This window comes from Trachurus trachurus (genome assembly GCF_905171665.1).
Source record: "Trachurus trachurus genome assembly, chromosome: 24".
Lineage (NCBI taxonomy): Eukaryota > Metazoa > Chordata > Actinopteri > Carangiformes > Carangidae > Trachurus > Trachurus trachurus.
In genome coordinates this window covers 4834986-4963579 of record NC_139910.1, presented here as the reverse complement: position 1 = coordinate 4963579, position 128594 = coordinate 4834986, and the positions used below count along the sequence as shown (strand labels likewise).

Sequence of the window (128594 nt, the reverse complement as noted above, 5' to 3'; positions counted from 1 at the left end):
GCTATAGTCATAGCAGTAGGTTTGTTATCTTTATTTGTCAGTGCAAGCTATTTTCAGAGCTACGCTACGCAGGCTAATGGGATTTCTTGGTTTCCCTCATCAAACTCATCAAATACACAATCCAACAACTCCAAAACACTCTGGTGGACAAGTTGTGACCTGCACATTCACCACGCTATGAGATAATAACGGAACGTTATGAGACAGAGTTGTTTTAGAGACTGCTTGCTGAAAAACTGCCCCCAGATGGGAACACACATCAGCGGTTTTGCATGAATTTACCTCTAAAACAACTCTGTCTGGTAACATTCTGTTATTATCTCATAGCGTGATGAATGTGCAGGTCACAACTTGTCCACCAGAGCGTTTTGGAGTTGTTGGATTGTGTATTTGATGAGTTTGATGAGGGAAACCAAGAAATCCCATGAGCCTCCGTACGTAGCGTAGCTCTGAGCAGCTCACGGCTCTGCTCCGCCATTCTAAAAATGGCTTGCAACAACAAATAAAGGCAATGAACTGCTATGACTATAGCAATTATGGGCCAATTTGCCAAAATGTTGAGCTATAAGAAATGTCAAATTGACTTTTCACACCCCTCTGGTGGACAAACGATGTAATGAAGTCACAGTTTGAACTCAAATGTGTTTTTATATTGGCAGATAGAACTCAGAAGGACCATCTTGAGTTAAGTTAAGTTAAGTTAGGTTTAGTTAAGTTCAGATACCTGAGGTGTTATGGGTCTGAACTGGTTGTAGCAGTACAGGTTGAGCTCTCGGCGATCAGGGTCGCAGCTGAAGTGCAGCGCCTCATTCCCATAGACAGCGAAGCCAAGAACGCCCAGAAAGAACATCCGCACCGAGCCGAAGAACAAGGTGTGGAACTGGCCTATCACCGTAGGAGGCCTGAGCTGGAACACACACACACAGACACACACACAGACACGTAAGCGAGCGGCCCAATTACACAATGGAACACATGCACATTAAAACACACACACACACACACACACACACACACACACACACACAACCAGGAGCACAGACAGTCATTATATGCACAGAAAGACACACATATGTTGCATGCAAACAAGCATTCAGAGTGCCGCACAAATGTGCATAGGGCCACACATGGGGACACACACAAACACACACAAACACACACAGTGAGAGAGACAAAGAGAAAAGAGCTTCTGTCAGCCAGATAAATGCAGCTGCACCAGCGGCTCACTGAGGCCCTGAGCTCTGAAGGCTAAAACAAAACCCATTCAGAGGAAACATTTCCCATCTCCTCTCTTTACCTGCTCTGCTCTGACACTAACACTGACTCATGTTTACCAGAATAAAAGCCCTAAATGACACTCTGACAAAGCAAAGGGCCTTTTGGCTCACAAATATGTCACTCAGCCGCATAAAGACAGAGGGAGGAGGAGATGGATTTAAAAAAACAAAGGCAAAAGAAGAAAAAAAAACAAAACAAGAATGAAAAAAGATCAATGTCTTTTCATTTCGGGCCTCCAGAGGGATAATTGTTCCTCCGTTGCTCTTCTGTTACTGTCAAACCCTGAAAGGCTGGAAAGTGTCAGCGAGCGAGCGTGTGAGCGAGAGAGTCCTGGATGGATGGAAGCAACAATAAAATCCCCACAGTGGCAGTCGCATTGTGATCTACTTACGCATCCTTCATAGAAGTTTTTGATGTAGTTTAAAGACATGATTCGCTGTTCGATCTCCCTTCAGTTTATATCCGGGGCTGCTCTGGGCCCTCATGGCCCGGTTCGCTTTGCTGGCACCAGTTAAAGGCCACCAACGGTCGGGCTCCAAAATCTCCAACTGAACCCTCTCCCTCTCTCTCTCTCTGTCCTGAAAGCCCGTGTCAATGCATATTTTTTTCTTCCTTTTATCCCTCCATCAATTGACTCGCTCGGTAGAAAGAGGACAACAGAGACGAGGGGAGGGGGGGGTGGGGGGCAACAATGGCCTGGGAGGGCATGTGGTCCCTGCATTATAATCCCTATAGAACTATGTCAGCGAAAAAAACAACCTCCTGTCGCACACAATGCAGAGAGAGAGATGGCAAACATGCAACAAAAATACAATGCACCTGGTTTGCTAAAGCATCATGGGAGCTCAAACTGAACCTGGATTTTTCTTCATTTTTTGAAAAAAAAGTCATTTTCAAGATTTTGAGCTTCGTTTATAAAAACTGTATGTTTAGCTGAGTAAGAACTGCACATTTCTACTTTAAATATCATCAATAAAACACTTTCCTTTTCTTTTTTTTACACATTTTGACATAAAAAATGACCTGTTTTGTGGAGTTTGTCTTTCTCATATTTCCTGATTTACATTGGTCACATGACTAAATCTCTACCAGGAAAATAAAATGATAATAATAAAAAAAAAGAAAAATCATAAACAAGAGTGATGACAACACACCCTGCACTGCAAATACTTCTGGAAGAGCATTCACGGAGCTGCTGTTGTCCCAAATACAGTCCCTTGGCGAGCCACGAGCGACCAACCGGCCACCAACACAGCAAGAAAACCCACGATCAAAATTCAAATCCCAAAAGCCAAAACTGGACAAAGTGAAATAAAATGGAAGTCCACACACCAACCGTAATCCAGGCGGCGTGTTGTTCATTCCCCCCTCTTTTTTCCACTCAGGGATCCTAAACTCATGCCAGTTGCGGGACCTTGCGGGACAGAGAGCACAGTTAAGCCAGAAGGATTTAACCCGGCTCACTTCCGGGCGCATTGTTCAAAATAAACACGGACGCGCGTGAGAGTGGACACAGGCTGATGGACAGGGCCGTTGCTAGGAATTCTGGGCCCCCTGAAAGAATAGTAAAGTGGGCCCCTTCCCCCTGACTTTTCCACTTTTTTTTCTTAGACTGTCATTTTTTATTTAGCCTACTTTGTTTTGATGCTAATGCAGCATTACTATGAGTATTAGTCAGGGTCTTATGCAGAATAATTCAGTCATACAAAGATTAGACTACTGGGGTTTTTTGTGGGCCCTACTGGGCGCTGGGCCCCTAGAATTATACAACGGCCCTGCTGATGGAAGAGTTCAACACTAGGAACAGGAATAATGTAACAGCATATTCATAAACTAGAACAATAAAACTAAACAATGAAAACAAAAAATTGTACAATGCAAAAGTATGATGGAGGCTAATAACTGAAATATTACTACAGTAGGTCTGATGTGTTTCTACATGTATCCAAGGTTCATAAAATCACATAAACTGTTTATACTGAAAATAAGATCCACAACCAGGAGAGGAGTCACGTGATTCACCACTTCTCTGTGAGACAAAAAAAAAAAAAAAAACCTGGGCCGTTTCTGGCAGACTGCAGTTCTGATGGAGAATTACTTCCTTTTATTTTGAAGGGCCATTCCCAGAGCTTCCGGCGTCACCATTCCTGACTGTGTGAAGCTTGATGGAGGTTTGACAGCAAAGTGCTGGCTCGGAAACGCAGCAGAGGACGAAGCCCGAGCGGTGCGTAAAGAGCGCCTTGGCTCAGACTCAGGTCCGGTCACCACAACACGACCCACAGATCTGTTCTGAGGTCAGCAGAGTGAGATAAAAGATAATATAATACAATATAATATGAGATAAGATTACCCGTAATGTTTTTAATGTTTTTCCCACATTAATTTATCATCTTATAATATGAAATAATAATTTGAAAGTTCTGGGTGAATGAGTTAATGAACTTGTCTCTAACTGAGCCTCATTTGAACTTTTCTTTTGTTAATTTTACAATTTTTAACTAAGGAAACATCCACATAGAAAGAATTAACGAGCACATTTATCGTGTTTTAAATTCATGATGGTGTTTTCATCTATCTATCAAAAAACACAAAAGTGTAATCTCCACCCTCCTCAGTCTAACACATCAGGTGTACTGATACAGTTCAACCCACTTTAATTTGTTTACATCAGTAAAAAAACAGCAGAAAATCAGGCCTGGTTTTTAATAACTCACTTTGATTTATGTACGCTTCTAATTTAAGAGACAGGAAATGACCTCGGGGTCGTGATGTGGCTCATGTGGTGCCAGGCCTTCCATGCGCTGCCATCTGTGACGGAGACAGAGACAGAAACAGGCTGTCAACATTTAAAAGTCCATTTGAGTGAAGCAGCAGAATCACCGGCTCCAGATGGCGCCGCCTCACAGAGCTGGGCCCCAACCAGGAAGAGCTGGAGAGAAACGCTCCTGGTTCCTGGTTGGTTTAACAAGTCACAGCTTCACCTGTAGGTGTTAAAGGTCATCAGGAGGATAGTTTCTCTGACCTCAGACCTGTTCATCTCTGTCACTTTATTTCCTGAACCATTGTTTTTTCAATAAGTGCTTTAGCCTCATCAATAAGGAACTAATTAGCACAGGTTTTCCTCAAATCTGAACGTCAGGACTTCATTCAGCAACAGATGAAGGATGAGGACGGGATGATGCGATGACAAAGGCTCTGGGACGACTCTTGTGTGATGTACATTGATGTAACCATGGCGCTGTCCGTGGTGCTGAAGGAACACAACTGATAAACCGTCTCTGAAGCCAAAAACAAGTTCCTTCAGGTGGTTTTAAGAGACGTCTTGGACCAACGTTCAAGAATCCTCAATGAGAAGTCATCGTTTTCAGATTTTCCATTGCCATGGTGGTCCTGGACGTTAGTTTCCATTTCCACTGTTACAATAATAGACACGTTGACTGTAGAATGAATTGTCTAGTTGTTTACACATACAGTACTTCCGGGTAGAACCAGCATGAGAACAATAGTGACGGACAAGAGTTTTGCTATATACAGTAGGCCTAGATCTCATTTTTCACGTCACTATATCATCGTTTAGACTAATCTGATGTTTGTAAAGTTTATAAAACCAATGACTGGACAAACGTTGCTATTTCTGTGTGCATGTTTTTGTAATTAGTCATGGTTATCATAGATTAGCCGGGCTAACGGTTACCTGTGTGGGAGCGTGTGACTCAATAAACGGTCCATGAAAAAGTATTTTTTCAGGCGGATATCTGAGTTACAACATGACTGAGCTAACTGAAGTAGTGGAGTTAATGGAGTTCCTCAGGGGTCAGTCCTTGGACCCCTTCTGTTTAACCTGTATATGCTGCCTTTGGGTCAAATTCTACAGAACTCTAATGTCAACTATCATAGTTATGCAGATGACACACAGATATATCTTGCACTGTCTCCAGATGATTGCAGTCCAATAGAGTCATTATGTCACTGTTTAGAGCAAGTCAAAAATTGGATGAGCCAAAATTTCCTTCAGTTAAATCAAGAAAAAACTGAGGTCATTGTTTTTGGAAATAAAGAGAAGAGGGTTGCTGTCAGTAAACACCTTGAGTCACTGTCTTTAGAAACTAAAGACCAAGTCCGAAACCTTGGCGTGCTGATAGACTCTGATCTGACCTTCAACAGCCATATCAAATCAGTCACCAAATCAGCCTTTTATCAACTTAAGAACATATCCAGAATTAAGGGTTTTATGTCCCAAACTGATCAGGAGAAGCTGATTCATGCTTTTATCTCCAGTAGACTAGACTACTGTAATGGTCTTCTGACTGGTCTCCCCCAAAAAAGTATCAAACAGCTGCAGCTCATTCAGAACGCTGCAGCTCGAGTTTTAACCAGAACAAAGAGATCAGATCACATCACCCCGGTTCTTAAGACCTTACACTGGCTCCCAGTCAGCTACAGAATAGATTTTAAAGTTCTGCTACTGGTTTACAAATCACTGAATGGTTTAGGTCCAGAATATATGAATGACATGTTAGTAGAGTATAAACCCAGTAGAGCTCTGAGATCTACTGACTCAGGTCAGATAGTGGAGCTCAGAGTTCAGACCAGACATGGTGAAGCAGCATTTAGCTGTTATGCTGCACACAGGTGGAACAAACTACCAGCAGAACTGAAATCAGCCCCAACTGTGAGCACTTTTAAATCCAGGTTAAAAACATTTCTCTTTTCATGTGCTTATAGCTGAGAACTTAAAACTTTATCTTTTTTTCTTTTCTTTTACTTTTATTTGCTCTTGCTTTTAACTCTGTTTTTAGTGTTTTGTTTGTTTTTATTCTGTCTTAAGCTTCTTTTTTTTTTAAATGTTTTGTCTTTATGTAAAGCACATTGAGTTGCCTTGGTATGAAATGCGCTATATAAATAAAGATGCCTTGCCTTGCCTTGCCTAGTGTCATATGGTGTCTGACAAGAGGAGGGTTTTAACAGCTGACGTCCTGATGTTAGCTTAGCTACCGCTGTTAGCTTAGCTACTGCCGTTAGCTTAGCTACCGCCGTTAGCTGTCCCTGTCAGCAGAGCCACTGATGATTTCTAGAGACTGTGATTCCCCAAAACTGAATAAATAGCCTACCATAGCAACACTTGTTCGTGCACACAGAAATAGTATGTTTCTTCCATCATTTCAGATTTGTCTAACGGTGATAGGGCGTGAAAAACATGATAGCTAAACTCACGTTCGTTACTATTGTTCTCATTCAAATTACCTGCTTGTTTTCTATCCGGAGGTAGTTGTAAAAAACAAGACTATTTGTTCTATTGACAGCAATGTATCTACGTTAGTCGTTACTATAGTAACTGTTATGGCTTTGTTGGATTTAATTGGTATGGTCGTGGACAGTAGAGACAACACGGGAATCAAACACCATGGTCGCATGTTTACTTGACCAAAGTATTGATCTATTATACACTGAAAAAAATAACTCATAAGATTTACTTAAAAAAATTATTGTAAGTATTTGCACGCAAATGATTTAAGTAAAATTTAATGCTGCAATATCAAGTAACATTCACTTGCCAGTATCAAGTAAATTCTACTTACCATAAAACATAACAGTTGTGAAGATATTAAGTAACATTTACTTAATTACATCCAAGTTTTAAGTTATATTTATTTAAACAAATTAAGTAAAGTGTACTTGTTTTTCATATGTAGGAACATCATTTTACTCAAAATTTCAAGTAAATTTTATATATCTGTAGTATTTGCTGTTATGAAGTAATTTAGTAAATTTTAATTATTTTCTTGTGCTTGAATTTAACCAACACTCTAATATTCATAACATATCACACAACTAAATTACAATGCAATTAAACTGTTTATTTTCATTTTAAACAGTTCAACAAACAACAAAGTACAGTACCGTCAAAGTAAATCCACTACTACTGTGGACTGAATTGCCCAATCTTTTATGGGGCAGCCATACATTTAACTCTAGACTAGTGCACTTTTAAGAATGCAATTAAAACATTAATGAAATAAAATCAACAGCCTTATTTGACAAAAAATGAAAAACATTTGTGACAGGCAACTTCTCACTAGTAAATGATGAACTGGAACTCAGTGCTAGTTCTTGGCATTTCTTTACAAGGGTCCATGTATGATGCCGCATTTTCCTCCTCTAGGATGACAAAGTCATGACATGCATTTTAGGAAAGCAACTTCAACTTCAAGGTGTTTACTTTTGGGGACAGTTTAAATCCATCCAGCTCCAGCAAGAGTTTTTGGAAGACTTCAAAAGTGTAGCGCAAAATGGGAGGGTATACCAGGTTCAGGGCATAAATTAGTCCCATGAGCAGTGAGCAAGCTTTCGCAGTACTGTTGCACCCTGGTATCGACTGGATCCTCCTCAGCACCACAGACGACGAGAATTTTAAGGATGTGGTTACTGACATCACTCCAGCTGTCCTCCTGCATACAGTGTACAACAAAAAAGAAGAATCTTATTGAGAAACAAATAATAGAATTGCATGAATCATTCAAAGTGACTTCATTATCAGGGAAGAATGAACACAAGAATATCTCTGTTCCTTTGTCAGTTTTTAACTTAAACATTAAATTAACCCGTGTCATTAAACATTATTTTTAAATGATAAAAACCATGCTATACCAAGCAGTCTTCAAAAAGTTCCTCTTCCTTCTCGCCAAGGTACAGTATAAGGCTGCGGATAACGGTTTCACGTCTCATCTCAATGGTCGGTTTCTGTGAACAGATTAAGAACATGAACAAAACCATTAGTACATACACAATAAACTGTCAAGTGAAAACACAAGTGCATGGCTGTGTTCGAAACCGCATACTTCTCCTACTACTCGTACTACTCATACTAACGATTTGAGTATGCAGTATGTTCACACTGCGCAGTATGCGATTTGCAGTAGGCGAGAAGTTCCCGGATGCATACTAGATTCGGCCGAAATGTTGAGTATACATCATGAGGTCACTACTCATACTCAAACTACCCAAGATGCAACGCAACGTGACGTCAAGGACCGCCTCTTCCTTGCCGCGAAAAAAAAAAAAAAAAAGAACGGAGAAGGAGGAGCCGAGCGGACGAGAGGAAAAAGGAGGGGCAGCAATACAAATGTGAGCAAGCTAGCCACAGTGGGGACAGGTTCACTTCCTGTTTATAAAGTAAGAGCACTGACGTCATTGTAACGGCTTTCTTTATGGTCAATTGCAACGGGTGCTTTATTTTGACACAGAAACCGGAAGTACAGTGCTCACTACGGCTGGTTTTACTAACGCCAGAGAAGTCCGACTTCGTCCGACTAAAATTGTAAATAGGTGTTATTTTGTCATTTTTTCAACACCATGGGGATACGAAGTAGTACTTTCTCGCCTGAAAATGTTTCAAATGTTGCTGAAGTTATATATTTACACAGTTTAGAGCTTAAGTGAAATCAGCTTCAGGGCGGCTGATTTCGGCTCGGGCAGGAGCGAAATGCATTGTGGGTTATCATAGTACGCAGCAGTGTGAACGCTCTGCATACTGTATGATCGATTAGTATGTAGTATGGAGTATGGAAGTATGCAGTATGGAAGTATGTAGTATGGAGTATGTGGTTTCGAACACAGCCCATATGTTTGCTTTTGTGTTTTAAGTGCATGGACCCAGAGCGTGCAAGGGCATGGAATCTGTTCCAAGTGTGAGGCTTGTGCTGTATATATGTGTGTGTGAGAAAAAAAAAGTAGGCCCATCACCCTGCAAAACATATGAACATGATGTCCAGGAGCGGCCTCATCTTGATCCCCACGACACCACGACACCTAATTTTCGTCAAGTTTGTGCATGAAGGTTTGCTCCAGGGGAATGGTATTCTCCTGAACTCCTCCTTGATCTGAATGGACAAAAGATTCACAAGTACATAAATATTTTTTATATAAATGTAAATAATAACCCCCCACACACACACACACAATCCCTGCAGTAAGCTGTGCTGTGTTCATGTGATTGAACCTTTATAAAAAGGTACAGTTGACAGCAGATCACATGACAGTTATAAAAAAAGATTATACATTCTGTTCTGTAAATAGCCTACTGTTGCAAGAACAGTACATTCCACTCATATATTGGGAGATAACTTATTTTAATTATTACTATTATCTGCTTTGCTGTTATAGTAACTTGTACTAGTAGCATAGCTGTGCGGTGCGGTGTGAAGCCCACAGCAACTTCGTGATGTGCGGACAGTCAACAGATCGGTCCGCACATCACGAAGTTGCTGTGGGCTTCACACTGCATCGCACAGCCATGCTACTAGCTGTGCTAACTAGCTTCTTGTCACAAAAAGATAAGAAAAGAATGTCCTATGTTGACATCAGTTGATAAATGTCCTCCTACCGTTATGCTGGTACTTTTTTAATATCCTAGTTAGGTATTTTTATCGGGGAAAAACTGCAGCCCAACCACTTACAGGCCAGCATGGACCAATGTAGCGTTATGCTAACTTTAAATTAACTTATGATTATGAACAGTAACATATCTTGCGTCAAACTATCAAAATACATGCAGACCTATTATCACAAATTTATAACAGAACGGTATAACTTACCTGCGAAATGACTGCCGTGCGTGCTACACCTTGCTCTGTGATCCTGTAACGTCCGAGCAGAGCCAGTCCTGTTGTGTTACTGTGCGCATGCGTCGTGCATCCGTTTCAAAAGACTGGACTTTCAGAGTAAAGTTTATGTAATATTTTTAGGTTTATGTCATACAACTATTAAACATTTAAATAGTATGAGGAAAACACAAGTAAAACTTACTCTTCCCTCATAATTCACGTTTTACGTTAATGAAATGTTTAAATTTACTTAAAAAACTCTAGTTCTCACTGAATCTTAAAAATACAAGGTAGAAATTATGACAGTTACTCTAATAGAGTTTACTACACCAAAAAGTCACTTTTTTCAGTGTAAGACATGGAAACAGTATTGATACTCTGCCAGGGGCCTCTCAAAATAAATCTTTTACAGTCCAATAAATATTTTCACTATCGACCAAAACTGTAAACGAGCGCCTGTAAAACTGTTGGATGATAAATTATCCTAATGAACCATGACATTAACGACCCATGTTTGAACAGCATTTTACTTTCCCGAACATTGTCTTCACTGTTGTCGATGGTATAGTATAAACCAGGGTTTCAACACTGAGGTGAATCCTGTAGAAGTCTAGACTGAGCAGTTTTCTTATTCTCACAGCCCAAAGGCATGATGGGAGAAAAACCATGCCCACATAAAAATCAAGGCAACCTGGTATCCACTCCACACTTTTATCTGCTCCAGTCAGAATCATCACAACACCAGCTTCATGTCACCCACCATCAAACCATAACCCATATAATAGCTCATAATAATAATAATGCCCTGTTGCAAGTTTTAAACATAAAACTGGACAAAGATTTGATGATCCTGCAACGTCTCAGACCACACGCCTGATATTTATTTGTATATTTCCTCCTCTACATCTATAGTTGATGAAAACAAACCAGATCAGAGGACGAGTGTGAGACGAGTGTGAGACATGGACCATTTAATGACACGCTGAATTAGTCCACACAAGGTAAACTGCTGGGTTAACCACGCAGGTGTCAGAGGAAGATAAGACTCCTAATGTATTTTATCCCACTCTGCTGTGGGTATTCATGCTTCTCGTGGACTGACAGATGTGTGTGTGTGTTTGTGTGAGTGTGTGAATCCTCTGGTAGTGGTAAATACTTTGCCCTATCATGAAGATTTTTGTGTGTCAGACCACAATGAACAACCAGCAATAGACCGCACTGATCATCAAACAGAAACAGAGACAGGTCGTGTTCACACCAGCCTTGTTGTTATTGTCCCATCCCATGGCTGTTTTCGAAACCGCATACTACTGTACTGCCTACTACATAGTGCGTTAGTATGTACTGTATACTGCATACTGAATGTGGGATTCAGTATGCTACTTCAGCAGACCGACACCGTTCACACCACAGTATGCAGTATACAAGTTTCCCAGAATGCATTTCGCGGCAACCGGCAGCGGTAGCTTTAAAACAGGTGAAAAGGTGTTTTATTTCCCACTTTAGTGCTGTTATTATGTAACTTTATTAAGTTTTAATATTTTTTCATGCGAGAAAGTAACTGTGTAGATCCCAAATATACAGCCAGTTTATCCAAATGACGGTTGTTTAGAAGTTTGCTCTGATGTTTTTCGGAGAAGTGAAGCTCCGCAAAGACTGCAACATCACAGAGGCAGCAGCCACTCTGCAGAGCTGGTCAGCCGGCCAACCTTCGTCGTCATCCCGGGGGGAGAAAAGCATCGCTAATTAACTTACCCGCAGGCTTTTAGAGGTTTACCACCGGCTGGTTAAATTAATTTTAGGAGATAAATGTTGGTCTCATTGATGAAATCTAACAATTGTGGCAGTCACATTAGTTTGTTTGAATGAAAAGTGAAGCTTCCTGTGTGTATACTGCATACTGCATACTGCATTTTGGCCAAATCAGTATGTACTAGCAGTATAGTATGCGGTTTACAGTCCAAGGCCGTGTCCTGTGTGCGTGTTGTGTATGCTGTGTGGGTGTGTTTTGCAGGTTGCTGGCTGACTGGGAGCACCTGTGTCTGGCTCTGATGGACCGGCTGATTGACAGTAATTCCCGGCTGTGGGCTGCCTCGGTCTCTCTCGCTCTTCCCCGCGACCTCCGTCCTGCTGCACGTTCTCCTGTTTTGTGTGCACCTGACAACATGCACCTCGCACGCGACACAGCATCCAAGCACCCGAACTCACCACTGACGTCCACTTCCACAATCCATCGTACCTTTCGTACGCTATCAAGTGAACTCTGCGGCTTACTTCTGGTGTGAACCAATCACAGGAAGCGCAGCATTTGACACATCATTTCATTCATTCACTTAAGGGGATGAATGGACTCTGTAAACAAGAGCTGTTGTCATGATGAGCCAACTTGATGATGATTTTTACATTGTGATATGAACTTACTATTGTCACCTCACTTGTATGCTAACAAAAAAGAAAAAAAAAGTTGTGTTCACTATTGGTTACAATTTTTGGACCGTTTGAGTTCGGCCTTTGTGCCCATTTGCCCATATCAGTTCATACAGTTCATTCAAACAACACTCCTATAAATACAGGACTGGTTCTAGTGACATGTTAGTGCAGGAAACTTGTTAAATTATCTTCATATTTTTAGCTTTCTGATGAGGTGAGATTGTTATAACTCTGAAAAAAAGAGCCTGAAGCAAAATAAAGTTTGATCTTCAAATTTAAAGAAAAAGTGTAAAGAAGAAGAAAGAGACAGGTGGAGTCAGGGAGGAATAACAGGGATCAGTGTCAAATAGAGATGAATTAATCATTGGGAAATAGAAGGTTTGAGTTAGAGAGGAGAGAAGGGAGAAGTATCTGCCTAAAGTTTAATTTAAGAGAAATTCAGATTAGGTGAGTAGGGATCAGGATCAGATAAGAATAAAAATAATAATGAGTTGTAATTAGGAATATCATCTTAACGAGAATAAAATGATCAAATTAGATGATCAAATAAGAAAGGAGGAGAAGGAAGGATGACTAAGACTTTGTTACATTTAATTGTTGGTGCAAGCTATTTTTAGAACGGCGGGGCAGAGCGGTGAGCTGCTCAGAGCTACACTACGGAGGCTCATGGGATTTCTTGGTTTCCCTCATCAAACTCATCAAATACACAATCCAACAACTCCACAACGCTCTGGTGGACAAGTTGTGACCTGCACATTCACCACGCTATGAGATAATAACACAACGTTACCAGACAGAGTTGTTTTAGAGGTAAATGCAGAGACTGCTTGCTGAAAAACTGTCCCTGAACGCGCATCAGCGGTTTTGCATGAATTTCCCTCTAAAACAACTCTGTCTGGTAACGTTGTGTTATTATCTCATAGCGTGGTGAATGTGCAGGTCACAACTTGTCCACCAGAGCGTTGTGGAGTTGTTGGATTGTGTATTTGATGAGTTTGATGAGGGAAACCAAGAAATCCCATTAGCCTCCGTAGCGTAGCTCTGAGCAGCTCACGGCTCTGCTCCGCCGTTCTAAAAATAGCTTGCACTGACAATTAAAGGTAACAAACTTACTGCTATGACTATAGGGATTATAGCAATGGGCCAATTTGCCAAAAATGTTGAACTATCCCTTTAAATTTTAGGTTTATCATATTATGTTCAGAGTCATCCACCTGTACCCCCCCCCTCCACACTCTTTTTCTTATCTCCCTGTTGCACTCCTTTTTTATCATGTATCTTTTCATCTCACTCCTGCAATCTCTATCTATCTATCTATCTATCTATCTATCTATCTATCTATCTATCTATCTATCTATCTATCTATCTATCTATCTATCTATCTATGATGATGATGAAATTCTTTATTCAGTCACATCACATAATAGCTACAAACATTATCAACAAAATAGTGACCAGAAAAAGACCGGAACCAATAAGGTTAACAGTATTTAAATATATAATAGTAAAGAATTTCATCTATCTATCTATCTATCTATCTATCTATCTATCTATCTATCTATCTATCTATCTATCTATCTATCTATCTATCTATCTATCTATCTAGAGCTCTTCTCTCCCTCTCTCACTCTCTCGGTGTGTGCGTATGTGTGTGTGTTTATGTGTGTGAGAGAGAGAGACGGGGGGGGAGAGAGAGAGTCAGTTACCAGTGTCAAAGAAGTGTCTCCACCTCTCTACTCGCATCAGTCGCCTCGCGCCCTCCTCTCGGTCAGTCAGGTGAGTCCTCAGCTGTTGGACAAACTTCTCGTCCCTCCTGTCGGACTGTCTCGGACTGGACCCCCCCTCCCCTCCTCTTCCCTTCCCTCCCCGCTGTCACTGCGTCTTTACGCGCGGAGCTTCAGTTCGCAGCCTCCTGCTCCTCGGATCACCCCCTCGCGCCGAGGAGGACGAGCGCACGCGGGGCGATGGACGACGAGTTCCTCAGCAACTTGTCCCCCGGCCCCGAGGCTCTGAGCCCGGTCAACTCCTCCACCGAGGACTCGGAGGAGCCGGGCTGGTGGGCCACCGCGGACGCCGGGGAGACGGTGCACCTCGCCGTGCGCTGCGTCATGACCTCGGTCTACATCCTCATCATCACCGTGGGGCTGCTGGGCAACATCACCCTGGTCAAGATCTTCATCACCAACAGCGCCATGCGCAGCGTGCCCAACATCTTCATCAGCAGCCTGGCGGCCGGAGACCTGCTGCTGCTGGTCACCTGCGTGCCCGTGGACGCCTTCCGCTACTTCTCCGAGGAGTGGGTGTTCGGCCACGCGGCGTGCAAACTCATCCCCGTCATCCAGCTCACCTCGGTCGGCGTGTCCGTGTTCACGCTGACGGCGCTCAGCGCAGACAGGTAGGACCGACACACAGAACAACTTCTACATCTGCTTTAGGCAAGGCAGTTTTATTTGTATAGCCCGTTTTTTTTTTACAAACAGTTTGTCTCAAAGGGCTTTACATGGCATCAACATCCTCTGTCCTTAGACCCTCACATCGACTGAGGAAAAACTCCATAGAAAACCCTTTTAACAGGGAAAAATCGGAGAAACCTCAGGGTGAGCAACCTTAGATGTCCTGCATCTCATCCTGAACCTCACGGGACAGTTAGCTGTAAAATCCACTATACACAATAATATTTCTATAATATTAGACAGGGTCTGGTCCTTTCTCGTTTCAAATTGAGTGTTTGAGGCTCAAAAACTGGATTTTTTCCCACCAGATCGATCGATTTATTAATCTTATTAAAAAAAAGAAATAGTGTAAAGTTAATTTTTAAAGCCAAATCTGATTTACTAAAGAGCAACTGTTATTTTACCAGATACATTTTTACAGTGCACAATATTAGTTTATATAAATAATGACCTGCTCATTAATGATGTATTTTTTATAGATTAAACCAGCATATTTATTTACTGCACCAGCATTCATTATAGATAATACATAAATAAATAATGAAGGTAAAAATCTATATTATTATGTTTCCTGTTCATATTATGCAGCTCATGAATTCAGAGGTTTTCTGCTTTACAGTCAAAAGTAAAATCCTCCCTCCACCTCTGATCTGTTCATCTCCATCTCCACTGCAGCACTGAAACCTCCTGATGTTCAGTGACTGAGGGGAGGAACAGGTTTTTTTTTATTTTTATGAATCTGTCTTCTTGCATTGAGATGAAATAAGCTCCGCCTCCACCTGTCAGAACAGGAAACAGCAGCAGCCGCTCTGTGCTGATTCCAACTTAACAGCAGGTGGTTTTTAATCATGTTCACTGTATGTTTGGTTAGAGCGTTGCATATGAAGCACCTGTCAGGGTTATCGTCTGTTGAATACTCACAAGGAGCTGCGTTCATGGCCTTTTAAAGGTCCCAAGAACTTCTGCTGTGTTTGCATTATGTCCTTCCTTTCTCCTTCCTTCCTTCCTTCCTTCCTTCCTTGCATCCTTCCTCATATCCAGACATCTCTGCTCTGACTGGAGCTGAGCTGCAGCAGGTGTGAAGCTCTCTAAGACCTAGGAAACATGACAGGGACGTTGTCTCTGCAGTTGTGGACAGTTGGAGGCTTCACATGGAGTTTTTTTCTCCCCCAGATTAAACTCGGAGCTGTGAGTGTGAGGTTTTTTTTAAATGACAGTTTGATGAATTTGTGATTTACTCAAAGCTGCAGACAAAGAGTCTCCGTAGCCTCGTGCACCGCGTCACTATGCAGCATAATTACAGCCGCTTAAGCTGATTTGTGGCGCTGCATTGATTAGTATTAGATAATGTCCGTCCCTGTGTGAATGGAGGCAGAGGGTGCTCGCCGACGATAAGAGAAAGTGAAGCAGCAAGACGGACGGAGGGAAGAGTGGCACGAGGAGAAAAGCTTTGCAGGATTAGTGTAGTGTAAAAAATGTGTGGAGAGTGTGTGACTGTTGTCAGGGGTCCAGACATTTTCTGGAAAGTTTTCATACATCAGGATCTTTGTTTTCCCATAATGCACTTTAGGTTTTAATAAACTCCAGTGGTTCCCAAACCTCTGGGCAATCTTTTTCCACATTCTGATGTATCTGATGTTGAATCAGCAGAGTGATGTCTCACTGCGACGCTGAGCTGTTTGTTTGTTATTGAAACAAAAAGAGCTGTGACAGCTCATCCTCCAGCCTCTGTGCTGATATATATATATTTTTTGATTTCCTGAAGAGCATCATCAGGGCTGACCCAAACCTTCATGGGGCCTTAAACACAATGTTATTTTTGGGACTCTCTATTACTGCCAATTATACTGATTATTGATCATTTACACACCTACTACCGACTTGTTTACAGTAAGTTTTCTAATCTGTCATTACGAATCATGATGCTGTTTTGACCCATCTATGCTTTTTAATCTGAATTGGAATCAAATTCACTGCAAAAACTCAAAATCTTCCCAAGAATATTTGTCTTATTTTTGTGTCAAAATGTCTCATTTCTAGTCAAAACTAATCTCTTTCCACTTGAAATAAGAATCATCACCTAAAAAGATGATTTTCATTTGTTTCAAACTAATTTTCACTTGAAATAAGTAGAATAATCTTCCAGTGAAAGCAAGTTTTTTGTGCTTGTAATACAGTAAGAAAGAAAAACTTGATCCACTATCAGGTTTTTCTACTTATTTCAAGTGAAAATATGCTTGAAAGAAGTAAAAAGTGTCTAAAAACAAGCTGTTTTTTAAATGTGATGAGTCTTATTTCAAGTATGAGACTTGTTTTGACTAGAAATGACATTTTTGACTAGAAATAAGACAAATATTCTTGGGAAGATTTTGAGTTTTTGCAGTGTTTAGCTAAAGGTGCAGCCTGGGGTTGATGAATATAAGTGATATATTACTGAGTGGGATAGTTATGGTTAGTTATTAGTCATATGGGCTGACTAAAAGTAACAAAATAAACCAATAGACAATGCATTTGGTGTAAACACATCATCTGCTTTTTAAATTTATTTTTGGTTTTAAATAAACTGCAACAGCAATGTGAAACAACAAAGGTTTTTGTTATTATGCAGGATTTCTCTAGGGATCGATTGAAGTTACGGACTATAGGTTTAAAAAAGTGAATTGCTCTTCAGGGTCAAGGGGCCCTATAAGCAGGTGCCTCATTGGCTCATGCCTCGGGCCGCCTCTGAGCATCATCGTGAGGCGGATGAGCTCTGGTGGAAACAGCTGCTGGAGGACACATATAGAAATGTGATGGTGGTTTCCCTGACAGCAGCTCACTCATGTCTCTGAGCATTAATTATTTCTCATGTCTGACACGTTCAAGGAGCTGGACATGGCTCAGTCTTTCCTCTGTAATACACCATACGGGCATGTGTGTGTGAAGTGGTATAGTGTGAGTGTGTGTGTACTTCTTGCACAGTAGGAGAGAAAAAAGAGGGAGCGATAAAGCGGAGAGGTGGGAAGAATGAGAGGAAGCAAAATACATGACGACAGAATGATGACATCGAAAAATCAAATTGAAAAACTGAATCTGATAGAATGACAGAGAGAGAAGAGACAAGAAATAGGTTTTATTCTTCAAAATGATTTACAGTGTGTTAGTTTTATACCTATATAATATACGTAGGCTATATAGAGCCTCTCTTCTGATTGGCTGACTGCTTTCTGAGTGATCCAATGACTAAAAATAAAAAGCAGATTTCAGAATAAAACACTCAGAGAAATCAAATCCTGCAAGTATGTGTTGGATGGTGGGTCCAGGTGGAGAGGGGGCGGGGCTTTGTTGTGACATCACAAAGTGACAGGAAGTCCTGACGGCTGGTTTTAAGGCTCAGTTTCTGAATACAGGCTGTGTGCATTTCTCTGTGGACTGAGGCTTTGATACTTTCACAGTATTAATATAGAACCTAGAGCTGCTTTATAATCACACTACACATGGACATCTACCTTTATACTGTATGGAGCTTTAACACAAACATCTACCTTTATACTGTATGGAGCTTTAACACAAACATCTACCTTTATACTGTATGGAGCTTTAACACAAACATCTACCTTTATACTGTATGGAGCTTTAACACAAACATCTACCTTTATACTGTATGGAGCTTTAATACAAACATCTACCTTTATTTTGAAGGAGCTTAAACACAAACATCTACCATTATAGGCTACTGTATGGAGCTTTGTGTTGTAAGTGTAAAGTACCATTTTATCAATGACCAGCATCTCACAGCTTTTTCCCATTCACCCATTCAGATGATGCAACGCTACCACTCTGCCTCCGTCTCTCCTGATCCATTGTGATCAATGACTCAGCCTCGGCACAAATCTCCAATAATCCTTTAATAAATTGAATCTCTGCAACAAATCTGCCAAAGATGATGGATCATCAGTGAATCCGTGCTGCTCCCGCATCAGCATCAGTTTCCTTCCTCCACTGTTGATCTGTCGGACAGCGGCGTGATGAATTAGTGGACCGTTTGAATAAACACAGCAGATCCTCTCCTTCTTTTGCACAAACAGAGGAAGTTAAGATTTGTCTAATCTGAGGTTTGGACTGACGCTGCAGTGAGAGGGGACGTCTCTGTCCTCTGTCAGCTGCTGCTTCACAGCTGCACAACTTTTTTAATTTACAGTATGCTCTCGACAGCAGCAGTGTGTGTGTGTGTTGAGGGGTTGTGTACGGTGGCCCTGAGGTGCAAATCACAACAACAGCAAATCAGAAAACACACAACAGCAAATCTTTTCTCTTTGCCGTTGTGTTTTCTCTTTTTGTGTTGTGTTTTCTCTTTTTGTGTTATTTTTTTTCTTTTTGTGTTGCGTTTTCTCTTTTTCCGTTGTGTTTTCTCTTGCTGTTGTGTTTTCTGATTTGCTGTTATGTTTTGCACCTCCGGGCCACCGTAGTTGTGACTTGCGAGGCTCAGACTCAGGCTCTGCAGACGGCTGCAACTCACCGGCTGACACTCTGCAAACACTTCAGATGCACAGAGAGGTTTATAATGGGCCTGAGTGTGTGTGTGTTTGTTTGTGTGTGTGTGTGTGTGTGTGTGTGTGTGTGTGTGTGTGTTCCCTCTGCCTACACTGATGTCACTTCCTGCCTTCTCTCCCGACCGGTCCAATCTATAATGACACATGAAACGCCCCTTTAATCATCAATTAGCGTTCCTAATTCCTCTTTGACATTTTCAGCCAGCCGGGTCTCATCTCGGTCGCTCCGTGGGTTCAGACTTCCTCTCCGCTTCAGACCCGAGGTCGACTCCATCTGGTAAACTGCAGGAAAGACAAACAGAGGCGCGAGGAGGAGGGAGGGAAACAGAAAATGCCAGAATCTGGTTGTGTTTTGGGACGTAAAGCCGAGCTGACAGACCAGATCTCCCTCAGGTGCCGCTCGGTGGACTAACGGGCTTCAGAGGTGGGATTTGATTTGCCCCCCCGTGACATTTGCGGATGAGGCGACCTACTGTAACATCCAATAAAAACAGAGGCGCGCACGAAAATGATAATAATCTAAAATTAGTCTAATAAAAACGAGCACAATCTTGATTCTTTCCGGAGGTGAGAAGTCGAACCAGCCTGTGATTCATTCAGTGTTGGTAGAAAGAAACAGCAGCTTTAATATGAGATCATTACTGCAGGATTCTCTGGGCTCGTCTGTCTCCTTTACGGCTGCGACTAACGATTATTGTGACAGTTTTAGAGACGCTGAAACCCAAAGTAACGTCTTTAAAATTGTGCAGCTTTTTCTTTTATCGCACCAGATGAAGTCAAATCTGGAAATCTTCACATTTCAAAGGCTGGAGCATCAAATTAAAACCCCTCCGTTAAAGAAAACCAAGATTTACCCCTGTTCATTAAGTAAGGAAGTTAAGTAAGGAACCAAACAAGGAGATGCCTGTATTTTATTTACACCGATCAGACATAACATTATCCCCAACGGGACTGAACCCGATGCTCCGGTGCCAGTGTATACTGTACTGTACTGTGCTGTATATGTAGTAAATCACTGTACCGTTGTCAGGTTTGGTGCGACTGGACCCAGAAATACAGACACGGCACCGAAACCAACAAGGTGCAACAAAAATATATTTATTACTCAGGAACAAAGAGCATGAGGGACGACAGAGGAAACGACAAAGGACAATGGGAAAACCATACATATACATAAGAAGACTAGATGACTCACCATCTCTGCTGCCCCCTCCCTCAGAGTATTAAGCCTATGGTGCATGTTCTACTGAAATAAGTAGAACTTGCTCAGTTTTTGACTGATTTTCAGACAGTTTGGTTTGTTCTAAACAACAGAAATGCAGTTATGATACTGCATACTCATAATCACAAATAATTTTAATCATGTCCTTTTCTATGAAAGTAGCGTTATGCAAATAGTTAAAGTGATAGCTATATACGGACAGCAATTAATAGTTTTTTAGTGCAGATTTACTGCAGCCAGAGTCAGAGCAAGTCGACCCACGCAATATGGCCACCTGTGAGTTAAGCTGCATTCGATTGCACTCGGAACTCGGAAAGATCAGGGTCGGAAATTCCGACTTCTGAGGTTGCACAACCTCGGAAAACATGGACGGCCACAGTAAGCTGATGTCTTTCGAGCATCAAAAAGTAGCTACTGCTGGGGAAGAACATTTGCTACTTGAGGGAGAGAGAGAAAGAGAAACGCCACTTCTGCAACGCACAGTCTTGAACGCACCAGCGAGGGGAATCCTGCATGCAAATAAATAGCCTAAATAAATAAATACCTCTCACGGTGTGAGACAGCATTTTGCTTTGACGTAATTACGGCCAACTCGGGGTGCTTGGATCCTACCTGAATCCCGACTTCAAGGGCCGTTCTATTGCATTTTTCCGATTCGGTGGTCGGATCTTTCCGAGTTCCGAGTGCAATCGAACGCAGCATTATGTCTATGCGTAGTCTGATCCACCCCCTTGATGACAACAGTAAGATATGAAACACTAAGATCAGGTTTAGGTTCAGGTTCAGGTTCATTTATTAGTACCTGTAGGTAAAATTTGGTTTACAGTTAAAAAGAAGGTGACACCCAGTTCAAACATACCCAGATACTTCATACAACACATAAACACCCTGAACCCAAAACAAAGAACTGAACAGGTGTAATAAAGGACGGAGTAAATGAAGGCGCAGTAAATGTAGATGATGTCTGATGGGACAAAGCGGCTTTTATATCGCTCAGTATCAGTCGGATCTGTCAGGATTTGTTCAGTGCAACAACAAACTGGTCCAACGAGTTGTTTGAAAACCCAGAATCTGACAGGATGGACTTCCTCCCTGACGACCGTCAATCGTCTAACAGTCCTGCTCACGTCTTGTTTGTCTCTTCAGCTGACGGCCGAGAGTTCGTCACCATACAGTGTCAGAGTGACGCTGTCGTCCAAGTTCAGCATCACTGACACTAAATGAAGTTGAGTAACAGTTTGGACCTGAGTCATGGTGAATTAATTCATGACGCATTCAGGCCTAATGGATGTGTCACGCCTGGTAGAGATATGATTATAGCACCAGCGCTGGTTTCACTTCAGCTGGATGAAAGGATTCAGTGAGAGACCGTCGCCGGGTCGCCACGGCGCCGAGACTCACTGATCAACGGGCCGCGAATGAAAGTCAACCAAAACCAGAGTGTGGATGAAAGATGAAGCCACTGCAGTGGAGAGAGAGAGAGAAAGAGAGAGAAAAGGAGCAGGAAGTCAGGGTACAGGAGGTGAAGAGCGGTGTGAAGTATTTATATTATGAGCAGCTGGACGTGCACAGGTGCATTCTGGGAGCTACAGGGGTGAGAACATGCGTCACGGCTCGATGGGAGATCAATAAGACGCTGTCGGCCGTTACATCTCTGTCTCCTACAGCTGATTTAACAGGCATGATACATCCATCCCATAAATACACCTGTCTGTTTATGTTCTTATCTGTTTTGACTCTCATCCACATCCCAGAAAAACTTTACTGAGGTACGAACGTCTTCATTTCTGCCTCTGGACGTGTCGTTCACGTCTCATCACCCTGATCCTCACTTCTCCTCATTGATCATCTGAAAGCCCCCGGTGATGTCATTACAGAGTTAATGATCCAGTCCTCAGGTCTGGACCCTCAGGTCACAGTCCTGCACAGGTCCGATTTTGGAAACCCGCGCCTGTAGGTTTTCAAGACCGTGTCCGTGATTATGTCAGAATTCAATCCGGATCCGACCCACCCGTCAATATTAAGATCCGTTGCCTGTGAGATCGCCGTCATCGGCGTAAAGTTGTACTCTTTCACGTCTATTTCCAGAATGTAAAATGAGAGCGACGTTTTTTGTTTTTTTTATAAATATGTAAAAAAAAAAAAAACACTGCAAAAACACACATATGTATTTCCATTTAGAACAAGAGGGTTGTTACAGCTTCTCTGTGGAGGTGTGTCCTTCTATTGGCCTGATCTACTAAAGGTTTGCTTGTATAAAAAAGTGTGCAAACTTGATGTCACCCGCAAAAAAAAAGCACACGCGATGCATTTAGCGCGTTTGCCTTGATGAATATGCAAATATGGGCGTTTTGTGTTGAAAGTTCTTTAAGCATCGTTATGCACACCGCACATCTCTCTCTCCTCTCCTCTCCAGTATCTGTCTGTTCAGCTCTGGGACTGAGAGACGTCACCTCTGTCTTCACTCCGTCTTTGATCCCTCTGGTCAGAGCGTTTAGATCCCACTGTGGCCTGAGTGTCCCACCTGAGGCCTCTATTAATCCAATGGATCAAATTTCATTCTGTCTTTGTGTCCATCCAGCTCTCTGTCCACTCTCTCTATGGTGGAAACAATTACCACGCACAAAACCCTAATTTAAAGGGATAGTTCAACATTTTGGCAAATTGGCCCATTGAGCACGCAATTTAGCGCCCCTTATCTGGGATCTTAGTAGATCCAGCCCTATGTGTTGTGTGTGTGTGTGTGTTGTGTGTGTGAACAAACCAACTGCAGGGTCACAAAACGCTGCATCCTGCACTTTTTAAATCATGACACGACAACAAACGGCGTCTCCCCACAGACTCGTCTCAGCATCAGGTGTCACACACATCACCTGATGAGGTGTGTGTGTGTGTGTGTGTGTGTGTGGGGGGGGGGTGATGATCAGTGATTGGCTCCTGAGGGTAACGACCGAGGATCCGTCGCTGTAGTTACCGCGCTGACACCTGTGTGTGTGTGTGTGTGTGTGAAAAACATCTTTCAAAAGTTTTGTTTCAAGTTTGAACCAACACTAAAACCAGAAAGACTCCAGACAAAGAAGTTTAAAAATAGAAACGTGTCCCATTTTTTTCTCGTGTGTTACGTGACGACGACACAATCGCACATCACACATCACATCCTGACACAGGGAGCAGAGGAAGAGTTTGACTTTGTGTTCATGAGCAGCTGCAGCTGGATTTACGTCAGTAAAGTGACCCAGCAAAGATTTACCCATCAGGGACAGATGTGTGTGTGTGTGTGTGTGTGTGTGTGTGTGTGTGTGTGTGTGTGTGTGTGTGTGTGTGTGTGTGTGTGTGTGTGTGTGTCATCTGACTGACTGACAGAGCAGATGTTGATACACTGCCCTGAATCACCTAAATTATTACTGAGCTCACAGCAGGCGACCTTCAGTCCGTCCTGAGCTCGATGTCTCCAGAGGTTGATCCATCTCAACCTTCACTTTGACTCAAGGACAAACTGATTTAATTCCAGAGGTCAAAGGTCGCGGTCACAGTGACTGAACCCTTGGAGGAATATTTTCAGCTTTGGTTCAAACTTTCTGCTTGAGAGAAAACGAGATTGAACCGTTGTGACAGGGGAAGATATTCTCAGAGACAAGAACACACAGCTGTGAAATTCTCTTTTTCATCACCTTAAAGAGGAACTATTCAAGATTTTTAACTCAACTCTGCTACATTTTTTACCTTAATTAAACAGCTTCGGAGTGATTGTGATGGTTAAATCAATGACTTGTGACTTGTTCCAGGGAGAATGGAGGCTCTCTGCCTTGATTTCTCACTGGCTTCGTTAAAAACAAATGCACATGGCCGAGAGGAGGGTTAGCAACACAGAGGAGAAGAGACCGGACTTGTGTAGTTCCCCTTTAATAACAATCTCATCAAAAAACCCAATGTCATATCAAGCATGGCATACACTTATTGCAGCTTCATTGCAGCAGCATCCAGGACAGATGTGGATATGAACCTCAACTCATTGTATCTGATCACTGGAGGGTGATGATGCTGAAAATGAGACTATTATGTTCCTTTAAAAAAAAAAAGCTAATGTCACATAGAAGGCCCGGCCATTTTTATCTCTTATGCTCTTTATTCAGGAGCCACATACAAACTGTGTCTTATCTTTTACTTTGGAGGAACTGTCGACGCTGAAATTGTGAATTTATGAGTATGAGGTCAGAATAAAGTCGGGTTTACCTTTGAAAGCAGCTTGTTAACAGCTTGTTGCAGCCTTGTATTTGCAGACGCAGTAATCAAGTCGTTTGTTTGTCCTCATCGTGCCGAGACGGTGCAGAAGTAAAATGTGTTCACATAACAAGACGAGGCAACAGAACAAACACAAAGACAGAGGCGTGTGTGTTGAGTCAAGGTCAGACAGCACAGACCTCAGGCAACAAACTCAGTCCACAGTGTGTGTGTGTTTGTGTGTGTGCATGCAGTATAAAGGTAAAGGTCAGTACGTTATGTGTCATGCATGGGAGCAGCTCAAATCTTCAGAATGTCAGTGCAACTGGATTCCTCTTTAGATCCAAGTCTTTACATGACCTTTACATGCAAACCCAACGAAGACCAGAGGAAACATTTCATTTAAACATTTACACTGTGGCACGACGTCTGCTGGTCTGGACCTGTAGCTTCGGGGCAGCACAATGGTAACTGGTTTTCTCCCTTTAATACTTCATCGACCCATATATGTATCAAATCAAAGGAAGATTTCTACTCCGAGCAACTGGCTACAACTGTATTTGACAGACTGGCCGGTGGCGTTGACCCTGTTTGACCCTGTTGTTTCCTGATGCACGCTAAGGTTAAGTTTTGCTTTGCTTTAGCTAATGTGGCTCAGGTAAAGGTCGTGGTCACGTCAAACAAAAAGTAACAGTGATCTCATGTGTTTGATGTTTATTTTTATTTATTTTATTTTTATTTTTTATTTATTTAAAGGGACAATGAGGAGTTTCTATTTGGTTATAAAAAAGTCTGACGTTAATGTGGATGAATCTCCGCTACCCACACTTGTTAATGGGCCCATTTTCGATAAATATATCGTTTTGTCTCCATCGTTATTTTGTTATTATTAGTGGTGGCGGAAATGCTGGGCGAGCCGACCAGCGTTTCTTTACTTTCGGTTTCGTGGCGAGTCATGAGAATAACGCCCCCAAATCGCCGTTTATGGTCGGAACTACGACGGTATGTGATCGTCTTTGAACCTCTGACTTTAATTCTTGATGAATGAAGACATGAGTCTGTCTTGCGCCGGTCAAAGAATTTCACGGTGCGCACAGAGACTCATAAATGTAGTGTGAAAACGCTTCGCTTTTCCAAAACTCCTCGTTGTCCCTTTAAGGAGGACAGTGCACATTAATGAACATAATGAAATGTAAAAGTGCCAGTGTTAGCCAATAGCTAGTTTCAGACTGTAGTCCTCCTGGCAAGGTGTTAAAAGCCATTAAAATGAACAACAAGGACATAACAACATAATTCATATAGACAGGAAAAACACAAGAAACACAGAATATCGGTACAGAAATTGGAACGTATCTAAATGGAAACCAAAAGTTAATAAAACTACAAAGAGAGACAGTTAACATGACTAAACAAACAAACAAACAAACAAAAAACAGGAAGTACTGTATAGTGCAATTTAGTAAATTTAGGTGAGATGGGCTGTTTACGATGGATAAAATGGATGGAGATGCAACAATGCAAGACCAAAACAGGGTTTCTTGATGGAGTTGTGCTAGGATGGGTTGACAACACAACGAAACCAAATATAATACAGTGTAATAAAGTGCTACAGTGCGCAAAGAAACTGTCAGGGATGGATAGATGAAATGGGGGTGCAGCAATGCAAGAACCAGAGCAGGGTTTTTTGTTGGAGTTGTGCTAAGATGGAATGAGAAACACAAACAGTAGTTTCTCCTTTGTAATTCCCACATCAGCATAGCATTATAACATTACAGCATTTTCCTTTAATAACTGGCGCTGTCACCTCCCTCTGAGGGGAACAGTGTGGGGCAGGATTCAAGAGGCTAAATGAATGAGTGGTTTTAATTCCATCCTCTTCCTCGTTTACCAACAGCAGCAGCGTCATCGTTCCTCCACCACGCGGTGATCAGCTTGTTAACAGGAAACTCATTTCCTGATCACACAGCTTTGAGCAGCGATCCGGCTGTGTGTCTGACCCTGATGGCCTCTAATGAGCCCCTAACGAGACTAAAAGCCACTAACGAGCCCATGACGGCCCTTAACTCGCCTGAAGGTCCTTGATAAGCGTAACCAGCCTAATGCATAATTAGCATAATGATTGGAGTGGCTACAGGAGCCCAATCACTTCTTATCAAGATGATGCACACACACAAATCACAGCGTTCAGCCCGAATCTGTCCACAAACACAGGAGCTGACGTCTGCTGGGCTGGCCAAAGCCTCCGTAACGAGGCGGTCAAACGGGGACACGTCTCGCGTAGATACGAGAAGACATCATCAACCGACACACAGCAGCTTCATGACACTGAAACTTCTTGTTCTTTGGCCTTTGTCCATTTCTGATCCAGCGGCTGTCTGGCCTTTTCCCCAATCTGACGACCTTTGAGGGATCCCGACGGTTCTTTTTTTTTTTTTTTTTTTACCCCCAAAGAGAAAATGAAACTATTAGACATTTTTGATTTATCTCTCCATGTTAGTTAGGGGTTCAGCAAAGTCAGAAGGATTCATCCTCAGGGATCTGTGACCGTATATAAGTGTCACCGCTGTCCATTTGATGGTTGAGTTATTTCTATCTGGACTGTCTGGCAGACAGCCTGAAATTCCCACACGGCTCCTGTGGCTAAAAATTGAGCTCCTCGATAAATATTTCAAAAGGAGCTGTTTGTAAGTTTTCTCTGTCCCTGACTTTGGTTTCTCTCCTGGAGCAGAAGATGGTCCTGATTGTTGTTTGAGGTATGTTACAGGGTACCCTGACCTGTAAGGCCAGAAGGAAGGAAGGAAAAAAGGAAGGAAGGCAGGAAGGATGAAGGGAGAGATGGGAGGAAAGAAGGAAGGGAAAAAGGAAGGAAAGAAAAATGGAGGGAAGGAACAGATTGGGTCAATTGGGTCAAAAAGGAAGAAAGAAGTAAGGACGAAGGGAAGCAAGGAAGGAAGGGAAAAAGGAATGTGGAAAGAAGGAAGAGAAAAGGTAGGAAAGAAAGATGGAGGGAGGGAACAGAGTGGGTCAATTGGATCAAAAGAGAAAGGACGAAGAAGATATGGACGAAGGGAACGAAGGAAGGGAAAAAGGAAGGAAAGAAAAATGGAGGGAAGGAACAGATTAGGTCAAGGAAGGAAGGAAGCAGAAGGACGGATGAAGGAAGGAAGGAAAAAAGGAAGGGAGGGAAAAAGGATTGTGGAAAGAAGGAAGGGAGAAAGGAAAGAAGGAAAGAAGGAAGGATGGAGGAAGGGAACATATTGGGTCAATTTGACCCAGAAGGACAACGGGAGTGTTAAAGGCTGCAGTGATTCGCTATTGGAAAATGCTTTCCACTACTGTAAGCAGGTTTAGGTGAGTGAAGGAATGATGAAAGTCTGATGCTAAACCAAAAGTGGTGAGTGATTCATATGTAGCCGCTACGTAGCATTAGCAAAACTTAGAAATAGCTCCTTTAAAGTTAGTTTTTTCAACGACTGCTGAACTGTAGCTGACATCACAAATAACATTTGTGATTTTACTTCAGTCAGTCACAATAATCTGCTTTGTTGGGGGCTGGTAGGTGGATTTGTGAACTAGCTGTTTCTTATTTCGTGCTAAGCTAGGCTAAATGTCCAGTTTCAATTTCAGTGTACTCAGAAGCGAGGGGTTTATAAAAGGAATTCACATGTTTCCCAACAAATTCTGTGAGCTCTGATTTGTTTCTAATGGTACTGTAGATGTTTATCAATAGATTTTAGATTGTCTTGTATCATACTTGCAACATGTGAATGCACCACAGCTTAACAGATAATTTAAGAATTTTCATCATCTGTGATCTGTGAACAGTGGCCGTGCCTGTTCACCAAATCCTTTTTTAGATTTTGGGATATTAGACTCTTAAATCTCCAATAAGAGCAGCTGGGTCAAAAATCCGGGATCAGGAGTCGTATCATCCCGACAACAGAGGGAACAATACACTCCTGCAGCCCTCAGGGATCGGTTTGTGCGATAGAGGATTGGCAGGAAGGGGAATTAAAGCTGAGATGGAAAGGAAGAGAGAATCTCTCTGCAGCTTTGTTCGTAGAATCAATTTTTTTTTTCACTTCTCTGCCACTGAAACGCCAACAGCAGGAGGTGTGAGGAGTAAAAAAAATAAAAAAAAATCTGGATGGATGTCTTATTCTCAAAAGGTAAAGGTGGTCAGAGGAGAAGACAGAAAAGATGTGGAAACAGAAAAGTTTTGGGGGAGGAACGAGTGAGTGATGATAAGACTCAAAGAAAGAAGAAGAGGAATGGAGCTTAGAGGAGGAAAGAGAGTGAAAGCGCAGGAGGGGATGCAGCTGATGAGCAGTCAATGACACGTCCAGAGCAGAGAGACAGTGAAGGCAACACTACCTGCAGGATTCAACAGCATAACGGACTTCAGTTTCTTTTGCTCTGGAGTTCGTCGTCTTGATCTTTCGTCTCTCATCATAAATTACAGGTGACGCGTTCTTCCTCGGCCCCTCGGACGTTTCCTCGGCTCATCCATCTACGGTTTCTCCTCCCTTTCTCTTGTTTCTGTTAGATCAAAACAAAAAAAGCTGAACCGAGCCCAGAAACGCCGGCAGTTAGTTCAGTTTAGTAAATCAGCTCCAACGGGGGCTCGGTGCCATCGTTCAGGTTGTGCGTCCGCGGGGTTGATTCATGACTCACACTGGCCTCGGGGTTGTATCGGTGTGAACGCACGGTCGAGAAAATTACATTCTCAACATGTTCAGAGAGTTGTTGGCTTCCTGAGTCGCTATTATGGCTCGGTGACAAAGAGCCTGTGTCACACACAAAATAAAAAGGGACAACTTTTTAGGTTTGCACAGGATCAGTAGCTATGGCAACAGGAACTGGTGCATTTGCAGTGGTGGACAGTTACAGAGTAAATTTACTTGAGTACTCTTAAGTACATATCCAGAGGATTTGTACTTTACTTGAGTATTAGATTTCTTTGGTACTTATTACTCTTACTTGAATACATTTCCAAGACAAATATTTTTACTTTTACTCGAGTTAATTTCTAGGAAGGCTGAAAAGTACTCGTTACTTTCAGGTCTGCTAAAAACATGTACTTTTGGATTCTTAAGTACCTTTAAAAGCAAGTACTTTTTTACTCTAACTCGAGTAAGAGCAAATGACCGAAAAGGCTGAGAGAGGAACCTGTCGTCATGTGATTTGTGTTGATAAGCCTCAGAGGAGCTGCAGTGAATTCAGTCGTGGTGTGGGACGTCACAGCCTCAGGTCGACTGTGAATTAAACCACTGTAGCTGCTGCAGGATGGAAAATATATATGTACAGCTCCGGAAAAAAATAAGAGACCACTTTCACAAATGTTTCTTAAAAGCATCTCTACATGTATGACAGTCAGTCTTTTCTTTTCTTTTTTAAATACCAACACAAACACAACTCATTCTCCTTAATGAGACACTGATGAGGTCATCAATCACCTGAACCACATCTGGTTTTATAGGAAGATTATAAATAAAAACCACTGCTGGGATTAAACATTGACATAACCCCACAAAAACTGATTTATAAACTCTTCCTGATTTAGAAATTCTTGCTGTGTTGTTTAGGAATACATATGAACATGTTTTCTTTGCATTATTATTATTATTCAAGGTCTGAAAAGACTTGATATTTTGTTATTTAGACTAGTTCAGTCATTAGCCAATAAAAGCTCTAAATGACAATATTTTTATTTCAATTTTGGAAGAAATGTTGTCGGTAGTTGATAGAATAAAACAAAAAAAATGTAATTTAATTTTACACATACCTATAAATGGTAAAACCAGAGAAACTGATCATTTCTAGTGCTTTCAGAGGGAAGTTATTTGTGTGGAGGCTCAGCAGGAGCAGGGCATCAGTCAAAGCCTCCCCGGTGGTGTTAATGAGGAAGGGGCAAGTAGAGTCATCCATCAAGCTGCTCTTTTACAGGGAGTCGGTCCTAATAGAAGTGTTTTACCCCACGTTGACTCAGAGACCATCAGGGAACCACACAATGTGCCTGAAGGGAACCTTTGATGAACTCTGCACCATTGTAGAATTCTCCTGGAAACCCTCCAGTGAAGGGCCACTCCATCAAAACTGGATGAGATCCAGTTGGACAAAAGAGTATCTGGAGATGTATTGATTGGCTGAGTAGGGTCACGTGACCAGAGCTCTGGGGAAAAGGTTTGGCCAGAAAAGTTGTGCTGGTTAAAATAGAAAAGCTGAGAACACAATAGTGGGGTAAAGCCGCACATCCAAACGTGTTACAGGTGCAGGACTAAAAAACAAAATTAACTTAGAAGAAAAGAGTGAAGTCCGCACACTGTATAAAGCTCCTCGAGTGTTTATTATAGATCAACGTTTTGATCCCAGTGGATCTTCGTCAGGATAAGAGACAAAGGAATGTACACCCATTATACCAGTTTATCTGTTAAAAAAAATGTTTGTGTACTTGTTAGATTAAATGGATTTAACTGATGTGCATATTTGCCATCTATTGTATTTCTCTAATAATTCCAAAACAATTCTAAATTCTTTGTCCTAACCTGTTTCCTTCCTCCATCCTTCTATCTTTCCACAGTCCTTTTTCCCTTCCTTCCTTCCTTCCTTCCTATTTTGATCCAATTGACCGTTCCCTATACCTCCATCTTTCTTTCATCCCTTCTTTCCCTTCTTCCTTCCTTCAACAAATCTGTTCCCTCCCTCCATCTTTCTTTACTTCCCTTTTCCCTTCCTTATTTCCACAATCCCTTTTCCCTCCCTTCCTTCCTTCTTCCTTCTTCTTCCTTCGTTGAATTAATCTGTTCTCTCCCTCCATCTTTCTTTCCTTCCTTTTTCCTTTCCTTCTTTCCACAGTCCTTTTTCCCTTCCTTCCTTCCTTCCTTCCTTTCTTCGTCCTTACTTCTTCCTTCCTTTATTACCCAATTGACCCAATCTGTTCCCTCCTCCTTCTATCTTTCCTTCCTTTTTCCTCCCATCTTTCCCTTTGTCCTTCCTTCTTTCCCTTCGTCCTTCCTTCCTTAACCCAGGAGGACAACAGGGGGGTTAAGATACTTTTCTTGGGAACATTTGTTGAACATTTGCCAAGTACTTGTTATTTATCTATAGATTTGTATTTGTGTGTTTATTGTTTTCTATTTATCGGCTCATCTCCCCTTAACAGCCTCAGATTATATTGTAATTTACTGTTGTGTATGTCCTTGCACCTGAGTTGCATCCCAGGCTTGATTTGGGGGGTGGGACCAATTGCCTATATGAGCGAAATGTTTCATTTGTCTCTTATCCTGGCGAAGATCCACTGTGATCGAAACGTTGATCCATAATAAACACTCGAGGAGCTTTATACTACAGTGTGCGGACTTCACTCTTTTCTTCTAAAATAGAAAAGCCTCATCAAAATGAAATGAATCTCAGTCATTTACAGTTCATGCATCCGATCCGACCTCTGATTTAAGTCTGATTGACATTGTTGCACCCTAAGAGTTGATGAAGACTTAAAATTTAGCACTTGGTGACATAAAACTGTCAGCACCAGAAAAAACAACAACAGAATCTAAGAGTATTTTGTTCAAACTCTTAAAACCTTTGTAGTACAAAGAAAAGAAGCCTCAGACTGAGGGACTGGCTCTCCCTCCGGAGCCACAGTCAGTCTTTACTGTCTCTTCACCACTGACCTTTGAGAGTCGCACAAACAGTAATGGTCGTCTCTTAGCAGCAGAGGAGGAAAAGTACAGTCGTGTGTGAAACCTAATCTTCACAAACTCTTTCCCACTGAGGAGGAGTCTGTTTTTCCTACAGTAACTATGATTTTCTTGAAAAGACGACGATCTCTGGTGACGCTGAGAGGCAACTCTTCAGTTTGTCTGGTTTTACTTGTGCACAAAGGACAGATCTGATGTCAGTGTTGACGTATCAATCAACCATCTCCCTTAGTAACCCATGTTCAGCTGCTTATGTATTCCTGTGGGGCCTCTCGGCTTCATAAGGAACTCCTGGAGTTATTCTCCATTCATGGGGCCTCCAGTTACAATCTTTACCATATGTGCCAGCAGATCCTACATCAGTCTAACCATGAGGTTCTTACAGCTGCTCACTTCAAAGGGAAGCATTTATCCTCCTGTTGCATAACAAATAACACTGTACATACACTGCTACAGTTCAACTGGCTGAGAAAACCTCCTCAGCAACAAGAGATGGCCGGGGAGATTAAAGGGATAGTAGCATTTTTTTTAAAAAGTGGGGTTGTATGATCTACAGATAGCCCCTAAGTACTTTAATTGCAGTAGAAGACTCTCTGCACTCCTCCCGTTAGCAACGCCAGCCCATAGCCCTGCCCTTCACAACACTGTATGTTGTAAATCTCTGGGCAGGGCTATGGGCTGGCGTTGCTAACGGGAGGAGTGCAGAGAGTCTTCTACTGCAATTAAAGTACTTAGGGGCTATCTGTAGATCATACAACCCCACTTTTAAAAAAAATGCTACTATCCCTTTAAATGACAACTGAGTGGATTGAATCTCTTTATAAACCATCTGGAACTCATGTCTCCATTTTTTTTGCCCACTGTGGCCTCTGTATTCAGGACATGAACCACTCTCTCTTAGCTTTAATAACAGAAATGAATGATCATAGAAAAAAGTGTCAGTCTTCTTCTCACTTACCGTGTTCTTATGCAGCACTTAACTGGGATGAGAAAACTTAAAAGGTTAAATACCAGAGTGACTGTGAATAGAAATGAGTGAGAGTGTCACAGGCAGGAGACACTTGTAATCAGTGATCCAGCTGATTGTTACTGTAAAACTGCTCTTTTGTGGCCTTTTAATCTTCTTCTCCTTCAGAAGAGGGAACAAGTTGTTACTGCTACAGAGAGTTCACTTCAGTTATCTGGAAATATATATGTGTATATACTATATATTTGAAATCTAATGATAGTAATCTTTGTTTGGTTAGAGAAAAGAGTTAATAAGTTATAAATAATAAAAGCATGTGAAGTATTTTGTTTCTGCCTTTTTGTAAGTAGTTAGCTAAAACACTATGCAAGAAAAGAAAAGTATAAAAATAACAAAAAAAAAAGCTAAATAGATACATTTTGGTGATGATTTCTTCTTTTTTTACTCACTTATTTATTTATTTGTATATTTGGTTATTAGCTTATTTAACTGTGCCACTGTGCAAATATTTGGTCATTTATTTCTCTATTTTTATATGTTAAACACCTAGATCTCATTCAGAACACCAACAAAACATATTTTGAGTCACAATCGAATCGTGACAAACATACTCCATCCCTCCTCTTCCTCCTGATGATGATGAGGATGGTAATGATAATGATCATGCAGCATTATAAACACAAATCAAAACAAAGACTGTGGGTTATACAATCACATACTCCTTCAGCCTGACCTCTGTCCATCCAAACAAAAGTCCCTACACCTCCGTGCTCCGCAGCTCAGCCTCCTCCTCTAGTCCTAATCAAGCCTTTTGTTGATGTTGCTTTATTTTCATGTGTGTGTTTGGTTCATGTGATGTCTGGTTTTTAATGGAAAAGCTGAGAGCGAGAACTTCCTGCAGTGTGCTGGTTATTTTTCAACAGTTGTCATCATCCTGCTCCATTATTTTTTAACACATGTTCTCTCACCTGCACTTCCTTGTCCTGTTCAGTCATGTTGAATTAGAGCAGGACACTGTGTCTCTGCAGGTGAGACTGGGACTGAACCACTGTGGAGTTAGAGATTCAACCAGGGTGAGAGGGGTATGTATATTTAGAAAGTTAAAAACCAGAACCAACACCAAATTACAATGCACTACGGTAACAGCCGTTAATTTATGGAACACATTGGAGAATGACTTAAAAACATGCAGTACCATAATCTTATTTAAAAAAGTACTTAAAAACAGGATGATTCATTTATATAAGTTAGAGTAATGAGTGGTGACACATGCTATGCTGATGCTATTTTTGTTCTGTATGTTTGATTGTCTTTTTCTTTTCTTCCTCATTTTTTGAGGAGGAAGGAAGTAGGGGAGGAAGAAGGGAAAGGAGAAGAAGAAGGAAGGGAAAGGAAAGGAAGAGGAAAGGGAAATCAAATCCTGCAGCTTCTCTCTTTTCACTCTTTTGTGATTGCTTATTTAGATAGATAGATAGATAGATAGATAGATAGATAGATAGATAGATAGATAGATAGATAGATAGATAGATAGATAGATAGATAGATAGATAGATAGATAGATAGATAGATAGATAGATAGATAGTAGCTATTTGATTAATTCCTTATCCCTAATCCGGTCTAAATTTTCTTTTTCTGTTTACTTATAGTTTACTCTGGTCGATGTTATTTTATTTTTTTTATTTACTTTTTTTCTCTCTGGTTTGTTACTTCTCTTTTAATGACATGTATTGACCGAAATAAACGAAAAGAAAAAGAAAAAGAAAGAAAAAAAAAACAAAAAACCTTAGCCTGAGGACTGATGCAGCCTGTCGGGACTTCCCTGGATTTAAAGCAGAAAACTTGTGTGTGTGTGTTTGTGTGAGACTGACTGAATGAATGTGAAGCAGAAGGTGTCTCATTTCTTTGCATAAATAAACACTCAAGCAGGTATGAGTCCTTCAGGTGCGATGAATAGAGGGATTGAGGTCAGATGCAGAGCGAGACCTTCCTCAGTCGTCTTCTCCAGAAACCTTCAGGATCAGAGCTCAAGGTTCAGACTCCGTTGTTCATATTTTAAAACGAGTGTGTGAGTCACACTCTCCACATTTATCATGGTCGTCTGCCTGTATAATCAGTCATGAATCGGTATGGCCGCAATTGTTGTGGACTATTTTTAGCGGCGGATTAATCCACATTTAGTGTTGTGGTGAGTATTTCTGGCAGCGTGTTATGTGGGACCGAATCAAAGTTAACTAAAGTGTGTTTCCTGGTGATGAAGGAATTTGTCACCCAAAGCAACAACAGTGAGACTCATTGGTGTGTTTTTAATAGTGTTTATTTTTTGGAAGCTCCGTGGCTCAGAGGAAGAAGACATATCACTTCTTGTTAGCAGCACACCGTCGGCGTTTATGTGCTAATGATACGGCAACAGTGAAAACAGTTAGAGGAGCTATTTATAAGCTTTAGGCCTACTGTTGCTACAATGTCAGTGTTAGTGTTAATAGACACCAGTGCCTGCCTTTATAATAGGCTGCTACACCCTGTGAGCTGTGCTGCTGCTTCAGGACAGACTGAACCACAGTTTCACTGACTCGGTATTGGAAAATGACAACCTGGCCTTCGCTAAAGCTAGCTGCTTAGCATGCAAACTTGAGTCTAAGAAAACAGATCGGCCTACAAAGCAAAACACAAGGGTTGGAGACAACTCTTGGTGAATTTAACCCTCCTGTTGTCCACCTGGGTCAAGGAAGGAAGGAAGGACAAAGAGGAAGAAGGAAAGAATGGAGGAAGGAGGGAAGGAAGGACAAAGGGAAAGATGGGAGGAAAGAAGGAAGGAAAAAGGAAGGAAAGATAGATGGAGGGAGGGAACAGATTGGGTCAAAAAGGAAGGAAGAAGGAAGGAAGGGAGGGAAAATATTGTGGAAAGAAGGAAGGAAAGAAAGATGGAGGGAATAGATTAGTTCGAGGAAGGAAGAAGAAAGGAAGAAGGGAAAGAAAGGAGGAAAGAAGGAAGGGGAAAGGGAAGGGAAGAAAAATGGAGGGTCAATTGGATCAAAAGAGGAAGGAAGAAGAAGTAGCTAAGGATGAAGGGGAGGAAGAAAGGAAGGAAAGAAGGAAGGATGGAGGAAGGGAACAGATTGGGCCAATTTGACCGAGAAGGACAACAGGAGGGTTAAGAAAAGAAGTTGTTGAATTTGAAAAGTTTCAAGACTGCTATGTCTTCTTGCTAATGTTGGCTACAGTATAGCAATAAAAAACTTCGCTCTTAGGGAGATCATCCCTATGTTCTCCACTTTGTATGTTCCCTGCTTTTCCCCAAAAGGGTCCTATGTTCCCTGCTGTATATGTTCCCCGCTTTTCCCCAAAAGGACCTGGGGAACATGCAATTTTTGGTCCCATACCCGGAAGTGGAGTTGTGACTTTGCAGATTTTTGCCTACTTTTGAGTGAGAAGTTGAGTTGTGACTTTGAGCGAGAAGTGGAGTTGTCCCATTGGTTGGGTTTAGGCAATAAAGAAAGGAGGTGGTTAAGTTTAGTAAAAAAGACCAGGTAGAGGCTAGACAGGCCAGATAGATAGAGTCCAGATAAGTAGAGAGGGTTCATCGACCAGCAACAGTGGGGATATGTTCCCCAGCATGTATTGCGACCGGGGAACACATTATGACCCTTTTTGGGGAAACCGGGGAACATAGGACCCTTTTTCAAAAAGAGGGTCCTATGTTCCCCTATCAGGGAACATAGGACCCGGGGAGCATGGGTATGCTCCCGCTCTTGGGCCTCTAGGTGTGTGTGAGTGTGTCTGTATCCACATCAGTATCTAACAAGGCTTCAAACAGAAGAGAAAATAAAAGTGTAATCAGGAAGGGTTGGTTCTCTCTCTCTCTCAGATGAGGATGACTCATAATGAGACCATCAGCAACCAACACTTGAACTCTGGCAATATGTTTTTTCCAAACACCTAAATAAGTGAAAAATGATGTGTTCTCTCACTCCTGAGTGTGTGAAGCGTGTGAAAGGGAAGCACATCTTTACAGAGTGTTGAGCAGATAATATAGTCGACTATGTAAACACACCAGCAGTGAGGGAGACGGTATAGAAAGTGTGTGTGTGTTTTTGTGCCTTTTTTTCTTTGGGGAGAGCGCTGAGCTTCTGCAGGAGTGGAAGCTGCTCCGACTGCAAACTGACTGACAGGTCTTTTAATACACAACCTGGCATCAAACGTCGAAGTCGACTGCAGCAGACACGGACATAAAAAACAAGGCCGGTGAATTATGAACAGAGCTGCTGGAATTTCACTTGGTTCATTAATATGATACGGTGAAATAATAACCTCTTTCTGCACGGCACGCAGCTGAGCAAGGGTCGGTATGAAACGAAGGGTGGGATCTGGTCAGTTGACTGTTAGAAGATAAACAGTAGGAGACGGATTTACGTTGTTGAACAGCCTACATCCCATAATACCCGCACACTGAGCATTCATTTCCGGGATGGCATCTATTGTACCTCTGAAAGTTTGGTGTTCAGGGTGTGAAAATATTTGTCTTTAGACTAAGCATTAGCCTATCATATCAATGCTACATAGCCAGGATTAGCATTGACATTTGTTAACTTATCAAAGTAGAAGAGCATCGTGTTCATTCATTCATTCACCAAGAGCACCAAGAGCACTCTCCAGTTATCGGAAGTCTTCTTACTCTGCCTCTATTTCTTCTACTGAAGTTAGAATCCTAACCAGATAGCATCATGCAACTTTCCAATACCAAGTTGGTGTAGCAACGCTGGCATTAGTACAATGAATTATAAGCTTGACCTCTTCTTAATACATTGATGGCTGAAGCACTTAGTAAGACTGGTATGCAAACAGTTTTTGTAGCAGTGTTGTTGAACATTGAACTATATTTGAATTTCCGGATGCTTCTGGAAACTCATGAAAGCAACACTCACCATTTTTTGCAGAGCACAGTTTGCTTCTCCATGGTCGGTTCCGTTCCAACTTGGAGTTATTTCACGCTAATAGAAATTAAGCACAATTTATTGTATTTGCATGGGCATGCACCTTTATCCCCTTTAACATTTGGACCTATTCAGATGTATGAAAGCGACCCGGAACTGAATTATACAATGTGGCTTTTTAGTCAACAGCTCTTCAGTGAGAATTATCTGTCCCCGTAGACCACAGCCTACACATGTCCTTATAGGACATATTACTGTAACAGAATAATCTAAAGTTGCTTTGTCTGTGAGTTTGAGTCTGTCTGATCCAATGAAGTGAACTCTTAGTGCTACAGCTCACAGTGATGTCACACACAACCTTCAACAGTTATTTCAACATACTAATCCCTTCATACACAAATGGTTTTTCCCAGTTTGGTGTGGAAAAACTAGTCTGGTCTTTCTGATCTCAGTCCATCCATCTCTGGAATGAACAGGAACACCAAGTGTGAACCAGATCTTATCACCTGACCTCACCGACGCTCTGGAGTCTCAATGGGATCCAATCCCTTCGGCTGGAAAGACTCAGACTGTCAGAATGGAGTCTGTTGTAGCAGATATTCCTGTAATGAGGCGTCCACATGTTTATTGCTGTGAACTTGTGTTTACAAGTCTAGAGTTGAGCTTTTTACCAATGAATGCAGTGTATCAGCTATACGTCTGCTGTCCTTTCAGATCACATGCAGTCCTATAACTCAAATAACACAAGTGACAGAGTTTTCACTTGTTTCTCAATGCATTGTGGGGTATAGTCCTGTATTGGGCTCTATATTGGACTATACAGGAAGTAGCCTGGTGAATGGTACTGAGCAAAGCCATATATGGACTTACCAGGCTGTTAGCATGGTAGCTCGTTAGCATGCTAACTTCAGTACAAGAAAATAAAGGATAGAAACAAGATAGAGCAACACACAAATCTGTTTCTACTGCTGCAGTTTCCTCAAACAGCTTCTGGTTTGCTTTTGATGTGGTTCTGGTGTGGTTCTGATGTTGTGGTTCTAATGTGGTTCTGGTTTGGTTCTGATGTGGTTCTGGTTTGGTTCTGGTGTTGTGGTTCTGGTTTGGTCCTGATGTGGCTCTGGTGTGGTTCTGATGTTGTGGTTCTAATGTGGTTCTAATGTGGTTCTGGTGTGGTTCTGGTGTGGTTCTGGTGTGGTTCTGGTTTGGTTCTGGTGTTGTGGTTCCACTGTGGTTCTGGTTTGGTTCTGGTGTGGTTCTGGTGTGTTCATGGCTACGTAGCAACAGCTAAAACTAAACTAAACGTCCCCTAAATGAGATATTAGACACCGTTTCTCCTGTTGCTGTTCTTGATCCGTTTTCAGCAGCTTTAACAAAAACCCTGCGGCAACACAACACCCAGCCTGGACTTCCTGTGCCTAAAATTTACAGCCTGAGGACACGACTGAAAACTTATAGCTCCGACACGACATAAGCAATCAATGATTCATCACATCAATAAAACATGGAGCCAGATACAGCACGGTGATGCAAGATTTATTGGCAGGAAGTGTACGACACGGTCCGAGGTGAGTCGACTCCCCGGTCCATTAATGAATGATTGTGTGTAGGGTGAAGGTGGCGCTGGTCCGACCTCACTCCGACCTGGTTTGTGTTCAGCAGGAAGAGAGAGAAGTTGTTGTTTTGTTTTGTTTTGTTTTCTGACATGTTCACCAACTTCCTGCTGGAAATTAGGAGCTCCAGAAACGAATCGGTCCCTGGAATCGGTCGGAGCAGCGTAAACACAGTTTAAGACTCTGACAGACGGATGAAGGAGACTCCGTTTCATATTTATACACAAACGTTGGTTTGCAGCAGCAGCAGGAGGAAATGTTTGTTCCTGTGAGTCTGTTTCTGCAGATAGGAGCGAACATTTTTTAACATAAACATTCACTGTAACTAACTTATCGCCGTCACAGTAGGAGAGGTAGGCACAGCTTTAAATAATGCACTGGTACATTCAGTTACAACCTGTGCTCAAATGAAAAACAAGACATGAGATGGAAGATCCTGAGCTCTGGTTGGTTTGGTGACGTGTTTGGATCCTGGAGGTTTCAGTATAGCATCAGTGTTTTATGAAAACAGGAGGAGGCAGAGTTTCATCCAGTGTGTGGCTGCAGCTTCTTCTGAAAAATAAAAGTTAATCAAAATTGAACTTAAAGCAGAAGTAAGCGATCTGGTCGTTTTGGCTAACTTCTTGTCAGCCGATGGAGTTAGCAGTCCCCGCCCTCGTCCCTACGTCACCACATTCACGCGCATCCCTTGGCTGCACACACAGAGAGGACCGCCCCTTTATGCCATTCTCTCTCCTCATTGGATAAAGGTTGTAGGATGCAAGGAAAGTTTTCTCCTCGGCTTACAGCAGAGCAGAGTGACTGACAGACCCGTGTTTCAGACCAAACACTCTATAGAAGTGATTGCTGTCGGAAGATATAACTATTTAAGACTTATATTAACTCAAACATTCCGTTTTTTTAAATATTCATAATGATTATAATAATAAAATCTCCAGTTATCTAATCAGATTTCTCTGTTTCTTACTGTGAGAGAAAAACGCTTTGAACAAGCTTTATTAGTTTGAAATGCATAACCAGCACAAAAGGTCCGACGTCCTAAAAGCCGCATTAATTTTAATGAATCACATTGAGTGAGCCACTGCTGTCGCACAGGAGGAAAATCATCATCGTATCACACTCGATGACTTCACTCAACTTAAAGTGAAAAGTAAATTGCAGCAACTTATCAAGTACAACCTGATTGATTGGTTAATTTCTGGTATGATTTTTTTTTTTTTGCTGAAAATACTTCCCAACTAAAGCCAGGCAGAAATGACACATATTAAGCTGAGAGCTGCAGGTGAAGGAGAGAAAATATTGAGAGACAGGCAAACACATCTGTCATGTGAGGTTTGTTGAAAACAAAAACAAACATAAAAAAAAATCGATATGAGCAGCCTAATGCTTTAACCCAGCTGTGATACAGCTGTGGAGCGACAGGTGAAGACACTAAAAGAAAAGCTTCCAGGAAAGCTTCTCTGGATCTCAGTTCAAGTAAAAAAAACAAAAAAAACAAGACAATAACACAGAGTAGAGATGAATAAGTGAAAATGGCTCTTGTTGCAAATGTGCAGACCATAAATTATTTAAAAATCTTAATTTTTCCCTTTGATTTCTATTTTTGAGCCTAAACTCAATGATGTAATTTGTTAGATTTTCAGTGTAAAAGCACACTTGTCAGATTATCAGATAACTGTGAGTCCTGTGCTGCTGCTGCTCTGTCTAATGAGGAATTTAAAATGCAGCTCGGTGATTATTACACATAGAATAATTATGATTAGAGTGACACGCTCCCATTGTCTCCAGTCTTTGTCCTGCAGAGTGCAGCCTGATGGAGTTTCTCATTAACAAACAAAGAGACTGGAACCACTGATGCTGTCAGAAGAAAACAAAATGAGACAGTTATTAGATGGTTCGTGTTTGGTGTCCAGCCAGAAAACCTCAAGTGTGATTATGGGTTTGTTTCATTATGGTTCCTGCTCTTTTATTAATATAGTGTAGTGGCTGCTACAGTGGCAGCCTGTTCACCGTCTGATTTAATGTGTTTATTCAGAGAAGCCTGTTGAAATGGAGCCAAAATGTCACAGCTAGCATGTGTGTGTGTGTTGCTGCTGCAGAATAATAACAAAGTAGATTTTTTCTGAGTGGACTTTTGGAGTCCCTTAGCAACAGGAACTACTAACTAAAGATAATACGATATATATATGTAAACACAAATTTATATATATTTTTTTATTATATATTATTATATACTGTATTTTACTTTTTTGTGGACCTCAATAAAACAAAAGGAAAAAAGTTTGGTGCAACAACAACTATGGACGTCTATCAGAATTACAGTATGGAAGACAAATTATGGTTTATTTGAATATTGAAGCCTGTAAATGTTTTTATAAAGACGCCAAGACTAAAATGTTCAACAGTAAAATCGGCGACAACAGGTTTCAATTAAGATGCAAAGTGTTGTATTTATATTTCTGTTTGGCATATCTTTTCAGTATAAGGGTTACTGTCTCAATCTGGTTGCTTTCAGTATTTTTGAGAATGGGTTTTAAAACAGTGAGAAAGTGTCACTTTTAGGGGAGCATCTGTTTGATTGACAGGTGCCTGAGCCTATCACAGCCCACCCTTGCCTGCTTTAGATATTAGATTAGATTATTGTTCGTGTGGACAGATGTTTTGCTGTGATAGATGAACAGAACAGTTTAGAGCAGGTGATGTAATGAAACAAGAACATCAGACACCAGCTGAATATTAAAAGACGCCGTGACACGTCCGACTGCTTGTCCGACTGCTCGTCCTTACCACGACGTTGCATCATCGCTGAATCGGAGCGCGAGACCTCTGTCTCTTAGAAAGTGGACGATTCATATTGTTTAAAACGTGTGTGAAATATTCAGTTCTGTCAGAGATGAAGTGCGTCGCTGCTTCTGCCTCCGTTGTTATCCACGCTTCACTTCTGTTGCCACATCCCACAAAGAGGGGGAGGAGGCGCTTTATTATGAAGGTCCTGCATGCTGTTGTTGACTTGATGTTTGATGTTTCTGTGTTCATCAGGTACAAGGCCATCGTGAACCCGATGGACATCCAGACGTCCAGCGCCGTCTTCTGGACGTGTCTGAAAGCCGTGTCCATCTGGCTGCTGTCCGTCCTGCTCGCCGTCCCCGAGGCCATCTTCTCTCAAGTCATCTCCATGCAGGTAAACAACCAACAAACACACAAAAACACATACAACAACACATCTGGGTAACACTTTACTTGAATGGGTATTCATAAGATTGACATAACACTGTCATAAACATCATTGAATACTTATGACAGCTGTCGTTAAGTGTCATTCGGTAAGTTATGACACTTTTAATGCAAAGTTGACATTGTTTGAGATGTTTTTGTTCTGACAACTTGACATAAAGACAATTTAAACTGTCATAGCAGACCTAATTGCCAAACTTTAAAAATGATGTCAAGTTCTCATAACAAGGACATCTCAATTAAAGCAGAAGTGAGTGATCCGGTCATTTTCGCTAATGCTGCGTTCCAGGCAGGCTTTTGAAATCATAAATTACAGCTTCAAGTCACAACTTACGACTTTGTAGCGTTCCAGGCAACCCACTCGTGTTTTTCCGACCTGTTTTACCGGTGAAAGTCACTATAACGGCCACTCGTAACTTCCGACCCGTGAAATCGTACCAGTACGTCTTTTTGTACAGTCTATGTACCAGATCGAACTGGTACGACTTCACAGGTCGGAAAAAAACGAGTTTCCTTAAACGCACCATAACAGTCCTCGTCCCTACGTCACCACATTCACGGCGTCCCTTGGCTGCACACACAGCCCTGCATGCCGTTCTCTCTCCTCATTGGATAAAAACTGTAGGATACGATAAATGTTTTCTCCTCGACTCAGAGCAGAGCAGAGGGACTGACAGACCCGTGTTTCAGACCAAACACTCTATGTAAGTGATTGCTGTCGGAAGATATAACTATTTAAGACTTATATTAACACAAATATATCACTTACTTCTGCTTTAATGTCAACTTTGCATCAAAAGTGACATAACTTACCGAATGACACTTAACGACAGCTGTCATAAGTATTCATTGATGTTTATGACAGCTGTTATGTCATGGTTATGACAGTTTTATGTCAATCTTATGAATACCCATTCAAGTAAAGTGTTACATCTGTTTCCCTTGCCTTTCATTTCATCACATCTGTTTCTGCGACTGGTTTTCCTTCATCCTTTCCTTCCCTGCTCCCCTCTTCCCTTCCTCTCTCCTCATCCTTTCTTCTGACCTTTTTCCTCTCCTGCTTCCCCTCCCCCTCTCAGGGCCACAGGGACAACATGAACGTCACCATAGTGAACTGCGTGCCGTACCCGCTGTCCAATCAGATGCATCCAAAGATCCACTCGGTGATGATCTTCCTGGTTTACTTCTTGATCCCCCTGGCGATCATCTCTGTGTATTATTACCACATCGCACGCACGCTCATCAAGAGCGCCCACGACATGCCGGGGGAGGTCAGCGAGCACACCAAGAGACAGGTGACTCATGGATGGATGGACGGATGGATGGATGGATGGATGGATGGATGGATGGATGGATGGATGGATGGATGGATGGATGGATGGATGGATGGATGGATGGATGGACGGGTGGATGGATAGATGGATGGATGGATGGAGGGATGGATGGGTGGACTGATGAATGGATGGATGGACTGATGAATGGATGGGTCGATGGATGGATGGGTGGATGAATGGATGGATGGACTGATGAATGGATTGGTGGATGGATGGGTGGATGGATGGATGGAAGGATGGATGGATGGATGGACTGATGAATGGATGGATGGGTGGATGGATGGAGGGATGGATGGACTGATGGATGGATGGATGGACTGATGAATGGATGGATGGACTGATGAATGGATGGGTCGATGGATGGATGGGTGGATGAATGGATGGATGGATGGATGGATGGATGGATGGATGGATGGATGGATGGATGGATGGATGGATGGACTGATGAATGGATGGGTCGATGGATGGATGGGTGGATGAATGGATGGTTGGATGAATGGATGGGTGGATGGATGGTCGGATGAATGGATGGGTGGATGGATGGCTGGATGGACTGATGAATGGATGGGTCGATAGATGGATGGATGGATGGATGGATGGATGGATGGATGGGTGGAGCAGAGTGAACTGATGCTCACTGAGGTTTCACGTTTCAGTGTAAACAGTGGTTGTTGCTTCCAGTGTATTTTACAGCCTGATTCAAATCCATTATTTTTAAAGCTCTATCATCGGCCCCTGTCGATTTTGGTGATGCGGTTGCCGGGGGTAACAGCAGGGAAGTCACAGGTCACTGAGTTCAGAAGGAAAATGACACATGTATCCATCACAGGGGGCAGAAAAAGCGGCTCCCGAGCGGCTTCTCAGCCTCTGGTGAATCTGTCAAGTCAAATCAATACATTTTATTTTATTTCATAGCCACAAATGAAAGTGTGTTAACCCTTTAGAAAGAAATGTCAGAGAGGTGGAGTCCACCTTCAATCAGGAGGCAGAGTAAACGATCGATAGCACTGATCGTTTGTGCAACATCTTCTACTACTATATAAACACTGCACATGAATCGTGAGGGAATGTAATACTAAAAGTCTGCATGTTTCAGTTTTGAGTTGGAAACAAGTGAGAAAATCAATACTTTTGTTAGATGTTGTTAGCATTAGCATTGTTAGCGAACACCAGCCGATAACAAAACTCTACATTGATAGTTTCCCAGTGTCAGCAACAGAACAAAGTGTCTAAAGGTAGAAGTTGCACAATATTGTTGGTAGGACTTATTCAATGGCCCAAAAGCAAGAAGAAGTGTCCAATAATCAGTTTAATCAACAGCTTGACTGTCTGACTGATTGACTGTCAATGCACAGGGCGGCCATCTTGGATTGTGAGCTTGTGGTTACTTACAGTAAGTTCCCGTGAGTTCAGGAGGAGTTTCTGATGACGAAGCCCACTAGGGACTTGGAAAATTGTGATCGTAAAATTGTAAATTGAAAGTTCTAAAAAGAAAAAAAAAGGATTGTAATTGGAAAGAAACATTAATATTGGATCTGCAATGATTTCATCAGGTTTGAATTCACATCACACAGCTGCAGGGAACAATGATTATAAACTCCACTCACCCTGACCTGTTGTTCTTTGAGAAAACTCGGCTGCCTTTAACTTGATGTTTTAGATGCAAATGTGCTGGAGCTGAAGAGGAGAGCGTGAGAGGAAAGTCAGACGACAACAGAAAAAGTGTCCGCTGTGATTTCCAACTCTTGGAGAAGAGAGAGTCAGCTTGAAGTTCAGTTTAATGGACATCGACTTTGGACGCGACGCTTTTTGCACCCACACCTCCCACTCCAGTGGCTTCAGAGGCCTCGGTAAATATTTCAGCCGTGAGGGAGGTGGTTTAGTGGAGGACTGTGTCAGCCGTGGTGAGTAATCACTTCACACCAGCTTGATCTTCACAGATGGAGGGAGAGGTCACAGCGAGGGGGGAGCTGAATTATTAAAGAGCCGACAGCGGCGGGTCACGTCAAGTGTACATGATCAATGACGGAGCGGCGCAGCTGGGAATCACTGATACAGCTCAGAGGATTATCTTGATAACAATCGCTGCTGATGGAGAATCCGGCACAAATTCATTTCGAGGGTAGAAACAATATCAGCATGAGAGGAGGCACGTCGGATCAACCTGCCGCTGCTCTCGGCTTTTCCTTTGAACACAAGTAGCTGCTTTAGTCCCTGATTGTTTCCAGGTGTTTCCAGCTTGATTTAAATTAGTTAAGCAGCCGTTAATGAAACACGGCTCCTCCCGCTGGTTTAGAGTTCAAAGCTCTCGCTGCTGGAGCTTCTGGAGACTTTTATTCTGATGCGTCTGAGCAGGAAGAGTTGATTTACTCACACCAGTAACTTTCAGTATTGGTTTTATCACAAACAGTGAAAGGAACGGCAGAAGATTTAACTTGGCAAGAGAAGCAGTCAAACATTTTCTAATTAAGACTTGAGGCTTGTTTCTGTTGATCTGAGACAGAATTGAATTGAAGCTTGACCCAACTTGTTTCAAATGACTTGAAAATTGAACTTCAAGACCTGATCAGACCATGTTTTAATGATCCAGGGACATGATTTGAACATATGTAATATCTTCACATGGTTTCATGTTGACTTGAGACATTGCTTAGATGTTAGAGTTTGAACTCAGACTTCACACTTGACTCGTTTTAAAGACGGTAAGACTGGACGTGATATTGACCTGTGGGACTTGACTTAAAATGACTTGACTCTTTATTTATTCAACTTACCAAGAGGGCACCAACCTTGACTTGTACTTGACCTGAAAGACTTGAAACTTGACTCTGACTTGTTTAAAGTCTTGTAATCAAAGACTTGGATTGGACTTGGACTCTTTTTTAAATGACTTGAGGCTTGGCTTGAACGTGACTTTGTCTTAAGGACAGTTTATTCGTGCATTTGCCCTGAGGGCTAGCCTAGAAATTTAGACGCACCCTAGCGGCAGCAAATCTCTTTGCTCCGTAGGTGGGTCTAGAAACGAGCCATAGGAACTTTTTGAGTCTCGAACACCGATTGTGTTCACCAATCACAGCGCTCTATCTGTTTAGAGAGTCGTTGGGCGGGCTTAACGTGATGACGACATACATTTTAATTGGCTTGTCATCCTGCTCTTTGCTCTGATTGGTCGTAGCGCTACCCTATTGCGTGCAGAGGCAGTTTGAAAGACAGCCTTCATCCCGCCCCCTGGATTGAGCCGAGGTCCACGGTCGTTGCCAGACTAGACATTTTAATGATATAGTCTGACTTGTCAGGCTACCTGAGGGCCTTACTTAACTTTGACTTTTTTCAAATGACTTGGACACTTGACTCAGACAGGTTTAGCAATTTCAGACTTGACTCGGACTTGCCTTAAAGACACAGGACTGGACTTGGAACTGCTTTGTCTGACTAGACTTGACTTGGACTATTTTCAACTAACTTATTGAGACTTGACGTAAACTCTTAAGGACATGCGTCTTGTTGAATAACTGAGGACTTGAAAACAGTCAAACCACTGAGTCAGTGTTCCAGCAGAGCTACAGGAAGACGCTAAATATAAAGACCTGTGTAGCACAGTCAGGGTTTGTGTTATTGTTGTGGCTCTTTCCTTTTTCATTTCGCGGAGCTCATTAACTGAAGGTGCCAACATGAAAACACATAAATACTGAGGGCGAAGACGCTTCGGTGACATAAAAAGCAGCAGCCGGCAGCTGCAGGTCTGGACCGGACCCTCTGCAGGGAGGTTGACCTCTACAAACTGGGGGTTAATGGAGAGTCGCTGACTAACAAACAGTGAATCAACCGCTGACACGGAGAGCTGAGAGAGGAGGAGGATCATCAGAGGCAGCTACTGAGACGTGAAAACACACTGTAATGTTCAGACGGTGTGTGAAGCACAGACTTGTTTGTATTGTAGCGTGGCTATAGATAGCATCCTCACATTCATCTCCTCCCTCAGTAATGACTCTGAGAAATGATTAACCCAGTGCTGTGAGTCTGTGATGATGATTTCAATTTTCACAACTGCTCGACCTTTTCATTCTGTTGATTATTTTTAATTCATCCCGTCGTCCACTGGAGGCATAAAGAGAAGCTTCTGTTCTTCACATCTTCAGTCTGAACTACACCAAAACTGTGTGGACACCACTTTTCATCTACTTCAGCTTTGCTGTTTACTAGTTGGGTTTTATTTGAGGAAATCTTAGTGCTGCGCCTCCCAGTGATATTTTACTACAGTACTGTTGCAGCCACAGTTTATGTTAGAAGCTTTTTTTTTTTTTTTAAATGTGCGGGTCAGCTCGGTATAGAAATGGTTTTGGTGGTGCTTTATTTCACAAGTCTTGAAATTCATAATAAATTCCAAGAGATAAGCACGTAAATTGACACTAATTATAAGTAAAGCACACAAAAAGCCAGATCTCCACATGTGAATAAAATATACTACTACTGATATATGTCCATACTCAAAATATACCCACATGGAAAGAACCTATAGGTTTTAATATAGGTTTGAATATATGTGACATACATAAAATTGGCCGTTTTCATATACGCATATGCTAAAATATATGATGCATATATGCACAGATAAACTGCATATAGGTTTCATATATGCGCATATATCCTATGCGCATATATTCTCATGAGGATATATGCGCATATATGCAACTTATATGCAGTTTATCTGTGCATATATATTCTAGCATATATGCGTATTGCGTATATGAAAATGGCCAATTTTATGTATGTCACATATATTCAAACCTATATTGAAACCTATAGGTTCTTTCTGTGTGGGTAAGCACATGAGAACATGTAAGAACCTTTTAAAGTAATTTGAGTATTTTCATGTGTTAACATTTACAGCATGTCTAGCCCATTAAAATGTGCTAATGTATAATTGTGCTATAAGTTGATTATAAAAATCTGAGACGATATTTCTGGATGGAAAAAAAGACTAAAAGTAATTACATGTTGTCATCGCAGATATGCGCACGCAATTTGTCTGAGCCATCTCTGTCCAGACCTAACTAACGAGCTATCAGACCTGTAGTGTAACGTATATTTACAGTGACATTGGCAGTTATTATTATATTTTCTTCTAAATGTTGGCAGGCTGTAAAGTAGCCTCATCGTGAACATTTTTACTTTGACTTTGTTAGCGTTCACTAACGTTACCACCATGCTCCTTATATATTGTAGACATCCATAACAACCATCACAGCCTGGTAAGTTGAGTGAAATTCGTTGACATTTCAGCAAGTATTATTCTGATTTGTGATGCAATGAAAGATTTTTCTATGAAATTACATTTTATTGAGTCAGGGAGAATTTACAAATAAAACGACATCTACATCTCCTTGATATCAGTTAAGGCCGAAGCAGTCTTTAGCCCCTTGTACACAAGAAACCCGTCTATGCAAAGATGTTATTTTTGTCCAAAGACTAGCCTAATTATAAAGTGATCAATATAAAATGATTGATGAAGAACACTGGAATTGTTAAGGCAGTGCTTAATAAATTACTGGGAAAATATTTGGACACCTTTGCATTAATTTGAATGATGGTCTCCACAGCCCGTCCCCCCTCTGTGTCTCACATCATGTGTGTTAGATAATTCCTCTCATTACACTTCAGTCCATCTCGGCCTCCTCCTCAGGGTGCTGCTGGGCTATCTGTGCTTTCTTAAACGGGAGAGGCCTCTTCACACGGCAGCGTATCTTCTTCTCATCTATAGAGGTTGAAAGCCAATTGCTACATTAACTGCAGACGCCCACATCAATACCAAACACGCCTTCTGTCTTATCAGAGGGCAGAGCTAATTCATTACGTTCCCGGAGATAAGAAATACATTAGAGGGCGCTCACTCAGCAGGCACATCCTACACACACACACACACACACACACACACACATACACACACACCAGAGCTGAGAAACTATAATTGAGACCACCATCGATCAGAAAACACTCATTTAAGTTGTTTCTGACAATGACAAACAACAGAGTTTGTTGTCGACTTTGTTGAGGACAGAACAGAAACAATGAACTCATCTGAATATCATTATTCTGAGCTGCTGCTAAAACCCAGTGTGAAATATGTTTCCAAGTCATAGCTAGACTACACAATATGAATCATTAGCTGCATTAGCGAAATGAGCAGCAGTAGAGTCTGTAAATTGTTTCTCCTGCATTCCCTTCACATTTTTAAACTGTTATGCTCCTAAAACTTTGGTCAATAAAAGTTTTTGTTACCGAACATTAGTGTTACAATGGCTAAAAAATCCATTGATTTATTTGTTCGTCATTTGAAGGAGCTATTTGCAAGATGCTAGTTTCTACATAGCTAGCAATACAGTTAGCAACTCTTTACTCACCTGTCATGTCTTTTCTTCTACTGATGTTAGCCTGCTAACTAGCTAGCTCTGAGCTAACTCATTTTATTTCCATAACCTTTTGTCGTACCTTAGCACTGTTTTTGTGATTGCTACATAATGGCTTCTGGTTAAAGTCCTACATTAACACATTAAAAGTCAATTTCCAGTTGTCCAAGTCAAAAAGCCCCAACCATTGAGTGCATAGGCCTAGAAGCCAACATTTCCATATTAAAAATGCTTTTTTAATTAGTCTTTTGTAATGTTTTTTTTTTTTTTTTGAGAGATAATTTTAGGTTTTCATCAAATGTAAGGTGTAATCATTACAATCAAAATAAATTAAATAAATGAAGACATGAAATGTTGGATGGATCTCTAGGCTTTTCTGAATTGAATTACTGACAGGGGCTAATAAACTTTTCCATAATTGTCCGTGGCAACAGGTCACAGCAACAGTGAGCATGAGCAACACATGCTGTAGCTGCGAGCAGAGGCCTGGAGATCGCTGCTGGGTGAACAAAACACTTTCAGTTAACAAGACAGAGCTGCACAAATAACGTGTTTGTCTTAGTGCTGTAAACATAAACATCCCCAGGTTACCTATCTGCTAAATTATTAAACGATAAAAAAGCAACATCTCCATAGAAACATATAGAAAAACAAATATAAACATCCAGGAAATTAATTAATAGCTAACTGAAATGCAACACTTATAGCCATTTAAATATGACAAATGCTAGGGGTGTGTGGATTATTTTGAGCCCATTATATAAAACTCTCATAGCTCTGCTCTGTGCTTCCACATGGACAAATCTACTTAACTGTAATGAGACGAGTTGGAGAAGATGTATTACAGAGCTGGTGAAAGAGAGAGAGAGAGATATTGAGGTGGAGTTTTAGCAGATGAAGTTGGAGGATGAGCACTGCTGAAACTGATCTCCTCAAGTTTGTAGTTATCAATATTAAAGGCTGGTGGAAGAACTGAAGGTCTGCAGCAAAACCTCAGCACCACTGAATAAAATATCTCACCTCCCAGAGAGACACTCATTCAGTTGTACAGAAGCCTACTATACCAGTGCCAAGAAATAATTATTAACTAATTATTAGAGAAAGTTTCACTAAAAGGTTCATTTTTGGGAGGGAGGGAGGGAGGGAGGGACATGTCACAGATATTGCTTGATGTCTACAATAGCCAATCGCGTTTAATGTAGCAGTAAGTTCGTTACCTTTATTTGTCGCTGCAAGCTCTTTTTAGAACGGCGGAGCAGAGCCGTGAGCTGCTCAGAGCTACGCTACGGAGGCTTATGGGATTTCTTGGTTTCCCTCATCAAACTCATCAAATACACAATCCAACAACTCCACAACGCTCTGGTGGACGAGTTGTGACCTGCACATTCACCACGCTATGAGATAATAACACAACGTTACCAGACAGAGTTTTTTTTAGAGGGAAATGCAGAGACTGCTTGATGAAAAACTGTCCCTGAAGACAACGCGCATCAGCGGTTTTGCATGAATTTCCCTCTAAAACAACTCTGTCTGGTAACGTTGTGTTATTATCTCATAGCGTGGTGAATGTGCAGGTCACAACTTGTCCATGAGAGGGTTTTGGAGTTGTTGGATTGTGTATTTGATGAGTTTGATGAGGGAAACCAAGAAATCCCATAAGCCTCCGTAGCGTAGCTCTGAGCAGCTCGCCGCTCTGCTGCGCCATTCTAAAAATACCTTGCACCGACAAATAAAGGTAACAAACCTACTGCTATGACTATAGGGATTATGGCAATGGGCCAATTTGCCAAAACAACACTTTTTTGGAACAAAAACAAAAAGATAATTTAGGGAAATCTCTGTTTCCTTCATTAGATGCAAAATTAGAAACACCCTTGAGTACAAGATGAGTCATAAAATGTGTAAAATCCTTTTACAAGAAGAGAAAATACATTGACTTTGATGTAAAAACACCCAGAAACTGAAACAACTTTCTGACACGAATTTGGCAAAAACCAACAGATAATGAACATGTGGATTAGAGCTGGAACATCTGGGGCCTTTAAAACAAGAGGATAACAGGACAACTGGAAACGTAGTTGTAGAAAAAGCCTCAGATCGACGCTGGAGACGCTTTGACCAGATCTCTTTACTTTCTGCTAACAGCTCTTAACTAAAGCTCAGCAGCTCCTCACAGCAGAGAACTCAGAGAACCGGTTTTTGTCACTTTTGTCATTACCGACTCGTGTTTATTGACTCACCACTTCAGCAGCAGCCGTGACTCTTATATTCCATCGACAGCTGACTGACAGCTTCCACAACAACAAAATAATTTCCTAGCTCAGTCATTTGACAGAAGCCACATTAAACAACAACCGCCATCATCATCACCATGCGGCTGCAGGATCAATCAGACCAGAGGCCGTTAACGCGCATCGACGAGGGAAGGTGGCGCCGACTGAACTCTAAAATAAACACAGGAAGGAACCTGGAGCTTTGACGAACCACAGAAACAGATGATTAATTACTGAAGAAGTGGGAGACGGGGAGAAGGCAGAGGAACAAGTGACTTAATATACAGACAGTTTCTGTATGCACAACTTTCAAACTCTTCACAGAAGCTAAATAATTGCTCCTGAATCCCTTCAACTTCAGCGCCTTCAGCTCCGCCAGCTGCTTCCGCCAGGGTTCAACTTTCATTTTCCTGGAATAATTAGATTTCTCCTGAGGTTTGTCGCTGCACATCCCCTCATTTAGAGATGTTTAAGAAAGTTATGACCGCAGTTACTTTCGCTTTAGGCTGCTGAGAGTCTGCACTTCCATCAACAGGGAGGGAGGTTCTCTGTTGCCCAGTGCGGCCTGAATCATCCGCTGTGACAGTTGCTGATTGATTGACGGCTGCTGGACGCCACAAAACGGTCGTAGGAAGGAACAGACGGTGACAGAAAACTGCCTAAAACCTTGTCAGTGTCTGTTCAGTTTGAACTGAGAGTCAGACTGCAGCCACAAACACAACATCAAACATCAACAACTACTACAACAAACAACAGCACAAGAAATCCATGAGATGCAGAACATTTTAACAACATAGAGTATTTGGATTTACAATATTCAATTTGATTTAGTCAAATGAAGGTGTGTAATTTATCTATCTAAGCTCCATACAGTATAAAGGTAGATGTTTCTATTAAAGCTCCATATAGTATAAAGGTAGATGTTTGTGTTAAAGGGATAGTTCACCCAAAATTGAAATTTCAGGGGGTCTCGGCGTAGCAGTGAATGTCCATATAACGGTTGCAAATGGATACCAACTGTCTTCGTAACAAAAAAAGACACACCAAAAAACATCCAAATACCTCCATGCTGCTCGTATGTAATGTCCGTCTTGTATTGAAGCCCCGAAATGCGAAATTGTCCCCAAAAAAATTAAATAAGTCTATATTTCAAGCTTGTTTGTAGCTGAAGCTTCTTGAAGCTCCTCTTCCCGGTTCGTCCGAAGAGGAGCTTCGAGAAGCTTCCGCTACAAATCAAGCTTGAAATATAGACTTTATATAGAATTCTTTTGGGACAATTTCGCATTTCGGGGCTTCAATACAAGATGGACATTACATACGAGCAGCATGGAGGTATTTGGATGTTTTTTGGTGTGTCTTTTTGTTACGAAGACAGTTGGTATCCATTTGCAACCGTTATATGGACATGCACTGCTACGCCGAGACCCCCTGTAACTCAGAGAAGCCACGGAGGACTCTGAAACTTCTCCCAGCCCTTAGTTGACATGAGGGTGAGTAGATAATGAGTGAAATTTTGGGTGAACTATCCCTTTAAAGCTCCATACAGTATAAAGGTAGATGTTTGTGTTAAAGCTCCATACAGTATAAAGGTAGATGTTTGTGTTAAAGCTCCATACAGTATAAAGGTAGATGTCCATGTGTAGTGTGATTATAAAGCAGCTCTAGGTTCTATATTAATACTGTGTTTGGTTTCTCTGAGTGTTTTTTTAAATTCTGAAATCTGCTCTGTTTTTTATTGGATCACTTTAGAAAACAGTCAGCCAATCAGAAGCCACTGAATCTCACCTTAATTCACCTTCACTGCTTTCCCCACATGTTCATGAGCTGTGTTCCATATTTCTCATAACATCACAGATTTATGCTGATGACTGATTTTAGACGATGTCACTGAGTACACATTAACCCAGACATTAGCGATGCAGCCTTTGTAATAAACTCATTAAAATGTGCATTAATGAGGAGAACGAGTGTGTTTACGTAGCTCTAAACGAACAAATACGTTTGTGCACATTGTGTAAACTGTGACACAGACACACAGCATGAGTCTCTTGAAATGTAAATTAATCTCTGCATGACTGTAATAGGTGGGAAGCCACTGTTAATATCCTGAACTTGTGCATATTTACACTACAACCCTCAACATTTAATTGATAAAAAGAAACAAGAAACAAGACCGACACGAGACGCAGCAGCAGTCCTTTGTTTTCTGTATTTCGAGATTTGCTCGGTTTTATTTTCTCTTCCGCATTAAATTGACAAATGATGATAAAACTAAGACCTGGAGCTGAAACAGAGAACAGTCTCACACCCACACTTTACCTTTTTGTTCAAATCAAATAATAAAAAAACAACAACAAATACAAACAAACAGCAGAGATTGAATTTGTGTCCCCAGAGACTCAGACTCTGTTATTACATCATGTCCCTGTGGACTGACAGTTTCCTTCAGGTGAATCTTTGAACTCAGAGAGAAACTCCCCTCAGCCGTAGACTCATCTTCATCAGGTGACGACGTTAACAAGCAGTGAAATTAAAGACTCACACTTTTCCTCTCTCTCCCCTGAAGCTGCACTCGGAGCAGTTTCGTCGATGTGAAAAAAAAACCCAAAAACGCTATATAACACGCTCATATTACCATACCTGTCATACTTGTGTAGAGATTTGGGGAAACTAACTAACTTCCAACCTATTTACATTATGCAAAAAGGACCATAAGGATAGTAAATCATGCAGGATACAACCACCACACCAATAATCTGTTTATCAAATGGAGAGTATTAAAGGTATAGTATGTAGGAATTCCCCCCATCTAACGGTGCGGTTGCATATCTGAACGTATTCTTGATGTTGCATTCACCCGAAATCGGGCAGATGTCAGACAGACAACAGACGCTGCATGTAACAGGATAAACAAGCATCTATGTAAACAAGTGGTCCACCAGCACGAGGCAAAACAATACAGGCGTGACAATATGTTGTCATGGTGATGTCGTATTGTTTACCTGACCCACGTTTTACACATTTTACCGTCTTTCCAGTAAAATGGCATCCGGTTGGTTTGCCAACGGCCGTCTGCCTGACTGGGTTCGGTGCGTCGTGCACTTATGTATTTGTAACGACTTGTAACAACTCATTCTAAGGTACCAGAAAGCTTTCATGTGGGTGTGATTCGACTTCAGTGAAATATGTAGCCTATTTATGAAAGCAGTATTTAATTTTTGCTAATAAAAAGCCAAATAAGTTACACACTGGGGCTTTAAAGTTTGCCGACTTAGTAAAAATTAAAACTGCACAGATAATATACAAAGCCAAGAATAATTTACTCCCTAATAATATTCAAAAAATGTTCAAGGAAAGAGAGGGGAGATATGAGCTAAGGGGGAAACTTAACTTAAAACAACCAAGAATAAATACTACATTAAAAAACATGTGTATCTCTGTGGTGGGAGTAAAACTGGAATAGCTTGACCGAGGATCTCAAACACAATTTAGAAATAGATTAATGATAGAATGCTATAAACAGGATTAATTGGCTGTTGATTGCAACTGTAATGCTGTTCAATTATTTATTTATTTTATTTTTTGGCTACACTTGTTAATTATTGGATACTTGTTTCTTTCTATGACTCTGATTGCAACTGTAATACTGTTTAATTATTTTATTTTTTGGCTTCATTTGTTAATTATTGGATACTTGTTTCTTTCCATCACTCTGAAACCATGAAGAGCTCTAATGGATTTATTGAAATAATGAATTAAAGGGAAGGCATTTATAAGCCAGATAGCTTCAGCCTGCACCTTTTCTATCTATTTATGAACTAGTTGAACTAATGACGGTATTATGGAAGGTTGACTGATTGTGATTGATGCTCAACTGAAAACAATTTGTGTAAAAGGCCGAATAAACTACTACTAAATCTTGTCAGTGAGCTGCAGGTGGCGCGTCCTGTCGTGTCGCTTTGTAATTTACAGCAGCAACGTCCTTTTACTCCCCTGAATGAAAACACAAGTGCAGCTCATCCCTGAGTTTTAGTCTGTGACTCCACGTGACACAGCGACTGTGCGCAGTGTGAAACACACTTATCCTTCCTGTGCACCTCTGCATTTACTGCACAAGACATTACTGTACCTCCATTATAGGAGCAGGAATCGGTCCAGAATGACACTTCAGCCTCAGACTCTCCTTTTCTCAGCGCTCCTGCAAATATGACACATATCATATCGCTGAGGTCTTTTGCTGTCAGATTGTCCATCCATCCGTCCATCCATCCATCTGTTCCATTTGCATATCGATATCTCAGGGAAGCCCCGAGCCTTAGATTTCTCCAGATTTGGCAGCTCGTCTGTTTATGTCAGTAAAATACAGAAGGCTGCAAAAAAGCAAAATGTCACAGTCAAGTTTTCATCAACATTTTGAAGAAGACGAGGCTCCTGTGATTTTACCTCCACTTGACTCAGGTGGGTGGAGAGTTCACAGCTGCTCCGTGGGAAACAAACTTTTCCAGGAAAGAAAAAGCGTGACACAGTTTTTTACAGAGCGACTGTTTGACCCCGAAGTTCCTTTTTCCTGCAGAATCACTGAAGCCGAATGTTCCTAAAGCTCCGAGGTGTTTTTCAGTGGACGGTGGATTTTCTACCAAAACACGACAAAACAACTGAATTAATCAGAGTTCATTGATTGTATGGGAAACGTTCTGATCCTGTTTGGTGAGAATAGACGAGAGAATGTGTCAGTAAAGAGCGCAGAGTGCAGGAGAGGCACGCGCAAACACAAGATGTGTGCTGCAACAGGAAAGAGAAGAGAAAACAGCTTGTTTTGGACTGTTTAATATAAATGTTAATGAGAGATGGAGGGAGGGGGTGAGAGAGAGACACTGACACTGAATAATCAAAAAGTGAACTCCCAAACTTCCACAGCTCAGACTGAGGAGGAGGAGGAGGAGGAGGTGAGGAAGAACAGGAAGTGATAGAGGAGGAGGAAGAGAGATGAGGAGGCAAAGAGGAAAATGTGTTAGTGAGAAAATCTGCAGCTTATAATCAATATTTCCTGCAAAATAATTCATTTTAACACTGATTACCTTTTTTTTCGTGTTACATTTTTAGTACATTTCATTTAGATTTTTCTTTTTCATTCAGATTTTCTCATTTGAGTGGAGTCTGAAGGACAAATTAATTCAAGTATAAATGTTTAAATGAAAGGAAAATAAATTATTTTATGGGATGAAAAACATCTGTTTTACAGATCTACATGTTATTTATTTTCATTTCAAAATTTGTATCTGTAATTATTTATTGATTTATTAGCACAGAAAAGAAAGAGAGATAAAAGGTGGAAAATGCATAAATAAATACAGAAATAAATGTTGAATGAATGAATGAGTAAATGTACAGATAATAAAATAAATGCAGAAATATATAAATAAATAAATATACATGTATAGAAACAGAAATAACATTTGAATTGGTTTATTTATTTCTAATCAATAACTATAAAGAATTTGAACAACTTGAACATCAAGTATTTTGCAAACCTTTACCAACTTTATTGATCATTTTCAAAGTCAAACCATCAGTTACTTTTTATTTGATCAGTGATATCATTACAGTAAAAAAAAAAAGCATCTTGTGTTGTGTTCACAGACATCTGACATGTCACGTGTTGTCATGTCAGCGTCCATGTTGTGTTCGCTGTCCGTCTGATTCTCCAGCTTCGCTCTCGTTAGTTAACGGGCGGAAACAAACAGACCATCATGTGGAAAATGAATCTGTGCTGCGTCTTGGCCGCTGCCTCGTTTCCTCTCCTGCTGTTTTCTATCACACGTCCTCATTAGCTCCGTGTTGAACAAATAACCCGGTGCATTCGTGTGTTTTTTTGGGGCTGAATGAATTGGATGTAATGCGCTGACACACAGCAGCCTCTCAGACTAAATATAGACAGTGGAGTATTCGCGTATTCTTCTGCGCGTCTATTGTGTCGTGTCGTGTGTTCGCTGGAACAACGGGGACGAGGACAAAAACAGCAGCGATGTGAACAACGTTCAACACAAACGACATTAAAAAGAGACAAAAGCTCGTTTCAGCAGCAGCACTTTAACTTTTCTGTTTTTCTGCTCCGGAATAAAAAAAACACAATGACAAGAGTTCATGTTTATTCATGAAGCTCCGACAATGTGTGTCGCTCCAGGCTTTTTCTTGCTTTTCAGAGTCGACGGAAATAAACTGACTGTGTGTGTGTGTGTGTGTGTGTGTGTGTGTATACCTATCCAAATGGGGACTATTGATCCAACAGGAGACTTTCTTGTGGGGTCCATGTCTGAAATGTTACTTGGAGTTTGTCCTGATTGTGAGGAGGGAGCTGCAGGTGTTCAGACTCAACGCTGCCTCTTCAGGCCACAACAGGGAATTTAACAACTCATTTACAAACATTGTTTTTTCTTCTTCTCAGGCCTCCTCCACACACTGGGTCTCATTCATGAAATGTTGCTCAATCTGTGTGTAGATTTGCACATACAAGCTACTAAAACTCTACAGATTCATGAACGGTGAGGGAATCCCAGATTTGACCATAAGCACATGTTTAAAGGGATAGTTCACCCAAAATTCAAATTGCACTCATTATCTACTCACCCTCATGTGGACTAAGGGCTGGGAGAAGTTTCAGAGTCCTCCAAGAAGAGGAGCTTCCGCTGCAAACAAGCTTGAAATATAGACTTATTTAATTTTTTTCTGAACAATTTCGCATTTCGGGGCTTCAATACAAGACGGACATTACATACGAGCAGCATGGAGGTATTTCGATGTTTTTTGGTGTGTCTTTTTGTTACGAAGACAGTTGGTATCCATTTGCAACCGTTATATGGACATGCACTGCTACACCGAGACCCCCTGTAACTCTGAAACTTCTCCCAGCCCTTAGTCCACATGATGGTGAGTAGATAAAGAGTGCAATTTGAATTTTGGGTGAACTATCCCTTTAAGATCATGAATGCCCACCCATCGTAAATTAACAGCATGCCCCCGGTGATCAACAATTAGCATAGATCTCCGCCCATAAAGCCATATAAGGAAAGCATGACCACCATATAAGGAGGTAGGCATAGACGGATTATCATGACCACGGGCCCTGGACACAAACTCGCCACGGGCCCCTGTCTACACATGCAAACAGTGTGCGCGCAAAGGCGCTCTTCCCATTACGCACATAACAACACCGGGCAACACACAACAACACAAAATTACTGTCATTTTAGGTCTTTTTGCGCACGTAGCAATGGGATTGGATTATTAATAAGAGCCTATTGCACAACTGAAAAACTGTAAATATTGTAGCGACCCCGCAGTAACGTTCTTGTTATGATGTTTAAGTTCTGTGATTTCTGACTGACTGTCAATGTGTACGGGCAGGTAGGGTATGGTTGGATGAGGGGCCTGGGTGAGTGTGAGGAGGACAGAGTCCTGTGTGTGTGTGGGCGTGTGTGTGTAGGTGAGTTAGTGAGGAGGAGCAGATGACGAAGTGAGAGCTGTCAGATACATTTGTGTTATGTTGTTGTAGTTACGTCGGATCGGACACGACAATGTCAATAAAAACGTGAGTTTACCATAGACGTCGGACGTGAAATAGCCGCGGAGCGGAGCCAGTTTCCTTTCTGCGCCGTTAACAGATTGTGCCAGATGCGCCAGAGCGCGCACCTCTGTGCCAGGCTCGCGCTCTGCAGCGGTTTCTGTTTATTCATTTAACAGAGCGCGAGAGAGATTAACACACAGGCTACACACACATAACCAGGGGGTCGGACTGCACTCGGATGCCGAGTAACCTACTCGAGTACTTGGATATCGGCTACAGCCTATAGAAACTACTCACCAAAACCACCGGCTTTTTCCTGGAAAAGTTCTTGATAAGGTAGTCCAACTCTCGGATCAGGCTGTCCGCTACGGCCACTTACATAGCGCAGTTTCAGCCGTTTCAACCGTTTCAGCTTTTTCTTTCCTTTGTTTTCGTCTAGCAGCAACAGCTGATCCACTGAACGCCCGCGTCTCCATTTTAAAAACGCACTGTACATTTGACCCCAGCGCACGTAGGCTACGTCATTGTGTCATATAATTTCTAAAGCATTCAATTGATTTTATAATCATACTACATTTTCAAAACCACATTCATTCCAATATATATATTTATTTTTTTTGTACCAAAAAAAGAAAAAAAAAAAAAAAACTCTGAAGGCCAAGGGCCCCTATTGGATCTGGGGCCCTGGGCACACGCCCACTTTGCCCATGCGGTAATCCGTCTATGGAGGTAGGTGCATCCTGTTCACCTGTGATCATGATGCAAACAAAGAAAGAGGGAGAGAGAGAAAAAAGAGAGATCGGCTATCAATGTCATTCTGGGTGAAGTGGAGTTGAAAATATATTTTATTCTCTTCTGTTAGTAGTGGTGACTGGGACAGGTAAAGCGAAGTAAGTTAAGTAACACATCGTGACTTAGTGCTGCTCACGTTTCACGAATGAGACCCATTGTGTGTAGTGTTCAAATCCTGTTATGAGCAGAAAACCAGTCAGAGTCAAGCATGTAGCACCTGAGCAGGTGGAGGAGACCAAACACAGAGCTCAAAGAGAGGAAATGTTTAACTGAATCAGCTTACTTCTCCTTTCATCTGCTGGCATGGGCCACTTTTGTGTTCAGTCGATTATGAACTGGTCTGACCTCCATGACCTGTATAAGGTCAGGCCCCTCTTATTGCTGCCTTCAGGGCACAGATATAAGACGCTGCGGTGCAGAACCAGCAGGTCAGGAGGTCATATTCTCCTGCAGCTGTTGAGAAATTTTTCAACTGTAATTTGTGACTTTATCTATTTGCTGTTTTATTCATTTGATTTTGCTCTGCTGGCTGTAAACCAGAGATAATTAAAGACACATTGAATCTTTAACCTTTAGATTCATCAGCTGAAACGAAAGCGGACCAAAAGAAGTCGCTCAGCACCGTGAGGTTTCTGAGTTCAATCACTGACTTTTACAGAGGAGTTGTTTCCTTCAAAGACCAAAAAATAAGGTTATAAAGAACCACTGTGACATGCAAGACCATAATTTAACAAGCTTCTCCTCTCCTGGGTTTTGATTACAGCATAACTAACAACAAAGATGCAGGAAGTTGATCCTGTTCAGTTCTTTAATCTCCTGTAACTACTGTTACTCTCTCCAACAACAAAAGGAGCAACTGTAGTCATGCAGAGAATAAGAAATTGCATTGAATCAGAGAAGAAGGAGAATTTACATAACTCATTTTGTCAGATAAATCAAAAATACCAACAAATAAATTGCCTTTTCCTTTTTAAAGCTCTGCAGTTTGCTGCATAAGCTCAACTCTAATGCGACGCCACACACTTGATTTGTGCTCCGAGGGTGAAGAGGATGATGGAGAAAAACCAGACTGAGGAGTTTCTAGAAGTTCAGTTTTCACGGCTTCAAAAGGGCGACGAGACAGTCGCTGCTTTGAACCGTCACGTCTGGATGTCACCTTGTCACTTGAATGCAGCACAGATGAAGATGGGCAGATGTGTCAATGTAGCTACAGACACTCTAAAGACAGTGAACACAACAGAGCTCCAGCTCATCTGTGACAACTGAAGCACTTTGATCCGTGTGTTGGATAAATGCTCCGAATCAACACTTGACTCTGAACCTGAACTCAACATGGACGAGAGGCAACAACAGTGTTGTTTCAGGAATTATTATTATTATTCATTATTCATTGAAATATATTTATGTTAAAGGTACATTGTGTAGGAATTACTCCCATCTAGCGTTGCGGTTGTGTATCGCAAGCAACTCAATCGTATTTTTCATGCTGCATTCACCTGAAATTGGGCAGACGGCAGGCGGACGACAGCCGCTGCATGTAACGGCATAAACAAGCCTCTATGTAAACAAGTGGTCCGTCAGCATGAGGCAAAACAATACACCTGACAATATGATTTTCGTGAATAGATAACAAGTGAAGTTACACAATGTCCCTTTAATTCATGCATTAAAAGTTGCATTGCAGTATAAAGATGTGTAGTGTGATTATAAAGCAGCTCTAGCTTCTATATTAATACTGTGAAAGTATCAAAGCCTCAGTCCACAGAGAAATGCACACAGCCTGTATTCAGAAACTGAGCCTTAAAACCAGCCGTCAGGACTTCCTGTCACTTTGTGATGTCACAACAAAGCCCCACCGCCTCCCCACTTGGACCCACCACCATCCAACAACTTTGCAGGATCTTGGTTTCTCTGAGTGTTTTTTTTATTCTGAAATCTGCTCTGGTTTTATTGGATCGACTCAGGAAACGGCCAGCCAATCAGAAGAGAGGATCATAGCCTCCTCTCTTCTGATTGGCTGACACCGACCTGTTGTTACTACAACATTAAAAAAAGAAAAACAAGTAGATAAACATCTGGTGATTGTGTTAAAGGGATAGTTTTGGCATTTTGGCAAATTGGCCCATTGTATTTGATGAGTTTGATGAGGGAAACCAATAAATCCCATTAGCCTCCGTAGCGTAGCTCTGAGCAGCTAGCGGCTCTGCTCCGCCGTTCTAAAAATAGCTTGCACCGACAATTAAAGGTAACGAACCTACTGCTATGACTATAGTGATTATGGCAATGGGTCAATTTGCCAAAATCTTGAACTATCCCTTTAACATTGGTGGGAGCAAGAAAGGAAAGTGTAGTTTATTGAACCCTAAACATCGCTCCAAAACTGAAGCCACAGCAAAACACTCACACTCTCTCTCTCTCACACACACACACACACACAGACACACACACACACCTTCAGTTCTCCCTGTAGTCGAGCAGCTCACGTTCAATTTTGTATTTTTCACTTTACTGAACTAATTTCATTTCTACCTTCTCCATCTCTACATCTGCTGGATGTCACTGCTCCTCTTATCTGTTCCTATCTGCCACCTACTGCACAAGTGCATGATGGGATACTCCGTCTGCTCTATGCAGTGGCTGTATTTCATGTGTAAAAAAAAAACCCAACAAGCAAGCGCACATCTCTCAGCCTCTGGTGTGTGATAGAAAAGTGACAACTTGATGGCTGCGGCTGCTCCGCCGATACCTCAGGTGTTGATCTGTCTCACACGTGCCTTTAATGGGAACTCCCAGGAGGCTTTGCAGGCCCGCTGCTTGGCGACAAAGGCGGCAGTTAGCGGCTCTGCTGGGGAGCTCTGAGGATTTATCAACAATGAGCTGAGGAGAAACTCTATTAGAGACGTGAATACGCTCTCAGCTGTGGAAGCAGCTGCAGGTAGGTGGCAAATTCATGCACGCACACATTCACGCGTTGGCATAATCCACCCTTCCAGATGAGTTGTGGCCCCGAGCTGCAGGTGCCTAAGAGGATCTGAAGAGAAACGCCAAACTGCGCCCGACCACTGGCAGCGAATCAGAACAAACACAAATCAGCAGCAGCAGCAGCCGCGAGCAGAGCTGATCCCTGCTCTGTGATCAGCACAGCTCTGCTGCCGCCGGGTAACTTTGACTTTTTTTTCTTTTCTTTTTAATTTACTGTTTCTCGTCTTTAAGAGCCGAGTCAAGGCAACGTGAAGCAACGCACTGCCGGGCGCCGTCACAACTGAACCACAGGATCAGCAGGAGCCCACATGTGTTCAGAGTTTCATTAATTAAAGGAGCGTTCAGTGTGAAACTGGGAATTTAATCCTCCTCTGATTGTGTGCAAATTAACTTTTTAACCGCGTCGCACCGGGGTCGAGATTCAAAACTCAACATTCACTTTTTTCTCCCAAAGACTCATAAACCCATCCTGAGCTCTTCAGCCATATAGAAAGTAAAGAGACTGGAGGTCAAGAGGTCAAACTCAGATGTCCACTCAAACAGACCAACACGTACATAAAAAGAAGTGTTTAGTTTTTTTAAACCGTTTATTGAACAAATGTACTACGGAGTATTAGGGCCACATTGAGAAAAAACAAAAAAAAACAGACTTTTAGAATAAAGTCATAACATTACGAGAATAAAGTCGTACATTTCCTACGAGAAAAAAGTCATAACATTACATGAATAACGTTGTAAATAACGTCGTAAATTTACGAGAATAAAGTTGTACATTTCATACGAGAAAAAAGTCATTACATTACGAGAATAAAGTTGTACATTTACGAAAATAAAGTTGTACGTTTCCTATGAGAAAAAAAGTCATAACATTACATGAATGACGTTGTAAATAAAGTCGTAAATTTACGAGAATAAAGTTGTACATTTCATACAAGAAAAAAGTCATAACATTACGAGAATAAAGTCGTAAATTTACAACTTCATTCTCGAAGTTTGTGATTTTTTATTTGTCAATGTGGCCCTAATACTTTGTCTTACAAATGAGTTCTTGCTGAATTTGAAAATATGTGTAATCTGTCTGTGCATTTTACTAAATAAATGATTAATTGTAGGAAATACGAATATCAATTACACATTAATCTAGTATTTTTTTTTATGTATGTTTACATTAAGACTTTAGATTTAAATCATTTCTTAATGAGTGACAGTGAGTTCACACTCTCGTCCCTCCAGTCCTGGACTCTGACGTGTCACTGCAGCAGCTGGTTGCTCCTCACAGTCTGTGTCTGTGCTGCTCCTGCAGTCTCAACATCCCTGCTTCACCAATATATAAATAAACTGCCCGTCCCAAAAAAAAGTCACACACTCTGATATTTTGTTGGACTGCCTGTAGCTTTGATTACTGTATGCATTTGCTGTGGTATCATTTCGAAAAGCTTCTGCAATGTCACAACATTTATTTCCATCCAGAGTTACATTCATTTTCAAAGATTGTCAGTGAGGTTAAGTGGTCACATTGGACCACATTTCTTCCTTGAAGATGATGGTTCCTCACGATCCTTCCAGCTTTTAATAATGCGTTGGACAGTTCTTAACCCAATTAGTCTCAGCAGGGCCGTTGCTAGGAATTCTGGGCCCCTTGAAAGAATACTAAAGGGGCCCCTACCCCCTGACTTATCCTCTTTTTTTCTTAGACTACGTATGTATTGTCATTTTATTTACTTTGTTTTGATGCTAATGCAGCATTATTGGATGTTTTATTTGCTTGATGCCAATAATTTGACCCTTCTGAAACAGATTCACATCTTTTTTTTGAATGGGCAGTGTATACAGAGATAGATATAATTTATACATACACAACAGATGCAGGTGAAAGGAGGAGAAGGAAAAAAAATAACAACCTTGCAGCACCAGAGGGAAGTGAAAAGCCTCCACCAGCTCTGAGTGTGGCCTGATGTGTCAACAATACACATGTATGCTGCAGAGCTGATTTTCTATTTCTCTTTATGTTCGGGGCGAGAAGGTCTAATGAGCTCCTCGGGGTTTAATTTATGCACATAAACCTAAAATGGATTTTGAAGCATGAAGCGAACGCGGTGGAAGAAGCTCGTCTGTCTGCGGCACTTTTTTTTTTTTTTTTTCCTTTGAGCTCCGGAGGCATCAGGAGTACGAACATCAAAAGGTCAGGAGGTCCGGTGCGTTTGATGTGCGCGGTACACAGAGAGGCACTTCAAAAAACACTGTTGACATTTTTATGTGCGTTGGCGATGGACCGAACGCGAACGCACCGTGATGGCCGACCTGTGTAGAGTGCCCGCGACCGGCAAAAACCAACCTTTTCCTTCATGTCTTAACAAGGTCAAACTCCTTGTACATTATTCCACACTTAATGCATCATGCCTCCAAATCCATTTTCTCCCTTTGTGGGCGCTTTTTTCTCCCGTTTCCATCAGTTTCATCATACCATCGGACATTCGGAAGAAGCTTTTAGCAGGGGGGTCCCAGCGGGAGTCAAACCCTCAGTCCTGTCTCGCATGATTACATTTTCCCTCCAAAATAAAAGGCTGTGCGTGCAATTTCGCTCCTAACTTGGATTTCTCCAAAGTCACAGTCAGTACGTTTACATGCAGAGCTTAATCGAGCTATGCTCAAAATTCGATTTTGGCGTCAAGTCGGACTTCTGTCCTTGCCTCAATTTACATGCAACTGAGAAAATGGAATAACTGACGGGGTCCGCCACCTCATGCGCCGTCACCTTTTACTTTACTTTATTTGTTTATTTGGGTGGGACAGTGCACATCAATGTACATATAAAAACATGCAAATGTGCCGGATTATAGCAGCAATGCTAATTTCCATCCGGAGTCCCAAAACATAAAAACAGTACAGTGACAGGATAGCACAGTTATATAAGCAACATGACAATGCAGACAACAAGATAAAAAACAGGTCAGATAATCAGGCCAGTAGTGGAACCTAAACAGTTTGAGAGATAAAGTGCAAGGTACAAAAGTGCTGGGCCAAAGTGACAAGTGCTAGAGTGCAGGAGTGCATGGGTACCAAGTTGTATTGCACGGTGCCCTAAAGTGCACATCAGTTTAAAGTGCCAGGTGTTTTGCATCAGATAGCGCATCAGATTAAAGTATAGCAACTAAATATTCTATCCATATTCACGTTTTTGTTGCCGGTCTCACTCAAACACTGCAGGTATTACACAACCGCATCCTGACTAATTATTGCACACGAACGAGCCATAAACATTCGCATTTTACCAGGATGTTGCAGTGATGATACGAATGTGTTCTTTTGTCGAGTACCTTGTACTGAGTACCTCGTTGTTTCAGCGGGTTAATACGCCCTCCTGTCCTGTTGACTTTTCTGTCACCTCGTAAAAAAACTGAATATAAACAACTTAGTAAGCTTAATAATACATTTTAACCATCGTAGTTCCGACCATAAACGGCAATTCGGCGGCGTTATTATCATGACTCGCCACGAAACCGAAAGTAAAGAAACGCTGGTCGGCTCGCTCAGCATTTCCACCACCACTAATAATAACAAAATAATGATAGAGACAAAACGATATATTTATCGAAAATGGGCCCATTAACAAGTGTGGGTAGCGTAGATTCATCCACATTAACGTGAGACTTTTTTTTATAACCAAATAGAAACTCCTCGTTGTCCCTTTAATCGGAGCTCTCCAACTCCGATTTCAGTCGGACTAAGGTGTTTACATGCACTTCAGTTATCCAGTTATAGTCGGATTAAGGCAATAATTCGTTTTTTTCATATGTCATGTTTAAACGTACTGAGTGAAGTGATGTGAACTCGTGCTCAGTGTTTGATCTTCTCTTGGTTCCTGCAGATGGAGACCAGGAAGCGCCTGGCCAAGATCGTGCTGGTGTTCGTGGGTCTGTTCGCCCTGTGCTGGTTCCCCAACCACGTGCTCTACATGTACCGCTCCTTCCACTACCACCAGATGGACCTGTCGCTGGCCCACCTGGTCATCACGCTGCTGGCCCGCGTCCTCAGCTTCTCCTCCTCCTGCGTCAACCCCTTCGCCCTCTACCTGCTCAGCGAGAGCTTCCGCAGGCACTTCAACAGGTCAGTAGACCACATGTTTAAAGGGATAGTTCAACATTTTGGCAAATTGGCCCATTGCCATAATCCCTATAGTCATAGCAGTAGGTTTGTTACCTTTAATTGTAGGTGCAAGCTATTTTTAGAACGGCGGAGCAGAGCCGCGAGCTGCTCAGAACTACGCTACGGAGGCTAATGGGATTTCTTTGTTTCCCTCATCAATGCTAATGCTATGAGATAATAACAGAAGGTTACGAGACAGAGTCGTTTTCAAGGTAAATACAGAGACTGCTTGCTGAAAAACTGTCCCTGAAGGCAACACGCATCAGTGGTTTTGCATGAATTTACCTCTAAAACAAGTCGGTGAGGCGACACGGGGGTGGGGGGTTGTCTTTGTTTAGCATTTTGCTGTGTTTCAGTGTGTGTTACCATTTCAAAACAGCAGAAAAGCGAGCAGACTTACATACTAGTTCCCCTTTAAGGTTTCAAATGGACCGGTCTGGTCCGGTTTTATCTCCTGCAGAGTGACACTGGGGATTAAAATACAACTTGTACAATCACAGAAAACATCTACAGCAGCTGACGGCCCATGTGACAGAAACATTGTACAATTACTGTAAATGTCAGAGGTCAGATTGGACACGACTGTAGGAGGGAGAGTAATACTTTCACTAGATAGTTCAACATTTTGGAAAATTGGCCCATTACCATAATCGCTATAGTCATAGCAGTAGCCGGGAGCTGCTCAGAGCTACGCTACGGAGGCTCATTTCTTGGTTTCCCTCATCAAACTCATCAAATACACAATCCAACAACTCCAAAACGCTCTGGTGGACAAGTTGTGACCTGCACATTCACCACGCTATGAGATAATAACAGAACGTTAGACAGAGTTGTTTTAGAGGTAAATTCATGCAAAACAGCTGATGCGCGTTGCCTTCAGGGACAGTTTTTCATCAAGCAGTCTCTGCATTTACCTCTAAAACAACTCTGTCTGGTAACGTTCTGTTATTATCTCATAGCGTGGTGAATGTGCAGGTCACAACTTGTCCACCAGAGCGTTGTAGAGTTGTTGGATTGTGTATTTGATGAGTTTGATGAGGGAAACCAAGAAATCCCATGAGCCTCCGTAGCGTAGCTCTGAGCAGCTCGCGGCTCTGTTCCGCCGTTCTAAAAATAGCTTGAACCGACAATTAAAGGTAACAAACCTACTGCTATGACTATAGGGATTATGGTAATGGGCCAATTTGCCAAAATGTTGAACTATCCCTTTAAAGGGATATACTGTATATTTTACCAATCAGAGTATTGATAAGCTTCTTTTTTTTGTTATTAAACATCCCTAGTCAGTTGATGGCTAATCCATTCATGCTTATCATCATAATGCAAGTTCACTCCATAAAAGTCACAGAGTTGCAGAAGTCTACAGATTCACAGCTCCTGCGACTTTCATTATAAATTCAGATCTGTATGAAAATCCCACATTTTCAGAATGATGATGGTGATTTAATTCTCAGATTATTTACAGCTGCTGAGCAACAAAATGTTTCCCCTCCACATTTCAGCATGCGGTCTGACAGAGAGGGAGCAGAGACGGAACAGAACACATTGTATTGTTGCTCAGATTCACTGCTCGCACCATAAAAAAGATGGAAAACATGCAGAGGGGGGAAAACGCTCAAACAATTCTTTATGTCCGCAATGATTGGATTTATATAATGCAAATAAATAAGACATGTATACTGTACGATGGGAGGGTACAAATCAAAAGGGCCTGTAGACTGATGCGACTTGGCCTCTGCTCTGACAATCTGCTGCCTCAGTGTTGGCACAGCCATGCTGGTGTTTTTATTATTTTTTACTCCCTGTAAACACTAATCAAAAACTTTCCCCAGGGCTGAACATCAGTACGCCTGGGAGCAGGTGACGAGTACTTAACGTCTCCCTGCAAACGGCCTCCATGACTTCGCTGCAAAACGTAGCAATCATGGACTTTTAAATCTCAGTTTGAGTGCTTCCCACTCCTGCTAAACACCCAGCGACTTCTCATTACTCCGCCCCGGCAGGATGGAAACCCTCCTCAGCTCCTCATCTTCATGCCAACTCCAGCACAATCCTCTCTGTGACTGTCAGAGTGAGGAACAGTTACCCGGGGACGGGCTTTGCACTTTTCATTTGGGTCAGATTTGCAGGCAAATCCTGACACCGGCACAGGCAGCAGAGGATGTGTCAGGAAAATAAAATGTGCCTCTGGGAAGCAATTATGAGGCTCCAGAAGCATATGTGATAATTTACCTTCTGTAGATTTGTTTTTTTATTACTTATAAGTCTAGGTTTCCTAAAACTATGCTATTGGTTAAAATGTGAGAATTTCCATTAAGACTTTTTACCAGGGGAGCTAATGGTCTTTATTTCCTTGTTTATTAGGATTATGTAGTTGGACATATCCCTGGAGTTAGCAGCAAATGTGTTTTTTAATCAGTTTCCCCCCCATTAGCTACCTCTGGTTTGACAATATACTAAATTACACCATGTCCACGGTCGGTCTCTTGTGGCAACATAACACAGACATTTGCCCTTACTTTCTTATTAATTCATTTATTTTCTGTTGTTGTTGCTAAATTGCGGGTGTTAAAACTATCTGCTCTTCATGTCTTATATTTAGTTACACCTCTTTCTCCTTCAGTAAATAAGGATACATGTCGTAAAAGCAGTTTAAACAGCTGTGATTGAGGTGAGGCTCAGTGTATTGGAAGTCCTCCTCTGCTTCCCTGTAGTTCAGTCAGTCAGTGACATATATGGCTACAGTGTTGCAGCAGTGGTGCAGCAAAAAATGTAATCACAGACACCAACAGTGTGGCCGCTCACAAAGGAAAGTGTTTCATCCAGTTTAATAGTCACTTAGTTTCAGCCATATTTCACAAATAAATCATTTGTTGAACCAAATGACTGGAACACAAAAGTACACAAAGCCTGTTTATGACTGAACATAGAAATTAAACATTTTAAAACTATTCGGGTTCAGGAAATAAAAACGAATAAGAATCACTAAATAATAAATGGGAACAGATCATATTAGTTTCCTTTGTTTTGTTTTAATTTACACACAACGAGACACCAGAACTTTCTGAATGCAACACTTGCTATGGCAGCAATACTATAATGTAGTTCTGTAAAATGATTGGTCATTAAAGCCCCAGTGTGTAACTTATTTGGCTTTGTATTAGAAAAAATCAAATATTGCTTTCATAAATATGTATTTCACTGAAGTCGAATCACACCCGCATACAAATGAAAGCTTTCTGGTACCTTAGAATGAGTTGTTACAAGTCGTTACAAAGACAATATAAGGGGCGACGCACCGAACCGAACCATGTTGCATCGCCATTTTTTACGTTGAGTGGCAGCGTGACCGTAGGTAACCACGGAAACTCAGCGAATCTGTCGGCTCGGGCAGAAAGTTTTCCAGGTAGCGCCTGTTAAAACTGTCACCACTGTGTAGTGTGAGGAAGGACGGAGGCACTGGTGTTGCATTCAGGTGCAGTCAGGCAGACGGCCGTCGGCAAACCAACCGGAGAGAAAGACGGTAAAACTTGGGTCAGGTAAACAATACGACACCACAACAATACAACAATACGAGACGCTTGTTTATCCTGTTACATGCAGCGTCTGTTGTCTGTCTGACGTCTGCCCGATTTCAGGTGAATGCAACATCAAGAATATGTTCCCGATATGCATCCGCACCGCTAGATGGGGGGAATTCCTACATATTATACCTTTAAATGAAGTCAAGTCAGAAAATCAATCCTCAAGAAGCTGGTTGACGACCTTCTCAAGGTCTTGTAGGTCTTCATGCATCATTAACTTTACCCTTTCTTCTCCTTCTTCAGTCAGCTACGATGTGGTCGAGGTAACCGCCCCGAGCGTCAGGCCAGCTACATGCACAGCACGTCCCACATCCGCCTCACCTCCATCAAGAAGACCACGCCCACCGCCGCCATCATCGCTCCGGCAGCCAACGGCAGCTCCAACAGACAGGAAGTGGCTCTGTAAAAGCAGAAGGCTGAGAGTTCACTGACCCGCACAGCTTCAGCTCATCTCAGGACGTCTGTCCACCTGGACTCATGCAGCTGCAGGACCAGGACCAGGACGGGTGTTAGGAAACTCTACCGACCCTGCACCCTGTGGATGATTGTACCACTTGCTCCTCTTTGACACATCAGGCTTCATCATCATCATCATCTACATCTTCAACTCGGCAACCAAACAAACAAAAAAAGTGCCTCTTGGAAATACAAGGTTATAAATGAAAGGAAAACAGCAAAAAAAACCCATCAAAGTGTGAAATGCTTCACTTCTCTACAACCACCGCTCTCCAGATTTATCAACACATGTCTGACACATACAGATGTCTGCAAGTAAAAGTTTAACTCACAAATTCAAGCCTGAGAGGTGGGACAGTCTCTGTGGTAGCATGGGAAACGCATTAGCATGTGACAGCTTGTTTCTGTTGCTGGAATGCTTCTTCATCCGTTGATATAAAAAGCCATTTCATGCGTTTGGTGACACGATGTTGATCCACGGAGAGAGAGAGAGAGAGAGAAAGCAACATCCCCAGAGGCAGAAGATGACGTCCTCTGATGGACTCTCAGGACCGTAGAGACATTTGGACGTTTTCAAATGATTCTCCAGGATCTTTCTCCTTCTCTGAACTCCTGAGACACGGAGAAGAGTCACAGCAGTGAAGTGAAACGCTTTACCTGAAGCCTTGTGAAACCAAAACATCTCATTTGGGTCGAGGAAAACCCTGTTTGGTAAATGTTTGGTTTTTGTGGCTCTGTTACTTTTTGTGTCCATCGGGTAGCGTTGTGTTTGAGAGTTATAGCGATACTAAACACAGCAGCAGCAGCCTGGCTGAAACAGAACATCTACTGTATGGGACCACCATAGTGTGTTGTGCCTTTCTGAAATTTTGCTTTTGAATTTCACGAGCATGATCTCAAGATGTAGCCAAGGTACTGTGAGAGTATCGGCGCGGTTGACTCAGGGTTGCATCTTTGCTTTTTTGCGGTACAGTTTCTATCCAAGAGCTGGAAACTCTCAAGTCTTAGGCCAAGTTCCTCTGATGGAAATCTGTGGATTGGGGGGAGGTCACTGCTCACTAAGTGAAAATGTCATAAGTAGCATCTCCAAGTCTTATTCAGGATAGAAGGTGAGAGCATCATTAGATTGAAGATGCCTCGAGGTGCTTGTGCTAATGGAGATTGGGGAGTAGACAGAAGAATGAGATCACAGATGGACCAGATGTAAACACTGGTGCCTGGGTAAAGCTCGGTAGCAGAAATTCATTAAAAGCCTTGTGATTCTCTTATGATATGAAGTGGGTGTTAGTGAATCTCAACGATTCCTAAGGAGCTTTAACTGCAGAAACTTTTCAGGGAATAGGAGGGAACGGATTATGTTCCCTAAGCTTGTGGAGGGCTTTTAATGTGAAACAGATGGAACTGAGGAAACAATTTTTCATAGGTCCATGATTATTATTATTTTTTAGATATTTTGAAGGAGGACATTAAAGGGATAGTTCACCCAAAATTCAAATTTCACTCATTATCTACTCACCCTCATGTCGACTAAGAGCTGTGAGAATTTTCAGAGTCCTCTGTGCCTTCTCTGAGTTACAGGGGGGTCCGCAGTCCACAGTAGCAGTATTTGTCCATATAATGGTTGTCAATGGATACCAACTTTCTTCGTCCAAAAAGACACACCAAAAAACATCCAAATACCTCCATACTGCTCGTCTGTAATGTCCCTCTTGTATTGAAGCCCCGACATGAGAAATTGTTCCGAAAAAAATTAAATAAGTCTATATTTTAAGCTTGTTTGTAGCGGAAGCTCCCAGTATCTCGGTTCACTGCTCTTCCTGCGTCAGTGCACTGACCGACGGAACAATTTCTCATGTCGGGGCTTCAATACAAGAGGGACATTACAGACGAGCAGCATGGAGGTATTTGGATGTTTTTTGGTGTGTCTTTTTGGACGAAAGAAAGTTGGTATCCATTGACAACCATTATATGGACAAATACTGCTACGCGGACCCCCCCCGTAACTCAGAGAAGCCACAGAGGACTCTGAAAATTCTCACAGCTCTTAGTCGACATGAGGGTGAGTAGATAATGAGTGAAATTTGAATTTTGGGTGAACTATCCCTTTAACTCGGTCTATCAGAGCCATTCCATAATCAACCAAAGCAAAAATCCTTTCTACATCATGTGTCAGGATAGTCTGACTCTCTGGTTCTCCCATCTGGAGGTCCAGCTGTCAGATAGAAACGGACGTTCCTGGTGGATGCACAGACTAACAGAGCCGTGCATACGTTTAAGTGTCTCCACTTTGTCGCTGCTTTGCATGAACTTGACAGGTGGTGATGTGTGTGCAGATTGTGTTGTGTATTCAAAACAACCACTTACAGAAAAAAAAAGATTATGCTGTGACTTTTGATTACGTTTTGATGTTTTTTTTCTTCTACTTCTTCTTCTCTAAAATGTTTGATGTGTTTTTCCAGTGCCACGCATGCTTCACTTTTCTGATTGAGGACTCACAATAAATATTCCTGTACGAGCACACAAACACATCAACTCTCAGATTGCAGCAATTTTCCTATGCTTAGGTAGAAATCTTTTTTTCTTTTTTTTAAGTAACATTAAAAGGTTGAGGCAGGACATGTTTCAGGGCAGCATAAGTGCTGGTTGTCACCGTGGGCTTTTAGCCCTTCAACTAGACAATCAATATAAGCTTAAATTACCGCAAGTCACCGGTGTCAATGCGACGGAGTGGTGAGTGGCCGGACATCTGGAGAACTTCTGACGGGTCATTAGCTGGAGGAAGGTTGAATAACTAAGGTGGAATTCATTTTTCATCCCATTTCACAGACATTTTGGAGACAGGTTCATTCAGAGCGAGACCAAAGGTTCGGCGACTCAGACACGTTGACAGGACTCGACACCAACAGGTCCTCCATTTAAATCCTGAAAAAAAGAGTGGAGGTCATGAGCAGTTTCTGTTGTAAGTAACAGGAGTATAAAGACTGGAATGTACTCTTGCCAGGACAATGGCAGCCAAAGGAACCAAAGTAAAATGACACAGCAGTTAGTTAAACTGAATATGTGAAGTATCTTCGCTGGGACAATGTGTGGGTGTTAAGGGGTTTTTAATTTGCTGGTATAACTGTGTTGTGTGTTGGACGTAGCTTGTTTGCTCTTGTGTCAGGTCAACAGGAACCATTCAGCAGAAGTGCACGTTGTCTGTATCTCAACAGAAAGTTACGATCTGCAACCTTGTCGGACAAATCTCGTTTTGACGCCCACTCACACATTCACATTCACACACTGCAAAAACTCAAAATCTTTCCAAGAATATTTGTATTATTTCTTGTCAAAATGTCTTATTTCTAGTCAAAACTAAACTTTTTTCACTTAAAATAAGAATTATCACCTAAAAATTAACTTGTTTTTTTTTTTAGATCATTTTCATTTGTTTCAAACAAATTTTCACTTGAAATAGCTAAGTAGAAAAATCTGTCAGTGAAAGCAAGTTTTTTGTGCTTCTAAACTTGATCCACTATCAGATTTTTCTACTTATTTCAAGTGAAAATATACTTGAAAGAAGGAAAAAAAGTGCCTAAAAAAAGCTATTTTTTAATGTGATGAGTCTTATTTAAGTACAATGAGACTTGTTTTGACTAGAAATTACATTTTTGACTAGAAATAAGACAAATATTCTTGGTAAGATTTTGAGTTTTTGCAGTGCACAGTGCAGGGAAAGTACGTTCAAGAGTCACCTCCCTAATGTAGATGTCGAATTATCTTGTATCAGACTGTCAAAATACATTTTATCAGCAATTTGTCCTTTTACCTGAAGATGTTACAGGACAAGATAGAAGAAAGAACTACATAGTGCCAGTGCATTGTAATGTTTTATCTAGCAGACTCCTCCAAAACTGACCCCCTATCCCCAACATTAACCCAGAGCAGCTCGACTCTGAGAAGAGGCTTAGTCATTTCCCCAGCATCTCCCTGTCTATCACTGCTTCCACTTGTAAAAGCAGAAAAAGCTCCGTCATTAAAACGACTGTCTGAACCCGTCTCTGCTTAATTACACCTGCGTCTGATGAGTCCAGGCTCATCTAGACGGAGGAAAAGTGCAGCTCAAAGATAATGTGACAGCTGTATATAAAAGGAATGGAGACATTTTTTTTCGCCATTACTCGTTGCCCAGAGGGTCAAGAAACATTCATTTGTACTTTTCACGAGTCAGATCCTGGACATGGAAAAGCAAAAGAGACATTTTGGATACTGCTGCGTGTGCATGTTATTTAAACAGGGGCAACACCACTATTTAATTTGATCATCTAAGCGTATAGCTGAGTGGTTATTATGCTAAAATGTACGATTCATCCTCTGATAATGGTTTCATTCCCTGCATCCAATCACACCAATCAAACCAACTGTGGCCTTGACAGAAATAATAATGAGAGAACTCGGTGCCAGCGCTGAAATCTGGAGCCTTTTCTTCTCTGTTTCACCTCCCTGGCTCTCTGTTTTGTTTATTCTCTGGCAACAAGTCCAGTGAATCAACAGCCAAATGTCCCACTCATCCAAAATGTAATTTCATGACAGAAATATCTGAAATTAATGAGCGATTGGCTGAAAAAGCTTCAAAAATACCAGGAGCATCATTTCAGAAACAAAAAACGCAGATGCTTAAGTGCACAAGAAAAGAAAAAAATTGGTAAAACATGAAAAACACAATTCGTATTATGTCAGTAGCTCACCCAGCTATAGTCTGAAGAGACAATACATCAGTGTGGATATGTGAGCTGCAGCTTATCACAGATCAGTTTCAGCAGCAGACAGTACATATGGGCTGATAGAGGCCGGGGCTGCGGCTGATCTGATTTTATCTCCAGGCAAATATGAATAACCTGCTGTCAAGGTGAGACTCAGACTGCTGTTCGCACGGAAAGTGGTAAAAAAAATAATTGTGTGAAATGCAGCTCGAGCCCCGTCTGCTCTCCCATCGGGCCGATCAGTGCATATGTTTATGTAGAAAGGTGTCGGGACTCGGGAGGAGGTGTTAAGGAGGATCTGACGAGCGTGAGGCTCCGTCCACTGTGTTTACATATTTAAACATTGTCCTTTTTGTTTGATATAGTCAGAGTTCATTTCCTGAAGACTCCACTATTTGAAAATCACCTTTGAACTTGAATGGTGACGGTGTGTTACTGCCTTTACTTTGCAGCTTTTATGCAGTTCAATTCTAAGTTTTAAAGGGATAGTTAAACATTTTGGCAAATTGGCCCATTGCCATAATCCCTATAGTCATAGCAGTAGGTCGTTACCTTTTTTTGTCGGTGCAAGTTATTTTCAGAACGGCGGAGAAGAGCCGCACGCTGCTCAGAGCTATGCTACGAACGGAGGCTCATGGGATTTCTTGGTTTCCCTCATCAAACTCATCAAATACACAATCTAACAACTCCAAAACGCTCTGGTGGACAAGTTGTGACCTGCACATTCACCACGCTATGAGATAATAACAGAACGTTACCAGACAGAGTTGTTTTAGAGGGAAATACAGAGTCTGCTTGATGAAAAACTGTCCCTGAAGGCAACGCGCATCAGTGGTTTTGCATGAATTTCCCTAGCTTGCACCGACAAATAAAGGTAACAAACCTACTGCTATGACTATAGCGATTATGGCAATGGGCCAATTTGCCAAAAATGTTGAACTATCCCTTTAACACCACAACTGTCTTTGCTGTTTGTCGTTTTGTAACGGTGTGTCAGTCACTGTGGACAGAAATGGTTTGGTCGAGTCAGTCCGGGCAAAACAAAAAGCTCCAGCGAGGCTCCTTTCTGCTGCACTGATCTGGGTTCAGCCCTGTGTGCAGATAAAACACTCTGCACATTACGAGTGTGAGCACGGCGGCCCCTTGTTTATCTTTCACACTTTTACTTTTCCCTGGCGCTCCTGCTCTCTGTCTCATTTCTTTTCCATTAGCGTCTCTCTTCACAGCTTCTCTTTCCTCTGACCCGCACCACCACCACCGCCCCCATCGCTCTCTACCACCTTGTCCATTTGTCTCTCCTTGGCCGCTTGCTCCCCTCCTCAGTCCCTGCCCTCGTTATCCACTCACCTCTCGTAGCTTTTCTGTCCATCTATCCCCCCCCACTTCTTCTCTCTAGGAACATCTTTTAATGCAGAGAGCCCTTTGTGCTGAGAGCCAACTATTAGTCCACCGCTGAGTTTATATGAAACATCTGAGGTCGACACCTAGCAGAAAACAGTTGTTATCTATTCTCTTCTTATGGTAAATGTTTGTACAGTCAGAAATTATTTGACATTTTGAGAAATATGAAAATATGAAGCTGTACTCTGTGTCTCTAAACAAGTGTTCTGTTTGTTTTTTTTAATGATTGATTTTAATAGCTCCATATTTTTCTGTGTTTTATCTGAAGTGTTGAACCATGACAAAATAAATTTGTGGTCAAAAAGTGTAGTTTTCCCATCTCCTCTCTCAGCTTCTCTCCGGAGCTCCATGTAACAACAGGTCGGTGGTGTGTCAGCCAATCAGAGGAGAGGAGTCTCTGAGCCTCTCTTCTGATTCGCTGACTGTTTTCTGTGTGATCCATCTAAAAATAGAGCAGATTTCAGAATAAAACACCCAGAGAAACCAAACCAAAAAACCCCCCCAAAATCCTGCCTTTGATGGTGGGTCCAGGTGGGCGGGGCTTGGTGACTGCTCTGTTGTGACATCACAAAGTGACAGGAAGTCCTTACGGCTGGTTTTAAGGCTCAGTTTCTGAATACAGGCTGTGTGCATTTCTCTGTGGACTGAGGCTTTGATACTTTCACAGTATTAATATAGAACCTAGAGCTGCTTTATAATCACACTACACATGGACATCTACCTTTATATTGTATGGAGCTTTAACACAAACATCTACCTTTAAATTACAATGCGTCTTTTAATGCATGAATAAAAATACATATATTTCAATTAATTCCAATGTAATTCAGATGTTTGGACAGTTTAAAATCAGCAGCTCGACTCATGCAGGCACAGGGGGAGTTTGTGAAAGCTGCAGAAAACTAAAGATGATTATAGTCATCAGGTTCAACAATTATACCAAATTGCAGAGCACAGTTTAATGCAGCTACATGACTCTTTTCTATTTGAAGAGAGAGGGAGATATTTATGGTGTTCTCTCAGACGGAAAAAACACAGTTTTCATTTTTATCTTTTGATTTTATCCATTTGTTTTAATTTGTTTTTCGACAAACCCGTTGAAACCGATCTTATTAACTACTAGATAGTGAATTTATGAGATTGTGAGATTGTGCGATTGTGTGTGTGTGTGTGTGTGGGTAGAAAGGAAGCAAGAGTCCTGACATATGGACAGACCATCTGGCAGAAAACTGGTATAAATGCAGGGGAGCAAATGAGGGAAATGAGGAACAGGTGTCTAGGTGGGTGAGCTCTGGTGATTGGGAATGTCAAACAGGTGGAGCTGGGAGAAGGAGGAAGGTGTGAGGGCATGTGGTGGGTGGGTGAATTATGACGGGTATTTAGTTCTGTCTTATTCCTCTGGGCCACAGATGGAGGAGAGGAAACGCGGTGAATGTTTGGGGCCACACAGGGGGGAATAGACTGGCACATTTAGCAATGACAACAATCTGTAACACTTCCTTTAAAGCTGTCTGCCTGCATGTGAGGTATTCAAGGGACATCTTTAAATTGTAGTGTCCTGAAATTGGGACCATTTACAGATGTCCCAGTTCAGGAGGGGGCCGCCTCTGAATGGCTCCTCAGAGTCTGGGATCATATTGTATTCATGGTGCATTCAAGTTGTACTCAGAAGTCAGAATTTCTGAGCTCAAAGTTAAAATTTAAACCTTGAAGTTGGATCTCCGTTTTGGAAAGCCAGACAAATCCCACCAGCCCCGATTTAGGAGATCCAAGATGGCTGCTACTCGTGTCAACAGTAGTGAACACGCTGCAGTTTCACTGTTTAGGCTACTTGATTTCTCTAATAAGTGTTTCACATAAAAGTCAGACATAGAACTGTTCAAACCTTTTCTTCGCTGTTTGTAGACTGTTGTTATCAGAATAGTGTTGCTAACAATGGCTAGCAGTGGCTAACGGCTAATGGCCGGTTGGTTTTGGTGCTTGTCTTGTGTTTTTGTTGTTTGTAGAGCTTTTTAAAAACATTAGAAATTGTTTGCATTGAATTCTACCATCGCTATATTTACATTTCCTTTTAGTTATCGTCCATTTTTCCGACTTCCATGTTTGTTTTCCAACCCAAAGGTGACATCACTGCACACTAAAAACTGTTGGGTTAAAAATTAACCCAATTTTAACCCAACTGCTGGTTCAAATAAGGACGAACCCCTTTTTTGGGTTATATTAACCCAACGGGTTGGGTTAATCTTTTTGACCCAACTCTTGGGTTGAATATTCAACCCAAGAGTTGGGTTATGCTAACTACAACGTTGGGTTATTTTTAACCCAACTATTGGGTCGTGTATAAAGCACTTGCTCGACCCAATAGTTGGGTTAAAAATAACCCAATGTTGTAGTGCGCGAACAGCATTTTTCAAATGAACCGGCCGGTTAAGTCAGAATTACCCAACCCAACCCAACAAATGGGTTACTCACTGAAAAATAACCCAATTACTTGCACAACCCAGGAATTGGGTTAAATTCATAGCCCTGTAACCCTGAAAATGGGTTAAACTCTGGAAAAACAACCCAAAAATTTAACTCAACACCAATAACTCAGAAATTGGGTTACAGAGATAACCCAACATTTTTTAGATTTCCAACGTAAATAAAACGCACCATTAGACTGTCCCACTGCCACAAATACTCACTAGAGCACTAACAATGGATTCATCCGCCACTGAAAAGTCCCAGTGAACTCGATGCTGAGAGATAGACTAACTTGCTTTTGGATGGTTTACTGATGCACTGGATGTGGTGGCTCCAGGTGAGATGCATTGTGGTAAATGCAGAAAACCAACCATGCTAATTGCTGACATTATAAATTAGCAGCTCAAGCTGAGCACACAAGTCATTTCATCTGACCGCAGCCTTTATCCTCTAAAATAAAGTGGGGATAAATCAGAGGATCTGATATCATCTGGGGTTTTTACAAAAAAGGCCTCGACATTGAGCGCTTTAATTAGGCCCATCTCACCTCCGGGGGCCGAGCCGCCCTAATGAATGTGAAGGTCTTTGTGGAGCTTAATGGGAGCCAATATTCTCTGGACAAACAAGATTAAGACAATGAGCGTAAACTACTCGCACACTCTGGGCAAATGTGGAGACGGGGACGTGTTAGTCGGCAGTGAATTGAGGTAAACTTTACTTTGGTGCTTCACGTCACCACATCCTGTTAGAACAGAGGGGAGGGAGGGAGGGGCGGGGGCGACCGAAGGGACCGACATGCAATTAACACATTAAAGGCTTTAATTATCAGGGATCAAAGGATCAGAAGTTCAGTTCTCTTCCTGCATGTTGAAGAAAAAGTCTTTCAGTGGAAAAAAGGAGAATTTCATCTTTTCACTATTGTGTTCCTGGAGACAATTAACAAAAGGGAAAAGAAGAAAAAAAAACGACCTTGGTAAATTCGAGATAGAAACTTTACAGAATAAAAAAAGATCAATATCAAGGTGATTAATGAATCAGAAAGAAGAGAAAAATGGAAAAAGTCAAACTGCATTGTGTTGAGTTATATTGTGCGTGTTTGGTTTAGTATTACCATGTTGTAGTTTTTGCTTCATTGTGTTTCTCACTTTTTTTCTGAACACATTGACGCATATTGTACCGTTACTTAATAAAAAGTGCCAACACACATTTCCAGCTTTGTTTGTGTGACGATACAGGAGCTGGTGGAGACCAAAAACTGATATAAAATGACTCTTCTCACCAACTCAGCAAAAAAAAGTGCACATACAGTAAAGCCTGTCTTTGTAATGAGATAGTGCAGACTTTATTTTAAGATTTGCGTGGTGTTTGTGTCACATCCTGCACAAGCCACTTATCCTAAGCAGCTGTTCAGATACATTTTGCAGCTTATGTCACAACATTACTCTGCAGTTAAAGTCATTTTCAGAGAGAATCAAGTAGAACAGTGAGCAAATTACTTTTTTTCCCTGTGAGTGTTTCGCTGTGAGAGAGAGAAACCACTGTGATCATACATATGTATCATCCTGATGAAAAGAAAATGAGTTCATTTACTCTGATATTGGAGATTGACGAGACAGGGAATGGAAATGGAAAAGGCGATAAGTGAAAAATAAATTCTGTTTGAGGGTATTTTGTTAAACAGAATCAGCTTTCTAACGCAGGTTTGGATGAGACCTGCCGCTGCTGTGGAGAGAGGTCGAATCAATGAGAAATTCTATTTAATTTTCTGGTTCAGCGATTGACAGATAAGATCAAATAAAATGTCATTCTCCACCAGGGTTCTGTAAAATTTAAATTTAGCTTTTGGCAGTCTGTCAGCACCGTGGAAACAAAAAACAACTAAATTCATAAATAAATATTTCTGCAAAACGCAGCAGCAGATAACACTTCCTGGTGTCAGCCAGGTTCACACATTTGATCCAAAAGTTTCTCCTCCAACATCTTTTGAACACGGGCTTTAAAACTGTCGCTAAAGACAAATGAGTAAAAACAGAGAACATGAACCTGACCTCCCTTTCACCCTAATGACTCAGATGTGGGGATGAGCTACTGGAAAGCTCCACTAATTGATCACGGCACTAATGAGCCACAGGGAAAAACATGTTGCAGCCTAAACATTTACACAGAACCAATCAACATTATTGATCCGGGTTGTAACACAGGAGCGACTGAGCACAGAGTGAGTGCACAACTGGCACAGGCCGATATTGGCTCTGCAGTTTCAATACAGGCCTGTTTAAACTGGCTGTGATGTATTTATCACTGAGATCGAAGTGAACGCTCTTCGTGATCAGCACTTCCACAGAGCCGAGGAGACAGATGGTTTATATGTGTGAATATACATCACATCAGAAATAAAGCAGGTGTCAGCAGCAAACCTGTGAGGGCGCATGATTTGTGTTGAAATGGAGAAAAGCCTAAGTTAATGAACACTGAGGACAAATATGTTTCAACAAGCTGAAGAATGTCCTCTTAAAGGGATAGTTCAACATTTTGGCAAATTGGTCCATTGCCATAATCCCTATAGTCATAGCAGTAGGTTTGTTACCTTTAATTGTCAGTGCAAGCTGTTTTTAGAACGGCGGAGCAGAGCCGCGAGTTGCTCAGAGCTACGCTACGGAGGCTCATGTGGGATTTCTTGGTTTCCCTCATCAAACTCATGAAATACACAATCCAACAACTCCAAAACGCCCTGGTGGACAAGTTGTGACCTGCACATTCACCACGCTATGAGATAATAACAGAACGTTACCAGACAGAGTTGTTTTGGAGGTAAATGCAGAGACTGCTTGTTGAAAAACTGTCCCTGAAGGCAACGCACATCAGCGGTTTTGCATGAATTTACCTCTAAAACGACTCTGTCTCGTAACGTACAATTATCGTTCATAATTTCTTCCCTGAGTGTGGATGGATCCAGTGGTTATTGGTTATATAGATCCCACATTTGATCATTGACCCACTGAAGATGTTGGTATTTTAAAAGCTGATGTTTAGTGTGTTCTAAGATGAGATGATTAAGAAATTGCTTAAGTATCAATTTTTCTACAGGTTATTTGGTCTTTTTACTGGGAGTCTGTTTGTTTTGGAAGCACAGACCTCAGAGGATTAATACAAAGAAAGACAGAATCAAAACTCTCTTCCTAACTGAGCAAATGACGCGGAAACTGAGATAATAACTCCCATGATGCCTCACTGCACCACGTCTTTTGTTATTGAGGCTCCCGGCAGCAGAATTGTGCACTGAACGATATTTCAGAATCAGATATTTCAGATTTAATGTCCAGTTTGTGTCCACATGTCAGGAATCTGCTTTAAGATCATTTAACTGAAACCATCAGCCCAGAAACATGGGTCAGAGACACTCTGAGATTCATTTCATCAAACTATCTGAAGAGACAAAGTTCATCAGGATCAGTTTCACCATTTGCCAAGATGTTGACAGTCACCTTGACACATCTTTTTAAAAACATGCTGACATATTAAACTCCACCCACCTGGGCTTCACAACAGGATAAAACAAACGTTACGAAGCTCTGACCCGACCTGGCGCGGCGAGGCACGGCGCTCGCCGGCAGTCGGGGCTGCGTGACGTCAAGTCTGACCTCGGCTCATCACACAAACCTGCTGTGACAGATTCAGCATTCAGACGAACCAGACAGCGTCTGGCCACGTCCACTTCTAATCAAGGTTGGAAGCTGCTGATTGGATTAAAGAAGCCAAGTATGCAAAGGAATATTGAAATGAATAATAATAAGACAAAAGACAAGACAAGTGAAGATAAATAGAAGAGAGAGGAGGATGATGCGTGTGTGTAATGTGTGTATTAGTGTAGTATTTATTATGACAGGCCTGAATAGACCCACCTGGTGGAACTGTGGAACTCAAACTCCCAACACTGGAGGCAGAGACACATCTTCTTCATCTCCTCTTCAAACACATGTTTGGGAAAAGTTAATGATGAGTTTGAGATCAACAAAGAAAAGAAACCGAAGACATGACACATCAGAGTAGCCCATTGGTTCGAGTTAAAAACAGACAAAAAAAAAAAAAAAAAAATGTTTTTTCTGTCTCAACTTAAAGGTACAGTATGTAAGAAATCTAAAGCAACTGGCTGTAAAATCGTCCTAATATGTAACAGAGACTCAGGAATAATGTTCATATAACATACTGAACTCACCAACAACAATCCTACAGCCAAGATATTCGCATTAAAACAATTTTTTTGCGGACCGCAAATCATGTTTATGTTTTGAATTTCTATGGTTGGCTTGTGTCGCCACCCAGCGCTCTCTCCCTGTCACAGCGTCTGTGGCATTTCAGCCTCCGGGTTGCCAGTTAGCTTCCACTGAGCTGCAAATACGGCTGGGAGATAAAACGAGATCATGAAAAAAAAGATTGTGTTCTATTATCGGTTATTAGTCATATTTGCTTGATATCACACGGTAGAAGCGGCTTGTCGCTCTGCCGTTTAATAGGCTACACAGCTTGCTGTTGTGAGCATGTAGCCTAGTTAGTTTGAGCTGCTGCTAACGCTAAAGCTAAAGGGAAGAGTTACAAAGTGAAAGTTATAAAAGAGGGAGGAAATGTGGCGAAATGGAGCCGATGGTAAATGAAGTGATTGTGAACGTGTGGAGCGGTTCATGAGAGGAGTCTGTCCCGGTCAGGTCGCCTGTCTCCGGTCCTCATGTTTTATGATCTGACGTCAGAAAGTGGAGGAGAACCGGAGCGGCTCGCGTCGTTTATTCTGCGGTAAGACGTCTCATATGTTGACTCATCTACGGCGTGATTAACACGCACTACGGCTCCGGTAGATGCGGGGTTACAGTGTGTGTGTCTGTGTGTGCGTGTCTGTGTGTGTGTGTCAGCGCTGCAGACACAGCGTCGGAGCGGTGAATGTAACAATAACTTGCAGATCACCTGAGTGACGTGAACTCCGCTCGTAGTTACTGTGAGTCAGAGCAATAAAACAGTGAGGTTGTTGATGAATATTTAGCTTTTTACTCTGCTTTGAGACTGACTGAGAGAGCAGAGCGGAGGTTAGCGCGTCGCTGTCTGGCAACCTGGAGTCTGGTGGGTAGGGGAGGGGGGACAACGCGCTGCTGTGTTTTGAATTTGACTGCAGCAACAATTTTGGCCACATTCTTACATATCGTACCTTTAACTCTAATCTGGTGAAGTTTGAGATGAAGCTACGTCATGAAAATCACAACATGAATCACATCTGTGACAAAGGAGCAAGATCTCCATGAAGCACTTCACCTGCTGATTTCATCGACTCCATTGATTGAGCTGCATGTAGCTGCTTCTCAGTGACTCACGCTCGGACAGGCAGATTTGAGCCGTACACAAAGACATAAGTGAAATACATTAAATGTTGGGTTTAAAAAAAAAACGAAAGTGTGTGTGTGGGGGGGGGATCTGGAATGTGATGGGCCGGGGTTTCATCTATTGAACCCAAGTGATGTCCGTGGGTTGCAAACCATTTCCTGCTTCAGATTAAGAGCGATAAGAGCGGCCGGTGAGTCAGCCGCGCCGCCGCTTTGTTCGGATGAAGCATTTAAGAATCACTGGGTCGAAGATGATGTTCATTACCTACCGGGAGAAAACCTTATTGATCTGTCTGCAGCCTTTTATGAAGCAGAATGGGACTTAAATCACCTGTCCAGCTGCACTGTGCTCAGCCCCCGAGCCACATGATTGCCCTGTGTCTGTCTGTCTGTCTGTCCCCGTCCGTCCATGTTTCTTCTTCAGCTCAATGTCCACATTTGTCCGTAGGTGCTGTCTGTGGCTTTCTCCTAATTTGGGCCTCAGTCTGTGGGTTTCCCACACACTGTCAGAGCAGCAGCACACAACAGCTGGACAACATAAATACAACATAAATGTTGTACTTTCAGTCTGTTTCAGATATTTCCACATTAAGCTTCTTGGCAACCCAGAAATGTAATTAATTTCACAGTGATGCTACAGTATGAATGTTTTCTACAGATACAGAACTAATACAGAACGGCTGAAAGAATCAAGATCTAAGTCAGTTCTGAGTTTATCGTCTTGTCGAAACATGAAGGAACAAAATATGTCACTCAGGTCCAGCAGCATAAAGAATGATAACATTTAAAAAAACATAGACCTGTAATAATAATGATTAATATTATTGAGATGACATATGGCAGACTGAAGGAACTGAGTTCAAAAGCCTCATATAAATGATAATGAGAAGACGTGAGGTTCATATCTGCTCTTCATCATTTGTCACTGCTCATCACTGCCCTCTGATTTAGGCTGTAGCATGTATGTACAAAGGGTGAAAAAGCTGGTGCAGATACTCATGCAGCTGACATGTACTAATACACAGCATAGAGTATAAAAACATCACCCACAGGTTTGTGATGAGGTGGATTTGAGCTGCTCTGCTGACTCCATCTTGGTAGCACGTGACTCTGCCTCCTAACCCCCAGCTAATCTAATCATATGTTAGGATGAGTGTGTGGCAAGGTGAAGAGGGCCCGGGCGGGGATTGAACCCACACCTCCCGGGTAAGAGTCATGTGCGCTTGCCAGTCACCCAAAGGGACATCCCCTTGGCCAAGTAGCCAGGGCACATGATCAATTGGAGGCATAGTGACAGGAACCTCAACTGTCACAAGTGCACGGGACCGGACCCAAAATGCAGACACGGACTCAGGAATCAGGTTTAGATCTTCCTTTATGGCGAAAAAGGATGAAGAGGCTACTATACAGGCAGAGCGGGACCCGGCCGGACGAGTCGGAGCTGTAAGAGGCGGCGAGTCCGGACAACTGCAGGCAGGGGAAAAAAACACAGGTGAAAAACACGGAAAAACTGGTTGCATCTACAAGAGCGTAAACCAAGAGTGAGAGCCGAGCTGTTACCATGAAGGTGTCACAACGAACTGGCGGCGAGCCTGGAGCAGAGACCAGCCTTTCACCTGTTGATGGTGATGAGCTGCAGCTGTGTGGAGACAGACAGGACATGACACAGAAGGGTGGGGGAGGGAGAGACACAGGGGACCCCTAACATCATAGCCAGTATGAAGCACTGACCTGACTGACCTTGCCAGTTTGTGGGAAGCATACACTATCATACCTGTCACTCAAAACGGCCACACCCAAATTTTGTACAAAGATAATATTTAACAACTTAAACTTCATTAGAAACAACTGTGTGTTGATAAGTGGAAAGAATCAGCAGCACCATGATGTCATCTGCATAGAGTCAAATAATATAGATGACAACTAGTGAAGAAGAGCAGGATGAGAAATAATCATGAGAACAAAGTTGATGCATGTGTAGCCTACAGATTAAAACAAAAAGTGTTCTAAGTCATTTTAGTTAAAGCAGAAGAGCAATCCGGTCGTTCTGGCTAATGCTGCGTTCCAGGCCGGCTTTTGAAACCGTAAATTACAGCTTCAAGTCACAACTTACGACTTTGTAGCGTTCCAGGCAACCCACTTGTGTTTTTCCGACCTGTTTTACCTGTGAAAGTCACTATAACGGCCACTCGTAACTTCTGACCCGTGAACTCCTACCAGATCAAACTGGTACGACTTCACAGGTCGGAAAAACACGAGTTACGAGTTGCCTTGAACGCACCATAACAGTCCTCGTCCCTACGTCACCACATTCAGGCGCATCCCTTGGCTGCACCAGACTGGCTCTGGCTGCACACACAGCCCTTCATGCCGTTCTCTCTCCTCTAAAAATTGTAGGATACGAGAAAAGTTTTCTCCTCGGCTCAGAGCAGAGCAGAGGGACTGAGAGACCCGTGTTTCGGTCCAAACACTCTATGTAAGTGATTGCTGTCGGAAGATATAACTATTTAAGACTTATATTAACACAAATATTCCGCTTACTTCTGCTTTAATTTAGCTTCTACTGCGTGATTCAAATTTTAATTAAAGGTTATAACTACAACTTTTTCAATTCAATTATTTACATCTGGTTACGTTGGCAACGTCGACATGTAATGAACAGCATTAGCACGTTGATGTCACGTGATGCGAAGCTCAGGCGGTGCCAGATCGTGATAGCTCTGTGGAGAAAATGGCATTGTGCTAATGCTGATGCTAATGCTAACTAACAGTCAGCCAGTAAGCTACTGTAACATTTCCGGTGCAGTCGTGATGCTGCAGGTTTGTCGGGTTCGTCTGCAGGTGAGTTAGTGTGAAATAATTCAGATGTAGTTTCCAGTTTGCTGTCAACAACGGAGCTGCTGCTTGCTTAAATACGGTTAGCGTTAGCTTAGCTCTAGCTACTAGCCGCTCCCTACAGGTCTGGCAACCAGTACAATTGAATGTTGGAGTGAAATCGGGCGAGTGTGAGTGTGACACCTGTAGCTAACCCCTTTAACAATCATCAAAAGACTGAGTATGCCGTCAAACTGACAGCTAAACAGTTATCATTTAAATTTTGGACTTATCTTTTGATACAACGCAGCATTTAGGGAGATTTATCTGAGGCAGCACAGATGAAGAAATAAAAAGCATCATTTGAATCGACTGGGAAGATTCACTTAACACCTCTGTCGGGTTTTATCAGTCACTCACAAAGGCATTCAATCACACAACCACACCGGGACTGTTAGTGGTGCTTCAGCTGAGGCAGCCAAAGCAAATATCACTGAGTGAGAGCGACTATCTTCACTCCACACCTGAGCGCTTCAGAATTAAATGGAGCACTGAGGTGAAAAGACTGGATAAAGAGAAATTACATGGTTCCTGAATTATTTCAGCAATGACTTAATAGTTGTGTTTGCGAGACACAATTCACAACATCAGCAGGCTTAAAGCAGTATGCCACGATGCTGAGGAATTAAAACTGTGTGACGCTTTCAATGCAGTACGGAAGAAAAATCACATACACACTTTTCTCCTCTATTTATAAAGTGAGATTTGAGGACTGGTTTGTACGTAGCTGCTGCTGTGTTTCTGGCTGCCGGGGCCAGACGAAGGACCTACCTGTGTCTAATCATCTTCCTCCCCCTCTGTGTGAAGCCCACCTCTTCATCATCATCATCAGTGGAGTTATCTGTCTCCTCCTCCTCCTCCCAGCTGACTGTTATCTGAGCTGAACAGGACATCTTGAGGCTGGCGGGAGACTGGCCGAAGGGATCCAGAAACTCTGCCAATTGGTGTTTTTCTCACAGTGTGTACTGACCCTCCTGCTGCACCACGCCAGTCATCTCCAGCCCTTTAAAAGTAAATGTTTCCAGGAGAAGTTTCCACCTCCCTCTGCAGCGTCTGTGCCTGGTAGACATAACTATGTTACAATCAATGGAGATAATAATTTCATTTTTAATCAGGCTGTGGGGAAGACTGTGACCACTGATCACAATTATAGATTGTCTCTCCAACAGAAACTCGCTGAAGGCATTCAGTGTAGTAATAAAAAAAAAAAAAAACATTCAGAATATTAAATACCGTTCTGTGTGATATGGATATCTATATAGATTTCATCACCCCTCCCTTAAAAAAACAAAACAAACAAACAAAAACAGGAAACTGATGCAAAAAACAAACAAACCAGAAGGCAGGAAAAAACCTTTTTGTATCTTTTGCTTCATCTTTGCCGAAAGCAACATGTTCTAACCAACAAGTTACTTAAAGATGAGATCTAATCTTGGCTTTCACACCTAAAAGATCTATATAGCCTATATAGTTACTTTTTGGTGTTTTCATTTGAAGTGTTGATGCTTTATAAGATATAGTTGTAGTATGAAGAACCAAAATCCATCCAAATGTAGTTTTAGGGGCCCTTGGTGTGTGTCTGCCATATTAGCAAAAATAAGCAGCATTTTTTAAACTCAACAGAAGAGGAGCATTAAAGACAAGTAAAAGACAACAAGATATGATATGATTAATTTTACCCACACTGCAAAAACTCAAAATCTTACCAAGAATATTTGTCCTATTTCTAGTTAAAATGTAATTTCTAGTCAAAACAAATCTCATTATACTTAAAGCAGTACTAAAGAACTTTCAGTTTTGGTTGAGTTTGGCGGCGCCTGTGGACCAAAGCGGTAGTGTTTTGCCTGAAGGAAGACTCCATTTCCCATGAACACTAGCGTGAAGCCCTGTAAATATCCTGCATTAAAATTAACAAAAGACATCAAAACTAAGTTTCTGTTTCCAGTGGATCATTTCAAAGTGAAAACACAAACATAATCCATTGCTAAAGTGCTGTTTTGCCTGTTCCCTCCTTGTTGTGACTCGCAAAAGTGAAAGTGAAGGAAGACTCCATTTCCCATGAACACTAGCATGAGAGCAGGGTTCCTACCATGCTCCTCAAAGCTGCTTAGTGCCAGAGAAAGAGATACAGACCCCCTCAGGCCATGACAGAGGTGTCATTCAACTTGTTGTAAGTCGATGTATCATCACAAAAGTTATGAAAATATTTTATGAAGGTTGAAAAGTTCCTTAGTGTCGCTTTAAAATAAGACTCATCACATTTGAAAACTTTCACTTGAAATAAGTAGAAAAATCTGACAGTGGAGCAAGTTTTTCTTCCTTAGTACAAGCACAAAAAACTTCCTTTCACTGGCAGATTTTTCAAGTGAAAGTTTGTTTGAAACAAATTAAAATTATTTCAAAACAAGTTCATTTTTAGGTGATGAGTCTTATTTTAAGTGAAGAGAGTTTAGTTTTGACTAGAAATGAGACATTTTGACAAGAAATAAGACAAAACTTCTTGGAAAGATTTTGAGTTTTTGCAGTGCAACAATCTAAACTAGTGCATAATGATTACATCGCGGCGAGAAGGCAGAGTGAGAGGACCTTCCTGCAAAGTCCACCCACACCCTCAGTGCACATTTTTTCAACTGAAGATTCAACACCATCCAGTAGGGACCCACCTCATCCTCCAACCTCTGCTCTCAGCGTTATGTAATGATGACCAAAGCTCTCATGGGGAGATTCACCTCCACCAACTCTTAAACAGCCTCATTAATAGTCCAAGTCGTGCAAACTGCGCTCAGAGGAGGTTTGTATTTGAACCAACAAAAATGTCAAAATGTGCAGCGACCTTTGCAGAGCTGAAGAGAGCCACTGTGAAGAGACAAATGTGCAGCTCTGATCTTGCTGCGAGTTTACCTGAATCAATATCATAACAGAGTCGTCGGTGAAAGTGCTGCGAGAACACCTGGAGCTAAAAGGTCACTTATTACTCTTTGTCCATTAACAGCTCCACAGAGGCCTTTTAAAAACCACGGCTGCACAGAAGTGATGCAGCCAGAAACCCAACGGTACAACTTTTAATTTGTAATGCCATGTAGTATTATATGGGTTAGAAGTTACAGTAAAAAGCTGTGGACTGGATCTGATGAGAATAAATGCTTGATCTGTTTGTTTGTAGCGCCACAATCTCCCATCAGCCCAGCCGAGGCCGCCATCTTTAAGGCTGATTGCCATTTCATTTGTCGGTTATTATCCTAATGATAATCATCTGCTGGAGGTTTTTATATAGCTCTCTCTCTCACACACACTCACACACTCACACACACACCACATCTTTACATCCCACCACAGCACTCAGTGCATTTGTATTTCACACACTCAGCAGCAGAGAGAGTGATGCTTTTATTATTTTAGATGCAGAGAGAGACCAAGAAACAGACTGTTCAGGAAAATAAATCCTCTTTTTATTCGATCATTTCCATTGACCCCCCCCCCCCCCCCCACACACACACACACACACACACACACACACACACAGAGGATTCCCATCAGCAGGTTCCAAATGTAATGAGACAGTCATGAATAAATTAGCATGACATTGGTGAGAGAAATCACTCAGATACAGCTGGGCATCGATTTAGAAAATTAAGCAAGGTGTGTGTGTGTGTGTGCAGGTGTGAAGGTGTGTGTGTGTGTGTGTGTGTCAATCAAATGAAGCAACCAAAGCCAAAAAGTGACAAATCAGGACAAGGCAAATATGGTAAGAATCAGAGAAGAAAAGGCTGAATGGCAACTCGTACCAGATCGAGTTACACGAGTTACACGTGTTACGAGTTGCCTGGAACGCACCATAAGAACTGTTAGTTTGTGGTTCAGTAGAGTGACAGCAAAAGACAAAGTTTTTTTTAAATCTTATTTTCTTTTGTTTTCTTTTGTTTGTTTTGACCTCAAAGGATGTGAGTTAGTTGCTTCACCTAGATGTCCTAGATCCTACATTGCATCTGTACAGCTACAGAACCTAAAATAAACACATTAACTGGTGTAAAGTAGTTTTAAACTTGTCCTTTATGGTTTTATGCATGAGATAATGCATAAAGATGAAGGATTAAAGGTCCAGTGTGTAATAATTCTCAAGGTTTATTGGCAAAATCTGAATATACTACCCATAAGTATAAGTGTATAATTATGATGGTGTATTAGGGCCACATTGACAAATAAAAAAATCACAAACTTTGAGAATAAAGTTGTAAATTTACGACTTTATTCTTGCAAATTTACGACTTTATTCTTGCAAATTTACAACTTTATTCTCGTAATGTTATGACTTTTTTCTCGTAGGAAATGTACGACTTTACGTACGTCATCTTACGCCGCCATGTTTGTAGGCTACGGCAGCCTGAACAAAAAAATCCAGCCATCCAGAGAGCACAATTTGCGTTCATAAATAAACCAATGAACAAGAAGGAGGAGGAAACAGCAGACATATGGTAAAATGGTTTAGATCTTCACCTCATCGCTCCATGCTCCTGAAATACTCCCAGTCGTCCCAGTCCTGGTAAACAAGTTTTTTTTGGTCCTCAGAGGCCACCATCACTTTGCCGACAAGAGGGGTGAGTGCGAGCTAGTGAGCGCTGCAAACTAGAATCTGAACACTAGATAACACGGTTTTACCCCATTTTACACACTGGACCTTTAAGTGAAGATAAATGATGCAGGAAGTAAACAGGAAGAGCAACAACGCAACAACAACTGAGCAAAAATAATGTTGCTTTTAGCCTTTTAATTCTTTGATGAAAAAATAATTCTCATAATAATAATATAATAGAAAAAAAACATGTTTTAAGACGTTGAAATTAACTTTTTTGGAGCATTATAACAACATTAAATCTGACAACATTGTGGGAAGCCACTTAACATGTCAGTGGTCTTCAGTGAGGTCCACAGGAGGTGGACTCGGACACTGGACGTCGTTTCAGTTGTAACAGAAGCTGCAGTGAAATTCATCAGTGTTGAGTTTAATGAGCGAACAAAGAGCAGCACCTCCTCCTGCTCCTTCATCTGCCCGGCAAACCACACACTGGCCTTTCCAGCTGCCTAATTAAACTGATTAACAGTCAAGGAGTGGTAATTACACTGACAGAGGATTGTTGTGTGTGTGTGTGTGACTGGATCTGGTGTGGTTGACTGTTTGACTGGCCTGCTTTGACAAGGCGTTACAGGTTAATATAACACCAGCAGCAGCTCGTCCCTCACAGCTCTCATCTCGCCTCCAGGTCAATCGTCAATGAGTGCATGTATGTTAAAGCCCCAGTATGTAACTTATTTGGCTTTTTATTAGCAAAAATCAAATATTGCTTTCATAAATACGTATTTCACTGAAGTCGAATCACACTCGCATACAAATGAAACCTTTCTCGTACCTTAGAATGAGTTGTTACAAGTCGTTACAAATACATAAGTGGGCGACGCACCGAACCGAGGCGGCCATGTTGCATCGCCATTTTTTAGGTTCAGTGGCAGCGTGACCGTAGGTAACCACGGAAACTCAGCGGAGCTGTCGGCTCGGGGAGAAAGTTTTCCAGGTAGCGCCTGTTAAAACTGTCACCACTGTGTAGTGTGAGGAAGGATGGAGGCACTGGTGTTGCATTCAGGTGCAGTCAGGCAGATGGCCGTCGGCAAACCAACCGGATATCATTTTACTCGATGTGAAAGAGACGGTAAAACGTGGGTCAGGTAAACAATATGAGACCACAACAATACGAGACGCTTGTTTATCCTGTTACATGCAGCGTCTGTTGTCTGTCTGACGTCTGCCCGATTTCACGTGAATGCAACATCAAGAATACGTTCCGATATGCAACCGCACCGCTAGATGGGGGGAATTTCTACACATTATACCTTTAAATGAAGTCAAGTCAGAAATTCATTCATTCAGGTGCAGTCAGGCAGACGGCCGTTGGCAAACCAACCGGATGTCATTTTACTCCACGAGAGAAAGATGGTAAAACGTGGGTCAGGTAAACAATACGACATCACCATGACAACATATTGTCAGGCCTGTATTGTTTTGCCTCATACTGGCGGACCACTTGTTTACATAGATGCTTGTTTATCCTGTTACATGCAGCGTCTGTTTTCTGTCTGACGTCTGCCCGATTTCAGGTGAATGCAACATCAAGAATACGTTCCGACATGCAGCCGCACCGCTAGATGGGGGTAATTAGGGCCACGGGCAATCGCACCGGGCACTGGTCCCAACAGCTATGAAATAGCTGTTGGGACCAGTGCCCGGGCGAAGCCCGGGCACTACTGTTATTGTGTGGATTTTTTCTTATTATTTTTCCACTTCCGGCCAACTTTCGGTTCGCTACTAGTCCTGCAACTCGAAGAGTTGCAGGACATATTACATATCAAAACGTGCGTCCTGATCGGGATCGGTGTGCTATTACTTTTCTCAACAGTGTACGAATTATTCGCGACGTAAGTCGCGAATAACTGCGCAAAAATTTGCATTGAAGTCAATGGGACGGGCGTAAAAAAAAGAGCGAAAAAGACCAATCATTGGAGTTTAACAAACGTCTACTGCTCAGGCATACTTTCACCTAGAGACTCCATTTAAACTTTAAACAGTAGACACAAGTCTTGTGTATTGGCGTATTACTCCACGTTTTGATAGGTCATATAGTTTTTGATCAATCCCTGATCAATGACCATGATCATTTTTGGAGAAATTATGAGATTATAATGGGTGTGTATTGGACGGAATGTTCGTGTCAGAGTGCGTGACATCATCGGTTAGAGTGGGAGAGATGCCAGAAAAACTCCAGATTTTTTCTCTTTCCAAACTCGGCCCGGCCACAATTTACACTCTACACACATAATTTTTTCAGAATTTGTAAGACAAACTTGTCCTGTCACTCATCATCTGCTCAAAATATCAGAGAGACTTACAGAATTTAAACTCGGAGCCTCTAAGTGCGGCCACGTCTGTCTCTGCTCCTCATTGACTCCAATACAAATATTTTCTGAGAGATGCAGAACGGCCTGATGTTTTAAAACTGCCAGCGTCTCCAAAATATTTACTGTAGAAACACCAAATCGTACCAAAAATTTCAGTAAGTCCTTAGAGCAACGTTGATCTGTGTTTTGTTCTGATAGGAGTTACCGTTTTGTCATGCTAAGCCTAAATGTGAGACCGGTGCAGAGGCAGAAAATGGCTCTTTTTCTCCACGTTTCTGTCTGTCTCAGCCTGCGGGGGGCCCTATCGCCGTGGTAACCACCTGGAGTTGCTGTGGTAACCAGGCCAGAGCTCGTTAACTTCATAAACAATCCACCTGCCGCTCGTTTAAATGTTTATAAACACAGACACAGCTAAATCAGACTGACACAGGATGCAGCTCATAGTCACACACACACACACAGACTCTAGAACCAGCTTCATGTGATTACAGTCACACACACACACACACACACACACACACACACACACACACACACACACACACACACACACACACACACACACACACACACACACACACACACAGTTAACCTAATGTGATTACAGCTCCTCCATATCAGTGCTTATAGAAAGATGATCATGTGTCTGTCTGATCAGCTCTGTCTTGACCTTAAGATCGTGGGTTTGATTCCCATGTTGACAGAGATGGCACAACCCGCAGTAGCTCCCGTGGCCCATTCAAAATTTCCCGAGAGGAAATTTTCTAGTTCCTACATACTATACCTTTAATGTGTCTATGTGTGTGTGTGACAGATACTTCACCATATGTAAGCCTAGTGGTTGTTTTCTCAGGAGACGCCTGACATCTTGACTGTCTCCGATGTCTGTGATGACAGATTCACTGCTCCACCGTTGTTACAGTGTGAGAGGATGTTCTCAAGGAGTCGTACAGTTATTTTCTACAACATTAAAAAACAGCTTCAGTCTAATTAACGAACCATCAGCCGACACATGAGGCAGCACCGGGCGTCGGGCTCCAGAGCATCTAAACTGCAATGGGCCTCATCACCGCTAAATTAAGCTAATTCCTTGGTTAAAAAAAAAAGAAAGAGCATCTTGCAGGTTGAGGTTGAGTTTTATCAGAGTGGAAACTGAGGTGTCAGGACACATTGGATTTTTAAGTCCTCTCTCTCGCTCTCCCTCCCTCCCTGTGCCTCTCTGCTGTTTAGTGCATCAGGCAATGAGGCTGAAAGACCATTAAAATCCGCTTTGAGGAAGGTGATGTTTTGGTCCTGTCAGAGTTCATTGGCCAGTTCAGCTTTTAGATGTGGAACAAACACACACACACACACACACACACACACACAGAAAAATCTTTGGTCCTCTGTATACGAATGTGGTGCACATACACAACAGTGACCAGGCACAGAGTTATTCAATTAGGATATTGAGAATAATGACCCTTTAGATAATTACCCTGAGGAGTTTAATCACTTGCAATGAATTATGATGTAAAGAGCTTTCCCCCTCAGTAGCTCACATTATAAAATCATTAATATAAACTGTAAACAAATTTTAAAATAAAAAGTAGGCTATTCTGTTTGAAAACTAATTAAACCAATTAGATGTTACATAATTATAATAATGCAACATCTCCATCTCTCATTGTTTCCTCTCCTCCTGACATGGCATGTGTGTTATTTTAATTAATTAAAATCTAATGATGTTAATTCTAGTGTTTTAGCGGTTGCTATGGTGACAGGACAAAACAATTACACAACGTGTCCCTCATGTCTCAAATCAAGCCGAGGATGTTGCCTCAAAAAACCTTCTTCTTCTTCCCTGGTTCCCTGTGTATTAAATAGACTATTTGTAGTTTATTCTTGTGCTAAATGTGGTTTTATTCATTGCTGTACAAGTTAAGGTGTTAGGCTGTAACTCGCCCTCTGAGAGGCTTTGCCTTAAAAGTATAATATGTAGGAATTCCCCCCATCTAGTGGTGCGGTTGTAGCCTCGTAAACCAGCCTCTCGCCGAAATGCATTTCATTTCATTTCTCGGGAGAGTCTGGCCTCATCCCCATTCTAAGCGTTTGGACTGAAACCCTCAGAAGGCCGAGCCAATCAGCGTCGCCACTGTGATTGACACAGCACGTTGGCCAATCAGGGACCGACTGGTGCAACGCCCCGTCACTACACCAACTTGCTGATTGGCTGAATGAGGTTGTCTGTCAACGCTACTACCAAAGATATTAAACCGTCTTTGCTACTACTCCCGCCCAGCTCCCGCCCACCCATAGACGCTTAGAGGGGGGATGAGGCCAGACTCTCCCGAGAAATGAAATGAAATGCATTTCGGCGAGAGGCTGGTTTACGAGGCTAGTGCGGTTGCATATCTGAACGTATTCTTGATGTTGCATTCACCTGAAATCGGGCAGACGTCAGACAGACAACAGACGCTGCATGTAACAGGATAAACAAGCGTCTATGTAAATAAGTGGTCCGCCAGCACGAGGAAAAACAATACAGGTGTGACAACATGTTGTCATGGTGATGTCGTATTGTACCTGACCCACGTTTTACCGTCTTTCTCTCGTGGAGTAAAATGACATCCGGTTGGTTTGCCGACGGCCGTCTGCCTGACTGGGTTCAGTGCGTCGCCCACTTATGTATTTGTAACAACTTGTAACAACTCATTCTAAGGTACGAGAAAGCTTTCATTTGTATGCGGGTGTGATTCGACTTCAGTGAAATACGTATTTATGAAAGACATATTTGATTTTTGCTAATAAAAAGCCAAATAAGTTACACACTGGAGCTTTAAAGGCTTGCTAGCTGGTTACCATGCTAAATTCACCAGAGTTTCTTTCCACTGCTTATTTCCTAGTTGTAAACAGCTGCTAATGTTAGCTAAAAGCCAAAACCTACAAATAGTTCCCCTTTCTTTTCTTTTTTGGAAGTTCATTATTAAATATCATTATTATTTCCAGCTGAACAAAAAATGAAAAAGTATCTATCTACCTACCTTGCTAGCTGCATAGGCTACCCCTATCTATCTACTGACTTATCTAGGGACTTGATTGTCACCTCTCTAATGTTATAGTGGAACAACTGAGGTTGGGCTCATAGTAGGCCTACAGTAGCTGAATCCTAATCCTAACTGGGATTGGAACAACATATAGCCATGGAGATGTGATGATTTATTGGTGGTTGTGTGATTTGAGTGGCTAAAATGCTGATTCACTGTTTTTACACTAAAGTTCTTTAAGTCACTTTCTGCAAACTGATGATGACTGTGAAATTCAGATTTCAAGTTTGGATTCAGCTACAGTCACAGTCTGTATTTCCTTTGTGCTTATTCAAATGTTTCCCAGAGACACTGGTGTCAAAGAGATCTGAAACGATTATAATATAATGTGACAGACGTCTCTAAAGAAGCAGAAAATTGATGGCGTCACGTAACAATGTGAAACTACGAGTATAAAAGGAGAAGAAAACACTCTGGACATCCTCATTTGCTGCATCTTTTGCTGAAAGCGTGACCACAAAATTAAAAGCCAGCAAGAGTTTTTTTTTTTTTTTGTTAATGCTAGATAGAAGAGATGCTTCCTTTGTCCAAATGTTGTTTTCTGGGAAATGCAGAGCCGGCAAAAGAACAGAGTGAAAGCCGCAGAAAGAGACATCACTTTAACAGTGAGTCAGAGCACAGACGGAAAGAGAGCAGCACTCAGTTCTCAGCAGCACAATCAGCGAAGCCTCAGCCAGAAGCTCAGAAAAGAAGAGTCTCACTGCAAACAACAGAGATCAGGGTCTAAGATCCTGCAAATAGAAGGGAGGCCAAGTGCTGCAGAAGCAGTTCTCCGTGCAGCCGAGATACAAGAGATGAAGAAATGATCAACTCTCAAACTCTTGGTACAAATGCACCTCAAGTATCTGCAACACGGATACAACACAGAGTGTATTTAGAAAAACACACAAACATACATGATTCAAATTTTAGCAATTTGCAAATTGTAAGAGAAATCCTTTACTTAATGTGGTAACACATTATCTACATTGTTTCAGTTGTTATGGGTCACAGTTGGTTGTTATCGACATCAGAAGGGGGCGGGGCTATAGAGTTGGGTAAGACTTTACAATAAGGGACTCTTAATTAACGTTAGTTAGTACATTATTAAGCATTAATATATAAACTAATGTGTTAATTAATGCTGAGTAATGCATACATTATGATAACTAATTATACTATTCAACTTTTATTATTACTTAAAAATGTATTAACTAACTTTGAGTAGTAAACATTAATTAACTGCTTACTAATAGGCTACATTAATTAATGTGTTTCCTAATCCTACGTAATACATAATAATGCGTGTTAATATATCTGTAAACAGTTAATTAATGCTTAATGTACTAACTAACGTTAATTAAGGGACCCTTATTGTAAATTGTTACCTAGAGTTGTTATTTCTTCAGAAAGTGTCAATGTTCAGTGACAAAACATCACATGAAGTAAATCTTATTACGTTACCTCATCCCTGAACATTATTTACGCCAGGGTGAGGTCACTTTCTCAACTGCCCTGACACCACACTGTTTCACGGTGTTAACACACCCCTAGTGGCTAAAATGACATATTTACTATGTTTCCTAAAATGACCTGTCTTATTTATCGTACTGTGTTTGGGCAGCAAAAGCAAAACAGGATTTTTTTCCAACAGTAAACAGAATGTGAAGTTAAATACACTTTAAAGATCAAAAAGAAAGAGACAGATCTTGTCAGGTAATCAACAGTAAGTGGTGTTTGTATGTTGTTCACAGATCTAAAGCTGTATTTATGTCAGTGTTGCTCAATATTTGCTCCTTTTTTTATAAAGATGATCTTGATAGACTGATAAGTGCACAAGTATTGAATGGCAACAAAGACTCAGGTAGATATGACTGGAGCAAACTCAACCTGCTCCACTGAGCTAAATGAAACTTCAGTGAAAGGTAAATGTGCTGCACTTACAGAGCACTTCTCCAGTCTAGACGCTCGCACATCACACTCATACTGATGGAGCGCCGGCCATCTGAGGTGGTCCGAGCCTCAGTAACGTGTGGATCAGAGGAGCCAGGGACCGAACCCAGGACTTCCTGAAGAGGCGAAAAGACGGAGGTGGAGGCTCCGGGTCCAGATGTTGGAGGAGGAGACAACGACAGGTTGTACACAAAAGCTTAAACTCCACTGTAGATAAGAGGCGGTTTTGATATACGAGGATGAAATTGCACTTTGTCACAACGAGGACAGGAAGGACTCAGAGCCATGTAAACAGTTCAATCAGACAACTCTGGAATGAGAAGAAATCATTTATTGAGCATAAGCATAGCAAGCTGAAGCACAGCATGGATAGCATATTCTTGAGCATGGTTGCAGCAGGTTTGGCGTCAGGCTCTGACTCATATTCGTTCCCTGAATGATCTGCCTTGCCAGACATTTACAGGGAATGAAGCTGACCCCCCACAAGGGATCAAGAGACAGAGCCCACAGGTGGATGCTGGGGAGGTGGTGGGTTTGCAAAACCTCATGGGCAGCAGGGCAGCAGAAGCAGCAGCGGCGAAAGCAGAGCAGCGGCGTAGCAGCAGAAGCATAGCCAGGAGCGAGCAGGTGAGCTGGGAGATTTAAATAGCCCGCCCTATCTGGGCGAGGAGAGCATGTGACTGATCAGCTGATCAGGATGGGCGCGGCTTGAGTCGTCTGCCTGAACTAGCTTCGCAGGCTTCGCATCATAAATGAATTTCCCAAAAGATTAAAAAAACAAAAAAAAACAAAAGCTTATCAGACACACAGAGGACGATGACATCACTCAGGGTTCGGCCGGCGACAAATCCAGAGGATGACAACACGACTCGCTTTACAAGAAGGTGGGGAGATGTAATTAAATGAAGGACAGTAAAACAAGGATTAGGAGGCGCAGTATGGAAGGAAATTAAATTTTGTGTGAGGTTCAGAGCAAAAGATCTGAGGCAAAATAGTATCAAACAATAAAAAAAGAGGATTTGCTGTGGGGAAAAACAATGGGAAAAATGATGGAAAAACAAAGATCTTCCACTAAGAACATTTTCAGGAGTATACGACTTATTGTCCTTTACTTTTCTTGTTTTCTCAAACTTGTGCTGTGGCAGAGTTTCGGCTCCTACACAGGATCAATAAAGTTTCATCTTACGTCTTTTGAATGGACGGTAGCACGTCTTCTCTGACAAACACGATTCTCAGGCGAGTCAGAAGACCATGGAGGGAGACACCTCGTCTCACAGCTGTCTGAAATACCCCATCACCCCACCCTGCAGAAAAACTAATCAATACAACACAACCCCCCCCACACACACACACACACACCAGGCCTGTGTGAGCTAATGGCCTGCAGCAGCAGAGTCGGCATGTTTCTTCTATAAATTGATCATTTCTGCATGTGCAAATGTGATGAACGCTGAACAGCTGGAAGGCCAGATGTGCAGGTGATGAATCCTCTCACCACAGGAGGTAAAACGTTCAAACGTGGGATATTTTCTGGTTCTTACTGCAACAGCTTTGTGTTCTGCAGTGAGAACCAGCAGTTACCTGATGGAAAATTGAGACTAAATAAAAACACAGACAAACGTTGAGCAGCAGAGTCCTGAAGGCAACAGGTGAATCATAACAAAGAGTCTCTCACACATTTTTATTTCTCAGACAAGAAGAATAAAGTTTTATACACATAACTTTATTAGCCACAAGCAAAACTCGATATTTGACCTTGTGCTTTCATAGTGTTTATTTTAATTGCAGGGATATCTATATTCATGTGAATCAGGGCTGTTAATCAATTGCATTTTTAATCAGGATTGATCATGCATTTTTTATATATGTTAAATACACCTTAAAGGGATATGTTTTTCAAGTATTGACAAATCTGCTGCTTTTTGCAAATGTAACTTAATTATACATACACCGAAAACAATGACAGATATCGTCCAGAAACACTCAAAGGCCTCAATACATTAGGCATTTAAAGCAGAAGTAAGTGGAATGTTTGTGTTTATATATATATATATATATATATATATATATATATATATATATATATATATATATATATATATATATATATATATATATATATATATATATATATATATATATATATATCTTAAATAGTTATATCTTCTGACAGCAATCACTTATAGCTATAGAGTGTTTGGTCTGAAACACGGGTCTGTCAGTCACTCTCCTCTGCTGTAAGCCGAGGAGAAAACTTTCCTTGTATCCTACAACCTTTATCCAATGAGGAGAGAGAACGGCATAAAGGGGCGGTCCTCTCTGTGTGTGCAGCCAAGGGATGCGCGTGAATGTTGTGACGTAGGGATGAGGGCGGGGACTGCTAACTCCATCGGCTGACAGGAAGTTAGCCAAAACCACCGGATCGCTTACTTCTGCTTTAATAAAAACAAAAAAAACATTCCAAATAATATAACAGCAACCGATAAAAGAGACAGTTTGGACTGAAAAGAGGATTCAAACTATGAGTCAGAGGTCAGTATAACAGAATGTGTGATAATTGCTGTCAAAAAGAGAAAGTTACACATTATTATCACATTGACACTCCTACATAGTAGTTTTAAAAGTATTTTCTTGATACTCTTTTCAGTCATGATACAAAAGTTTTGTTAACTGTGACATTGTGACTGTCTTGATTTATTTTTTTATGTCGACAGGGTTGATGAATAGTAAGTGACGTAATAGCGATAATGTCATTATGTTCAAAACATTAAAACAAATGTCTACGTATGAGAAAATTACTAAAGAGTTTGACAAATAAATTGTTGCTAAATACATTTTTCATTATAGATAAATGACCGGAGGGGCTTTTTTTTCCTTTTTTTTTTTTATCTCAACCAATTAGTAATCTGCTCTTTTGCTGTCTGCATTTTTATGATTCACACACATTAGCATATTGAGAGAGAGAGAGAGAGAGGAATTAAAAAGTGAAATCAGCTCTTTCTCAGATGGGAAACTTTTTCCCAGGTTGCAGTGCGTCTGCTGGAGAGAATTTGACAGGCAACACATTTAACAGAGGGACTTTCTCCCCGATTGAGTCCCACGGTGTGAAGGCCGCGTGGGATTTTCTCCCGTGGAAATGGACGATCAATCACCCTCAGTGTGTGTGGAGTCACGTAGGTCAGATTTCCTTCAGTAATGAGCTCCCTCGCCTGCTTCTCCGCCGACGGCTGCTCCTAACTTTTCATTCTCCACCTCCGATCTTGTCGTTTCCCGTTTGCCTCCGTCTGGACAGATTATTCCTCATGTGCATAAAACTGAGGAGGACCTGAGAGAAAGAAGAGAGTACAGTTTCCAGCAGCGACGTCTGCATGTGACGATTACACTGTTGGACAAGTGCATCATGGAAGAGGCTGGTTCAGCACAGAAACCTACAAGGAATAAAACAAGGCTAGAACACACTGCAAAAACTCAAAATCTTTCCAAGAATATTTGTCTTATTTCTTGTCAAAATGTCTAATTTCTAGTCAAAACTAAACTCTTTTCACTTAAAATAAGATTCATCACCTAAAAATGAACTTGTTTTTAGATCATTTAAATTTGTTTCAAACAAATTTTCACTTGAAATAGCTAAGTAGAAAAATCTGTCAGGGTAAGCACGTTTTTTGTGCTTGTAATAAGAAAGAAAAACTTGATCCACTATCAGATTTTTCTACTTATTTCAAGTGAAAATATACTTGAAAGAAGTAATAAGTGTCTAAAAACAAGCTGCTTTTAATGTGATGAGTCTTATTTTAAGTATAATGAGACTTGTTTTGACTAGAAATGACATTTTTGACTAGAAATAAGAGAAATATTCTTGGTAAGATTTTGAGTTTTTGCAGTGCAGGAGTATTCGACATTCACATGTGACGATCGGGAGCGAAGTGGGAAAGCTGCCAGAGAGAAAACCTTCTCTGTTGACAGTTTGACAGTTTGTATTTGTCTCTTTACTATTTAAACACAAACAGACACTGTGCACGAACCCCACCCCACCAAGAAATGCTTCCCTCAGTTTGGTCCAGCTCTTCACAGACCCCCCTGACCCCGACTCATCCAGCAGCTGTGGGATAAACGGGAGCTTTTCAAACACTGGTTGACAGATAATCTGACAACGTCTGAAAGCAGATGTTTGACTCGTGTCCAACTTTTAATGTAACTTTTGGAAACAAACAATCTGACCTCAAGCAAAGTTATATGAGGTCTCATTTTTTTGTAGCTATATGTGGTGTGTATTATAACATTTACACACCGCATTCAATAGTGCTGATTTCCTTGGAGCGTGAGCTTTTTTTTTGCCATTTTATAAAGTGCAACCAATCAATTCCAGCTCAAACAACAAGCCAGTTTCCCAACCTGACAGCAACGGGCTTTGATTAATTCAAAATAAAACTAGCTGTTTCTTGCAGATCCCACATGCTCACTGTCCTTGCTTGACTACAGTGGAAGTCTTTATGGATGGAGGTTTATCAATTGGCCTTGGACTTGACGCCTTTCTTTGGCGATGACCACAGAACAAAATATTATCCAAGAAACACCATTGTGATTGGAGGGAAAATAGATGCTGCAAATTATTATTTCAAATAAAACGAGCTGTTTCTTGCAGATCCTCCTACATACACCGTGGTTGTAAATGTTCTTTCAAAAGACCTCCAGGATAAAGTTAGAGACAGACACAAGGTCTGTCTGAACACTGTCCTGAGCATTAAGAAGTGGAAAGCTTATAACTACGTTGGGCCGTCTGAGCTGAGAACTTTGTTAAGGGAAGCTCCCATGAAGCCAATGGCAAAAAGACTCACAAATCTTTATGGATGGAGCTGTATGGACTTTTTGGACTTAACTCCTTACTTTACCACAGAATGAAACATTATGCAAGAAACAACATTGTGATTGGAGGGAAAATAGATGCTGCAAATTATTATTTCAAATAAAACGAGCTGTTTCTTGCAGATCCCCCACATAGGCTACTACATGGGTGTAAATGTTCTTTCATATGCATAAAGGGGGGCTGCCGCTTCACCCGGCTGGTTCTCTGCTAAGGTGCTGGAGGTATCAAAAGTGTCCAAACTGAAGAAAAAGATCTCCGCACACTTGGATCTATGCAATTTCACTTTATTGAAGGCTAAGCTTTCGGTCTCAGACGACCGTATTGCTCTGATGAAGGTAATCTGAGACCGAAAGCTTAGCCTTCAATAAAGTGAAATTGCATAGATCCAAGTGTGCGGAGATCTTTTTCTTCAGTTTGTAAATGTTCTTTCGAAAGACCTCCAGGATAAAGTTAGAGACAGACAAAAAGGTCTGTCCGAGCACTGTCCAGAGCATTAATAAGTGGAAAGCTTATTCGTCGGGCCGTCTGAGCTGAGAAACGAGCTGTTTCTTGCAGATCCCCCTACATACTACATGGTTGTAAATGTTCTTTCAAAAGAGGAAAGTGGAAGATAAGTGGAAAGCTTATTCGTTGGGCCATCTGAGCTGAGAACTTTTTTAAGGGATGCTCCCATGAAGCCAATGGTAAAAAAGATTCACAAATCTTTATAGATGGAGCTGTACGGCCTTTTTGAACTCAACTCATTTCTTTGGCGACGACCAAACACAAGATATCATCCAATAAAACAGATGCTGCAAAGAACATTGCGGAAAACTTTCTGGACCCTGGTTCTCCAAGCACACCAGTGAACTTAACCACAGAAGATTAAGGATAATAGAGTGAATGTCCTTGAGTGGCCAAGTGAAGGACAAAACTTAAATCCGATAATAAATAGACTTCCGTCCATGGGATCTGACTGAACTTCAACAACGAAGAAGCGAAATCCTCCAATCAAGGTTTTGCTAAGCTAGTAGAGACGTATCCAAACAGACTGGTGGCTGTAATTAAAGCAAAAAGCAGCTCTGCTAAGAACTCAATCAGGGGACAGATGATTCCTCCAAGCCTGATATTCTAGTTTTTGTTTTATTAATAGACCACCATTTATACAGACCTTTTTTTTTCAAAGTAAGCTGTGTGGGTAAATTAATATATATGTTCTTCAAAGGACCTGTATGCAGAGGTTTCAAAGTGGTCAAGGTTTTGTCTCCTCTTTCAAGCTCTCGTTGTCATTCTGCTCAGAACTAGCGCTGCTATTGTTCTGGTGAACCTCAAAGAGGAACACCATGAATGTCATCGAAGGGAGTGGGAAGTCACCGGGTCCTTGGAGACGGATCAGTGGAGGCTGTATGGTATGGCCTCATTTACACTCCCTTGCACATTCAGACCAACTTCAACCTTTCAATCATCTCAATGGGATGGGTCTCTTGACACAGCAGGGTGCCAACGCAGAGGACTTTATAGGTTAAATTGAAGCTGACTTACCTCTGTCGCATTGATAGCAACTGACAAGGTGCTGAACCGACTGATCAAACACACGCAAGAGCTCCTTCCTGGCCATGACACACTGTACCTTCTTGTGCCACTGTTGCCTTTTATTACTTTTGATACATCTACTTTGCCAAAACTCGCCCAGAAACTCAGTCAATCCTTTTCATTTTCCTTCTCCGAGCCGATAGATTCAGGTCCGTCAGAGCTGGCACCCACACAAAGGTTGTGCTATCAGGAAAAGCGGCTTGATTTTATCATATCAAGGCCCAAGACAACATGAAAGGTAAAGATTTCCCTCTCATCACTGCTGACCGGCACAGGCCGACAAGTCCACAGTAGCAGTTTTATTATTCTATTCAATCACGGAGCTTCGGGACAAGCAATAAAAATAAACAACGTGGAACTAAACTGAAGCCCTTAACTGCATGAGATGACATCTAAAGATTACGAGCAAAGCGACAGGCTGAGGGTCTGAAGTAGCAGTTTTATCATTCTGTTTAATCAAAAGGGAAATGCCAAAATAAACCAACCCTTTCCAACTTCCCCAGAAGGAATAAAAGATAATAAAGCTACATGCTGCTAACACAACTCCTCTGAGTAGGACCAGAGAAATCAAATTGCCCTGAAAATACAGAGTTACAATCCTGTTCTTATACCTGCAGCACAACGATTCTTAGATTCGCCAAATTCATACAATTATTTAGCATCAATTTGTCCTGGTAGAATGAAGTCATCATTTATGTCTGTGGGTAGTTTTTCAGCCACAGAGGTTTGAGTCTGCAGCGTTGGGTATCATTGATTTCACCAGGCAACAAGCAACACAAGTGAGGGCATCTCATGTTCACTGCAAAAACTCAAAATCTTTCCAAGAATATTTGTCTTATTTCTTGTCGAAATGTCTCATTTCTTGTCAAAACTAATCTCTTTCCACTTAAAATAAGACTCATCACCTACAAATTAACTTGTTTTTAGATAGTTTTCACTAAATCAAAACTTTCACTTGAAATAATTAGAAAAAGTTTTTTGTGCTTATTATTAGAAAGAAAAACATGCCCCACTATCAGATTATTTCAAGTGAAAATATGCTTGAAAGAAGTAAAAAGTCTTATTTTAAGTAGAATGAGATTTGTTTTGACTCAAAATGACATTTTGACAAAAAATTTGACAAATATTCTTGGTAAGATTTTAGTGTTTGGAGAGGTTCACCTGAACCTGAGCACAGTTTGTACCTGATGGATGTTTCCAGTATTTCTACTTCACTTCAGAGGCGGACAGAAAGTTTTACCTTGAAAAACCACATGATGTATAAAAAGAATTTCAAATGGGCTTAAGGTCTCAGGTGCGTACAAGACTTTATCAAAGTCTGTTACAGCGCTCTATTGGCATGTACAGAAGTTTAAATAAAATTGTCCAGTTGTGTGGTTACGCCTCCAGCCTATAGGGACGAGGGTCGGGGCCCAAACACGACTGTTTCCAGGTTTACATAAAGCACTGTGAAATTTTTTTGGAAAGAATTCCATCAGGTGTCCTGTTTATACCAAAATAAAAACACTCTGAATGTCTTCCAACAGAGAGTGTCTGAAAAACGTTTAAGATTTCATAAACGCCTCCGATGCCTCTAACATGACACGTTTTTCACTCCACCTTGAAGTGTGGGCGTTTGAAACATCTGTAAACATTTTTCATCTCTGATGTGTTTGGAAGAGGCGTCATATCATATGATACGAACCAGTGTTGTTTTTTTCTCCTCCAACCTGCCGTCTAATGTTGTTATCCTTCATAATAAGATTTGTGGCTGTTGTTGTGATGGCGCAGCTCTCTCAGACTTCAAGACACGGCTGAAGTGGAGCTTCATACATCAAAACCGGTGCAGTGCACATCACTCACCGCTCGTATTAAACAAGATCAGTGACAGAATATCTGAATGGGTAGGGGGTCTGTGGTCTGTCTGGTGCAGTTCTGTGTCAGATGGATGGATGGACCCCCTCACACACCATTAAACATGACATGAATGGTCACATGCTGTTTATACTGGCTGAAGTCGATGGTGGGTCCAATGATTTTTTCTCTCTTTTTTTATAGCCACTCAATCAGATGTCTATTCAATCTAACTGCTCTTTCTGACTTTAACCCTCTCTGGGGGGGAGGCATCTGTAATATCAAATGTATCAGAGGGGAAATGAGCGGGGCGGACAGCTGTTCCCTTTTCTATCACAGCTAATTAGCAATGTTCAGCTGGACAGTCAGCAGCACAGATAGAAAACCTGTCGACTAATAGCTTTGTTCTTAGAAATCCCACACGCTATCACCATTTGCTAGTTACATTTCCCCACATAATGCTGTTTATAATGATACAGTTAATGATAATGCTGCTCTGAGTGGTGAACGCTCCAATGCCAGGATTTAAATGTATTTATTTTAATCTGATTATTCACGTGACAAAGCATGTTGCACGTTGCAGAGAGATGAGTCAAATGACCAAGAATCATGAAACTGATTGCTTTGGATTGAACTTCAGAAATTCTAAACAGACTTTAGACTTGACTTGATTTAACCCTCAGATGCAAGGGGCTTTATCCATTGTTCAGATTTCGGTTGAAAATTTCATTAGATATTGCCCCATTCCTACATATTTAAACATAAAATTTGACAAAACTTGTAATACAAAAAATATTTGTCTTAATGTAAGTGACAAACTTGGTAAGTTTCATGGTGATATCTGTTAGTTAAGATTTTTACCTTAAAATCCATTCAAAAATACAGTAGGCGGAGGTGGACATTTTTGTCCACTTGAAGGGTCATGGATGTTGTTAAAATACATTACGAGTCCAAAAAATGGACTTTCATTCTGAAACTGGAGACATCCAGAGTTTACCCAGAGATACACCTCCTTGCCAAAAATCAGGCCCCAGTGACCTTTCATTTGACTATAGGGAGTTGGGAAAGTGTGAGAGGTGGACAAAAATGTCCAGGGGTAACATGAGGCTGTTGGATGTTCTGAAAGATATTTTAATCAAATTAACCGGGAGTTGTCTGAAATAGGAAGTGAAGGAAGGTTAAGTTTCTGCGTGAGGTGAATTTTAGTCAAAAAGCATCCATCATCTTGGATTCATAACTCCAATTTGAACACAGTCATCCTTTTATTTCCCAAGTTTATCATTTTATTTGACGTCCTATGTCAATAAACATCAGCAGCCTTGATACTGAATGTTGCTGACACAGCAGCTTGGTGACTATAGGGAAAAGGAGGAGCACTTCCAATACACTGAACCTCAACTCAGCATTACAACTGAAGAACTACTTTCACAACTTTCAACTACATGGTCATTTTTACTTAAAGGTACATTGTGGAGGAATTACTCCCATCCAGTGTTGCGGTTGTATAACGCAAGCAACTCAATTGTATTTTTCATGCTGCATTCACGTGTAATTGGGCAGACGGTAGACGGACGACAGCCGCTGCACGTAACGGCATAAACAAGCCTCTATGTAAATAAGTGGTCTGTTAAAAAGTCTGTCGCATTCTGGACTTGAAAATGAATAAATGCTGAATTATGGGAGGACATGAGAGAAACAAAAAAATAAGAAAACAACTCGGTCTCCTTTCTTTCTGCAGCCTAAATTACTGCTCAACTTTTGTCTTATAAAGATAAGTGTGGTAATTTTGTCAAACAATGTCACAGTAAAACCAGGTTTTGAGCAGACAGCCACATGCTAAGTTTTGACCTCGCCATGTTTCTGTTCTCTTTGTGTATCCGAGTCGAATGAAATAAATAATTACGGAGGAAATGAAATCCCTGAAGTAGCACAGAATGAGTCATTATCATTGAGGTAACTTTTAATTCAGAACCTCCCACCAGGAAGCCAATTAATCCACCTTCTGTCATAATGAACATGCTGTCTGCTCTGCTCCCTAAACCAATTTATGGACAGCAACACATGGGAGAAGACTCTTTCAAAGTACAATGATTCTTAAAAGTGAATGTAATTGGAGCAACGTAATTTGATGCAAATTGGATGCGAAATTCAGTGCAAACAGTTCATCATGAAATAATACGCATCTTTTTACTGGAGGAATTAATTGCATTTATTTTTTGAGAACACATCCTTGTATATAATTGGATATCTCTCTGCAGCTAAATTCATTTGTGTGCAAATTGATTAGACGGAAAACAGCTCGTGTTACTGAATGCTACGACTGCAAATGCATTCAATTGATTGCTGAAATGAAAGGGACAGTAAAAAAGAGAAGGTGAGCAGGCAGATTATAGTATGAAAGAAGAAAATGACATCTAATTCAATAACAGGCCGCTGATGGAGATGTGTTTGATGTGGGAGTACAGAACATCATCAGTCGGCACAATGATCCCTTTCTTCTCACCAGCCCACCTCGGTCTGTGGATGTAACCTTCTGATCACACCAAACAACTAAAGAAACCTCCACATTTATCCACCTACACATTTCACCGAGCCACCAACAATCCAGCAGGTCAGAAATTAGCGGTGGCTCGGGATAAACATTGGCCTTAAAAGTCCACAAAACATAACGAGCTAGAACAATGATGGAGGGAAAAAGGCTCTAAATACTTATAGCATTGTCACTCTGTTCGTATTTATTTAAGTAAAATATAATGGTGTATTTACAGAGTGGATGAGGAAAATGGGAGTATTGTTCTAATGGTAACAAAAGAGGGAGTGAAAAAGCAGAGGAGAGTTCAGATTCCTCTAAATCTGATGTTTCTGGGCTTTTATGTATTAAAGTGAAATGTCGCACTGATGGAAAAATAGAAATTCCCCAGCTGGGCTTGAACCCAGCACTTTGCAGTTACATTTATCAGCATCTTAAACTCTTGAACTCTCCATTGTGTCAACATTATGGATCTGCACTGCAAAAACTCAAATATCTTACCAATAATATTTGTCTTATTTTTAGTCAAAATGTCATTTCTAGTCCAAACACATCTCATTATACTTAAAATAAGACTCATCACATGATAAGCAGCTTGTCTTTAGACACTTTTTTTCCTCCTTTAAAGCATATTTTCAATTGAAATAAGTAGAAAAATCTGATAGTGGAGCAAGTTTTTCTTCCTTATTACAAGCACAAAAAAACTTGCTTTCACTGGCAGATTTTTCTACTTATTGCAATTGAAAATGTGTTTGAAACAAGTGAAAACAAGTTCATTTTTAGGTGATGAGTCTTTATTTTACGTGGAAAGGGATGAGTTTTGACTAGAAATTAGACATTCTGACATGAAATAAGACAAATATTCTTGGAAAGATTTTGAGTTTTTGCAGTGTGCATTTGGATGGATCGAGTTATTTTAACAACCAAAGGAGCCTTCACACACAGCATGAAGGCAGGATTCAGTTACCCACCACTAAACTTGGTCCCCTTTATTTTGCTCACCTCCACTCAGCAAAATTACATATCAACACAGTGTGAATGTTGACAACTATTGTGGACTTTTGTAGTAGACTTCATTTCATGAAAGAAACAGCTGTCAGGGTTTACCTGGCAGAATAGAGACAGAGATCTGTTTCTACTGCTCCAACTATAATATCCCACAGTTTACCTCTTTTATTTACCTCAACAGTCTGTTTACATTCTGTCTCCTCCTGAGCTATCAGTGTGACTGAAAAGCCAGCGGCATGAAATCAGTTTGTAAAACTGTAGAAACACACACATTGAGTTAATACACAGCATCTTTCACCTCAGAGTGTGTGAAGTTAAACCGGTGAGAAAAGGTGACACGCTGCAGAGTAAGAAAAATGATCCTTCATGGATGGTTTGGTTTTCATCCTCCTCCTCTTTAACTTGTCAATTAACTCCTGAAACAGTGGCACAGGGATGAAGTGATGAAATTAGAAAGGGAAACAGAAAATGAAAACTACAATGTTTTAAAGGGATAGTTCAACATTTTGGCAAATTGGCCCATTGCCTAAATCCCTATAGTTTTAGCAGTAGGTTTGTTATCTTAAATTGTCGGTGCAAGCTATTTTTAGAACGGCGGAGCAGAGCCGTGAGCTGCTCAGAGCTACACTACGGAGGCTCATGGGATTTCTTGGTTTCCCTCATCAAACTCATCAAATACACAATCCAACAACTCCAAAACGCTCTGGTGGACAAGTTGTGACCTGCACATTCACCACACTATGAGATAATAACAGAACGTTACCAGACAGAGTTGTTTTAGAGGTAAATACTGTTCCTGAACGCAATGCACATGAGTCGTTTTGCATGAATTTCCCTCTAAAACAACTCTGTCTGTTAATGTTCTGTTATCATCTCATAGCGTGGTGAATGTGCAGGTCACAACTTGTCCACCAGAGCGTTGTGGAGTTGTTGGATTGTGTATTTGATGAGTTTGATGAGAGAAACCCATGAGCCTCCGTAGTGTAGCTCTGAGCAGCTCACGGCTCTGCTCCGCCATTCTAAAAATAGCTTGCACCGACAATTAAAGGTAACGAACCTACTGCTTTGACTATAGGGATTATGGCAATGGACCATTTTACCAAAATGTTGAACTATCCCTTTAAATTTAAATGAGATTTTAATGTGTTTTTCATCATCATCTGCTGGATGTTTGGAGGCAGCACTTCATTCTGTTTGCAGTGTTTTGCATGGGCACTGAGGTTTCCATTTGTCTTTTACTTGGACACTGAAACAGAGACCACTATTCATCCCTGTAGCCGAGGACACTTGAGCAAATTGTCTCCCCTGCCAAAGACCACAGCAGGTGATTTCACTTATTAGCTCCTCTGTGTTCTCTCCTCTCTCTGCTAATCAGTGAAATCACCCGCTATGGTCTGTGGCTGCATGAGTGGCCCAACAGGTCTGCAGTCGTCACCCTCCTCATTTTATTCCTCCCTCTCCGTCATCCGCCTGTCACACTGTGATTCATGAAGCCACTTTTTTAAAAGAAAGAAAAGAAAAGATGAAGGAAAAAGAAAACATATCAAAGTGTCAGAGTTCATGTCAAATAAAACGACTCATATGCAGATTATAGATTCATTTATTTGTGACATGAATATAGAAAAATCAAAACTTACTAGAAAATGAACTCAGAGGCATGTATGTTCATTCTTTTTCATACGTGTGCTGCTTGAACAAACCTTTTATATACAAATGAAATATATCCTTAAAGCAGAAGTGAGTGATATATTTGTGTTAATATAAGTCTTAAATAGTTATATCTTCCGACAGCAATCACTTACATAGAGTGTTTGGACTGAAACACGGGTCTCTCAGTCCCTCTGCTCTGCTCTGAGCCGAAGAGAAAACATTTATCGTATCCTACAGTTTTTATCCAATGAGGAGAGAGAACGGCATGCAGGGCTGTGTGTGCAGCCAAGGAACGCCGTGAATGTGGTGACGTAGGGACGAGGACTGTTATGGTGCGTTCATGGAAACTCGTATTTTTCCGACCGTGAAGTGGTACCAGTTCGATCTGGTACGAGTTCACCGGTCGGAAGTTACGAGTGGCCGTTATAGTGACTTTCACCGGTAAAACAGGTCGGAAAAACACGAGTGGGTTGCCTGACACGCTACAAAGTCGTAAGTTGTGACTTGAAGCTGTAATTTACGATTTCAAAAGCCTGCCTGGAACGCTGCATTAGCGAAAACGACCGGACCACTCACTTCTGCTTTAACATATATTGTTGTGTTACACCATAATTAAATATGTCTAATTTATAAATGTTGCCTTTTTCATTTATCCATGTAAACCATTTCAATTGCACATTAAGCAGGTTGAAGAAAACAACTTTTTGAAAATATCAGTAACTCCTCCACTTTCTCCATGTTGGTCCCTCAGCTCCTAGCAGCTTCCTGTTTCACCTGTTGAAACCTTCTTGTGGGTTTTCTTCAGCTCAGAACTGACCTGTCTGTTTTGAAAGGAAAGGTTTATTAAGCTGAGAACATGTAAAATATATCAAAGGAAAAAAAACAATGGGCTGTACAGTAGCTCCTAATGGAAATGAATGGGCTGTCAGCAGCTGCAGGGCGTCGTCATCAGTATCACCTGAGCTCCATCAATCACCTGAGTTTGTGTTTGTTTGTGTAAGTGTGGCCGACAGCTGGTGGCGCACAACGTCCAATTCATCTAAATCTAAATCTTTTTGACAACGGTGAGCGACTCAGACCGCAAACCTCAGACCGCACTCTTCTCCTCCTCTCACTCACTCTCTCTTTCAGTGAGTTGACAGGATTTAGAGGCAGTGATGTCACAGCTCAGACAGGGACCAGGTGTGTTGCTCCAACGGCTTCATGAAAAGGGAAGAAATATCAGTTTATTTAATAATAAGCAGCAGGGAGGGGATCACCTCACAGTGTTTTATCTGAGCACAGGCCTTCTGTGTGGTCATCTGCCCCTCGTCCTTAAAGGAGGTGGAATGATGTTATACTGCGTCAGTGACACACGTGATGTTGTCACATTAACAAACACAAAAGGGTTATACAGAATTAGGGTCAGGGTTATAGTTAGATGCGTTAGGGTTAGGGTATTGTTTTCATAAGCCTATCTATCTGTATGTAGCCTACTACATCGCTACAGTCATTTATATATTATTGTACTAACCTGCTAAAGAGGGGAAGAAGGATGTCATTATATTGTTATTTAGTTTAGTTTAGTTTAGCTTAGCTTAGCCTAGTTTATCAATTTGACAAAAGATACACAGAATTTTAAAAAAAATTAAGAGAGAAAGTGTAAAATACTAATACAAAATTAAATTGCAAAGAAATGAAAAAGAGATATAAGGACACATTATCTGCTGCGAAACTCGTTCATTTCACCAATATTTTGTTATGATACGCTAGTGCTAGGACGGGCCAACGTGCAATGGATGCTGTACACAGACAAGAAAACAGTTTACAACATGGAATATGGAAAAACATGGAAATGGAAGTTAACACGAGCTGATGAAGGCAGCTTCTGGGGGGAAAGCTGGGCCATATGTACTATATATTCGGGGTGTACAGCCAGTGCACTATTTGTATTAGGTTTCGGATTCTGGCTTTTAAAAAAAAATTTGGATTCATATTCGTATTCGGGAAGAAACCGGCAGTGGGCGCACTGACTTCAGCCGAGCTAGTGGTACGCCGAGCTAGCCGGCTAACTTCCACTTTAAAATAATTGAATCGTGCGGCTCTTCTAGACTTACCAAACGTAATTGGACTGAATGGATCAAATTCTGGTAGTGAAATGAGTCGTTACGCGGGGGTTGTGACACTCAAATAAAATTATCCACCGTTTTATAGCCACTTCTTTTCCCATTATTGTCTATGAGAAAAATGCTATGTTGTTGAATGGTGACCCTGGAAGTATCGGTGAGCATCACCGCCACCAGAATCATGCTGTTGCTTATCCAAACGTTTCTTTTTCTTTACGTATACGTATTCGGGTTGGGGTGCACCCCCAATATATATACAGGCCAGCTTGGGAGAGAGGCACCAAATTCAAAATAAAACCAAACACACAACAAAAGCAAGAGCAAAGCAATAAATAAATAATAAAATGGATATATAAATAAACAATAAATAACAAGGATGTGGATGGACATGGTGAGGAGGCTACAGCTCAGTCTTCCTCAGTCTGGTTGTCCAGGTTTCTAAAGTGTGGTCTGTCCTCCCTGGTGGTTGGAGACAGACAGAGGACGTCCCAGGAGACGTCTGTCTGAGCTGATGGATCTTACCTTCCTCTAAAAACACAGTTACACCCAGGGGAAGGAGGGAAAGAAACACACTTATAGCTAAAGCCATCATATCATCTGTGAGTCTGCAGCTTGTTCTGTCCATCCTGAGGGGACCATGAACGCCTCGTGACCTTTCCGTCCATTAGCTCCATGAGATGTTTCGGTCTGGGCCGGAGAAGGTGGAGCGACTGTCGGACATTTTTTTTCCCCACAGAAGTCCCACTCCTCGTGTTTGTTTTCCCGCTCTGTCACTTCAGCTACGACTGGCAGCGCTGACGAACAAACATTAACTCACAAGTGTTTACACACAGCTGTGTCGAGACGCGTTTGAGACTCGAGTAAACAACGTCGCTCCTCCTCAGCAGCAGCAGCCGAGCCATCACAGATGGTACGTATAGATGTTTATACTCCAGATCTGTGCTCAGACATATTTTAAATGTAATCCCACCCTCATGAGTTGATTACAATATTCATGTGTGTGTGTGTGTGTGTGTGTGTGAGGAAGCGTATACTGTATGTGTGTGTGTTCAGTATGAATGAGTTAACATGTCCGTGCCTTTGAGTGTTTGTTGTTTCATCTAATCAGCGCAGACAGGTGGTCAAGAGCATGAGAGGCTTATAGGACCTGATGGCATTTCATTAGATAAACACTGAGTTATTATAGAAATGATGAGTTACACATCCCATAAGGAACATCTGGAGAGTTTCAGGATCGTAGTTCATTTTTCAAACCAGATTTTATTTAAAATGTTTATATAATGAAAATTCACACCTCCATGTTTCCAGTGAACACACACATACTGTACAATACAGACACACACAGGGCTCAGAGCGGTTTTTAAATAGACAAGTTTGTTTGTTATTTTGGCCTTTGACCAACAGGACACTGGACTTTACTCTCAGTTTATTATAGGAACTTTATGAATAAATAAATGTAACGTCCTCCAGTGATCTGCTCCTCTGGGAAGTTGGGTTTGATTTTCTTCCAGTCGAGGTCGACCTGGTGTTGAGGTCAGAGAAAAAAGATGTTTAGTTAATCTGTTTTGTTTTGAATGCAGTGATTATTTTATAGTTTTGCACTGCTTCATCTGTCTAATTTGTTTTGTATATAATTTTAAACTTTAAAGTGAAAACAAACTTGTTTTTTCCTCTTTTTTATCTATCGGCTATAAAATCTTGTTTAATTATAATGGATTAAAGCCCCGGTACGCAAAAGTCTCTGGTTTCTGCTGATGTGTCTCTGTTGCCTACAACAGCAAATGAGCCCATCAGTGTGAAGACACGCTATTTCTACGTAGTCTAATTCTATACCTATGGAAGGCATGGTCAGGTCGGACCACTGACGAAAAGATTCAAATAGATACATTTCCTCAAACATATGCACGCTGCAGATAGCTGCTAAAAAAAAAAAGTTTTCAAAGCAAGTCCCGTCTTCTTTTCGACGTTTCCAAAAGAAATCTACACGCACCGGCCAGACAAACGTCTTCACGACAGTGGGAAATGCAGTCTTCATTCCGGCAAAACACCACCGCTTTCGTCCACAGGGGCCGCCAAAATCAACACTAAATGAAAAGTCTGTACAGGGGCTTTACTGTAAATCAATCCAAAGTTAAGGCTTATTTACATAAATCAAAACAGATTTCTGTCATTTAAACAACTCGGACTTGAACTTTAACTCACACACGCATGTAAATGAGATGTGGAAGTATTTGTCTGAGAGCTGAGCTCCACTTATAAGACTTTGGGGAAAACTGCACATAGCCTCCAAGGCAAAACGCTGGGCAGAATAACAGATTAAAAAATATATACGGGGGGTGGGAAGTCAGTCAGTGAGTTGAAGTTAGTAAAAATGATGACGTCGAAACAGAAAGTTGAGAAGTTACAACATCACATGACGACGTGAAAAATTTGATTGAGTGTAAAAAGCCACGAGATTAAAGATGAAACTGTAAATGTTCACCAGTCACGTGAACCAGCGGTCGGTCGGTCGGTCGGTCGGCTGATGTTGGCCGTCGCCCCGAGGCGTCGTCTGAAGGTGTTGACAGACTTCTCCTCCTCTCCCTCCATCCCTCCATCCTGCTCTCCGCTGTCTTCATTCATCATTTCACCCATCAGTCTTCATCTGTCGAGTGCTGTTCAATAACACACAAATAGATTCACATGCGCTCGCAGGAAAGACAACCTGCAAACACACACAGGACGCACAAACACACACACACACACACACACACACACACACACACACACACACACACACACACACACACACACACACACACACACACACACTTATGTAATTAAGCCTGCCTTGGGAACATGGTGTTTGTCCCTCATTCTGGTTTATTGGCACAAACATCGACCGGGTAACAGCAGTGACAGTAGTGACCCATAATGCACTGGGGCAGGTTGTGTTTAGAAAGTGAAGCTCCTCTCACCTACACTCTGTCATCTGTAAACTAAATGACATTCAAGCTGAAAAGAGGCACTAAATACAGATCGTCGATGCATTTAGGAGTTCAGCATCTCACTTCTATAAAGGTGGAGGAGCTAGAAAGAAGCAAATTAGACAAAAGGGCAAATAAAAAGTAGGATCTAACATTTCCCATATGGCGTAGTATAAAACTGTATAAAAATGATTGATTAATTGGGTTTTGACTGCAACTGTAATACTGTTTAATTATTTATTGTTTCTTTATTCTGGCTTAATTTGTTAATTATAAGATATCTGCTTCTTTCTGTTACACTGAAACCATGAAGAGCTTTCATGGTTGACAAGGTCTACACATTTTTTTTAACTTAATAATATTTATGAACTAAGTTTGAACAAGGAATATATATATTATTGAAGGTCGATTGATTGTGATTGATGCTTGACTGTAAATAATTTGTGCAAAAGATCGAATAAAACTAAACTAAACTAAACACTGAGATGGTTTGTGGATCTTCTTATCAACCCTTCGAAATAAAACTCAGGGAAGGTATAAATTATGATAAATAAGAACTTTTCCCCCTGTTTTCCATGTCTTAAAACGTACAAAATGATGATAAAAACATTCAGGTGAAATTATGTGTCTCTCAAAAGACTAATTATTATAAACCAAATGTCTCTTATTATAATCATGTAAACAACAAGCTCCACCAATTAGTCTGAACATGATTGCTGCCTGAGGAGACAAACTCAGGGCCAAGAAAACAAAGACCTTCCCAAGATGCTTGTTGCAGCTTTTTGCTTTGAGCAGGTAACTTTTCTTTTTTTTCTTTTTTTTTAAAATCATTAACGCGCAGTTAGACTATAAAAGTGGCGTGCAGTGACCCTGACTGCACGTCGCTGAAAGTATAACGGAGGTGAAATTTCCTTCCCCCCCCTGGACTGTGACAAATAGGTTTTGGCACTTTTCTAAACTCACATTACTATGAAAACCACTTGACTTCCTCTGTGCAATTTCAAGGTGTCGGGCCGAGGAAACACGAACGCCTCAGTCGTCGTCTGAAGGTGTTAATTCATCAGAGGCCTGAAGACGCTGTAGAACTGGTTGAATCCAGTTTGAACGACGTCGGTCAGCGCTGAAGGTCTTCGCCATGGAGACAAAGTAATACATTTAATGATCACAGATGGTGAAGTCGGACAGGAAGCAGAGAGAACAGCTGCTTGTTTTCTTTAGAGGAAAAAGATAGTAGTTTGTTTGGTGATGAAATGAGCTTCACTTTATCACTTCAACAGAAACACAATCCTACGCTTGTTTCTCCCCTTCCTCCTATTTTCTCTCTTAATCTGTCTCATTTTCTACTCCTTAATAGTTTCCTAAGTTTTTCCATCACAGATTTGTTTACTTGTTTCGATTGTTTCATTACTGAAATGGATTTTCAAATCTCCAAACCACCTTCATTTCCCTTTTCTTCCTTTTCCTCTCCTTGAGTTCTTTTTGGTTTATTTCCTATGTATTTTGCCCTGTCTTCACTTTGACTGACCTGTCCTCACCTTTTATTCTGCTGTCATTTCTCTTTCCTTTCCTTTAGCCTACTTCAGTCCTTGTCTTCTGAATCGCATTTCATACCAATCGTTATCTTTCTTTCCCGTTTTATATCTTTTTAATCTTTTTCTTTTTCCATTTTCTAAAGATTCTAAATATTTCTTGTCCTGTCTTTTAATTGTTCCTCCATTAATCCTCCTCACTTCTTCCTTTGTTTCTTACTTCATCATTCCACACCAACATATCAATATATTCTTTCTTATTGTTTCCATGATCTCTCATCATATATTCTTCTTCTTTTCTTTCTTTATCATCCATCCTCTCATCCAACACATGTCTTACATCTTCAGCTTGTCACTCATCTGCTCTGGTCTTTATTTCTCTCCTCCCTCTCCCTTTCTCTTTATTCTTCTATCGTCTTTCCAGTTCCCTCGCACACGTTCTTTCCTCTCTCTCTCATCATCCTCCTCCGACCGGCTCCCTCTCCATGTTGCTGACTTTCTCCTTCATGCTCCGAGCGTCTCGCCTGTTGAAAACAAGTCACAGTGGGTAAAGTCATTAGAGGAGATGGATGTGTGTGGAGGAGGAGGAGGTGGAGGAGAAGGACGAGGAGAAGAAGGAGGAGGAGGAGGAGGAGGAGGAGGAGGAGGAGGCGTCTGTTAGTGACTCTGGCCCTCGAGCCAAAACACCAGCGCAGCTCATCGTCGTCTCTGTCTTCATGTCTGCAGAGCTCAGCTGTAAACACGACACAACGACACTGAGAGCCACATTAGCGACTCCTAGAGGAGAAACACACGGCGAACAAAATAATGTGAAGCTAATGAGTCACAGAGGAGTGCTGTAAATGGTTATGATGCACTGTATCAATATAAAGTAGGAAAAAGATTGATTTTCTTGTTGGGATCAGCTGTCGATGCTTCAGCCACTGTTTTGTTTGCAAGACAGGATGTCAGAAAGTGACCCGACTTATTGGTGCTAGCCGCTTAGCATGCTAATTAATGCTAGCAAAACAGCGGCTCAAGAGAGATTGGTGGTGTTGAAGCCTGGACCTGATGCCGACCGACTCGCTATAGCATCAATTCTTGGTTTGAATTCAGCCCAAAAAAAAGAGAAGAAACAAGAGGCACAGCACAGACGTGGCTTGAACAGACGCATCTAGCCGGTCTGGCCCATTGAGAACTCAAATTTAAGCCTGTAGGGGTTCATGCACACTTAGGAGCTCAAAAGAACAACCAGGCAGTGTGTGCATGCATCATACCTGCAAACTCTGAATGCGAATGTAGAATGTTTATTATAGAAGAGAAACACAGGACTCTGACTTGTATCATCAGATAGATCAGATGCTGTAGGCTAAAGGATTGGCTATAGGCTGAGAATATAATAATAGAAGGCTGAGAATCACAGGACATGTCTGTTCTGATTATTCAGCAGTGTAAAGCTCTAATATCTGAGATTACAGCTATCAAGATACAGATGAGAATAAGGCGGTGGTAAGTGGTGGAACAGGAAACTGTGGCCCAAAAGAATCCCATGGTGAAGCAGACTAAAAGGGGCCTTTGAAATGCTGGTCCAGGCCAAAAGACAATAATTTTGTTTTTGCTCACTAGCCTCAGCTCCCCACTAGACCAGTCACTCCAGCCATTCTTGCCATTACAATGATAGACCTCAGTCAGTACTAAAAGTGCTTCTTTTTCTGAAGCAAATGTTGTCTTTCCCTTTATTTTCTTCTCAGAGTACACCAGAATGCATAATTTAAATGTTACTGTAAAATCAAAAAAAAATTTCTGACCCCCCCAGGTGGTGTTTGTATGTAACCTGCTAACTTCAGCCTAAGAAAATACATGACGTAGGAATGGCGTTTGAAACTTAAAGCAGAAGTAAGCGTTATTTTTGTGTTAATATAAGTCTTAAATAGTTATATCTTCCGACAGCAATCACTTACATAGAGTGTTTGGACCGAAACACGGGTCTCTCAGTCACTCTGCTCTGCTCTGAGCCGAGGGGAAAACTTTTCTCGTATCCTACAAGTTTTATCCAATGAGGAGAGAGAACGGCATGCAGGGCTGTGTGTGCAGCCAAGGGATGCGCGTGAATGTGGTGACGTAGGGACGAGGACTGTTATGGTGCGTTCAAGGTAACTCGTAACTCGTGTTTTTCCGACCTGTGAAGTCGTACCAGTTCGATCTGGTACGAGTTCACGGGTCAGAAGTTACGAGTGGCCGTTATAGTGACTTTCACCGGTAAAACAGGTCGGAAAAACACGAGTGGGTTGCCTGGAACACTACAAAGTCGTAAGTTGTGACTTGAAGCTGTAATTTACGGTTTCAAAAGCCTGCCTGGAACGCAGCATTAGCCAAAACGACCGGATCGCTTACTTCTGCTTTAAAGAAATGTATTTAAGACTGATAACAAGTTAACACTGACACTCAGTTTTGCCAACCAACCACTGAGTCCTCATCCTTAAACACCCAGACCAGCTACAGTAGTCCAGATGTCACATGCCCTTTGGCTCCTCCTGAGGGGTCTCGGTCCAGATGCAGTGACTCCACTTCCTCCAGTATCTTACTGGTCTGCTGCTGTGAGCCCCGAGGGAGGCGTTGTGCTGATCAGTTGAAGTGGCTTCAAGCAGCTCCTTCTGTTTATATAAGCTCCTCATCTTTCCCCCGCGGAGAGCACAGACGCCCTGCTCAAGAGAGTCCATGTATAAACACAAGATAACCATTAAGAAGTTGAAGAAGACATGTCCCCGGTCCTGTCTTTAACTGAAGCCACATCAGTTCCAGCTCAGTGCAGATGTTTTATACGATAACCACAGGTGTAGATTATGGATCAGTTTATAATATTGCAGGGATCAGCCAACCACAATAAGCTGTCTAGGGACACACAATTCAGTTAACTTCTCTTTTTTTATTGGAAACTGGAAAACACATGGGGCTTTCAGACTGACCTCATCATTAAATGACTGAGTTTGTGTTTCTTTTATGTCATATTTTTCTATTTTTGTTTTGGATTTCTGATTCCAGCAACGACGGTTCCTGTGTCTTCATGTGTAAATCGGGGTCATGTGCAGATTCTGACACAGCAGTGAAACCTTTTATCAGTCAAGGGAAAAGGAAAAAACAAGTATAGACACAACTTCAAAGAGTGAAGAGACAATACATATACAGCATGATGGACAGTCGGTGCTGGGAAGACTCCGGCTGCCTGCTGATGAAGGGCCGTGACGAGAGAGAAGGAAAAAAAAAAAATCAAACAGCGGATCGAACTCAGTTAAACACAAAAACGACTCGATTTACGGTTTTATTTATGGATTCAATTATAAGACTCTTGTGTTTTGGTGGAGGAGATTACCTGATACTCACTGATTTCTTTCATTAAATGCACTTTGATCTGAAAATGTCTCAGAAGCTGTCCATGCTTTCAGCCGCAGGTAATGCAGCTTTTTGCAAATAATCAATATCTAATTTTTCAAGAAAGAGCCTTTGACTGTCCCCAAACAGAAATCTACAGTTTCTTATCGACAGCTTTCGTTTTGTTTTGTCACATTTGCTGCTAAACAATTAGAGATGTAAGTTTGTATTATCCAGAAATTTGATTTTTATTCGAGTGCAAAGATAAACCAGAAGCTCCAGAGCAGAGTTGGATGAATGCACTGCAAAAACTCAAGAATATTTGTCCTTTTTCTTGTCAAAATGTCTAATTTCTAGTCAAAACTAATTTCTTTCCACTTAAAATAAGACTCATCACCTAAAAATTGACTTGTTTTTAGATAATTTTCACTTGTTTCAAACAAATATTCACTTGAAATAAGTAGAAAAATCTGCCAGTGAAAGCAAGTTTTTTGTGCTTGTAATAAGAAAGGAAAACTTACTCCACTGTCAGATTTTTCTACTTATTTCAAGTGAAAATCTGCTTGAAAGAAGGAAAAACTGTCTAGAAACAAGCAGCTTTTTAATGTGATGTCTCTTATTTTAAGTAAAATGAGATTTGTTTTGACTAGAAATGAGACAAATATTCTTGGTAAGATATTTGAGTTTTTACAGTGTGAGGCTCATGTGAATAAGCAGTGACATAAAGCCCTGAGCCCGGAGAGGAAACAAAGCTAATTGCCATTGTTGGTTCATGAATACATCTGAACTGAGAGGTGTCTGGATTTTTTCGTTTTCTTATAAAGGCCCGGATGATGTTATGAATCACAAAAAAAAAAACCATCTGGCACAAGTCACCAAGGTGTTTTCTATGAATCACATTAGTCCACACTCACATTCACCTCCTGTGTGAGACACTAATAAATCATTTGCCAGTGAATCATCTTTACAACCACGGACACAAAGGAGTCAGTTTAGTGGAAATTAGAAAAAGGTTTTAAGCTCATAGGGGAAACGTTTCAGTCAGTATTAATCATAATATTATTATCATTTTGCTAACACATCCTCTAAAAAAGACCAGAATTAACATTACACTGAAGCCTTTGAGAAAGCACAGGCAGGATGTGTTTGAGGAACCTTGGACTATGTTGTGAACTCCCACTCAGAAAGTCCTGTGTTGGGGGGAGGAACTGGCTGAATGGATTAAAGCCACCTCTGGTTCCCACACCGACCTTTGTCTTGGTCTGTACTTGTTGTCGCATAGCAACCAGATAGCAACCAGCAACACCAGTTTGCCCGCATCAGTGGTGAGTGAGTCAATCCCAATGGTAAAATGGTAAATGGACGAGCGCTTTTCTAATCACTGAAAGCACTTTACACTGTTTTTGTCACATTCACCCTTTCACAAACACATTCATGTTCGCAAACAGGCTTCGGGGGCTAACCATTCACACACATTCACACAGGGCAAGTGTGGGTTCAGTGTCTTGCCCAAGGAAATGCGACATGCTGACTGGAGGATTCGGGAATCGAACCACCGACCTTCTGGTTAGTGAACGAGCCGCTTTGCCTCCTGAGCCACAGACGCCCCAATGACAATGACATCATTGAGGAGGAAAAAAATAAAACACACACAGAAACAGGCCTGTTTGCATGTTTTTTAGAAATGCTTTTATTTTGGTGGCATTAAAGGAATGGTTCACCAAAAAAATGAAATTCAGTCATTAGTGACTCACCCTCATGCTGATGAATACTCCGGAGTAGTTTTGTATTCCTCAAAGTGCATCTGGAGACCTGGGAGGCCGGTTCCTAGTCCAACAAAAACTTTGTATGAGAGTCAATAGGGCCCGACACAAAAATCGTCCATAAAACTATGCAAAAACCATTTAATATTCCTCCACACTGATCGTCTGCGGCAATCCATGTGTCCTTTTTTTTTTGCTATTACTTTCATATAAAGTTTTCATTGGACTACGAACCGGCCTCCCGGGTCTCCAGATGCACTTTGTGGAATAAAAAATGTAATTGAATTTTTTGGTGAACTATTCCTTTAAAATTTTCTTGTGGAAAGAAAACATTGTAATTTGACTTTTAAAAGAAAAATAGGAACAATGGTCAGAGACATATTTTCCCCTCTGCTGATTAATTTTATGTAAGACCAACTTTCTGTGTCATGTTCAGCTCAGGTATGTTTGATTCAGTATTTGGTCTTTATTTATTATCATATAGTCGAGGAGCGTTAAATAACTGAACTCCTCTGGGACTGATGCCAGTGAAATGTTTCAGTGTGTGAGTGTACGAGGCGCTGGAGAGCAGGTGGACGCCGGGGTTTCCTCGGCGACTGAGCAGTTTGACCTCACGGCTCTCCCTCTCCACTGGTGTTAACACTGATGCTCGGTGCGTTGGCTGACGTCGGTGGGATTAGCGGCGGCAGCTCGAGCGTCAATATGAATCAACTCTGACATCTTGTAAGGTCGTTGCTGCTGTCTGGAGATGGGGAGAAGTGGTACATGGCGAAAGGTCTCAGCGCAGGGCCGGGCTCCCCGGGGCTCAGCGGAGAAGAGGCTCTGCAGACAAACATACATGTATTCATGACTACTGGTGTTTTCCCACAAGTCCCACATACATTTAAAGAGGGCAGACCGAAGTGGTGGTTCCTCACCAGCCGTTTGCAATTTGAATTCACTCCATCGCGTCCATTTGTGTTTACTCGACCGCAGCTTCTCTGAGCAAATATCTGACGTTCCTCCACTTCTGTGCTCTATGTGTTTGTATGCTTAACAAGATTCACACCTGGGAGCTGCTCAGAGTAACTGCTGCAATCTGTCTGACACAATGTCCGTTTAAAATGAAGCATCTGTCACAGTGAAAAAGCAACGCCAGAACAGTAGGAGTAAAAAAAAAAAAAAAAAAAAAAACATGAGCAAGAACAGAAGCTCCGGCAAAAGACTCTTTCAAATCGAAGGTAAATTGATGTTTTGAAAAGCTGTTTAAACGAGTTTCTGTTCTGCCAGGTAGAGGAAAACAGGAGATGATGTTACCAAGAAGATAATGATACGAACTGACAGCCCTTTTGTATGAATCTCAAATCTGATCAATAGTTTGTTCACCAAAGCAAAGATTGCTAATAAATTGTGTTTGGACCAGAGAAGAGGAGGAAAAACAAATTAATATCATCATTGTCGTGAGAGGAACTGAGGATCGTCAGATTGTCTGTTATCTGTTTGTTTTCTCTGCTGCTAAATGTGTTTTTCTCCTTGGGAGTGGGTGGTGACTGGATGTGAACTTCGGAACTAAACTTTGGTTTTGAGATGTTTTAGAAACAACTTAACGTTCCTCAGTGGAGCAGTAAACCAAAACAATGCAGAGTAAAATGGACTCTACTCCGCTATCATCATTTGTTCAGATGAGTTTGCATCCGCAGTGATTTTGTCCGAGGTCTCTCATGTGGATGATGAAGATGACTGAAGTCTGACTGAGAGAGAGAAAGAGAAAAGAGAGTGAAGGGATAAGAGATGTGAAATACGTAGAATCCAATTTTCACGGCTGAGTTGTATAGGCGACGACACACCGCAGACACGACAGCGTTTCGTGTTGATTTCTCCCCCTAATGATAATAACTCCCACACTCAAGTGTAA

At 41.5% G+C, this 128594-nt stretch overlaps 2 protein-coding genes across 2 annotated transcripts in view; one reads left to right on the top strand and one right to left on the bottom strand.

The window, feature by feature from the left end:
- Positions 1-1708, bottom strand: part of gje1a (gap junction protein epsilon 1a) — a gene marked incomplete at both ends in the record, with an annotated part of 2856 nt that extends 1148 nt beyond the window's left edge. The window contains 2 exons of the mRNA XM_084000892.1: positions 725-907; positions 1670-1708. Coding sequence (XP_083857018.1) covers positions 725-907; positions 1670-1708 — 222 coding nt within the window. The remainder of the gene's footprint in view (positions 1-724; positions 908-1669) is intronic.
- Positions 1709-14275: 12567 nt separating this feature from the next.
- Positions 14276-72670, top strand: nmbr (neuromedin B receptor; the record flags this gene model as incomplete). Its single annotated transcript, XM_084000902.1, has 5 exons — positions 14276-14706; positions 42988-43129; positions 44262-44477; positions 68403-68645; positions 72512-72670. The coding sequence occupies 5 exons, from the start codon at positions 14276-14278 to the stop codon at positions 72668-72670; spliced, it is 1191 nt and encodes a 396-aa protein (XP_083857028.1).
- Between the last annotated feature and the right edge of the window lie 55924 nt (positions 72671-128594).